General features: G+C 34.9%; 2 protein-coding genes across 3 annotated transcripts in view; one reads left to right on the forward strand and one right to left on the reverse strand.

Moving 5' to 3' along the window:
• The first annotated feature begins 41,482 nt into the window (after positions 1–41,482).
• Positions 41,483–119,831, forward strand: KCTD3 (potassium channel tetramerization domain containing 3). Of its 2 annotated transcripts, none has more exons than XM_044673213.1 (18): positions 41,483–41,565; positions 53,483–53,536; positions 58,438–58,483; positions 71,782–71,855; positions 73,473–73,531; positions 73,813–73,893; positions 74,536–74,679; positions 75,350–75,440; positions 79,965–80,155; positions 84,236–84,351; positions 87,293–87,380; positions 87,486–87,602; positions 89,235–89,405; positions 94,750–94,905; positions 104,734–104,830; positions 116,881–117,065; positions 117,344–117,482; positions 118,060–119,831. In XM_044673213.1, the coding sequence occupies exons 1-18, from the start codon at positions 41,483–41,485 to the stop codon at positions 118,619–118,621; spliced, it is 2,454 nt and encodes an 817-aa protein (XP_044529148.1). In that variant the 3' UTR covers positions 118,622–119,831. The 2 variants fall into 2 exon arrangements, with proteins under 2 accessions (XP_044529148.1, XP_044529150.1); XM_044673215.1 differs by having other exon boundaries at positions 117,350–117,482.
• A 17,116-nt stretch (positions 119,832–136,947) lies between these two features.
• Positions 136,948–144,179, reverse strand: part of USH2A (usherin) — a 1,059,501-nt gene continuing 1,052,269 nt past the window's right edge. The window contains exons 68-69 of the mRNA XM_044674959.1: positions 143,026–143,247; positions 136,948–137,037 (exon numbers count right to left, since the gene is read on the reverse strand). Coding sequence (XP_044530894.1) covers positions 136,948–137,037; positions 143,026–143,247 — 312 coding nt within the window. The remainder of the gene's footprint in view (positions 137,038–143,025; positions 143,248–144,179) is intronic.

The following is a 144,179-nucleotide window of genomic DNA, read 5'->3' on the forward strand; positions in this document are numbered from 1 at the left end:
GGTGATATGAGGGCTACCTTCAGGTGGTTAGGAGAATTAGGATTGGACCTTTCCACCAGGGCTTCAAGGAGCTCTTTCTCAAGTGAAATTTCTAATATACCCAATTACCACGGTGAACCTGAGGCTTTTTTGTCATGGGCAATCTGTGGAAAGAGACTCGGAAACAATTTTATTTAATTCAGATAGAGTTTGAGTCAGCCCTCTATAATAAGAGAGGGTAGTCTGAGCATTATATACAAATCCATAGAAATCATGGCATAAGCCTTTCTGTTGTTTTTTCACAAGGTGAAGGTTTATGGAATCCAAAAAATCTAGCTGTAAGGTTCATTAGAACAATGGGAATATACTTTAACCAAGGTAAAAAAAAAAGTGCTCAATAAGTTTTCCTAATTGGGTTTTAATTATCTTGTTGATTTGCCCTACCAAACCTGAGGACTTGGGTTGATAAATACAGTGGAGACACTATGATATTGGGGAAGAGGTGAGTTGGCCTGCAAATGGTTGACCAGTGAAATAAGTACCTCTATCACTCTGTATTTCTTTAAAAATTTTCCAACAAGGAATAACTTTCTATACTAAAAGGACTGCTCTTTATTTTCTCCTCAGAAAGAGAAATGCTGAACAATGAAAACTTATAAGTACACATTAATCAATATTTAAATTAGTGTTAGTAACTTATAAGCATGGTTTGTCTGGCTGAGGAGGGTGAAAAAAACAGGAAATATTTTGAGGGATTGAGGAATAAACTTTAATTTTTTTTTGCCTAAACTGACTTGCCTCCCTCAAAGTCTCTGCCTTCTGGCAAGTGAATTCAGAAGATGTATGCCTTTCATGACAGTCAACATCACTTCTAGGAAATAGTATAGTAGTGGCTGCCAGCTGAGAAAAACCAAAGCTCCCAACCTTCACAATTTACAAAATTACCTCCAACTATAGAAACATCTATTTTAGGATTGATGTCTACTCACCTATATTGAGGGAAAGAAACCAAACAGAAGAGACATTCGGAGACCCAGCATCAAGCTTGCCTAGCTAAGCCCAGGTTCTAGCTATCATTTCTTTGGGAAGAAGGGCTCTCAGGATAGGGGAAGATTCAGCAGGAGAGCATTACATACTACTTGTTCTAGCATGGAGAAGAAGTAAGAACCAGAAGGCAGAATGATTCTTACTAAAACCTACTGAAATGGAGGCTCTTCCTAGTTCAGGGAACAATCTGATATAGCTTCTTATTCCACCTCTATCTAAGGTTGAAAAGATCTTTCAGTGATTAATGTCTCATCCCCTAGAATCCACGTCTTCCTAAATCTGCTTGTATGAAGATAAAGTACTTTTCCAGAAAAGTTTCAGCCTAACTCTATAGGGACTGACACTTCTGAGACCAGATGTCTCCATTCTCTTGTAGGTCATGTTTAAGTGGTTGGTGGGTAGGGTCTGAGGAGGACAGAGCTACTTGGGTCTCCCTCTAGTGATCCACAGTCTGTTTGTGTTAATCCATTTTTCATCTGTCCATTTCAAACTCTATTTTAAAGTCCAAATCCAAATGTGATTAGTCCTGACTTAATCAATCATCTTCAAATGTGATGTTAATGGAGCTGAGACCTTCTATAGGGAGATACCTTCCAAGCCAAAATGACCTCATCCATTAACCTTGTTAATCTTGTTAACCTTGTTAACAAGCCATTAATCTCAGCAAGACTCCTCTTGGGTACACCTTCATGATCTCCATCTAGTTAAAAATTTGTAACCCTGGCAACTTGTCACTACGCTGCTTTCCGAACTACCTTTCATCTCCAGATCTGGATATCCATCAGGGGATAAGGTTTCACAGTTTCTGACAGCTCATCCAATGGAGTAGCAGCTTTGTCCTTTTCTCAGAAGATCTTCCCTAAATAACTTAGGTATATGCATAGATTTAGAGCTAGATGGCCATCTAATTCAACCTCCTTCATTTTTTAGATGAGAAAACTGAATCCCAGTGATGCCAAGTGACCTGCCCAAGATCATACAGGTAGAAAGAATCAGGAGTGGCATATGAACTCAAATCATCTTACTCCAGAGCCAAGCCACTGGAGCATATCCCCAAAGAGTCCAAATCATGACATTGTATTCATAGTACATTTAGGTTTGTTTTTTTATTTATTTATTGCATATTTGGATTCTTAGTCCTCTCCTTTATTTTCTAAAAGTGTTGAAATGTATAATTTTTCATTTAAGGATTGCTTTGGCTGTATTCCAGAAATTGTGATATTTTATCTCATGGTTATACTTTTCATTAACCTAGACATTAACAATTTAAGGGGAAAGTCTGGCCATTCTCAGAGCATGTTCAAGGGACTATTGTCATCTCATGGAGTGATCTGTTTCCAGAAATCTGTGAATGAAGAAAAATGGAAGCACTTGATTTCTACTTCAGATCTGCATAGTATAATCAGACTTCCGTTACAAATGTTTCTATGATTTTGTTTTTACACTCATTCACTTAAGTCTATCCTGCTCTGAATGCTCTCCAACTTATCAATGTTCTGCTTAAAAATGTGATGCCCAGAATTGAACACAATACTCCAAATTAAGTCTGATGAGGATATTATGAAGAGGGACTATAACCTTATTCCTAAAATCTCCACCTTTTTTTTTTAAACCTTACCTTCCATCTTAGAACCAATACTATGTATTTGTTCCAAGGAAGAAGAGCAGTAAAGGTTAAGTAATAAGGATTAAGTGACTTGTCCAGGATCATAAAGCCAGGAAATATCTGAGGCCAGATTTGAAACCAGGACCTCCCATCTCTAGGTCTAGCTCTCAATCCACTGAACCACCTCAATGCCCTGCTTTCTTAAAGCAACCAAAGACAAATTAGCTTTTTTTGGCTACCACGACGCTAGTATTTCATATTGAGCTTTTAGTAAATTAAATACCTTCTTCTTCTTCAGACAAATATTAGTCTAATCATGTCTCTTCCATCTTTCATTTGTAAAGTTGATTTATTTTTGTATATGATTGAATAAACTGAATAAGACTTTATGGAACTTTCAAGGGACAGAATTCTTATCTAGATCATGTTCAAGTTTAATTCTATGAAATGTTTAGTAATTGTTATACAAATTATTCTCAACACTTTACAATGTAAGCAATCACCAATATCTAAACTATTTATTGATAAAATAAAAGCATATATCAATAGTTAATACTGATGCAAAATTGGAGAGACATATCCAAGGACAGAGGAAATGGAATAAAATTGTTCCTGGCTGACTTGTGCCAAAAACAGAAAATGCAATATTAGAAAATTTCCTTCTATGCCTAGAATTATCATTATTTTATACTTTAGTTTAATGTTATGATTTTAAATGGTTCATATTTAATATGATTTTTAAGTGTATATCTAAAACCAAAAGCTAGTATTATTTGCTATAGAGAAATTCTAAGATTTTCCCAATAAATATCAGGATAAAATAAAGATATCTCCTCTCCCTACTATTATTTGATATAATTCTAAAAATATTAGTGTTGGTAATGACAAGTAAAACAAATTAAAGACACACTATCTTCATTATGAATTAACAAAGATGAGATAAAATTATCTCCTTTACTTGTAACAAAATGGATTATTCAGAAAATATCAGAGATTCCATAATAAAATGAATCTAAGTAATAACTTCAAAAAGGCAGCAAGATATGAAATAAATGTAAAAATCATCAGCATTTCTGTATAGCAAAAATCAGGAAGAAATTGTAAAAAAAGAAATCCTTTTAAAATTATGTTAAAATATACAAACTATATGGCAGTTAACCAACAATAAGCTAATAAATATTTAACAACCAGTTCTCAGAAAAAAAGCATACACAACACACTTTTGCGTTTATTCTGCATTATTAACATTTTCTCCATATCTTTCTTCAGTCTAGATAATCAACAAGATAATAAATTCTTAATTTGTAGTATTTGTCAATTCTAAGGTATAAACATTCACACTGAAAATTTAACAGTTGGCTATTCATAATCAAGTCCAGCTAGCTACAATATGCCTCTGTAGTCATTATATCAAGACAGACAAAAGTTTTACTTAAATACAATTACAAAATGCTCTTTATAAAAATAAAAAGTTAAATAATTAGAGAAATATTCATTGCCCCTGAATAAGCAAGGCCAAAATAATTAAAATGCTGATACTACTACCTAAATTTATATTTTAGTGCTATGTCATTCAAACTACCAATGGATTACATTTTAGAACCAGACGTGAAAATAATCAAATTCATCTAGAGGAACAAAAGATACCAATCTTAAAAAATAATATTAAAAACAATAGGAATGAAAGAGAAATAGAATTTATAGTTCTCAACTGTAATATAAAGCAGAAGTCAAGAAGATGATCTAGTACCAATTAAAAATAGAAAAACAGAACAGATTAAATAAGAATCAAAATTAATCAAGGAGCTCAATGTTTGACAACCACATAAACATGAACCCTATGGGAAAGGAATCTTTATTCAGCAAGAACTTTTATGAAAACTGAAAAGTAGTTGATAATAAAAAAAATTTTAGAGCAACGTCTTATGCCATATTCCACAATAACTTCCTTATTAATTTATTACCAGATACAAAAAAAATCACATTTTCTAATCAATCAGTCAATATTTATTGAGTTCCTACTATTAGTCAAACATTGTGCTATGCAGGATAAATGATATTAGAAAAAAAAAAGTAGATAATTAGAAAAGTTAGAAAAAAGTAAAAGATATTAGATAGAGGTACCTTTCACAACGTTGGCTAAGGAGAGAATTCATAACCAAATTAGAGATAGAGAAAGTGACAAAAAAAAATCTAAAATGCACAAAATTTAAAATATTTGTACAAATAAAATTTATGGAACCAGGAGAGAAAATAAAATTGTCAATTTGGAAAAAAATTAGATATCTCTTATGAGAGACTGGAATTATATATTTGTATGTATAGATAAAGATATGAAATTAAAACAAATAACATCATATGATCATATATTAGAACTCAAAAAGAACTCTCTATCTAACTCTATTTTACAAATGAGGAAATTGAGGCCCATAGATATTAAGTGACTTGCCCAGGATCACATAGGTAATAAGTAAGTAAATGAAGGAAGAGAAAGGAACAAGCATTTATTATTCACCGGCTCTGTACCAGGCACTGTACTAAATGATTTATAAATATTATCTCATTTTATCCTCACAACAAAAATGATCCCCATTTGACAGCTGGAAAACCAAAGCAGGCTGAGGTGAAATGACTTGCCCAGAGTCACACAGTGAATAAGTATCTGAAGATGGATTTGACATGAGGTCTATCTGACTTCTGTTCCAGTGCTTTTATGCACCAGCCTATTTAGCTGCAATGGTTAATCTAGGATTCAAAATCAAAGACCAAAAAAAAAATTAAAGAATGTAAGAAGAATTGTTGGAAATGATTAAGAGTGAAACAAAACCTAGAAAACAATATATCCAATAGCTACATTGTAATCAAAAGAAAATGGAATGAAACTGAATACTGAAAAAAAAAAAAAAAGAATAAAGCACTGCACACAATAGTGCATTTTCTAACCATTCGAATGGGGAGCTAATTTTTTTATGTCAAGTTCACATAACTGGGACTTAAAAAAATACTAAAAGACCAGAGAGTAATTAGGGATTTCAGAGTAAAAGAGGACTCAGAAATAACCTAACTGAAAAAAATCTACATTAACAATAGCTTCTAACCTGATAAGACGAACTGGCTACCTAGAAAAAAGTAGAATTTGGGGCAATAGTTCAAAAAATCATTGAGGATTTGTCATTTCCCTAGTATTTGTTTAGCTATATGGAGTATATAATCACCAAGTTAAGTCTAATACCTAGCTTCTAATCCCTTTTTGAATGGGATCAGACTTCTTGTTCAGTCATTTTAATCATGTCCAAATTTTCTTAATCCCATTTGGGGTTTTCTTGGCAAAAATACTGGAATGGTTTGCCATTTCCTTCTCCATTTCATTTTATAAATGAAGTAATTGAGATAAATAGGGGTAAGTGAATTGTCCAGGCTCACATAGCTAATAAATATCTGACACCAAATTTGAACACAGAATGATGAGTTTCCTAACTGTGCCCAATACTCTATCCACTGCATCACCTAGCTTCCCATGGGATAAGATTAGAAGCTAGCAAAGTCATCTGATAGTTAATCTTGGGAAAAGAAAAAAGAAGTCCATTGGCTCAGAGCCAGGGGATGGCACAAGAAGTCATTCTCTTGAAAGACACACCATGCAGAGCAGAAAAAAGGGCTGATGTTATCTTCTGGAACTTAAAGAGAACACATAAGGATCATGGCAGCCACTGAAGAGAGGCCATGAGAATGTCAGTGACAGATATGTAGTTGGAAGTGACATGCATCTAAATATATTTAGTGCTTAAATGACTGATTTCCGATTTCAGGTCACTTAGTAGTGTTACTTATTGTTTCTACGGACACTAACATGAGCTCTATTTGTTTTCATTGACCTATTTATATAAATCTCTCCATATTTGAGTTTGTGAACTATATACTCACCTAGAGAATTTGGTGACAACAGCCTTGGGGATGAAATATAACCAAGCTTTCCATGTTATCTGGATGTGGGCAATGAGCCAGAAAAGTAGAAAATCCCTCAAAATATATCTAGGTCTTTCATATCATGTGTTGTTTGTCTTTTGTGTTTGAAGAGTGACATCACAAATCAGATCTCAACTTGTAAATGAGTTGGACTTCATGAGGCAAAGTTGCACAAAGTGGTCCACCTTACTCTCTTCCAGTGCCATTAAAATCCAGTGGCAAGACAAAAGTCAGACTTGTAATGGTTCAGGATGCAGTGGATGACCTCGACATCTTTGACATCTGATCAAGCTTTAAGTGCTTCACAGTGCCTGTTTCCACCACTTTCATAGCTGTTGGAAAAAATTGTCCTTATCCTTCCTTTCTGCCAAGGGAAGTCTTCAAATGCCTGGGGTTACCCTCAACCTGGTTTACACTGTCTGCCAAGACAGTCTTATATGAATCTGTCCCACAAAGGTTATAGTAAGCTCCTCCAAGACAAGTATTCTATAAATGAGAAAAAGATGATTTCAATATCTCATTGGGCTCTTAACATACAGAATGTAATTCCAAAAATGGCACTGGAACCATCGGCACAGTTTCTAAAACCAATTGATTTTACATTAATGAATGATATGAATTTGTTTAAAATACAGTGTACATTTTTATCAATATGATGGAAGCCTTACAGTTGCCTGTTTACTGCAATTTCAGTATGCTGATTCAACGGGGTGATACATCAGTGCAAGTGCTTGAATTCACTGAAAATATAGTTCTTTTGGCTGAAGAAACCATGCAAAATCATTGTGAAATCAATTTAAGGAATAACTTCTGTACAGTGAGTATACATCAGTCCAAGAAAAGGGAAGATACATTGTTTGGGCTCCTTAATTGTGTTTGCACTGGGAAATCAATAAATGGTTTCCAGATTTATAATAAGTTGTGGTATGTGTGGGACTCATGTGTATTTCAAGGGAAATTTAATCCATATGTTTCTGATTCTCTTAAATTTAATTCATCGAAATGTTATTTCATAAAAGTTAGTTGATGTCCCCAAAGCCTAAAGAGTTATTTTAAGATTCTCCTTCAGGCTTTTCTTCTTTTGACTAAGAAATCTTGTTTTATCAAGAAGAAAGGGAATGAAATGAACCCCAGAAGGTTTCATTTGCAATGTGGTAGCTTTGGAATTCTCAAAGGTTCTAAATTTGGAAGTTTGGAACATCCTTCTCCACCCCCTTCCCTCACTTTTTCAAACATAACTATCTCTAAAACATTTAATTCAGCTTGGATAGAATTCTTTCAATCCAGAATAAAGGATCTCCATGTGTATACCAGCAGTTTTATGAAGTGTTTATGGGCTACTATAAAAATGCATGCAGGATTATTCTAAAAGGGAAAATTGTTATTGTTGAGCAGGTAAAAATCATTTGGTCTATTCCCCTTCCCTTTCACAGCCCCAATAAATAGCTTCAACCAACATCTTTAGGCAAGTAAGGCCTAAATGGTATTAAACATTTATAAGAGTCTCCATCAAAGAAGTTATAATCTGAAAACATGGAAATCCAAACTTATGAACATTCATAGTCAATGGAGCAGAAACTATAGTGAGTTCATATCAAAGTTCAAGGTGAAATGGATCCCAGAAATTTCTCTGAAACCTCTAAAAAAAGGAAAGGGTTTAAGTGATCAGAAGCTCTCTCTCTCTCTCTCTCTCTCTCTTCTCTCTCTCTCTCCCCCTCTTTCTCTCTCAGAATCATGGTCATCTAAGTATTGGGCCCTTGCCGCCCATTTTTTCTGTTTTTTCTTATTTCTTTGCTTTTGGTGAGAAGTGGTATGGTATAATGATTAGGAAGCTGGCTTTGGAGCCAACATATTCTGGGTTCAAGTTCTGTTTCTGACAGATTCTAGCCATATGATCCTTGAAAGTCTCTTCATCATTTAGTGCTCTAGGCATTTCTTTATTCCTTTTTTGAGCTCATTTCCTGAATTTCTAGATTTCTTTTATGAGTCATTGACCTAAGCCTTCTAAAGACCTATTTTGTAACTAATGCATGGCCAGATATTTGAAGATTCAAAAGATCAAGAGTGATTTCTTAGATTTTTAGATGAGCTACTATAGCAGGCTCAGCAGGTATTCATAAGGAGGGGAGAGGATGAAGCAAAAGAAAACTAAGATTATGCTTCAAGCCATGAGACAATCTCAAGAAAGAATAAGAAAATCATGCAGGATGAACATGCTAGGTTGAGACAGACCATGAGAGAAGAAATAAGGAAGGAAGAACAGGAGAGGAATGATTTTCAGGAAGAAAGGAAAAGGTGACCAAATCGAGAAGTTTCAGGAAGAAGTATGCATCTCCCTCACATGTTATGACTGTGGTGAGGTAGGACATCTGAAGAGGAATTGTCCAAGATGAGAGTAAAAACCAGAGAGGGTCCAGATGGGTTGAGGAGAGAGCTGCAACAAGAATTAATTACATAAGTTTCTTTGCCTACCTCCCAAACCTGGTGAGATTTTGAAAGGTTGAAACACCCTGGGTGGTCTGCAGGATGGCCTTTGCTGATGAGCCTGAGGTTTGGATGACCGGTATTCTACTTTGCAAGACATTTCAGATGAAATACAGTGAAAGACTTGTCGAATTTGAGAGTGAACAACCTATGGTCTAATTCACAAGATATCTCAGACAAGATCCAGTGAAAGATCTGGTGAGTCTGAGAGGGAGTGAATCAGGGAAGTTAACTTACATGCCTCAGAATTGACCAGTCTCATACCTGCTCGTGGGGGTTAACAGGGCTCTAAACACCTTGATTTTGATACAGGTGGTCATCAGAAATGGGCCAGGGAAAATGCAAAGAGTCTCAAAAAGAATAAAGCTCAGCCTGTCTCTCTCTCCTGTAGATCTGAGAGTAAGGACTGGAGCAGACTCAGAATGGTATGTAGGAGAAGGGATTCTGGGACTGGCCTGAAACCTGTTGTAAAGTTTCTTTGGCTCTTTCATGTCTGTTTTTGTAAGTCATCTATGTGATTGTATGTGTTTTAAGCTCATTTATCTCTTTCCTTGCATTCTTTAATGACAGGGGATGTTTTGGAGGACAAAAGAAGTCAGTAACTTCCCTATCCAAAATCCTGAATCCAGTGACTAGAAGGTGGCCCACATGCATCCAGGATGTGGTTGATACTGCAACCGTGGTGGAGGAGAGCAGAAAGTGGCCCTGGTGTTAGGAGGAGAAAGAAGGGGACTCTCTGGCTAGAGGACTATGTCCTGATCTGAGTCTGGAAAGATGATGGACTAACTCCAGTCTGAGAGAGGCCCCTTCCAGGTTCTCCTAGCAGCAGACACAGATGTGAGGATGGCTGAGAAAGGATGGAGTCCCTGCACCTGAAGGGACCAGCAGCTCCAATTGTTTCCTGAACAACTGAAACTTCAGAAGGACAACCCCTGAAGGTGACATTCAAAAGGCCCTGGTGACTGGTGATGAGATCAGACTGATCATATTTGGACTGGCAATTTGTGGCTTTTAGGCATTTTTAGTCTTGATTTATATTGTTTGTTATATATTGTACAACCATCCCAGTGGCAAGACCTAGAGGGGGAACTGAGGCAAGTGAGAATAACGCATCTCTGAAAATAAAAAGGGGACACTAAGTGAGATAGAATTGCATGTGCTATTCTCAGAATGAGTATTCAGTTTACATCCCTCCCCCCCCGCCTTATTCTCAAGGAAAAAATACCCAGTTGAGAAAGGGATGGAGACTAGTTTGTTACCTTTTGTTGACTGAAGATTCTGGAACAAGCTTGAGAAGGAGACTGATAAAAGACAGAAAGGGCAATAAAAAACTCAATTGCTCCCCTTACCTCACTTAAACCTGTTAGAAGCACACATATTCTGGACTGTGAGTCAGGCCCAGTGCAGGGGCCTGACAAGGGAAGTAGAAGGAGCCCTGCTTTGGGAACTTGTGTATACCTCCAGTTTGCTGCCTAGCACTTCTTAGCCCATCATTGAAGTTTCTCTTTTCATGAAAGAAACAAACAATTGATTTTTTTCAATCCTACCTTTTGACTCCAAATTTTTTTTTATTTAAGTGAGTGGGGTACTTCCACTCATTTTTATCTCGTGCAGAGGGAATAAATGAACATACCAGTAACAGTGACAGTATTGATTTCATTGTTATGTCATTATTGAAGAGTGATGGTGGCAGGGAGGAGAGTTTCAGGAAGGTTCGTAGTATCTGAACTTATTAATTCCCCCTAAATCTGAATTTTTTTTTCTGAACTTTACCATTTCTCAGTGCAGCGCCAACATTCTCCAATGTTCACCCTCTAGCTTAGCTTATTGATTTCCAAGTCCAATAATTCTATATCAATAACTCATATATCTGTCCCTTCTTTTTTATCCCCATACTATCAACCTAGTTCAGATCCTCATTCCTAGCAACCTTGACTAGTATAAAAATCTTCTTATAAATCTTCTCTCTTCTCCTCCCATCATTGTCAAACTAATCTTCCTCTTTTATTGATCTGTTCTTGTTACAGTCCTCTTCAAAACTTTTTAATAATTCCATTTTCTACTAAGTAAAGTTTAAATTTCATAACCTAGCAATCAGAACTCTCCACAATCCAGTTCTATACTACTTTTCTAGAATCATCTCATTCTACTCCCTTTCCCATACTTCTTGTTTTAGATAAAATGGGTGAATTGTTTTGCTCTGAATATTTCCTGTGTCTTTCCAATTTATAGCTATGTTCAAATTTTTCTCAATGCCTTGAACATCCTCTCTCTTAATTTCCTTTAAAGACCAATTAAAATACCATCCCTTTTCCCAATTCAATTTTCCTAATCTACGATGACCTTTCATCCCTTGATCTTAATAAGGCATTCTGTTTTTACCTCTCATATAATTAATATGTATTATACATTATTAGGTAGTATAGCTACAAAGGAATTTTCCTTTAAGGTATTATTTCTTATGGATCAATTTGTTGCCAAGTTAAATCTATCTTTTTTTAGAGTTCTAAGAGAAAGTTTCTTTGACTCAAAAGTTTTGAAACAACTCATTTCATTTTTGAATGTGAAAGCTATAGTATATTAGGGCAATTTGTATACTAGAATTGCTTGGTTGACATGGGACAAATATAATTTATCTGATTATGTACAGAAAATGAAAGTTTGATTACTAACTCTAAGCTATAATGGGCCACATATAGAGAAGACCTATTGTTTGAACTCAGAAAGATATGAGAGATTTCAACATAGATTTCAGCACATGAACAGCTAAGCTTGAAAGACAGAAGTGAGTGCTACTACCGTTGTTGAGAGATAAGTTTATCTGAGTAGAGGAACAGCTTAGAAGAAGAGAATCAAAGAAGTCACCCAGCAGATCAATTATCCTGGCTGAGACATTGCACCCAGTGACATCTGAATCAAACACAATGTTGATCAAATCAATTTAACCACAGAAGTATCTGTTGAACAAAGAAATTTTGTTCATCGAGGAAATTTTTCATGGACAGTTCTTGAAGCAGAAAGAATAAATTTGATAGTTCCAGAGTTCTGAGTTACCCTGGCCACATACATGTATTCTCTTCACTCATGTGTCTTATTGGCAGATACTGGGTGCATTGGTGGTAAAGTTTGGTGCAGGTTTATGTGCAGATTGTGATGCATTTATTATTCAAGTATTTTCTCTAATTTACAAGTACCTGGAATGTTAATATTTCTTTTGACTTTTTGTTAAGTAAATGGCTATGTATAAAGAAGAAAGGCATCATTATTGTGAAACCTTGGTTTTGTATAATTGGAAACATATTTGCAAGGGTTTAAAAGCTTAAATAGTAAGTAGAGTCCCCCCTAAGATGCCAAGAGAATCACATAGTAGTGCTTCTTCCCTGACAATCTAGACTTGGCAAAATAAAGGCAGGTTAGAGTGGCTGAGCCAGCCTAAAGGATAGATGTTCATATGCCCTATAAGAAGTGTATGAGGTTCTAGAGTTTGGATGCCTAACCCATGCAGCTATGATATAGTTATTTGTAGCTTGTCTTTTCTTCCAAAATGATATGAAAGACATTTAAGAAGCATAACTAAACTTTATACCTCTTCAGGATCCAACTGTACTCTAAACATAGTAGGTACTTCATAGAAATTTGTTGATTTTAAAAACTTTTCATGTAGTAGAAATTCTGTAAATAGAATTTGCTTTAATTTAATTTGAAACCAAATTTATTTCAGTTGCAATTATGAAGACATTAAGCACTAATGAAAACATATTTGGTTTTTTTTGTCAACTAAGACATTTTGTCTATCTACTAAATAATTAATTGTAGTGACATAGAAAGATATCTGCAGAGTTCTGGTAGCTCTCCTAACAATGGGGACGTGTAAAGCAAGAAAAAAGAAAAATCTACATCTTAAACTGGGAAATTGATTTAATTCTGGGGCAAAATATTCTTCTGGATAGGAGATAGAATGCTTATTGAGCTAAAATAGATTAAATAATAGTCAATAGTTAAATATTTATTTAGCACCTACTATGTGTTAGATATCACACTAAATGCTGAAAGGGAAGGGCACCAGGCAGTGGGAATACTGAAGAGACATGAGAATCAGAGTTGATTTCATCTTGCAAAATAATAAAGTATATACTAGAGACAATGATAAAGTCTAGGGGAGTTGCCAGATGGGAAAAGATGAGTTATAACTAAGGAAGAGTGATCAGAACTTATGATAGTAATAACATAGTTCTCCCCCAGTAGTCCAGAGCCATCTATCCTCCCTAGTCTGAACTGAATGGCACAATCTCACTTCCTCTGCCTTCCAAAGACTACTGCTCTAAGGGTGCTATCAACCTGATTCTCCTTTTCTCTGGGCCATGGTCCCCAATCCCCAATATCCCTTCAATAGTCAGTCACACCCTTTCCTAGTCCATCTATATCCACTATTAGTCTACTCTCTGCATTTCTTTCCACTTCCATCAGAATAGAAATCTGTGTCATACAATATTCTTCAACTCTTTGCTCAAGCTGAAAAAATTCCTAATTAAGGTTCTGTATTGAATTCAGTTGAAAACTAGAGGGGAAATAAAATGCTATTCCTGCTTTTTGTATGAGTATTGAATTTGACAAGTTATTCTTTCTGGTTTTCAAAGATGTTATCATTTGCAAAATAGAGTTAAAAAAAGACCTACCCATCTACTTCACCAGAAGTTCTTAGAATCTTAGAATGATACATACAGAGCACGAAGGGACCTTAGATATCATCCACTCCAAACTGTTATTTTATAGATGAAGCACCTGAGGTACAGAAAAGCTAAATGATTTGACCAAAGTCATTGTACTAGTAAGTAAGTCAGGTTTCAAAAAGAGGCTCTTTGCCTCCAAATTCAGTACTCTTTCAATGGCATAACAGATAAAGTAAAAAACATTCATTAAAGTTCTTTGGGAGGAAAAATGAATAGATACATGAATAATTGTTGATTGACCTTTTATTTAAAAAAAAGAAGTAGGAGTATAAAATGTGTTTTTTTTTTAATTGTTGAAATGTCAAACTGAAGGCACGCCAAGGAGATTATATTGCCCCAATACAAACCCAGATAAGATTTATGGTAATTTGTATTTTGTGCAAATTGTCATGCCATTTTATAATCATAATAAAACTTCTTAAGAATCATTTGGGAGGGGTTTTTGTTTTTTCTTTTTATTTCTGTTTTTACCACCAGGAACTATGGAAAATGCCCATTTAAAAGTCTAGGAACTTAAAAATGGCTTCTTAGTCTGACATCTAATATTGGATTTAAATGGTATTCAATTTACAGTCACTTAGAGAATCAATAAGGAAGGGATGACTAAAAGAAGGAAGTGATCATTTTTCCTCGTGTCTAATAGTTTTGTTTTTTTTATATAATGATTTTGAAAAGATAGTTTAGGAGTGCTACTTGATTCCATTTTTTATATTCTAGGAAGACTGGGTAATTAAAGGTACATAAACCTTAAATTTAAGGTTTAAGTTTTAAAGGCAACCTTAAAAACTGATCCACTTACTTTATTCATTCAATCAATGCTCCAAATCAGTTTTAAAAAGTCAATCAAGCATTATGTTGGATATATATTGAAGAGTGAAATTGAAACTCATTTATTTGACCCATTTATTAATTTTTTTTTCATGTTCTTATGGTTTTTCTGGTAATGAATAAATCCAAACTCTAAAACTGAGGAAACCATATCTTCCTGAAAATAGATGTAATGTTTCAAACCACAAGATGATTATTTCCTTTCCAAACCATATGGTTACTTACAGCTTCCTCAAATTTCTGTTGCACAATGTAAGTGTACAGAGTGCTTGGCCCATAGCTCTTTTGCAAAGTATTAAGCAGTGATATATCACATTTTCTTCTACAAACTATATTATTTTTCATAGAAAAAGAAAGTGGAGTTAATGACTTTATAGTTACTAGGGACCTTTTCCTAAGCCTGCCATTAATAGTTTCTTGTAAATGACAAGCACTTAATAAAAAGTTTATTCAATTGATTTTAACTATTCTGTTGATATCTTGATTCTTTGTACTTTCTAGAATTTTAAGAAATCAGAAGTGATATTTGGTAGTCTTAAAGTTGAAGTTTGGTTCTTTTTACAATGGAATTATATTTTTACAGTGGAAATAGGGGTGGCCATCTGTGATTTATTAATCTCTTTGTTTTAGATTATATTTTATATAACATAAACCTTCATACTATTTTTAATACATTTAGCATGTTCTGCTTGGAGCAGATCACACTGAAATACTATGTTCAGTAATGGATGCCGTGTTTTAAGATGGATATCCATAAACTCTGGGTGGGTCACCATTTGTAACTCTGGAGGGAATGCCCACATTATTAATGAAATCATGGATAACCCAGACTAGACTGACTCTTTTTTATTCCTCCTCTCCATCCTACATCATTCACCTCTGTCTCCATTCATTTCTTTGGTGAGGTATCAATACAGATATGGAGTTTAGGGATGATTTAAAATTTTTTGTGTGACTATGAAACTCTAAACACTCGATTCTAGAAGAACCACAAATCCCATCCAAATATTACTATGATAAAAGTCTTCTGCTTCATGTCCTTTCCCCTTTCATATTGATGTTTTTTTAAAAATAAGTGAGTTTTATGGATATAAAATATAAAATGTTTAAAGCATATTTTTAATTGTATTTATGTATTTAGAATATTTTTCCATGGTTACATGATTCATGATTTTTCCCTCCCCTTTTCCCTCCTCCCTTCCCAGAGCTGACAAACAATTCCACTGGCTTATACATGCATTATTGTTCAAAACCTATTTCCATAGTATTCATATTTGCAATAGAGTGATCTTTTAGTGTCTATATCCCCAATCATATCTCCATCAAACCATGCAATCAATCACATGTTTTTCTTCTATGCTTCTGCTCCCACAGTTCTTTCTCTGGATGTGTATAGTGTTCTTTCTCATAAATTCCATTGGATTGACCTGTATCATTGCATTGCAGCTAGTAGCAAAGTCTATTACATTGTATTGTTCCACAGTGTTTTACTTTCTGTGTACAATGTTCTCCTGGTTCTGCTCTTTTCACTCTGCATCAATTCCTGGAGGTCTTTCTAGTTCATATAGAAATCCTCCATTTCACATTCCTTTCACCATAATAGTATTTCATCACATCAGATGCCACAATTTGTTCAGCCATTCCCCAATCAAAGGATGCCCCCTCATTTTTCAATTTTTTGCCACCACAAAGAGATGGCTATGAATATTTTTGTACTTGTATTTTCCCCTATTATCTCTTTGGAGTATGAAACCAGCAATAGTATGGCTGGATCAAAGGGTGAGCATTTAAAGTGCATTTTTTAAAAGATCATTTTTAAAGCCAAACTTAGGACATCCTAAGAATTTATCTACAGGTTAGTATTCAGGATAGTAATCTCTAAAAACTACATCATAGAAGAAATGCTTGAAGGGACTAGGAATGTTTATTTAACAAACGAATGACTTTGGAGTTGGGGAGTGAGAAAATTCTTTTTGCTTTTTTCTCAAATATTTGCAGGTAAGGCTGTCATGTTAAAAATGAAGAAGGCATATTTTCTTTTGTCCTTCAACTTATAAGTTGATATAAACCAAAGAGAAGAAAAATTAGGCTTCCCAATATAAGCAATGATGTTCTTTCAATTTGGGCTATTCAACACTAGAACAAACTAGCTTGCAAAAAAGTCACTAAATGTTCACCAAGAGATGAGCAACCATCAGTTAAGGACTTGGTAGCAAGGATTCTTACATTGGGTATCAGGTTGAAGTCAGTTTATTCTGTGGAAAATTGTATGAAAAAAATTCTGCATAAGTCAGATAGAATATTGGAGAACATGATTCATAAAGGACCTACAATTTTCTCAGTATTGCTACTCCCTCCACTGGTACAGCTTACAAGCTCCCACCAACTTAGGATACCATTGAGAGTTACCATATTCTAAAAATTCATAATCTTTCAGACAACTTAGAGAGCTTAACCTGTAAAACAACACCCTGAATTTTTTATACATAGGCATATGAATCTAGAAAATGCTACAATTATGTGAATTTAGGCACTGGTTATTTAATCAGACCCAAAGAGGAATCCTAAACAGGTTGCTATCAACTTGGAAGAAGGGTAAGGGTAGAGTACCCCAGGGATTTTCCTTGTCACTTAGTATATGACAAATTGGATGGAGATATATAAGATGTGCTTATAAAAGTTGGCAAATGAAATGAAGTGGGAAAGACCAGCTAATGGGTTAGATGACAGGATGAAAAAAATGTTTGTGAGACTACTGTGATGGGTCAAAGTTATAAAGATGAAATTTAATACAAATAAATGTAATTTCCAATACTTGACCTCAAAAAACAAAGTTCATAATCAATTGCTGGGGTAAGAATAGCTAGATAAAGTTCTGATGTAGCAGAGAGGAATCTTAACAGCTAATTGAACCAGAAGCTAATATGAGTCAACAGTGTAATATGGCAGCCAAAACAAACAAACAAAACTAAATAATGCTGTCCTAGGATGCATTAAAAGACTTAGTGCCCAGAAAATTCTGTGATAGATTTTCTAGGCATCATATTTTAGGAATGACATTAATAAACTCGAGTGTAATGAGGATGATGAATAGAGTAGAATCCAAGACACATGAGGATTACCAGAAGAAATTAAGCATATTTTTCTAGGAAGAGGGAAAAATAATGAAAAGAGATAGGACAGCTTTTTCAAGTATTTAAATCACAGAACTGGGGTTCTTGACCTAGAATCCCTGAACTTTAAAAAATATGTATCTTAATGCTTATATTTCAATATAATTGACTTCTTTTCCTATGCACTTTATTCATTTAAAACATTATTCTTAGAAGGAGTCCATAGGCTTACCAGACTGCCCAAAAGGGTTGTGACATACATAAAAAGTGAAGAAATTATAACTTAAAGGGCTGTCATGTGAGAGATTAGACTTTTTCTGCCTTAAGAAAACAGAACAAGAATCAATGGGGAGAAGATGAAAAGACAGATTTTAATTTTATGAAAAGAAAACTATTCCATCCTTCCTGTTCTCTCTGAGCACTGTATTAGGCCCTTAGCCTACTTTTAGTCTTCAATTCAAGCCATTCAATGAAATTTAATCCAATAAATATTAAATAACTATTGAATGCAGAAAATGAAAAGTTTAAATTATGAACCCTTGTCCTTACATAGCATATAATATCTTTCTACATCTCTAATTTTAAAATATTTGAAACTTAGCTGGTAATATTCCAGAAAGAGAGACAGAGTCTTGACCTGTAATTTTATTGGTACAGGGCAGTGGTTTTCATAGCAAATAGTTGGGGTACTCTTTCAGACAGAGAGGTTGAAACTATGTACATAATATTGCTAGGATATTTTAATTATTAACATGGAAAATATTGACATATCTAACCCACATAGATATAAGCTTTTGTGGGTTCTTGATAATTTTAGAATAAAAGGGGTCCTGAGAGTAAAAAAATTTAGAACTTCTGATAAAGAGAACTCACAGTTGAAAAAATTTCTTCTACCAGTGCAGGCCAGAACTCTTTATAATTTAGAGTCTTAAAAAGCTTGGGGAGTCAGGAGAAAAGTTGGGTGACTTGGTAGATTGAGAGCCAGACCTAGAGATGGGAGGTCCTAGGTTCAAATCTGGCCTCAGACACTTCCTATCTGTGGGACCCTGGGCAAGTCACTTAACCCCCATTGCTTACCTATCCCTTACTGTTCTTCTGCCTTACAACCAATACATAGTATTGATTCTAAGATAGAAGGTAAGAGTTAAAAAAAAAAAAAAAAAAAAAAAAAAAAGCTTCCCAAGGCACTAAGAGATTAAGTAACTCCCCCTGATCCTTAATATTGATACTTCTGAAAGAATGGAACTAATTATTTCAGTATAGTTCAAATGCTCTCTTAAAATCATACACATTTTATAGTAATAAATAGCATAGTAAATAATGAGTTTTTACATTTGGTGCCTTTTTTGTAACCAAATATTAATTTTGCATTATTGGTTATTGCACTATAAATGGAGAATATTTTGATTGCTTTCCTCTCCCTCAGTCTGCTGATTATGGAGTTACTGGAAATTTCAGCTCAGATAAATACCTGTGGCTATAAGAAGTTCATCATGGAAACCAAACATATATTACTTAAGGAAGAAAGCCTAAGGAAGAAATTTAGCTTCATAAAGCTATAACTTTAAGGTGAAATAGTATTCAAGGGAATAGGTAATTCCAGAGAGATTATTTTATAAATGGGTGATCAGCTGAACAGTGTTATAGAAAGATCTTATGATATTTCATAATATTTTATAATGTATTTATAAGTAACATAATTTGGGGATATTCAGTGCTTTTTGTAGGCATCATTATGTGTTTGCCTTTTGTTGAAAAGTCAGTATATTTATTTGTATTGCTAATTTAATAGCATTTAACTAATAATGTCAATAATATATTAATATCTACTTAATGATATTAGTAGTTTATTAATAATGTCAATGCTTTATTAATGTTAATTAAAGCTATTCCTATTATTAATCTATGATTTACCTAGAATATTTCTATGAGCTTATTATTCAAATTAATGATGTAATTCTGAGAAATCTTTCTAAGATACAAGCATAGGTTTATCTTCAGTTAATTCTGTTTTTCTCTTTTATAATACAGTTGTACTTCTAGTATATTTCCCTTTATATCAAACTCCTTCGAAAATAAAAGTATTTAAGCAAAACCATCAAATTGACTAAAAATAATAATATATACAGCATGCCTTTCTTTCAGGCTCCACCTCTTTACCAAGAAGAAAATGGAAAAATGCTTCATCACCTCCAAGGTGAATGAGCTTCAATTTTTAACATATCATATAAGAACTGTGTTTGATATTCTACTACATTTAAATATAGTCTTTGGTACACAGTTTTATATTATATTGAAAGTAGTTAGAATTTTGGTAAGGCCAAAATAAATCTTTGACCTTGCTAAAGACAATTGAGCATAGTGAAGTCTTGTTCCACTATAGCTTTTTAAAATAACTGACCCATATTTCTCATTTTTATAAATAAGGATGTCCTACAAGTAAGAATGAACTGTGTCAAGTGTAAATGGGACAATAATTTGGTTCATTAACTCTTATTTTGGTTTCTGATATTGAAAGTAGACTCATCCTTGAATCCTAAAATCATTTATTAAGAACTCCAAAAAGATAGATACTTATATGTCTCATTTGTTGTTAAATAGCTATTAATACTGCAAAGATAGGGCATAGTAGGACACATTTACTGTTCATGTGGTGTTGAGAACATCATTCCTATATTAACAGTTCTACAAATCAGCTAGAACAAAATAATTCATAATAGTAATTAATGATGATAGCTGTGAGAAGAAATAAATAAGTTCTCAAATAATTTATTATATAGTATTTAATAATAAATAAAGTGAGAAAGGGAAAATCAAAGGTTCTTTTAGCCAAGTGAGCAGACACTGCAGCACTTTACCAAGAACACAAGCTCCTCAAAAAGAGCCCTGCAGTGTGGATCTCAGCCAAATTTATCTCCCAAGCCCCCATACGTAAATAAGCACGTAACTTAAAAGGATGCTGGGTGAATGTAGTTCAGGTGTTTTCTATTTTCACATAGCTAACATTTACATGGTGTTTAATATATGCTATTCACTATATTAAGCACTTTACAATTATTAATTCACTTGATCCTCATGACACTGCTGGGAGGTAGATGCTCTCTGGAAGTTTGATAAAGCCTATAGACCCCTTCTCAGAATGTCTTCGAGTACATAAAATAAAATACAGGATTATGAAGGAATAATAATAATAATAGCATTTATTTAATCCTCTAAAGTTTGCACAGTGCTTTACAAATTTTATCACATTTGATCCTGACAACAATCCCTAGAGGTGAGTGTTACTATTATCTCAGAGAGAGGTTAAGTTACTATGCCTCCTAATTGGCTATTCCAATTATATTGAAATATAGTTATCAGCATATATTCTTGAATAGAAGCTCATGAATCATAGGTTAAGAGACCTTAATCTAAAGCAACCAAAATTGCTAACCATTGGGAGCAACACAAGATATTCTGAAATGGATAAATAGTTCTCTAAATATTTATCCCTTAAATAGATAAAAATTAATACTATTTTAAAAATCACAAATGTGCTTATAGAACAGTGATGGTGAACCTTTTAAAGACTATGTGCCATGCCCCACCTCACCCCATCCCAGACCCCATGCCACATGGCCCATGCACTGCCCCCCTTATCCCAGACAGGGGAGGAAGTGCCCCCATAGGGTTTCTGAGCAGAGGGGTAGGTGAAGTGAAAAAATATACTCATGCCCAGTGGAGATGGAGAAGAGAGCATCTCCCCCGAGTCCCTTTGCCTTGCCAGTAATGAATTCTGGCAGGTGACAGCTCACATGCCCACAGAGAAGGACACATGTGCCATAGGTTTTCCACCATGGTTAAAGAAGGTGAAATTTCATAGTAGAAGCTGCAGCTAGAATTAAAAGATGCTTTTTAGAAAGATTGCCATGAAATAATCAAATTGTTAACATTTTATATTTAAAACTAATATAAAGAATGTAATACAAAATCTAGAAGAATCAGTAGTGTAAATGAATAATAGAATTCCTACAAAGGAAAAAATAATTTTATTTAACACAGATCAACTAGAAAAAGAGGTTTCCAAATCACTAAATTTTTAAAAGAACTGAAAAGGTCTTTTAATTCGAATCTCCGCATCTCTGGAGGACAGTTTAAGATACAGCAAATTTGAAATTACTTCATTCTCAGGGACAGCTCAGTGGACAGAGTGCCAGACCTGGAGACAGGATGTCTTTCATGGGTTTAAACCTGGCCTCAGACACTTCCTAGCTGTGTGTCCTTGAGCAAGTCACTGAACCCCAGTTGCCTAGTCTTTACCTTTCTTCTGCCTTGAAACCAACACTAAGCATTAATTCTAAGAAAGTAAGGTTTAAAAAAAAATTTCATTCTCAGAAAATTTGGAAAAACAAATGAACCTAAACAATACATTCTGGAAAGTTGTTGATGAAAACTTCTAAGAACTGATCAAAATAAACAAAAATATACACAGAAAGAAGTAAGAGAAGTCCAAAAAGGAAAAGTCAAGATTCAATCCTCTTAGATATATGATAATTAAATTCCAGTACAATTAATAAGGAAAAATACCCCAAAGCTACAAGAACCATTAAAGTAACTGTGACACTTTAATCAGAATCATGGAGAACTTCCTAAAGAAGACAAAGGATAATCAGAGACAATGGAATGTGACATTTATAAAGTAAAGAAATGTTGCCCATTAATCTAAAGTTGCCTACCCAGTAAAATTCAGTCTGATGTCTGAAAGGCAAGAGATAGATATCTGAGGAGCATTCCAATTTTGAAAAGTCACTTGAAAACATTTGTCTGGGAGAGGAATAAGGAGGAAAGGGAACCTTGCCTACAAGAAAGAACAGTTTTATAAAAGTTCTAGAAATTCTTTGAAGGGCAGCCAACCTCCAATTCAAATAGATAAGGGCTGTATTTAGAACAGTCCGTGCTTTTAAAATTAAGAAAAGCAGCTGTTCAAATGGGGAAATCTGCAGTATCCAACTGTACTAGTCAAAGCATTAAATGTTTCAGCAACATTAAGAGAAAGAAAAAGAGAGTGGTAGGCATCATCAGGGGAAGGAAATAGAAACGTGATTATTTTTAAGAGATTCTCTTGTCTTTGATAATGAGGATCAAATTAAAGAAATGTATATAGTTATTAATAGAAGATAATGTAATTAAGTGTGATTTTACTTAAGATTGGGTCAATCAAATAATTAGAATAATAAAGCATGTATTTACATCAAATAGAATAAACAAAAGGGAAATGATAAACCTAACAATTCTAAATGGAAAAAAACTAAACTCCCTTTAAAGGAAATTATAAAATCGACTAGGAGGTAGAATCAATGTGTCATCTACAAGTGAACTGTAATGATTTTGACGGCTTTTATAATCTGGTTATATCTCTAGATAGCTAATCTAAAACTATAGGGGTCTATTCTAATTCTCACTCACACTAAATAGTTGAGTGCCCAGAGAGTTGTCTAGCTACATCTTTTCCTCAGTATTCTAGAGGTAACCCTGAGGAGCAATGGGGTGATTTTTCTTCTAATGTAATCAGCTCAAGCCTCCACTCTGGTGTGTTCTCCCCACTATCAATTACATTTTAATATCTCCTCCATCTCATCAATACCATTGATTGGTGCTCTACTATCAATGTAACTAGTTTGCAAATTAGCTTTTACAAAGGGATATTTACTGAGAAGCAGAAAAAAAGTGGAAGTTATGAACCTATCTCCCCAAACAAGAATGCATTTCCCATCTCTCATCTCAGATCCTGAGGATCTAGATGTTAAAGTGGTTGCTAAAAAGCATTCACTCCACTAAATTCACTCCCACTTGAAGCACAACCACCAAATAAATGGCTCCCTTGTTGCAGAATGCTATAATGAATCAATCAAGTCATACTTCAGAGCTATGCTTTTGCCTTATTAGGTAAGTTGCCAGCAAAATTTGATATGCACTGAACTTTTACCTCTTGCAGCTTGCTCTTTAAGCTTATTATTATTATTATTATTATTATTATTATTATTATTATTATTATTATTATTATTATTATTATTATTATTATTATTATTATTATTATTATTATTCCTGTTGACTCCTTAGGAGCATAGGGCCGCAACCATCTCACGCCAGCGGACTCTGTTCTGGGCAACTTCCCCCAGCTGGGCCCATGTCATTCCGACTGTTTTTGTTTCATTTTCGGCAGATCTTCGCCAGGTCTGTTTTGGTCTTCCGACTTTCCTCCTCCCTGAAGGGTTCCAGCTCAATGCTTGTCTGGCTACGTTGTCTTCCGGTTTTCGTAGCGTATGTCCTATCCATCTCCACTTACGTTTCTTTATGTCCTGACTGATGGGATACTGGATTGTTCTTTCCCAGAGACTAGCATTGGAGATCTTTTCAGGCCATCTGGTGTTCAAGATGTAGCGTAGACATCTGTGAACAAAGACCTGGAGTTTGTTGGTGTTGGCGCTCGTCACTCTCCAGCTTTCTGATCCATATAGGAGGAAGGCCTTTACGTTGGTATTGAAGATTCAGAGCTTAGTGACGAGGGACAGTGCTTTGGAGATCCAGACAGACCGCAGGGTGTTAAATGCCTGTCTGGCTTTGTTGATTCGGTTTCTGATGTCCTCATCTGCCCCGCCGTCCTTACTGACTATGCTACCCAAATAGGTGAAGTGGTCCATCTCCTTGATGTTTTCTCTCTGTAGTTGGATTGGCAGGTCCTGTCTGCAGTTGACTGTGATCACCTGGTCTTCTTCTTGTTGATCTTCAGACCTGTCTTCTCCGCTTCTTCAGAGAGAACTTATAGATATTAAAATGTATAATTTAGTTACATGAAATTAAAAAGTCTTTTTTGGAAACAAAATCAATGTGGCTAAAATGAGATGAAAAGTAGAAAATTAAGAAATAACTTTTGTAACAAGTTATTCCAATAAAGGTCTCCTTTCTAAAATATGAAGAGAACTGAATTTACAAGGTTTATTCCCTAATTAGTAAATAATCAAAGGACAAGACTAGGCATTTTTTAGAGGAAGAAAAATCTAGGTTATTAATATATTGTTTCCCCTATAAGACACAAACTCTTCAAGGACAAAGATAGTTTCATTTTTGTCTTTATATTCCCAGCACCTCTCATGCTTCTTGATATAAATAGATACTTAAATATTCTTGAATATTTGTTTTAAAGAAGTGGCTCTGTAGTAAGCCAATAGCCATACTAGAAAAATGAGAGAGCTCATATGAAAAATTTACAAATCTAGGGTCAAATTTATTTAAGGATGGTGGCATTACAGATTGACTAGGCCTCAGGTAATAAATGAACTCTTCATTGGTTCTTTCACTGCTTTCCAGAATGAGAAGTACCTTATCTTGACTGTGGGAGTCTCAAAATATACACAAGCCATTTAGAAAGAGAGATGTTTATAAGTAGCTTGTGACTCCCCCATTATAAGGCCTGTTTGGCTGACTTCGACTTTGTTTGAAGGAGCTCATGCTGGGTTTCCTGGCATGGCTCATCTCCTGCCTCTCCCAGTATTTCTTGTGCAATTCTGGGCTTGAAGGCATAATTTGCTTTTGCTTTTTTTTTGTTTTTTTGTTTTTTTTTCAGCTTAAAAAAATTATTGCAGGGAGTGGGGAGAAAAGACCTTTTTTGGATATTTTCTTTATACACTGTCTCAAATCACCAAATTGCCTACCTGCTGTGCATCACACATGACATTTCATTTCTCATCATTGTGCCTCTGCAAAGGCTTTCCCTTTGACTTGGAACATACACTGTCTTTAATTGTCCTTCTTAGAACATGGGACTTCCTTGAAAGGTCATCTTATGCATCATCTCCTACATTAGGCCTTTCTCAATCCTCCCTGTTGGAAGTGGTCCATCCTTGAATTATGTTGACTTTGACTCTGTGTGTGTGTAGGCATGTATATGGATACATATACACACAAATAGACATACAGACATATATATATACACACATAGATCTGTGTATAAATGTATGTATGCATGAACATACATAAACCAATGTACCCATATTAACACATATATACATACCTATAGGTACACACCTATATATACATGCACACATAGAAGCACACACAAATATATGTGCATATATACACACATAAACACATATGAATATATAATGCACATATATATGTTTATATACTGTACCCCCCAGTAGTGAGAGTAGGCTCTAGTAAAATCACAGTCATAACTTAGATTCAGTCAAACACATAGTCCAGACATCACACAAGGCCCCCAAACCCCTTCTTTCCACCCCTCCCCACAGAAACCGAATGTTCTTCCAAGAAATTATTGATGCACGAATTCTATGAGAAGCTTGATCAGATGATTACACATTGACATACTGAATTATCACCTATAGAAAACTCTGTTTAGAGCCACTGAAGTCATCTAAATTCATTGTTTCCATCCTGTCAATCAATGACTTCCATTGTGAGTGATCTAATCCCTCTGCTTAAGTCAACCCTCTATAAATATCTCTCTAAAATCAGTGCTTTGTCATTGATCAGCAAGAGGCCTGTGAGTCTGTCTGCAAGTCTGTCTGTGACCCTCCTTATCCCAACCTCATTTCTCATCCCATTCCAATACCCACAAATAACTTGATGAGATGGTCTTATCAAATCAATACCAATGCATATAAGAACACATATATGCACACATATACATCCACACACATACATACACACAAATATATACATGTACATGTATATCTGGACACATATATACACATGTGTGCATGTATACACATATGTACACAAACGCACATATAAATATATACCTATATAATTTAATATACACCTCCATATGAGTACACACAAATACATATGCACACATATGTGCACACATACACATTCACAAATATGCACCTGTGCACATCTATACTCCTATAAACATATATACAGAGAGACACATATTTATACATGTATGCATGTATACAAACAGACACAGATAAACAAATGTACATGTGTACACCTATATGTACACATGTGCACATTTATACACAGAAATATGCACATAAACAGGTGAAAATATATACACACACATTTGTACACATCTATATGTGCACACACATATATGTCGGTATGTTTGTGTTTTTCCATTATATTGTTAATTATTTGAGAGCACAGTATTTTCTTTTTCTTTTTTTTTAATCCCCAAGCATGGTGCCTGGGATTTCAGAGTTTATTGAATACTTTTTATTGGATTTACTGATATTAACAAGAGAAAAAAATGAAGACTGCATTATTAATCATATCTTTAGAAAAAAAAGAAGGTCTTTCATAAAGTACACAAAGGTAGAGAGAAGGGAAGAACTAGCTGACAGCAGGTGTGTTAGAAGGCTGGGAGGTGGGGCAAGACAAATCCTGCCCTCACTGCTCCCAAAGCTCCACATGCCCAGGCTGCTGCTGCTGCCAGCCACTTCCCTGCCCTGTGCTGTAAATGAAGATAGAGACAATAAGGAAGTCCTGCACTAGACAAGAGTTAACACTGGGACTTCGACCACAGTTTTGAGACTAAAGGAGCAAGACTAGCAATAGTTGAGGGAAGCAGTTCCCATGGAATCTGGATCTGAGCTGCAGTGATGAGATCAGCAGTGAATGCTACAGCCAAGAGGAGTGACTGGGACACAATCTGGTTTTGCAGGTTCAGATCCAAGGCAGTGATTCCATTTCTTCTTTCCTCTTTCTCTCATCAAGAGAATTTGTATGTGAACCAAAATTTACTGCAGTTTCTTCAAAGTTTATTTTACATTTCTATTCAGTTAGAGAATAAAGGGAATAAAGAGAATAAACAATCATAGAGTGCCTACTTTGTGCTATAAATTGTGCTAACCACTTTTTGCAAATAGTGTTTCATTTGGTCCAATTTTTATAAGGTTAGTATTAAGGTAAAACTATGATTAAACATTATTTTGCTGATATGTATATATTAGATATACTTAAAGATAAAGATAAAAATATATTTAAAGATAAAGGGGATAATAGTGGGAGCACTATTCCTGTGAGGAACAGGAAGAAGAAGGGAGAAAGAGAGAGAGAAAGACAAAGACAAAGAGAGACAAAAGACAGAAAGAGAAACTGGTGGGATTTCCCAAGCTGGAATTTCAAGCTGAACAAGGAAATAAATTTTTTATAACTTTTCAAACACAGAAAACAAGTAATGAATCTGGACGTGCCTGGACCACAGAATGAACCCAGCTGATTGTTAGAAGCTTCCTTAAGTCTGAGGTGGATCCTCAATTTCCCTCCTTTCTCATTCTTCTAGGCAAAGATACTGGAGTGGTTTACCATTTTCTTCTTCAGATCATCTTATAGATGAGGAAACTAAGGGAAATAGGTTTAAGTGAATTGACCAAGATCACATAGCTAGGAATTGTCTGAGGACACATTTAAATTCAGGCAGGTCTTCCTAACTCCAAGCTTGACATTCTATTTACTGTCCCACCTAGCTGCCTCTGGGGAAAGTATATATATATATATATATACCAGACAAAACAGAGTGAAGAATCTCTCCCACTGTGAGTAAGGTAACTCAACTCAACACAAGAGAAATGCAAATCTCACACAAGGAGAAATTCTCCAAAGTCACTAGTGTAGCAAGATGAAGAATAATAACATGATTACATTTCTCACATTTACTTCTCAGAATCTTTTCTCTGCTTCCTTTTAGCAATCTAAGGTGGAGTTGGCATCACTCACATTTTTTCTTGAAGCTGGAAACCAGAAACATTCAGCGATTCAAAAGCCCAAGAAATGGAGATGCCTGAAGATGCTGGAGATCTCCCAAAGCACATAGAGACTGAATCTTTTCTCTCTTGTCCTCTTCAATATCTCCCCATCTTACAGAGGCTGGACATTGATCTCAACCAATGAGGAAAAAGCATCCTGCCAAAGGGTTTGGGAACATGAGTTACAAATGTAATAAATTATTTTTATGTTATAAAAAATGACAAATATTAATTCAGAGGAACTTGGGAAGATTTTAACACAAATGGTCTGTGAAAATCTCCAATTTGGTTTTTTCTGCCTCCTTTAGACATCTCAAACTGGGTGTCCACTAGAGAATTTAACTTCAACATATCCCAAACTGAACTTGTCTTATTCTCTAAATCCCTCATCTTTCAAATTATGGTCAAGACATTTTTACCAAAACAAAAAAGAAGAAGAAATTATTGATGACGGATGATAAAGTAAATAGAGTATTGGCTTTGGAGATAAGACACGACTTCAATTCCTACCTCAGACACTTGTGATAATACACTTGCTATGTGACCATAGGCTAGTCACTTAACCACCTAGTGTCTCAGTTTTCTCATCTATAAATTAATGGAATTGGAATAGGCCACTGAGATTCCTTCCAGTTCCAAATTTAAGGTCTGATGATACTATAAGTAATTCATATTAAAAGGAATATCCCTGAAATTAAAACAGAGAGATTAAAGAAAAAATTATTTTACATGTAAAAGAGCAATACTCAAGAAATATCAAGAACTAATATATAGCATATGCACCATATCCTCCCACGGAGAAAAAGATTGAATGGATGATCTTTGGAAACAAAGATTATTTTATTTTTATTTTATTTTTTATTTTATTTTATTTATTTATATAATAAAATATTATATCCATATAAAGAGATACCCAAGTTCCTTAATAATCATCAAAATAGTAATAAAGATAGTCTTAAAATTCAACCTTATATATACTACAATGACAAAAAAAATGGTAGAAGGAGGTAAATATTCAATATTGGGGGCATTTATGGGAAAATAGATATTCTAATTAAGGGTTGATAAGAAAAAGATGACAATTTTTTGGAAAATGATAACATGAAACAGTAAGTGCTATAATGCTAATCATTGCCTTTTATTCAGCAATTGCATTAACTAGGATTTTATTATAATAAAACTATTCTACGAAGTGAAAATGACCCATTTATGCAAAAATATTGACAATGTCTTTATTCATCTTGGCATGAATCTAGTACAAACCATATGTTTAATGATTAAAATATGGACAAATAAATTGTGGCATATTAGAACAATAAAATTGTGGAATCAAAAAATAATAAATATAAAGAATGAAAGAAAATATGAGAGTCCTTCTGGAAGCTCTCAAGTGCAAAATAGAAGTTTCTCAACATAGAGGCAATTTAGGGCTTGTCTAGTGCAACTGTATAGAAAGAGGACTGACTGCAAGACAATGAATTTGCCTTAAGGCAAATCTGAATTTCTACTTTATACCTAGCTATTCATCTACAGAAGATCTCTAAAAGAATATGGAAAGGAGGTCCTAGGTTCAAATCTAGCCTCAGACACTTCCCAGCTGTGTGACCCTGGGCAAGTCACTTGACCCCCATTGCCCACCCTTACCACTCTTCCACCTAGGAGCCAATACACAGAAATTAAAGGTTTAAAAAAAAAAAGAATATGGAAAGTGAAAGTGACTCAGTAGGGAAGGATTATACTAGGAAGATAGAGTGCTTAAGAAAGAGACATTTATGCTAGGAAGGAGTGTCAGAAGAGGAGAATTCTCCTAGAGAGATCCTTCCTGGAAATGATAAATTTCAGAGCTTGATTCTGAGGAAATCAAAGGGAAGGAAATTCTGCTAATGCTAAATTAAGAGTAGTTGTTATATTTAGAAGATTATTGTAACACTCCAAATGAAAAGAAAATGTAACACTTCAGCTGAAGAGAATGTAGTGTTACCTAGCTGAGCTACAAGATGAAAGTAGGGGGGAAATGCACTCTCATAGGAGAATTAGTTTATGGATTCCAGAAGATTGACCAGTCTAGGAGGGATGTCACAATCTGAGATCTCATGGCCAAGACATCTGTCTAGCCCAACTATGCATTTAGTCCAATAGCAGACCACTCTTCCCATCTCAGTCCACCAACAAATTGTGTCTGGTAAGGAGCAACAGATAATCAACCCAGCATTGAATCAAACTGTCCAGCTAAGATATTGTACCTTTCTTTGAGCCTGCACAGCTGAACTAAAGAGCAATATATCTATCATTTATGTCATGTCCTCCAGTAAACATCATGAGGACCCTGTGCAGAAATGAGGTTTTGAGTTCTGAGCTGTCTTGGTTTTATTTATATACATATACAAATATATGTAAGTATGTACATATGTATTATGCACACAAATACATATACATATATACATACAACATACAATATATTTTGTATATATTATATATAATATATTTCTGATATATATCCCTCATTGCCACTGAATTTTAAATTATACCTACTCTTCTCCACCTCTACCCCAGTTTTGTGTGTATTTGGGGAAGAGGGTTTACCTAGTGATGATAGAAATATTTGTAGCTACAATTTTTACTATGTCATTTATGTAAATATCTTTACTAAAGAACTTAGTCTACTGGCTGAATATTAAGGGGAAACAAACTGGTGAGAGCTCTTGAAACAATGGTAGAAAGATAGCCACACATAGGGTTATCTTTAGAACCCTGAAAGAAGTAGCAGTCAGAGATCCAGTCTGCCAGTGTCAGGGGCTAGGGTGGGCAAGTAAACCTGGAGAAGAAATTGTGATGGGAGAAATATTTTCTTTTTTGAATCCATGTGCTGGGTAATTAGTGTCAAAAATATATTTATCACAATGCAGGAATTATAGAGATAAAAGTCCAAGTTTTATTTATTATGCTAAATTACATGTTCAGGCCTCAGAGCAAAACTGAACAATAATAAAGATTCTGATGAGGTTTCTTGACAAAAATGATGTCAGAATAACATAACAGAGAAATAATTCATTTACATATTGCAATCCTGTATATTCTCCTGAAACCATAAAAGTCAAGGAGAAGATAGATTCTTTATCTCATACTTCCTTCAATGTCATGTAAGTAGAACAAACCTCCTTAAAGTCATCATCTCATGTGTCCCCATAGGAAACAAACCTCTCAAACTCTATAGTTAAACTAAGTAAGGTTACAGATTAAACCATATTTAAAGGATTCACAAACAGAATGAGGAGGAAGATTTCTATGTAGGCAGAAGTGAGGGACAATTGAGATTCTTCCTCTGGTTTCTTGTCTAAGGAATTATTTAAGGCTTTGAAGTAAATTTTTACATCTCCTGGGGCAGAATTTGGTCAGGAAAAGTAAATATTAGCCAAAAGATACAGGAAGAGTAAGAGGAAATGAAAGATTTCCATAATAGGGAGTTACAAAAAAAATTAACAATACTAGTCTTCAATTTATTTTTTGAGTATGGTAGACCAGATGGAGGGTAAATGATGGTTTGAACTTTGTACGCAGAACTCAGAAGGCTTGATCCTGGTAGCAGATGAGAGCACAGGAACCATTCTAATACTATTCTTTCCCCACATCAAATGTTTCCTCTGGTTAGTAACAACTTTGGGGAGAACAGAGAAAGGGAAGCAAGGGAAAGGGGTCAAATTTTCTCCTAATGTGAATGTTTCTTGTGTGTATATTCTTGTCCTTGACTAGTAACATTGTTTTGCAATGTTAAGTCAAGTATTGCAATACTGACCCAAATATTGCATTTAACTACATATAGTATCTTCCCTTTATATTTACCACCCATATTTACCATATGTACATTTACAATCTTTTTCACATGCTAGAATGTGAGCTCCTTTAGGGTTATGGCTATGTAAATAAAATTAACTCCCTTTGTTTATTTTAACTTAATCAATCAAGAACTTGAAGTGCCTCTCCTTTCACATTTAGTTAACCTTTTACTAGAAAAGGAAGTTCACACCCTCAAAGACGGGAAGTGGATCCCACAAGCACAGTCCACCCTGGGCAGTGCTGGGCAAATTAAGAAACTATGATTGTTTCCTGAGATATGATAGACCATCCCACAGTGGGAGGAAGTAGAAACCAAAGAGACAGGAAGTGGCATGGAAAAAGGGGCTATAAAAGGTGAGACCAAAGAGCTGAGCATTTATACTGCATTGTACTTGTGTGGTGGAGGACTTCTGAGATAGAGGGATTTTACTGCGTGGGTGGATTCAACATTGGATTTGTTTTCCTTTTGCATTGGATTTCTGTGTTGGAGGAATTTGGCTACAGTTGGGGATTCTGCATTGGTGACTAGGGCGAAGGGAGGAGGCTTCCATGTTGGTGATTCTGCATTGGTGGCTATTGCTGAAAGAGTTGACCCTGGTTGGAGCCACTGGCTTTTGGCTCTTCTATCTTTGGTGGGATGCTCTTGTCAGTGAGATTCTTTTCAGGGGGACACTCATGGGCTGGTGAAATTCACATTCGGATTCGTACTGGTGGTCTGGAGGCACTCAGATCCAGACTTAGGGTATTTAGCTAGGCAATATTTTCTATCTCCTTCCTACATTTCCCTCTTTATTATCTCTACCTTGCTGTAATAAAGCTACTAAAGTTACTAACAGCCTTTTGACTTAATATTTAATTATTATAAGCAGTGACCACATTTTTTTATAACTCTTAATTTGACCAAAACCCATTTTAATTCTTACATGGCTGTGCTTTTGCCTTTCTTTTTATTGCTTTGTATAATAACAGAATAAGTGCTTAATAAATATTTGTTGACTGACTTGCTGATACAGGTAAAAACCCAGATCCTAGAAGATTTTAAATGAAGGGATTTATTTTATCCTACCTATGTGGAATTAACTTACCATATCAATAGATATAAATGACAGTATACAGGGCAGCGCCAGGTCTGGATTCCAAAAGGCTCACCTGGTTGAGTTCAAATTTGGTCTCAAATTCTTACTAGCTGTGAGACTCTGGGCAAATCACTTAACCTGATTTGCCTTAGTTTCTTCATCTGAAAAATGATCTGGAGAAGGAAATGACAAACTACTCCAGTATTTTGGCAAGCAGCTCCAAATGGGGACATTAAGAGTCAGACATGATGACAACAAAGACATTTATTTAAGCAGCTATGTGGCTCAGTGGATAGAGTGCTGGGCCTAGAGTTAGGAAGATCTGAGTTCAAATCTGGGCTTAGACACTTAGCTGTGTGACCTTGGGCAAGTTACTTAACCCTGTTTGTCTCAGTTTCCTCATTTGGAAAATTAGTTGAAGAAGGAAATGTAAACCACTCTAGTACCTTTGCTGAAAAAACTCCCAGTGGGGTAACAAAGAGTAGAAGAAGATTGAAATGGATAAACTACATCAACAACAAATATAGGTTTATTTTGGAGATGCTGCTGGCTTGGTTCCACACCACAATGATAAAGAGAATATCACAATAATAAGGATGGTCACATGAATATTTTGATTTCTCAGTGCATATAAAAGTCATGCTTATAGTATAATGTAATATATTAAGAGGGCAATAGCATTATGTCTAAAATATGTACATAATTCAAAAATCATGTATCACCATTATGTAAGTCAGTGATTCCCAAAGTGGGTGCTACCACCCCCTGGTGGATGCTGCAGTGATCCAGGGGACAAGTGATGGCCACAGGTGCATTTATCTTTCCTATTAATTGCTATTAAAATTTAAAAAAAATAATTTCCAGGGGGCTAAGTAATATTTTTTCTGGAAAGGGGGTGGTAGGCCAAAAAAGTTTGGGAACCACTAATCTAAGCCTTCTGTGAATCATAACCTTTTTGTTGATAGAGGTCTTATATCAGTGCTGATGTGTACTGACTGATCAGGGTGGTAGTTGCTGAAGGTTGAGGCAGCTATAACAATTTCTTAAAATAAGAAGACAATGAAATTTGCCACATCAGTTGTGTCTACCTTTCACTTGAACATTTAGAGGCCATTGTAGGTTTTTTTTTTTTAATTTTAAACCCTTAACTTCTGTGTATTGATTTATAGGTGGAAGATTGGTAAGGGTAGGCAATGGGGGTCAAGTGACTTGCCCAGGGTCACACAGCTGGGAAGTGTCTGAGGCCGGATTTGAACCTAGGACCTCCTGTCTCTAGGCCTGGCTCTCAATCCACTGAGCTACCCAGCTGACCCTGTCCCATTGTAGGGTTTTTAATTGCCCTAATTTCAATATTGTTGTTGTTTACAAATATGTTGTTTCCCAGGGAATAGGGAGGCCAGAAGAAAAGAAGAGAGATGGGAAAACAATGTTATAAGTTAATACATATCCGAAATTCATCATATCTAAAACCGAACTCATTACTTTTCTCCTTGAACAAATTCCTCCTTCCTAATTTCTCTATTACTGTCACTCATGGTGTCATCCTCACTTTTCACCTCCTCTATCCAATCAGTTATCAATAACAATCAATTTTAGCTTTGTAAAGCCTCCCAAATTCATATTCTTCTCTCCTCTGATATTAACCATATCACTAGCCTGGTGCAGGTTCTCAAAACCTCATGCCTCAATTACTGAAATAGTTCTCTTGTTGATCTCCCAGTTTAAAACTCCTAATTTCAGTTCATTCTCCACTCAGTTGTCAGAAGTTAATTCATTAAAGTACAGGTATGAGTATGTCATTTCCTTAGGCCTATCACTACTCTAGTGGCTCACTATCATCTCCAGGATCAAATGCAAATACTCCTGTTTGTCACTCAAAGTTCTTTCTAATGAGTGCCCACCTGCCCCCCTTTTCTAATCTTCTTAATATCTTATTCCCCTCATTCCCCTCCATATACTTTATGATACACAAACCCTGCCTTTCTTGCTGTTCTTTGAACAAGTTACTCCACCTTCTAACCAGACCTTTTCACTGGCTTTTCCCCATGTCTAGAATGTTCTTTATCGCTGCCTTTTATTTTTCCTAACTTCACTTACATCCCAGATAAAATACCACCTTTCCAGCAAGGGACCCTCTCCTTTTTTTGTTTCATTAAAAAAAGTCATATCTGACTTTCTGTGACCCCATTTGGAATTTTCTTGATAAAGATACTGGAGTGGTTTGCCATTTTCCTTTTTCAGCTCATTTTCCAGATGCAGAAACAGTTAAGCAACTAGCCCAGAGCCTCAGGAAGATGAGTATTCAAGCTCCCAAGCCTAGCACTCAATCCATCGTGTCACCTAGCTACCCCTTAATTCAAGTGCCTTATTTCTGTTGATTGTATCAAATTTATTCTCCATATGCAGAGCATATTTTCATATACTTGTTTACATATTGACTTCTATTAGATTATGAGTTCCTTGAGAGCAGGAGGTGTGGATTGCCATTCTTTCTATCTCTAGCACTCAGCACAATCTCTGGCATATACTAGGGACTTAATAAATGTTTATTGATCAACTGACTTATCTATGTTTGTGTTACTGGATATATTTTCCTTTTAGATGATCAAAGCCAATGTGTATGCTTTTTTCCTGTTGCTATTTCAAAGGATCATAGATTTAGAGGTAAGGACTTTAGAGATCATTTTAATTTCATAAATGATGAAAGTGAGGCCTCTAGAGGTTAAATGACTTGTCTAAAATGATATAAATATTAAAAGACATCTGAGATTCAAACCCAAGCCTATTGACTAAATCCAGCAGCCTTCCAATCTACTTCATTATTTTATCATAGCCTAGAGAACCATTTTCCTAATTGTTAGGGACTTTGTTTCTAGTTTTCAAAATTATAAATAAATTCTCTATAAATATCTTTAAACTGATAAATATTTTTCTTCTTGATAAAATTCTTAGATAACATTTCCAATAATTAGATTATTAGGTAAAAAGATTGGCATAAGCACTTAAAAATTTTTTTTGCAGTATATTCATATATTATTCTGCAAAGACTCTGCCAATTAAAAAAAAAGTTACCTTTCATCTTAGAGTTGTCAATACCACGTATTAGTTCCAAGGTAGAACAGTGATTAGGGCATGGCAATAGGGATTTAAATGAATTGACCAGGGTCACACAGTTAGGAAGTGTCTGAGGTCACATTTGGATCCAGGACCTGCCATCTTTAGCCTTGCTTTCTATTTACTGAGATACCTACCAGCTCCCTCTGCTGCTTTTTATTTGACTTGCAGCTAAAAGTTTTCATATATGTTGCCTCTCCCATTATAATGTGAGGTTCTTGAAAGCAGGGACTTGACAGCAGGGTCTTACTTTTTTATTTCAAACAATGCTTTGTACATAGCACTGTGTGAAGTGGAAAGTGAGGGTCCTTGATAATTTCAAAGTATGCCCTCCTTAAACACTAGTAAAAATATGACCAGGGAAATGTAATGAGAGAGAGAGAGAGAGAGAGAGAGAGAGAGAGAGAGAGAGAGAGAGAGAGAGAGAGAGAAATTTGGGGGCACTACCTCAAGTCATTGACCCAAGGTGGATGCCCCCAAAGAGTTACCTCTAGAGAGAGAGAACTGGCTATGTCTGCCACTGAGGTATCAAGTTCAGACTGACTAGCAGCACTTGATACAATAATCTACCTGATACAAAAAATGTCAGAGACACTCCCAACTTATAGGAAAATACAATAGAATTGGCTTTTAAAGAGGATGGAGAAAGAATGTTGAATAACTTTACAATGGTTTTACAATGGACACATTCAAGCTAATTAACATCTTCAAGAAATTGGAGAAGAGCTTTAGAGTGCAGTCCATTCATACAAATTCATATTTTAAAGAAATGTTCAAGAGTGGAAACAAAGGTTTTGATCCAGAAATAAAGAATAGGAATATTATATAAAAAGAGAAGGAAGTCAGGACCGAATTATCTGGGAGGGGCTGATGTGAGTATCATTCCAGCCAGGGATCTGCAACCTTTTTGACCATGAGAGCCATAAACACCACATTTTTTAAAATGTAATTTCGTGAGAGCCGTACAGTGCTCATAGTGCACGCTCCTGTAACAGTGCCTGAAAAAAATTGACTTTATGGCTCCTGCAGAAAGAGCCATATCTGGCCCTCAAAAGAGCCATATATGGCTGGAGAGCTATACCTTGCTGATCCCTGATTCCAGCCATTGGATTTGACACAATGGATGCCTCCCTATATAATGGAAGAGATTTCTACAACAAAAGGGTACTCAAGATTCATACTTAAGATTTGATCATTTGGGTACTTTCTGGATCTAAGACCATCAGATGCCTGGGACTCCTGCCTAAGCCAAATTCCTAGACAAACTCACTTACAGCTGTAAAGTCTTTGTAAGGATGGGGGTGGGGGTCCACCTTTTACTAACTTTTTGGAGATATTAATAATTATTACTAACTTGAGAACAGCACACTAATTTCTTACCCCACACAGCATTTAATTTTCTTCCCATTCATTCAAATAGCTTACTTTTTGGGCCACAGTCTTCTGATTATTAAAAGAAAAGTGATGTACTAGATGATCTCTAAATTTCCATCTTTTTAAAAAACAAACTAGAAGCTGTTAGATGGAACTTAAATCTTTGATTAGATTGAAAGATTTTAGGAATAGGGACAGCATTTTTCTGATCTTCACTATGAAAGCCATGGATTACTACAGTACTTTTAAGTTCATTGCCAACCAGCAATATTTTTGAAGTTAAAACAAATCTTGAAAATTGTATCAGAGTTCAATAGTAAAATGAGGATAATACTTGGTAGTATCTACTTCATGGGGCTGTTTTAAAGTTCAATCACGATCGTATAAATAATACGTTTCACAAACTTAAAAGTACTATTATTATAGTCCTATGAATTATTGTCCCCCTGAGAACTAAAATTGAACAGTGCATTTCCTCAATTCCCATTTATTTATAGTAACTATTGTATAGCCTACATTATCAATTGGCATTTAAACTGGTTTTAAAGTTTGCAAGGCATTTTTGAAGCTCCAAAACAATGTTGAAGCAGGTATTGCAGATATTATGTTCATTTTATGTTCATTGAGAGAAATAATGCCCAAGGCTGTGTGTAGTCTTTGGACACCCAACTAGTTTGTGTGTTAGTGGTAGGCTTTGAACCTAGATTTTCCTGAATCCAAGTGTAGCATTCTTTGCACTTAGCAACACTGAGTCAATAGGCAGTTTTGGAAGGATCTCTATGTCCTTAAAAGTGTCTTTGGAATGACCTGGGAAGGCTTACCTGTTACAAACATATAAAAACTGAAAAAGGTAAAGTTGCTTGATCTAAGATATTCTAAAGATATTGAACTTCTGAATGTTGTACACAGTTGTCATGATATGTTTTTTTCTTTACAAGCAAGTGTTTAACTTTGTGTCCATCAACTTAAAACATTTTATGATAACTGTATTTCCCTAATTCGTTTGCAATCTTTTGTTTCTTAAGCATTTTTAAAACATTGTTCTGAGGGAGAGTCCATTGGTTTCACCATATGGCTGAAGAGTGAAACACTTGCTACTTGGAAGTCACCCAGCAAATATTACAGTATCCCACAAGCCTTCTTGCAGTTTTAAGCTACTAAAGGTTAGGGATCCATTAACTTAAAAAAATTAACTATTCCAATAATTGGTTCCCTTTGTGCTACTAAAGTGACCAAAGCTTAAAATTATACTAAGACTTTTGGGGGTGTTAACTTGAAATCTGGACACCCCAGTTTGCCCCTGCCTCTTGAGAACTCCAGTACCAGGCACACCTGTTTTGAACTGAACTATAGACTTTGAAGTGTTTCAGGATTCCAGTTTGGGAAGGAAATGGCTGCAAGTGTCAGTGCTGAGAGGTGTGTCTTAGGTTTGCCATAACTGCAATAGGAAAACCTACCTAGACAAAAAGGGTACTTAACTTCCGATTGGATCTGCTAGCTCCACCTAAAAGTACTTTAAGGTTTATTGTTAGTCTGAAACTCTGAGTCTGGGATTTCCCTGGGATAAATTTTCATGTGACAAGTTCAACTTGAGGTCTTGAGACCTCATGCTGCTGCAAAACTTGGGGTTCTCAATCAAGATTGGGGTTTCTAGATTCCAAGTTGACACTGTACCAATTTCTCCAGAGGTTATATAAGTTCCCCAGATTCTATTGTACTTTGTAGAATTCTCTCCCTCTGTGCATTCTCCCAGAGATAACTGTCCCCAGAGTCCCAGAGCCCTTGACTTTGTGCATTTTTTTAGGAGCTTGACTGTGTGGTGGCAGAAATATTGAACACTATCTCTTTTCTGATTAAAGACTTGGTAGTTCTGTGTTTTCCCCAGGTTAACAGAGGGCACCGGATATTAAATACCACTTGGGATTATTAGTCTAGGATTTCCATAGTAATGCTCAGAAAGATTCTGTCCCTAGTCCCCAGAATATTTCAATTGATGACCTAGTTTTATGGAACACTCAAATTTACCTTTGTTCCTTGGGAATTTGCCTTCAGGGAAGTCCCAGACTGACCCATTTTAGACTGAACAATAGATTTTAAGGTACCCAATGATTTCAGCTTAGATAGAATTTGTAGATATAATCAAATCTTTGGTCTTAGAAGTTTTTCCCATTGTATCTAGACCTCTCTCAGGTGATCCAGCCTCTGGCTGGAATCCTCCTTCCCTTGTCTCCATTGTAAACCAATCAATTGTCCTTCTTGTCCTTTATTCCCCAGTGTATCTAGGACCCCAAGCTTTTCAGTTTATTGGAAATTCTCTTTTTGAGGTGCCTTTTCTCTGATAAGGTGTTCCTAGAGTCCTAGAGCTTGTCTCTTTGTGGTATCTTGCACTTGACTTTGTGTGGTGGCCACTAGAGCATTATCTTTCTTGTCCAGAGATTAAAGACTTGTTCTAACTACTTTGGTGGTTCTGTGTTTTTCAAGGTTGACACAATTAAATAAAGTCTTTCAAGTAAATATTTGAACTACTGTTGTAGGATTTAAAACTCCAAATTTCTCGTACGAGTTAATGGACAAATTGGTCTTATTTTAGTCAAATTTTCATTATTTTTTTTTCCTTTGGCCACGCTTCTGAGCAGATGGTATTTATTAGTAAAAGTTGCCCGGAAATTGGGGTTAGAGGTAATGTGCTCCTAAATTGCTTTCAGTCTTTGGGAGATCTTGGTTCTGAGAATCAAAGAGTGATCTTCCTTCTGTGTGTTTTTGGGAGGTCTTGGTTATGAGAAACTGCTCGTGTGTGTGTGTGTGTGTGTGTGTGTGTGTGTGTGTGTGTGTGTGTGAGATTGACACAGAGACAGACAGTTCTTGGTTCTGCGAATCAAACAGTGGTCGTGTGTGTATGTGGGTGTGTCTATCCTCCCATTCCATATCAAAAACACGCGCGCACACCCACAGAGGGATGGCGATAGGAGGAAAGGAAGGAATCCTATCTGGATCCAGGCCTGTGGGGAGCACGTTCCCTCATCCTTCCTCCCAGTCCACTCCCTTAGCACAGCGCCATCCCTGTCAGCCCGGGAAACTCTGCTCGGGCGGATCCTCGCCGCTGCCCCCCCCCATCCCCTCCCACCCTCTCCGTCTCCGAGGCTGCAGCCAGCCTAGGAGCCGCGGCTGCGGTATTTTGTCCCGTGTGGTGACCCCTCCTCCCCGGCAGGCGGGCCGGCGGCGGCGGCGCTTCTGTGGGAGGTAGAGGCGCCGCGGCCTGGGCGTTGCGGGGTGGCTAGAAGGCAGCTGGAGGGGGCGGCCCAGGCCGCAGTGGCCTTGGAGTAGTAGGGGGACACTGGAATCCCGCGGCAGGGCCGGAGCCCCGCCGCCGCCCCCTCCTTGGGTGGCTGAGCAGGGGGGCAGGCTACCAGCCTCTCCCCTCCCCCGCCTTCCGGCCACCATCGGCTCCGCCGCCGCCCCGCTGGCCCTCCAGCCGGCTCCCGCTCCTGCTCCCGCCCCGGGCTCAGCGGCCCTGGCTGGAGGAGGAGTCGGAGGAGGTGGAGGAGGGGGAGGACAGCGCTCTCGGCCGGAGCCTCCGGAGATGGCCGGGGGAAACAGCGGTGGCTTAGCCTCGGCGGCGGCTGGCAGCGGCGAGATCATCCAGCTCAATGTTGGGGGAACCAGGTGAGCTGCAGGGGGCGGGAGTGGAGTAGATCGGGAATCCTTGCTCTACCACGGGGTTGTTCACAGGTGGGCGCTGGGAACGGTGGGGGAAGGCGGCAGCTGGGCCAGGTGGAAGACCATATGCAGTTGTACACCCCCAACTAAGGGGGCAACCACGGGGCTTTCCCTACCCCTTGGGGAAAAGAAGGGCGTTGTGAGTCCTCCCTGATCTGGAGCCAGATGTCGCTCCCCTGCTCAAACCTAGTGGGGAAACTGGGAGCATCAAATTAGAGGAGACTTGGGGGAAAATGAGGGAGCGAAATATTAGTTTAGTTGTGGGCATGACTGTTGCAACTGGAGGTCTAACAATCCCCCTGTTCCTTTTGACTGTCTTAAAACCAACTACCCTACTTTACTTCGAAAAGGGATACGGCTTTCTTGAAGGCTTCCATCTCGTAGTCTTCCATGCAGAGTACTATAATCGCGCATTGTGTTACTTAAACGTGTGTTTTAATTACAATCTTGCTATTTGTCAGTTTGAAGGAGTTATAGGAAGCTTTTAGAACAGTATGGCAAGATATAATGCATTGAGTGGTTTGGTCATAAGAATAATTTGGTTGATGTTCGAGTGGAGAAAGGATGATAGTTTCCCTACCCTCCTTCTAGTCCCTCCAGCACCTTAACTCCACAACCCACCTTTTTACTATGTCTTTTTCCTGACTTGTTGAAGGGGAATGAGGGAGATTTATGTGAAAAGGACTTTAATTTTTGTTCAATACTGTTTTATGTTTTATGAGTCACTTTTCTCAAAAAGAGTTTGCCAGGTCTGTGTGACAGAAGGGGATAATTAAGTTAATGAAGCGTGGTTGGAGCCAAATAGCAAAAGCTTCAAGGATAATAATAATGTGCTTTATATGCTCAATCCGAGATAAGTTTCAAAGCCTGAGAAATCTCTTTTAAATCATATTAGAACATACTTTGAAATACAATAAAATTTTGGCCAGGCTGATTAAGAAAAACACACTTATAGTTTTAATCTCCAAAATTTTCAGAGCTTCAAGTTAACAGGGCATGTTATGATGGATAGAACACTAGACTTTTAGTCAAAAACGGCTAGATTCAGATCCCTGTCTAAACACTGAACCTTTGTGGTTGCTCAAATGATAATTGACCTTGGCATTGTTAAAATATATTTTATTTAAGTGACAACTGTGCAGGCCTCAAAACTTGTAATTGTAAATAATAGGCAAAGAATAAATATTTCCTGTGTCACAGATCACTCTTATTAGATCCTGTGTGAGCTGCAAAGTTTACATTAGGAAAAAAGTTCTTACCTTCATGAATCTTATAGTCTACTAACAGGATATATTTATTAATGATATTGGTTAGTCACCAAATGATGAATTATTAGCATTATATTCTTGATATTGCTATCTTCAGAATATTTTAAACTGAGTTATGAATACTATATATTATTTCTTTTTCTTTTAATTTTTTAGAAAATAACATAGTTTTACACACATTTTAATCCTAGCTTTTTTAGTTTTTAGGCATTAGTGAATATAGAATTCTAATTAAATTATTAAGTAGTTTGTGAAGGCAGATTCTGTAGAAATTAAACTTTTTATTACTCTTTTGGGAATTTATCAGTGTTTTGTCTTATGGCTTTGCATGCATAATATAACAGAAACATAAGTTTTAGGATTACATATGTGAACAGCATATGAGAAAGGTGAAGTTTGTTAGTCTTGATGGAAAAATGAATAAAACTTCTGCCTTGTAATATTAAACTTATTTTAATTTACTTTGCATAGCAGTTAGGTTGAAATGTTTAATAAAATAAACAGTAATATCTACATAAATAAAGTATCCTATTGTAGAAATATAATTATGTATGCATAGAAATATATATGAAAATAATTATGTATACTTATATAATGTAGAAATATTTTAGAACTATTTAGGACATTTTTAAAAACACACATTTACATAGCTACAAAGATGGAACTGGATTAAAATCCTGCCTCTTACACTACCTCTGTGACTTTGGGCAAGTCTCACCTCCTTGGGCTTCAGTTTCCTCATCTATGATAAGACAAGGTTGGATTAAAAGATCTGGCTCCTTCCAGCTCTTGTTTTGTCTAGTATTAGCAGGAAATAGTGTAAGATGTATAAAACTGATCAAAATTGCACAATATTAGTGCTGTTCTAAGATTGAAAAACTATTACTTAAAACTCTGGGCTTTACTTGTATTCGTTTTTCTAAATATTAGGTCATATTTAGAAAATAAGAGTTATATAAAAAAGTACATGAACAAAGATGTGAGAAAAATTGAAATGATAGCTGAAGTAGGTAAAAGATTTAGGAAGAGACACCATACAAAAGAGACAGTCTTTCTTACACTGCTACTTAGCACACTGAATAGAACCCTGAATTTGTCTAAAGTCTTAAAGACTTGGGTTCAGATTTCATCTCTGACTAACTATAGTTGACTGGTATATCTGAGTAAATTTTTCTAACTTTTCAAAGCCTCAGTTTCCTTATTTGTTTCCCAGGTCTTCAAAGAAGCTTCACTTGAACCATCCATCTTTGCTAGTTATTGTCCTGCATCTTGCTTTTATCACTAAACTCCTTGAGAAAGCTCTCTATAATACATGTCTACACTTCCTCTCCTCTCACTTTCTTAACTCTGCAGCTTAGCTTCTGACCTCATCACTCAACTGAAACTACTCTCCAAAGATAACCATTGGTCTCTTAGCCATATCTAATGGTCTTTTTCTCTCCTCATTCTTCTTGATTTCTCTGTAGCCTTTAACACTATCAATTACCCTCTTCATGAAAATGTTCTCACTAGGATTCTGTGTCCTTATTCTAATCCTACCTATCCTATTTGATCTTTTTAGTCCTTTTTTTATGTCACACCATTTTTTAATATTTGTTTTCTGATATTTTGCAATACATGTTCCCTCTCCTTTCTCCCCCAAGAAGGCAGGTAATATAATCTAGATTGTACATAGACTATCCTAATGCATATTTCCATGTTCCTCATGTTAAAACAAGACAACTGCTTCCCCTAGAGAAAAATTCATGGAGGAAAAAAAGAATGAATGGTATGTTTCAATTTGCATTTGGATTCTGTTCTTTGATGTCTGTGGATATCATTTTGTTGTGATACTCTTGGAGTTGGGCTGAATCCTTGCCTTACTGATAATATATTTAATAACATACTTATTATTATTCACAGTTGATCATCATACATGATTGTTAATATTTTGCTGGATATTCAGTCTAGTTATGCCCTCTAATTGTAGGTATCCCCTAAGGTGCTATCTTGGGTTTTCTTTCATTCTCCCTCTACTATTTCACTTAGTGACCTCCAAAGCATCCCTGCATTCAATTATCTCCATGCTGCTGATTCTCAAATCTGCTTATCCAGACCTGACCTCTCATCTAAAATTTTTAATTGCTTGATGGACATCTGGAACTCTATGCCTATGTATGTCTTACTTAGCATATCCAAAAGAACTCCTTATCTTTCTCTTCATGCTTCTCCCACTTTCAAACTTTTCTATTAATGTCAAGATCCCTGTCATCCTCTCAGACACCCAGGGCATCATTCATACTTTCTTTCATTTCTCCAATCCAATCAGTTGCCAAAGCTTGCCATTTCTGTCTTTGTAACATCTGTCTCATACACCCTGTTCTCTCTTCCTAGTGCAAGTGCTCATCACCTCATGCCTCAATTACTCAAATAGCTTTCCTATTGGTCTCCCTCTTCTCTTCTCACTCTATTCCATCCTTCCATTTAGCTAAGTGTTCTTTCTTAAAGTGCAGGTCTGACCATGTCACCCCTCACCCCATTCTCTAAACTCCAGTGGCCCTCTTTCACGTACCTGATCAAATATAAAATTATCTTTTTCACATTCAATGCTTTTCATAATCTACTTCTCTCCTACTTTTCCAGTCTTTTTCTAAAATGGAACATTTTACATTTTTCCCATGACCCCTATACCTCACACACATACTTGATGAACCTCTAACAAGATAGTGTAACTCTGAACTCTAGGCATTTTCTTTATTTTTATTTAAAATATTTAGTTTTAATAATTTTCATTTTCCTATCTCCCCAATTGAGAACAAAATACCATGAAAACCATTACAAATATGTATAGTAAAATAAATTTCTCATTCTGTATTCTGAGTCCTTTATTAGGTGGGTGGATAGCATGCATAATCATTTTTTAAAGAATTGATTTTATTTTCAAATATTTTGTTTACTCTAGGCATTTTCATTAACTGTTCCCTATGTATGAAATAATTTGCCTTCTCATCTTGGTCTCCTGGTTTTCCTGTACCAGTTACAAATCTCACCTTCCACAAGAAGCCTTTTTCAGCCCCCCTTAATCCTAGTGTCTTCCCTCTAAAGATTCTGTTCAATTTATATTAGATATAGGTTACTGGTATGTAGTTGTTCACAAATTGTCTCCTCCATTAGACTGAATGCCTATTTCCCCAGTGCTTAGCATAGTGCCTGTTGCATAGTAGATACTCAATAAATGCTTTTTAATTAAGTAGATTATAACTAATATACCTACTATGCAGGGCTGTTGTGGGACTTATATGAGATAGTTTTTAATTATTAGAAATTAGGACATTTTTGTACAAATTTGTAGAAATTGAAAAAAATATGTATTACTGTAAAGTTTTCTCCAGTATTCTGCATTGGTTTGACTAAAAACTAAGAATTTTTTCCCCTTACTACCCTTCTCACTCCCCTGGGGATATTTTAAGTTTTTAATGATATATAAGGATTGGTATTCATGATTTCACTCTATTTGATACATCATTTGATCTTCATTTCAATAATATAATTTTAAACATCAGTAGTTTTGTGGAAAAGCAGCTAAAGTTTAGTAGTATGTCAAAGAGAACCAAGTCAGGTGGCAAAGTAGATAGAATCCTGGACTTGACATCAGGAAAACCTGACTACCTCAAACACCTACCAACTGTATGTAACCCTAAGAAAGTCTTAGTCTCTCTGCACCTCAGTAAAAAGTGGCTAATAATAACATTTTATCTCATAGGGTTGTTCTGAGAATCAAATAAGACAACATGTAGAGAGCTTTGTAAACGTTAAGAAGCAGCATAAATGCAAGTTACTATTACATCTTTTGTGTAATTCTTTAGACATTACAATTTAGAATTAGAATTTTAATTTCATCTGAAAATATTTCATGTAAAGATTTAATAAATATTTAATTAGTCTGGCTATCTGAATTATTCTTGTGCTTCATGTGCCAATTTATAAAATATCATGGAGAGAACATTGAATGACTGATTTTTATTTTCAGCACTTCAGTAGTCAGCTGACTGGCCCTGTCTTTAGGTCTCACTCTTTCTAAAATGAAAGGGGTTGTGGAAAAGGATTTTCAAGATCCCTTCTACTTCTTTGATTCTGTGTGTACTTTGGGGTGGGTTGTGAAGGTAGGAATGGTTACTATGACTCATTTATATTTTTGAGAAAACATTGTCTTAATTTCCTGAAACCATCCTCTTTATAAAATTTTACATTTAAAGGGCTTTCATAGTATTATCTCATTTGGTTCTTATGAAAAGCTCTATAATATAGGCAGGCCAGATATTTTAATTCCCATTTTATAGATAAGGAAATTGAGATTCAGTAATTGATTAAATTAAAGTCATTCAACAGACATTTATCATTTGCAAACTATGAGTTAGGTGATGATTTATAGAGAAAAATGAAGCACTCCTTGCCCTTAAATTGATTATATTCTGTTGGGTGGGTTGGAGGAACAACATACAAAATGCAAAGTCATTTTTGGAAGGAGGCACTAACATTTAGGGCTGGGGAGAATCAGGAAAAGCTTCACAAAGGTACGCCTTATTTGAGCTGAGTTTTGAAGGAAATTTGGGATTCTGAGAATGACACATGGATTTCAAGGATGAGGGGCGGCGTGCCTGTCCAAATGTACAGAGATGGAAACTGGCATGATATATGTTTGGTACAGTAAGAAAGACAGTTCATCTAAATTGCAGGAGTAAAGGGGAGTAATGTAAGCTTGCAAAGGTAGGTTCTAGCCAGGTTATAAAAGGCTTTAGGTACTAAATGGATAATGGATCCTAGATCTGTAAAATAAGAGTGGTAACACATCTATTTCACAGAGTTGTTGTGGGTTAAAGGCTTTGTAGACTTTAAAATGAGTTATTACTGTGACTTAAGTCAGAGAACCTAAATTAAAACTTTCATGTAGAAAATAGTTTCTACTGATTTTTGGCTTTAATTTAGAAATTTACTATTATAAAGAGATTAAAAACTCATTTAGTTTCAGATATTTATCAGTGTTAAGCTAAAAATATTAATTGTGCTAAACTAATAGATTGAGAGAAAATAAAACTTTAAATTTTTACATGGACAACTATGAATCATGATTTCTGTTTTTAAAAAGTTACAATAGCAACATTGATAGTTCAAACAAATATTTATTGAGTGTTTACCTTGTGCAAGAGGTCATCAGAGCCATAAAGAGGAATGTGGTGGAGGCTGTTTTCCCATAGAGCTTCTATTCTAGTAGAAAACACATAATTTCATTGCATGAAGCCTTTTCTGATTGTCCTCCTAGCCAGAAGATTAACTATCATAAGCAGATGTCAAATTACATTTATAGGGATAAAAAAAAATAGTAATTGACTGAAAAGAAAGATTCCTTTTGATATGGAAGCTTCTTATGTTATGTGGCTTATGGCCTGGGATTTCAAGGATGGATAGGAATTTGACTTGCAGAGATAAAAATAAGAATATTCCAGGCAGAGGGAATATCATGAGCAAAAAAAATTCTGAATTTTGCTCTCTCTAGTGAGAGTATTCCAGCCACTAGGTGAAATTGTAGTGACATCTTTACCACATGATTTCAAACTAACATAGTTTAACAAATATTCTATAGAGGATCTATCCAATGTATGGGGGATCCGCTTATATTTTAATGTTTTTCATTTTTCATAGCTTGGAAATTGAGCATTGGATATTGTGACCTATTAAAAATTACATTTTTTTTAAACCCTCACCTTCCATCTTGGAGTCAATACTGTGTATTGGCTCCAAGGCGGAAGAGTGGTAAGGGTAGGCAATGGGGGTCAAGTGACTTGCCCAGGGTCACACAGCAGGGAAGTGTCTGAGGTCAGACTTGAACCTAGGACCTCCTGGCTCTAGGCCTGGCTCTCAATCCACTGAGCTACCCAGCTGCCCCCCAAATTACATTTTTATGGATCTTTGTTATGTCCAAACAATGGCGGGTTACAGTTTTGTTTGTGGAAATGCTCCAATTTCAGTATATTTTTTGTTGAATTCTCAACACAAGAATATTTTGGGAAGGATTTGTATTTGTTATGAGGGGACTTCATGTTTCTTGGCAAGTTTCTGATCTATAATACCAAATTTACTAGGTGCTAAATTTCAAATCTACAAATGATATTTGGCATGGTTTCTACTATTTTGGGGAGAATAATCTTCAGTAACGTTTAAGTCAGAGCTTCTCTAATTTTTGGTGGGCAGAATATGGCAGGCCTTTATTCTCTTTCATCTTGAATATTATATATCTCAATGCAGTTTAGAAATTATTTAAAAATATTAATATTTTTGGCTATTTGGTCACATTCTTTTTTTTTTTTAAACCCTTACCTTTCATCTTGGAGTCAATACTGTGTATTGGCTCCAAGGCAGAAGAGTGATAAGGGCTAGGCAATGGGGGTCAAGTGACTTGTTCAGGGTCACACAGCTGGGAAGTGTCTGTGGCCAGATTTGAAACTAGGACATCCCGTCTCTAGGTCTCTCAATCCACTGAGCCACCCAGCTGCCCCCTCGGTCACATTCTTGACTCATTTTGAGCTTATAGTCTAATGCAACCCACCATATCTGCTGCATAAGAACTGTTGAGTAATAATGTCTTCTCCATCTAGTATTTATGAAGTAGATTTTTTGAAACAAAATTTTACCCTGTATATATCTCAAAATTTATATGCCATAGAGAGTGGTTTCAGAGAAAGAATAGCAACTACCACTCCTAAAAATTCATAGAAAATTAAAACTAGGAGAGGATCCAGAAGTAAAACCATGGTCTCATGTTTGTATTCACAAATGTCCAAAGTTTAACAGGCCACAAACAAGGTGAACTAGGGGTCCTAACAAAGGAGGAGACTTGATAGGATAAAATGCATGATTGGAACCTGGCTCTGGATGTGTATACTTTATTCAAAAGAAACAAGATGGGGGTTGGGATAGCTTTGTATATTAAGAAAAGATGGAAAGGAGGAGGGTGTAGAAGTGGTGCAAATATATAATCCTTGAAGAGATTTGAGATTTTCAGACATCTTGTCCTGGAGTACTGAACTGCTGTGGGGATTAGCAGACGATGTCCTTATTAAATACTGCACTAATGTAGTAAGCACTAGGAAATGATGGGTGTTGTCAGAAAATGGACAGATTCGATTAAGGAACTATGATTGGTTCCTGTGATGTGGGAGAGCTAGTGGGTGGAAGAAATTGCTTATTAAGGCAAGACCAAGGCACTGCTCAATCTAGTGCACGCTCTCTCTCTCTCTCTCTCTCTCTCTCTCTCTCTCTCTCTCTCTCTCTCTCTCTCTCTCTCTCCATCTCCTGGCTGAAGGGAGCTTGGAACTTAAAGGAACCCTATGTTGGTGGTGAGTTTCAATCCATCAAACAGCAAATAGGGTATTAAGCTAAGCAATTCTTTACCTCTTTCCTACATTTCCTTCTCTTTACTCTCATTTCTTTGTTATAATAAAGCTACTACAGCTACTAGTAGCCTCATAATTTAATTTTAACTATTAATGGCACAATAATATTCTGTTACATTCATATACCATAATTTGTTTAACCTTCCGCCTTAGAATCAATGCTGTCTATTGGTTCCAAGGCAGAGGAGAGGTAAGGGCTGGGCAATGGGGGTCAAGTGACTTGCCCAGGGTCACACAACTAGGAAGTGGCTGAGGTCAGATTTGAACCTAGGACCTTCCATCTCTAGGCCCGGCTCTCAGTCCATGGAAGCCACCTAGCTGCTGCCCAACTCCTGTAAAATTTTTTTGTACACACACGTCTTTTTTTCTTCAATCTTCTTTGGGGATGGGAATAGTGGTAGTATAGTGAGGTTAAAGGATGTGCTCAGCTTAATAACTTTTTGGACATAGTTAAAATTTGTTTTCTATAGTACCTGGATCAAATATTAATTATTTCTTTTGCCATATTTTCTAGCCCTATGAATATGAGTTGAAACCTCAAAGTTGATTTAATGTATATTTCTCTATTTGTGATTGAGACTATTTTCATATGTTTATTGATTGGATTCCTTCATATCCTTTGGCAATTTATTAGGGAATAGAGCCAGGAATTCTTAAATTAATTCTCCTGACTTGTTTTCCAGTTCAATTTTTTAAAATATCATATATATTTTCTTTTATTTTTAAAATCTTGATTTTATTTTAATATTAATGTCTGATGCATTCACTGAGTTCTGTTTGGTTCATTTTAATTTAATTACTTGGCTAAAGTTTGCCACTTTGTCTTCTAAGCTACTTACTCTCCTATTCTTCAGCAGGTTTTATTTCATTTTTCTTATATTGCTTTATTTTTAGGATCCCTTACAGAAAACCCATCCCTTTGAATCTCTGCCTGTAGTTATAGTTAGATTTGCATTAATTTTTGATACTTCTGATTTGGGACTGTGTGCCAAGTTACAATTCTACCCCCTGCTGGGCCTTTTGGTTGTGGTAATTGGCCTTCTTCCCTTAAGTTACCATTCTGACCTCCCCTTCTTGGGGTCTGGCTCCTTTGAAGTTGAGGAAATGATTCTTCAGCACCCTCTCTGACCTCTCAGAAACAGAATTCGAGACCCAAAGCCTGGATTTCCCTTGTCTGCTTAGTCACTTGGTGCTGAGATGATTGACATCACCCTGGCTCACTCTTTCAGCTTCTCAAAGCTTCTGAAGTCCCTGCCTTTGGGCTTTCTTCCAACTCTGGGGTTTTCTCAGAGGAGTTCTCTACTCTTGTAGCCTTCAGACCCAAGTTCTTGAGCACCTACCTTCTATTTTATTCTTTACTACATACCCCATACAAAAAAAATTACTGCTATAAACACTTTTGTACATATATAGAACTTTTCCCTTTGTTTTTGACCTGAGGGATATTGATGAAACTATATATTTAGAGCAGGTACCATTGAGTCATAGTGGTATCCACTAGGTCAAAGAGAATGTACATTTTCATGACTTATACTATCATTCCAAATTTTTTCCATTTTGCAGAAACGCATTACTATTTCTGGTTTCCTACAGTTTTACGAATACCTTTTTATATTTTTTTGTTGTTTGTCTCTTTTTTGTCTTTTGTCATCTTTTACAATCTGTTGGGTGTGTAGTGAACTATGAAAGCTGTTTCGATTTGTATTTCTCTTATTAGTGATCTTGAATTTTCTTCATATGATTGATAGCTTATAATTCAATTTTTTTAAATATGTTAAACCATTTATCACTGGGGAATGACTCTTGTTCTTTTTTATTAATTTTCTATAATTTGATTATTAGGCCTTTATCAGAAATAATGGCTATACTTTTTTTTATGAGTTAACGGATTCTCTTCTAATTTTAGGTTGCAATTGCTCATTTGAAACCATTTAAATTTTATGTAATCAGAATTGTCCATTTTATATTCTATGATCACTTCTCATTAGTTTAGCTAAGAATTTTTCCTTCATGGTTGTTCAAGGCTATTCTTTCAATTCTCCCCAACCATTTTTATGTTGTAAACTTTTTATATTTAGATGTAATATGTCTCTATTTGTAGTTACTGTATTGTGTGTGGCAAATGTGTTTGGAACATATATAATAAAATACAAAATGGGATCTCTCTCTATGCCTAATTTCTGCCAAATAACTTTCTAGTTTCTTCCCCCACTATTTGATGTCATTATTTCTTGATCATTAATTTAGTAGTTTGATTGCTTCTGAGGGAAGTGCCACTTTATGTATTAGGTAGGAATAATTAAAAAATTATTACACAGATTATACAGATTGAGTCTTTTGAAAAAAAAAAGATTAAAATAAATTGATTTTGGTTTAAAAACAGATCATTAAAGGAAAACTAGGGATGTTTGCTTTAGATTTCTTATCTTTTGCTACTATTATCAGAGGTGACTACTACTCTTTAACAAAATATCCGAGTAAATTTATACACAAAATAAAGAGCTAGATTATTAGAGTTGGTATAATAAAAGACATTCAATTGAATTTTGCCTCTGTGTGTGTGTGACCTTGGACAAGTCAAGCCTTTTGTATCTCAGATTTCCCTTCTTTAAAATAAAGATAAAATAAGGACCTCTAAGATCCCCTTTTAAACTATGATTGAATAACTCTAGGCTCAGCTATATTAGGTAGGGGCAGCTAGGTGGTAGAGTGGTTAGAGTACTAGGACTTGAAGACTCAAATTTGTGAGTTCACATCTGGCCTCAAACATTTACTAGTTATATGACCTTGGGCAAGTCACGCAACCCTATTTCCTCAGTTTCCTCATCTGTAAAATGAGCTGGAGAAGGAAATGGCAAACTGCTCCACTGCCTTTAACAAGAAAACCCCAAATGGATTCATGAAGAGTCAGACATGATTGGGCAAAAATGTGCTAGGCAATATGCCAGGTACTGGGGTTATAAAGACAAAGAATGAAGCAATATTTATCCTTCAGGAACATATGTTTCATGGATTAGAAATTACTTTTGTCTTGAATCCCTTATTTCCATGGTACAATTTAGTAAATACATATTTTAGAGAAATGTTATTTGCTATTCATGAATATAAGTGAAATTTCAAATCACCTTTTCTGGTTTCTAATTAAGATTTACTTTTCAATTACAGATTCAGTACCTCAAGACAAACACTTATGTGGATTCCAGATTCATTTTTTTCCAGGTATTTCACACTTATATGTTGAATATAATCATTTTTAGAATTTTAATTGTTTGCCAGAGTAATAAAAGAAAACTTTTCTTATTCAAGAAGAGTCTTTTATTTTTCTTAGATTTTCATAATGGAATGTTAAGTGCTTTGATCATAGACAATATATTCTGAGTACAGGCTGTAGCTCATCAGCGTTTGGTTTAGAGTCTCACTTGTAAGAAAGCGGGTCAATATTTTAATATATCACTAAACCCAAAAAATACAGTTAAAGCATTTGAGTTGGGAAAGACCTTATATGTTATTTAGATTAGCCTACTTATTTTATATAAATACGGAAAGTAAGACTCAGGGACTTGCAAGTGACTTGTCCAAAATCACATTTGTGTGTGAGATGATCATTTAACTTTTTTTCTTTTTAAACCCTTACCTTCTGTCTTGGAGTCAATACTGTGTATTGGCTCCAAAGCAGAAGAGTGGTAAGGGTAGGCAATGGGGGTCAAGTGACTTGCCCAGGGTCACACAGCTGGGAACTGTCTGAGGCCAGATTTGAACCTAGGACCTCCTGTCTCTAGGCCTGGCTCTCAATCCACTGAGCTACCCAGCTGCCCCTGATCATTTAACTTTTTGAAGGATTTTTATTTATAAGAAAAGACTTTTTGAAGGTGGCTATATATATATATTATATAATTGTCATAACAGGAAAAGACCTATTTAACACATTGTAGCTAGAATGAACTAATTTTCCAGGTACTTAAAATAAGTACTTAAAATAATTTACTGAACCCTGGGTTCTTACTCTGGACTTTATTCATAAAGCATTGCTTATAAAAACCGAACTTCATTTCAAGGTGGAAAGTCAAATAAATACCTTTATAATTAAAGGACAATTAGTTTCATTTAAGCAGTAAAATACACAACTGAAATGCTTTTGGAGACCTGAAATTAACCATGACTTTGAATTTTTTTTTAGGTTGATTTTATTCAGTTACTCCATAAGTATGTTACCTTTGTATAATAATGAAATAGTATATTCAGGATATTCCAGATGTCTTGGTGCATTTTTATGTTATTCAAACTTTAATAGCCTAAAACTACAATAGATAGGCAGAGATCCCCCCTGATAGCTACCAAATTGCCCACTTAAAAACTATGAGATAACACCTCAGAATGGATTTTGGAGCAATATAATCCACAAAAAGTTAGAGGTCAAAATAATTTTTCAGTCCAAAACAACTTAGAAAGCCAGCATGAAAGATCTACTTTACATAGGCAAGAGTGGAGTACAAAGCAGCATAACTAAGCAGGCTCCAAGGCAGCAGTAGAAAGACCATAGAGGTGTAACTGAATCAGTGGCAAAAGCTTTTAAAGCTCTCAGCCACAAATGGTAAGAGGGGTTGTACAAATACCCAGAACATTACAGGGGTCCCTTTGCTGACTCTGGGTGCAAGACTCTTGTTGCATTGCCCACACACAGATCCAGGTAGCAGTTCTGAGGTGAGGCTGCTGGTTAAGGGGGAGCACCAGCACATACCAGCACTTGTGGCCACAGCACAGCAGGGGGGAACATGGTCACAGTTCCAAGGGAGAAAAAGAGTACTTTTGGTTGTTCACAGACAAGGGCACAGACTGAGACAGTATTAAACACATCTCTTCTTATCATACCACCTTTGAAGAACTGAAAGCAGCTAGATCTCAAGGGTTAGCTCTGAAGGTAGCTACACAAAGAACCTGAAGCTTGGAACAGTGCTCCATTCACCACAGTTACAAAGCCCAAGTTTAACAGTTTTTTAAATTAAAAGAAAAAGGCTGGAAAATGATCAAACAACAAAGAAAGAAACGCAACACAGAAAGTTATTTTGGTGACCGGGAAGACCAAAACAAAAACTCAGAAGAAGACAACAAAGTCAATGCTGCTGTATCCAAAGACTCCAAGAAAAAATATGAGTTGCTCTCAAGCTCAAAAAAATTAATGCAGGAGCTCAAAAAGGATTTTTAAAAATCAGATAAAATAGGTAGAAGAAAAATTGGGAAAAGAAATGAGATCGAAATAGGAAAGTCATGAAATGAGAGTCAACAGCTTGATAAAAGAGGTACCAAAAATACTGCTTAAAATAAAAAGAAATTGCCTAAAAAAAACAGAATAGGCCAGTTGGTAAAAGAGGCACAAAAATCCAATGAAGAGAAGAAATGCTTCAAAAACAGAATTGGCCAAATGAAAAAGATATGCAAAAAAATGCTGAAGTCAAGAACTTTTTAAAAGGCAGAATTGACTATATAGAAAAAGAGGTACAAAAATTCACTGAAGAAAAGAACTTTAATAAGTATAATTGACCAAATGGAAAAGGACAAAACAAAAGCTCACTCAAGATATTCATGCCTTAAAAATTAGAATTAGAATTAGGCAAGTGGAAGCTAATGACTCCATGAGACATCAGGAAACAACCAAAGTCAAAAGAATGAAAAATTACAAGAAAATGTAAAATATCTTATTGAAAAAAACAACTGGAAACAAAAAGAAAAGAAAAATGACCTGGAAAATAAATTCAGGAAAGATAATCTAAGAATTATTGGACTACCTGAAAGCCATGAACAAAAAAAGAGCTTGCACAACGTCTTTCAAGACATTATTAAGGAAAACTGTTTTGATATTCTAGAACCAGAGGGTGAAATAGAAGTTGAAAGAATTTATCAATTATCCCCTAAAAGAGATCCCTGAAGGATCTCAGGAATATTATAACCAGATTCTAGAACTCCCAGGTTAAGGAGAAAATATTTCAGGCAGCCAAAAAAGAAACACTTTTAATATCATGGACCCACAGTCAGAATAATACAAGATTTAGAAGCTGCTACATTCAAGAATCAGAAGACTTGGAATGTGATATTCCAGAGGACAAAACTGAGCAAAATCCTGCAGAGGGAAAAAAATTGAATTGAATGAAATAGAGAACTTTCAAACATTACTAATGAAAAGATCAGAGCTGAATGGAAAATTTGACTCTCGAATATAACTTAAGAGAAGCATAAAAAGGTAAAGAGGAAAGAAATCAAAAGACAATAAGGTTAAAATGTTTACATCCCTATATAGGAAGATGATTCTCCTATGGGAAGATGATGAAACTCTTAAGAACTTTATCATTGTTAGAGCAGTTAGAAAGACTATGCATAGACAGAAGACAAGGGTGTGAGTTGGATATGATGGTGTGATATAAAAAACAAAATGAAATTAAGGTACAAGAAAGAGGAATGCATTGGAAGGAGGGGGAAGGGAAAAATAGAATGGAGTTAATTGTTGCACATGAAAGAGCTTTTACAGTGAAGGGGAAGATGGGAGTGGAGAGGAGCACGCCAACCTTACTCTCATTATAACTGACTCAATGAGAGGAGAACATACACAATCAGTTGGTCAATCTGTCTTACCCTACAGGAAAGTAGGAGGGGAAGAAGATAAGGGGAATGGGGCTGATAGAAAACAGGGCAAATTGGGAGAGGTGATGGTCAGAAACTAAATTGGGGGAAATAGGATGGAGAGTAATACACAGTTAATCATAGAGCTGTAAATTTTTTTTACAAATCTCTAATAAAGACCTTATTTCTTATATGCCTAGAGAAATGAATCAAATATATAAGAATACATCATTTTTCAAATGGATAAATGGTCAAAGGATATGAACAGACAGTTCTAAGACAAAGTAATTAAAGCTCTCTATAGTCATGCAAAAAATGCTCTAAATCACGATTAATTTGTGAAATGGAAATTAAAACAACTTAGGTACCACCCCATACCTGTCATATGTGCTATTATGACAGAAAAGGAAAATGACAAAACTTGGAAGGGATATGGGAAAATTGAGACACTAAGGAGGAAAAAGGCGTTTGGGCAGTCCCTTGTTCTTGATTTGTTACTTTTTGTCACGTGCGGGTAACTGATCTTCCCCTCCCCACTAAGTTTTGGGGGTCACATTATTTCTGATGGCTAGAGTCTGACAATGATTGAGGATGAGCTAATTCCATTCACACAATACTCTATTGGGGTATTTGTGAACTGATTCAGTTATACTGGAGAGCAATTTGGATCTATGCTTGCAGGGCTATAAAACAGTATATTTTGACCCAGCAATACTGTTACTAGGTTTGTACCTCAAAACTAAAAAAACAAAAAGGGGAAGGACCTAGTGTACAAAAACTAAAGCTGTTTTTTTTTTTTTTGTAGGGACAAAGAATTGGAATGTTAGGGGATGTTGATCAATTGGGGAATGACTGAATGTTATAGAATGAGTGTTATAAAATACTATTGTACTGTAAGAAATGAAGAGCAAAAGGAATTCAGAAAAACCTGGAAAGACAAAACTGAAACAAAGTGAAATACAGAACTAGAAAAACATTGTACACACTGACAGGAATATTGTATAGTAAACAACTCTGAATAATTCAGCAATTCTTAGCAATACAATGATCCAGAACAATCACAAAAGGCTCAAGATAAAAAAATATACCATCTGCTTCCAGAGAAAGAGCTAATGGGGTCTGAATCCAGAAAAAAACAACTTTTTTCAATTTAACGTTTTTTGATTCAAGTTTCCTTCCACAGGAAGATTAACATGGAAAAATATTTTATATGATTGCACATGTAAAATTTATATGAGATTGCTTACCATCTCAGTGAGAGTTGGGGGCTGGAAGGTGAGGAAGGAGAGAGAGAATTCGAGATTCATTCTTTGAAAAATGTTTTTACTTGTAATTAGGGAAAAATTAAATTGAAAAAATTACCCTAAGACTTTGGAATAATATGTATGCATGTGTGTGACATGTGTTTATATATTTACATATAAATACACATACATTTAAAATTAATGCATATACACAGAAATACATATGTGTATATGTAACTACAACCTAATGTTTATACTTTCTAGCCTGCTGAGTGGAAGAATTTCAACACTTCGAGATGAAACTGGTGCTGTGAGTATAATACTTTGATTAAGCATGTTTCTAAATTAAAATGTAATTTTATACCCACTATTTATAGGTTCATAAAATTTAAAAAAAAATTTTTATAAAAATATAATGTAGATATCTAATTTTTCTCCTAGATTTTGTTGTTTTCCAGTTATTAATAAACTTCAGCTTTTCACCCAGGAGAATGAAATTATAGTTGTCAGAAACTAATTTATAGTTGCAATTATATTACTTATTACATTGGTGTATAATAAAATTGATATGATTGTTCTATGCTTTATTCTGTTGCTTTACTTGGTATATGAGCTTAATCAATGCCATTTTTAGAGGAGTTAGCTTTTTAAAAGCATGTATCCCTAATACCAGTGAAATCATGGTCTAACTCATTATCGTAAGGATAACTTTACTCTGTGATTTTATTGATCTGATATGCAAATTCTTGATGCCTTTGTGACTTTAATTTATCCTCAGTAGATTCTCCATTGGGCTTACCCAGTGCTTTGGAGATTTTCTTCCAGTTATCTTTACATTGTGTAATTGGCAGGACAGCACTTAAGGTTATTTATCAATTATTCTTTGCTCCTTATGTATTACTGACTCACTTTTTTCCTGTCATACATTTCTTTGATGATATCTTTTACTTCACCATCTCCCCAATCCCTATAATGTAATTTCTAGTTGTAATATTCTACAGCCTCTCAGGATGTTGAGTTGAAATCTTCCCTTCTATGACTTTCCTCCATTATTCCTAGTTTTGCCCTCTGTAGCCAAGTAGAATAAGTTTTATTCTTTTTGAGTGTGATATACAGACCTTCAAATAAATTAAGACAATTTTGCTCTCTCCTCTAAACTATTTCACTTTGTTTTAGCCAATCTTAACATGTTATGATTGTGAGGTTGCTTACCCTCCATGGAACATTTTGTAACATAGCAATATCTAAAATGGGTTGCCCAGATCTGAATGCAGAATTTTAGATTTAGTCTGATCAGGAAAGAGTTCAGTAGGAGTAAAATTTTCTTCTGAAATTTTGGCTACTCTATTGTTGATTTTTTGAGCTTACAATTTACTAAAAGTTTTAAAAACTTTTTTAGACAAACTGCTCTATAACTACATCCTTGTATTTGTGAAGTTGACTTTCTGAATTGAAGTGTAAGACTTTGCATTTATCTTCATTTTATTAGATACGTACAGCCAATTGTTCTCCTACTTGCCTCTTCAAGCACAGATTCTTTTTTTAAAGTTTATTTATTTACTCATTCATTCGTTCGTTTGTTCGTTTATTTATTTGGGAATATTTTTCCATGGTTACATGATTCATGTTCCTTCTCTCCTGTCTAATAGCCAATGAGCAATTCCACTGGGTTTTTTACATGTGTCATTGATCAAGACCTATTTCCATATTATTAATTTTTTTTTTTTGCACCAGAGTCTACATCCCCAGTCATTTTCCCATCAAACCATGTGATTAAGTAAATGTTTTTCTTCTGTGTTTCTACTCCTACAGTTCTTTCTCTGGATGTGGGTAGAGTTCTTTTTCTACAGCTCTACTAGTAACCCAGTAAATTAGTCAAAAGGTGAAATTAGGTTAGTCTAGCATGAGCAGTTCTTTGTGATCACCATTTCTTTGTCTAAATGATAAAAAAAAATCAGTCCTTTTATAATATAGGACTTGCTTTGATTATGTGTGCTGAAATTAGAATAATTCAGAAATGATAAATTTGAAGAATTCAGAGAACAGCAAAGCTAGGAAAAATATATATGTAATGCATGAGTACAATATTATAAAAGCAGACAACATTAAAAGGAAACAACATTGAAAAATTCTAAAGACCACGCTTGGTCTGGGATAACAGTTAAGAAATTGTATTTGCTTTTCTTCATTGCACAAGGGAAGAGACTACATATGTATAATATCATGCATGTGCTGTCACACATGGCTCATGGATTGGTTATTTTGCTCAATTGTTTTCTTTCCTTTTCTGTTTTAATTTTTGTTATAAGGAAAAGGCTTGCTAGGTGGAGGGGAGAAATATATCTGGAAATAAATGTGATATTAAAAATGCATGTTTATCAAGCCTGCAGTTTGCAAAGTCCACTATTACTTTATTAGAATATCAAAGCTTTTGCCATTCTCCAGCCCCGTACCATCTTTTCTGATCTTTGTGATATTTTGCAATTCAAGAACAGTGGTTCAGTAATAACCAGGATGTCTGGCTTTAAATATGACTTGAATTTATCAAAGGCAACTAGGTTTCTGCTACTATCTCTTCTTAATTATATTAAGTTTCTACTCCTTGTTAGTGTTTTTTGTTTGTGTGTTTGTTTTTTAGTTCAAAGAGCAGAGAACATAAGCAAAAGAAGAATTAAATCTGTCTTCTTTCTGAAGTCTATTATCACATCACACAGTTATTGTGAGATTTACATAAGATGATGTCTATGAAGCACTTTTCTGATTTCAGAGTGCTGTGGCAGCAACAGCTATCATGATCCTCTACATCCAAAGTCTCGAAATCACAATCTTCTGTAGACTTTATCTTCTTAATCAAGTTTCCTTTCCAAGTGTTCCTTTCTCTTTTAAAGACCACGATTCATTAGCATCAGTGAAAAACACCATCTTCCTCTTTAAGATCTATACTTTCTTGCCCAAGATTTTTTAAAAACTCTTATATTTTTAGAATCAATACTGTTTATTCATTTGAAGGCAAAAGAGCAGTGATGGCTGGTCAAATAGGGTTAAGTGACTTGCCCAGGGTCACACAACTAGGAAGTATCTGAGGGTAGATTTGAACCTAGGACTTCCCATATTTAGACCTGGCTCTCCATCCACTGAGGCACTTAGCTGCCCACAGGACTTAATATTTTTGACAGTGATTTTTAGATTTCATCTGGCAATATCAGTTAACCCGAAATGAAAGTCATTTCCCATTCAGCTACTCTCCTACTTCATAATCTCTCATCACTGCAAGATGAAATTAACTCTGAATCTTTTTTTTTTTAACCCTTAAGTTCCATCTTAGAAGCAATACTGAATATTGGTTCTAAGGCAGAAGAGGGCTAGGCAGTGGGGGTTAATTGACTTGCCCAGGGTCACACAGCTAGGAAGTATCTGAGGCTAGATTTGAACCCAGAACCTCCCATCTCTGGGTCTGACTCTCAATCCACTCAGTTACCCAGCTGCCCCCATCTTAAGCCTCAGTACTCTCTTCCTATTGGGCCCCTGCTTCCTCTATTTGAAAAGGAGTGTGGACATTAGAGAATTCCTTCCAGATCTTCCACTGTTTAAAGAGGATGCCCAGGGTACTCGCCTTATAATTTTCTACCTAGCAGCTCTCTTGGAATTCAAGATCTCTAGAAACTCATCATCCTGTAATATGAAGCAATCTTATTTAAAAAAACCATATTCCTCTTAAGATGATTTCTCACCCTGGCTTCAGAACTCTACAGTGCTTCTGCACCTGACTCCTTTACTTTTCAGATTTTTTTTTTTTTATGTGTTCTTTCTCTACTAGATTGTGAACTCTTTGGGGGGCAGGGACTATGTTTTTCTTTGTGTCCCCAGCACTTAGCAACAGTTTTTATTGACTCTTACTCTGAATCATCTGAAGTAGGTAGTAATATGTAACTTTAACAGGTCTTTGGAGGTTCTCTTGACACCTTCTGGATGTCAGTTTTGGAAATAAAGCAGTTTTATTTGTTAGGTTAAAAAAAAAAAAAAAAAGATTCCCAATGGAAGTCACCTACTGAAGTTCATGTTTTCTCTAGACCTTATTTCTTTGTGGCAGGTTTTTTCCCAGGCCGAACTGTAGACTTTCTATACCATTTCCCCAGAAATCTCTTAATTCTGGAAACCCACTTCAGCTCTAGAATTCTATATGTTGAAAATACTATCCACCTCTTCAGTCTTTCATGTTTGAATTGTTTCTTAAAACCTTCATTTCTATAGGGTGCCTAGGTCAACCATGTTTTTATTCCTCTTTAAACTGCATTTAACTTTCTTTACTTCATTTTCCCCATTCATTTCAGCTTCTTTTTATGTGTTATCTTCCCTTCTTAGAATGTAAGCACTTCAAAGACAAGAACTGTATTTTCTTTTGCTTCTATTTGTGTTTCTAGGTTTAGTACAGTGCCAGATACATATAAACACATAATAAATGCTTGTTGACTCTACTAAGGACATCATCATCCTTCTAGTCACCTGGGTTTCACAGCTCTGCTGTTATCCTTGACTCCTCTTACCCCACTTAATTGCCAGATCTTGTCATTTCTAGCTCCATAACATATTTGCATCTGTCTTTTCTCTATCTGTACAACCTTCACCCTAAGTTCATGTCATCGTGATCTTTCACATTTTGTTCAGTCTCTGTAACTCTATTTGGGCTTTTTTTTTTTAACCTTAACCTTCCATCTTGGAATCAGTACTGTGTAGTGGTTCCAAGGAAGAAGAGTGGTAAGGGCAAGGAAATGGGGGTCAAGTGACTTGCCCAAGGTCACACAGCTGGGAAGTATCTATGGCCAGATTTGAACCTAGGACCTCCTGTCTTTAGGCTTAGTTCTCCATCTACTGAGCTACCCAGCTGCCCCCTATTTGGGATTTTCTTGAAAAAGATACTGAAGTGGTTTGTCTATTCCTTCTCCATCTCATTTTACAGACAAGGAAACTGAGGCAGAGTTCAGTGACTTGCCCAGGATAATGTAAGTGTCTGAGGCTAGTTCTGAACTCATGAAAATCCTTATTCCAAGTATAGTGCTCTGTCCATGGTGCTACTTAGCCACCCTGCCTTTCACATAGACTGTTACAAATAGTCTTCTCTTCTGTCTCCTGCAGTAAGTCTTTTCACCTGCCAAAGTGATTAACCCAATAAATTCCAATGGTTTCCTGTTACTATTAGGATCAAATATAAACTCTTCTGTTTGGAATTTAATTGTCCCCTGCTACTGTCTTTTCTCCTATCCACACATTCTGCTGAACAGAGATGAAGAAAATCAAACTGCTGACTAGGACCACTGCACGTTTGAAGTTATATGGCCTCAGTTGGATCCTCACTGCTGCCAGGCAAATGTTTTATTCTTCACTAATTAGCTCACTATCACATTCATCAAAGCAGCTCTTATAAACTTTTTTTTATCCCTTTTCAAACCTACCGAAGATCTTCCTTTCTGCCACCCTGTTAGCTGAGAACCTTGCCTCATAATTTACTGAAAAAAATTGTGTTGAGGTGGTCCTCCTTGTAAAGGCCAACCCCTATACATACACTAGTGATCCCATTCCATCCTATCTAACCTAGTAAATTATCCTTTCTATTCTTTCTCTTATTTATCTTTAATCTCTTCATGTCTAGTGGTATTTCCACCTTCAAAAAAACCCTCATTTTATTCATCCATCCTAACTATTGCCACATATGTCTCCAGCCTCTTATGGCTAAAATCCTAGAGGAGGATATCTATGTTATTGTGGTACCACTTTTTTTCATCACACAGTCTTCCAAACTTCACAATCAGGTTTTTGATCCCATCATTCAACCAAAATAGCTCTTTCTAAAATTACTAGTGGTCTCTAAATTGCTTCATTTTAAAATATTATTTTTTATTTATTTAAAACATTTTTTAACAACTGAATTCCAAATTCTCTAACTCCTTCCCCACTAAGAATGCAAGCAAAATTATATCAATTATATCTATAAAACCATGCAAAACATATTTCTATATTAGCCGTATTGCCAAAAAAAGGAGAGAAAGTTATACATCAGTTTGTATTCAAGACTCCATCAGTTCTTTCTCTAGAGGTGGACAATACTTTTTCATCATTAGTCCTTTGGCATTATCTTGGATTATCGTATTGAACTGAATAACCAAGTCTTTCACGGTTGATCGCCATTGTGGTATTGCTATTGCTGTGTACAATGACCTCTTGGTTCTTCTCACTTCTCTTTGCATCAGTTCTTCTAGATCTTCCCCCTTTTTTCTGAAACCACCCCCTTGTCATTTCTTATAATAGTACTCCATCAAAATCATATATTTTGGGGGCAGCTAGGTAGCTCAGTGGATTGAGATTCAGGCCTAGAGATTGGAGGTCCTAGGTTCAAATCCGGCCTCAGACACTTCCCAGCAGTGTGACCCTGGGCAAGTCACTTGACCCCCATTGCCCACCCTTACCACTCTTCCAATGAGCCAATACACAGAAGTTAAGGATTTAAAAAAAATCATATATTACTTGTTCAGTCATTCCCCAATCTTTTCAGTTTCAAATTCTTTACCACCACTAAAAGCTGTTATAAATATTTTTGTACATATGAGTTTTTTTCCTTTGATATCTTTGGAGTGTAGACTTAGTAGTGGTGCTGGGTCAAAGGGTATGCACAGTTTTATAGGCCTTTGGGCATAGTTCCAAGTTGTTCTCAAGAATAATTAGATTAGTTCCTAAGGTCCACCAAGAGTTTATTAATGTACCTATTTTCCTTCGACTCCTCCAGCATTTGTCATTTATGAAAGGTATAAGGTGGTACATTTGCATTTTCCTAATCAATAGTGCTTTATTTCATAACTATAAACTGGATTACTTCTAAAATCTGCCTATTCAAATTCTTTGCCTATTTATCAATTGGGGAATAGTTCTTATTTTTACAAATTTGACAGTGTCCTATATATTTGACAAATGAAGCCTTTATCAGAGAAACTTGCTATAAAATTTTTTACTATTCATTGTCTTTGGTATCTTTGACCAAAATGTATTTTACCTAATTATCTCTTTTCAGTTCAAAGTTTGACAGAGAGCAGAAGCAAAAGAAGAATTTGGATGTGTCTTCTTTCTGAAATCTATTATATATATGCATTTCTTTTTAGAGAACATATTGATGTGTTAGAAATCACTTATTTGGTATTCAGCAAATTCTGGTAGAATGTATTCATGGATTTTATATTATAGCATTTAGTCCTTTGGTTTTCTTAAATGAATTTCTGATTTATCAGTAACTAATCCCATTATTCTAAATGTGGGCTATATGTTTTGCTCCTCTTCTCCCCCTGCTTCCATGTCTTGCCTATCTAGTTTTTATAAAACTTGAACATCGCTTATAATTATAGTCTTCTTTCCCAAAGATTTAGGCTTTTTTCTTAAAAGTTAGAATTCAGTTTTCAATTTGTAGGTGATTTGAGTGTTGCTCCTATAAAGGCAACTCAATAGCTAGTGGAATCAAGAAAACCCAGTTTCAGATCTTACCTATAAAATTCACTATAACTGATCGTGGGCAACTTAATTAGCCTTTGAGCTTCAATTTCTTCTGTGAAATGAAGATAATTTTGTAGTGTAGGATTTAAATTAATGTGCAATACTTAAAGTATTATTTTTATAAAGTTTATTATCTGACAAAACAGAACCACTGACTTAAGGTTTTCTACCTGCTCAAAAATCCCCATTCTACCAAAACTGCAACAGGAAGGAAAGAGAGCGATCAGCAGGGCTACACCTAATTTATATCCTGTCTACATCAGCATGTAATGACAGGAAGTGAGTAGGATGCTGGGAATCATAGTTTTGATGGAGATCTTAGTTTTTAGGGTAACACATTCTAATTACAAAATCCCCCCCTGGAATCCTTTGGGAGACTAGTCTCCCCAGTGGATCATGTAAACATAACCTACTTATAAATTACAATAATTTGGGCATAAAAGGGAAAGAGAACAAAACCAATGATTGCTAGGCACATTGACAAAAAGCCAATGAGGGGGCACAGACCCCTTTGGCATAAGAGTATACATACAAAATAAATGTGTTCAGCCTCCCCATAGTTCAATTTCACCACATCCCAAAGTTCATTCTGGATCTTTTGGTGCAGTGTGAGGTTTGTACAGGCATCTCCATGGCACCTTCTCCAAGCAGTTCATTTTCTGGATTCTGGGAGCTAGTAAGTTTCTTAAGTTTTATAAAACTAGAATTTTATGACAATTATACAACCCCCCCAAGGAGGATGTTGACAAACACACAGATCAACTCAGGATACATTAATTTTCACCAAAAAAACCCACTTTATAAAAAACAGTAGTGTAGCAGCTAATTCAAGAAAACCTTTTGGGTCTAAAATGTTACCAAGAATCGATCATTTTGGTGGAGGTAGATTAAGCTGAAGAGTTAAACACCATCCAGAAGCTACTAGGCTTTATGGGAAATGCTCCTTCTTGGGAACCATCCAGGGGTACCACGTCCCCTAGGAAAACCTTCCTAGCTCCTCTTGTATGAGGCCTGTCTTTATATGTCTTATCCATTATATTTTTTTAAATGCAGAGGTGGAGAATAGTGCTTATAGCACTTTACTTTAGTTAGTAAATGGACCCTTACTTGTTATAAAAAACTCAAAGGTACTTTTAGAGTGGTATGTTCTCCAGTCTAGTCACGGGAGAAAAAAAGGTACAAATAAAGACAGTGCAACAGAATATATAGCTAATAGCTAAAACACAGTAGCTTAAAATGACATAATGTAACAGAACTTAACAAACAAAATAAAATCTTAAGCAAGAAATCAGCAAATACAATGTATGTGACAGGATACAGGTATTTCTTTTTTTTCAATTCTGATACAGAGATTTTTCGTAATCCAATGGAGTCTGAAAAAGCTTAAAATCCACCTCCAGAATCTTTAAGGTTCCTTCCCCTCCCCAGTATCATCATCTATCTAGGTTCCTTTTGGTCACAACTCTGGGATCTTCCATAGTGAGGGAGAATTCCGCACAGAACATTGTGTGGAGGAATCCCATATTGGATGTATTATAGAGAATGAGTAGGCCAGAATGGCAAGGGGGAAGATGAATTTCTCCCCTGAATCTCAGGATTACCCAAGCTAATTGCAAGGACCAGTGCACACACAGGAATGGTAGGAAGACAAGACATCCTAAAACTGGGGACTGTTTGAGATAGGTAATGTATGGCTCTTTCATAGAGTGGGCCATGCTTGCAATTCTACTTCCTGTTTGGAAGAGTAACCTTTCTTCCCCTTCCCCTTAGGGGTAAAAACAACAGGGAGCAGTTTGCTTTCCTTGCCACATGGATAGGGAGTTAAGAGGGTAGAAGCTCTCCTCAGGTAATAAACCCTTTAGGAGTCTATTTCCTAAGACAGCAATGGGCAAGCTACTACGCAGCTGCATCTGACCCACAGGCTGTAGCATTTCCTTAATCATTAGGGAATTGCTTAAGACAATTGCGGGAGGGGGCAGCGTAGTTTGCCCATCACTGTCCTAAGGGAAACACATCTGGGCTTCCAAGGCAAGCAGTGAGCACTCATTTGTTGGCAATATAAGGGAAAGATGGGTTAATACTTCCCCGGCTTGTTTGGAGAGTGTCTCCAAGGATTCAGCTTCTCAGCAGCAATCATCAGCAGTAACAAGCAGCCGGAGGAATAGGATTGTCAGCAGTAGGTGGTTCTGCAATGCTGGGAATACTCTGAAGAGAATTCCCTGGGCGGGGAGAGGGCAGGAGAAACGTAGTTTCTTTTCAAACTAATCTACTCAGAGAGAATTCAGGGTTCTGAACCCCACTTCTGGTTTCTGTAAATGTAGGATTTAAATTAATATGTAATACTTCAAGTATTATTTTATAAAGTTTATCATCTGACAAAACAGAACCATGTGACTAGGTTTTTCTACCTGCTCAAAAGCTTATTTTTTCCCACCCTAAAAATACATTACATTATTTTTTTCCCTTGATTGTTCTAAATGATATAAAAGCAATCTTCTCTTTGTCACATTTCTTGAAGGGTATTTATAAGGTAGATGGAACTCATTTAGAAGTGAGGGACTGAGATGGCGTATATACTGGTGATCTTACCATATAAGAATTGGGTAGAAGAATTAAGAATGTTTTAGTGTGTAGAAAAGATAATTGCCATCTTCAAATATTGAAGCACTGTCATGTATAAATTTTAGTGTGTTTGTGACCTACGAGGGTAGAATTAAGAGCAAGAGGAGGAAGTTGTGAAAAACAGATTTAGGCTTACTGTAAATGTAAGGATAGGGGTCCACTGATTAAGTAGATGATAACATGCTGTCCTTGGTACCTTAAGGAGGTGGAACCGAATCTGATTTGAAGAAATATCAAATACAAACCTTTCTACTAAATGGGAAAAGAACTTGTAAATTTAGATAACTCATAAGCCATTGAATGAATTGAAAGAGTGTATTGGCTAAAAAAACTTGGTCTTCCCCTATGGGTGATATATAATGCATCTACCTATTTTGTGTACATGAGAGACTTAGAGTAGAGCATGTATATGACAGTGGAGCAGAGAGATATCTTTGAGAAGGAGTCATGGGTAATAGGTGAACTCTGTATTTGATTGTGTCTGTCTGCTTCTTACATTTCTACAGAGTCCAGCAGAAAACTATACCATATTAAAAGCAAACATCTTGAGAATTCTAGCAAAAAGGAACTTTCAGGGAGTACTAAAGTTATCCCTTTGTCACATTTAATTTCTAAACTTGAGTTCCACTTTCATCTGGATACTTTATGTATTCATGGGAGAGTGTGTCACAGACTTTTGAAGAGATATTTTGTATTACTATTCTACTGAATAACCTCAGTAAAAACTTGTTTCTAAAACCTATTGAGTATATAGATCACTAAGTTCAAATCAACTTATAATCATGAAGTGAAACTCTTGAGCTATCTTAGCATATTTATTTATTTTTTAATTAAAAAAATTTTTAACCCAGATTTAAATACATACTAACACACAAAAGGGAGCATTTATTTCCATAAACGGAATACAGAGAAGATCCTTTTTGAAACCATGAATCTCTATTTCTTGCCACTTGGTTTTTTTTTTTTAAAGTGCATAATAAATTTTACATGTTACTGTCAGTACTGACGTTAGGCTTCCTTTTGAACTTCCTTCTTTTTTATTCTTTTAGTTTTAAAGGTTTTCCTTTTTTAGACATCATTATTTCCAATCTCTAGTCTTCCAACTCTTAATGAAAAACTGAGAAAACAAAAACCTTTTAACAAATAAGCATAGTCAATCAATATGAACGCACACAATGGCCATATCAAAACATGTATGTCTCTTTCTGAACCTATTATCTATTGCCTTTTTTTCAGAAGGTGGGTAATATGCTTTATCATAGATCATGTGGAAAGCATTGCTCAGACCTCTTAAGTCTTTCAAAGTTGTTTTTGTTTATATTTTTTATATCTTTGTGTAACTCGTCCTAGGTCTTCTCATTTTATTCTGTCAGTTTATATTATCCAAGATTATCTAAAATGATATCTTTACATCATTTCTTATAAAACAGTTTTGTTACATTCATATATCACAATTCATTCCTTTCCTAGTTGCCTAACAAGCAATCTAAGGCACCCCCATAGATTCTAGTTATTTTTTATTTTTATTTTTCATTTCAGGATTAGGAATTATGTTTTACTTAAGACTATTTCACAGTATGACTCCCTTTTAACCACCCAATCCACCTTTTTCCCCTATTGAGTTTGACATATTTCTACACTAAATTCTCTGGGTATTTTTCAATACTTCTTTATCCATGTCAGATGATAGTGAGCTTCACCTAATCCTCATTCTCCTCACCTCTTCCTCCATATTAATATTTTCTTTTCACAATATGAAAGTAGTAAGGGCCATCCCTTCTTCCTCTACACTAGTATATTCTTTCTTTTACTCTACCTTCCCTTTTCTTTTTTCATATTTCAAAACTGAATCAGTCCCCAGCCCTATGATTGTTTCCTCCCACTCTATTAGAATGTTAAGCATTTATCACCATAAAGCTCCTTCCAGTTGCTCAAATTTATCTTTTGAGAATCCCTGGACTCTTATATTATAAAAGTTCCCATTCAGCTCTGATCTTTCATTAGAGATAGTTGAGAACCCTTGGTTCCATTCATGTTTTTTTCCCACCTTGTGATTATACTCAAAGCAAAGTAACTTATCTTTGGGTGTAACACTACTTCTGTTTTTCAGAATATTGTGTTCCATGATCTCTTCTTGCTGATCAGAGAAACTGTCAGGGTTTGTGTGATCTGACTGAAGTTCCCTGTTGCTTGAACTGCTTCTTTTTAGGTCTTTGCAGGATTTTTGCTTTGATGTGGAAGCTATGGATTTTGGTCTTGACACTCTTGGGACTTTTCCTTGTAGGCTTTATTTATGAGATTATCAGTTAATTCTTTTCTATGTTTACTTTGTTTCTGTCTTCTAATAGAGATAGACTTTATTTGTAATATCTAAATATATAGTTTCCATACTTTTAAAAAAAACATTATTTTCAGAGAAGTATAGTGATTTATAAATTATATCTTTGACCCATTTTCTAAGTCATTTTTAAAAAAACAAATTTCTTACACTTTTTAATTCTTTCAAACTTTTTATTTTATTCTGATATTTCTTGTTATCTCATGTAACCATTGATTTCTTTTAGGTTTATTCAGATTTTCTTTGGATTAGAGAGCCTTGAAGTGTACACATGCCCCTTACCCTTTGTTGGTTGAGTTGGGAGAATAGTAGACATGTTATTCTATGCTGATATGTTGGCTTTGTGGCCTGAACCCTTTTATCTTCAGACAGCTGCTGGCCATTTTTTTTGTATAGTTCTGAGGTAGTAAAAGTTACTTTGGTCATTATTTGGTTATGCTTGAACTTTAGGATTTTGCCAGTGGTGTGGGAATTGGGTGGTTTATCGTCTATTTGAGCAGCCATTTTTGTTTGAAGGACAGTATAACATTAGAAATCATCTCTCCTCTCCTTTGACCTAATCTAAATCTCTATGGAAACATAGTAGAAAAGTAGAAGTGGGGTAGTCACCTCAGAAGATATGGATAAAAGGAAAAACTTTTTAACAATTAGATCTCCCCAAAGTGGAATAGTTACCTTGAGTGAGGAGTAGGTTCTTTAGTGAAGTTGGATGAACAACTTGTCAGATTTAGAATAAGTTTTGCTCAGATTGGACTAGATAACCAGTCAGAAGTATGAATATTTTATAGGAGTGATCCAAAAATAGTTTTGTAGTGTTATTAAGGAACAGTTTTGACTGAGAAAATACATGTACATAGTAATTTTATATCTGCTATATTCTTAATTTTTAAATGAATAAACTTTTCCCCCCAACATCAGTTTGTTAACTTTAGGATGTCCTTATATGGAAGGGTTTTTTATGTATTTGAGTAAGAATTTTCCTTCCCCAAATTGAATTGAAAACAATAGAATTAGAAGGCTAAGTGGTATTAATATTAAATAATGACATAATGACAAATATAGTAATAAAATAAGTAATAAATAAAAGAAAATAATAAAATAAAACTATTTTTCAGATATTTATTGATAGAGATCCAGCAGCATTTGCACCCATTTTAAACTTTCTTAGAACTAAAGAGCTTGATTTACGGTAAGAAACACATCTGTTTTTCATTAAATTTCATTGTCAAAAATTTTTTTAGCATATTTGAAAAAAATATTTTATTCATGGAGTCCTACTGAGTGTTAACTATTTTGACATAGTCTTTTTTCCTTCCATTTTTTCTATCTTAATTTTACCTCCCGAAGAATTATTTTGACTTCCTCTAATGCTTTTGGTGGCTGTCTGTCTGTCTGTCTGTCTGTCTCTCTCTGTTTCCCTCCCTTCCTTCATCTCTCCTTTAACCATTCTGTCTTAGAATCATTATTGGTTCCAAGGCAAAAGAGCAGTAAGGACTAGTCAAATAGGGTTTAGTGACTTCCCCAGGGTCACACACGTAGGAAGTGTCTAAAACCATATTTGAACCCAGGACCTCCTGTGTCTAGGCTTCGTTCTCTAGCCATTAAATCACCTAGCTGCCCCTGGTTTTTGCTTTTAATTCCTCAGATTAATGCTCAGTAAGGAATAGGGATCATTTAATCCTTTTTTGATATATAATTTTATATTACAAAACTAAGATGGAGCTAAAATTATATTTTCTCCAAAATAATTTAGGCCGTGTAGTAACTGTCTTGGTCATTCATTTGCATTTGTATTACTTCTTTATAGATTCTGACTTTTCTTATATATTTTCCATTTTATCAGGGCCAGGTAACACCGACTTTACTTTAACCCACTACAGTTTTAGCTATCCTGCAATTCACCAGTGAAAGACAGGACTAATCAATTTATCTGTGCCTGCTGCCTGGTTTAACACTTGCTGTCTTGGGGGCAGCTGGGTGGCTCAGTAGGTTGAGAACCAGGCCTAGAGACATGAGGTCCTAGGTTCAAATTTGGCCTCAGACACTTCCTAGCTGTGTGACCCAGGGCAAGTCACTTGACCCCCATTGCCCGGCCCTTACCATTCTTCTGCCTTAGAACCAACTCAGTGTTGATTCTAAGACAGAAGGTAAGGATTTTAAAAAAAAAAAAAAAAAAGAAGTTGCCATCCTATTTCATCCAGCCCTGGTCATGAGCTTATGTAGATTTTCAGAATTCCTGGTTTTGGGTGAGATTATAGTATATTGCACCTGATAAGCACATAAATATTTGCTTAATTCTGTAATATTATAGACACATGAATACAATTACTTGATAATTCATCTTTCATTTTATAAATTGCCTTGTCATGCTTTAGATAGATATTGTATATCCAAAAATCTTGACTTTTTATCTCAATTAAAAACTTAGCATGTTTCTTTTATTACTGGTTTCTGAGAGTTCTAAGCCCATTACAAAAAACCAACTTCTGCCCAACTAATACTTTATACACTCTGAAACTAATAGGCTCTATAGTTTTTTTACCTTGGTTCCATGGAGGCACTTGTATTTTGATTTAATCAGTTCAACTTACATGGTGAGATTATTTAAGTGAATCTTTTGAAACAGAGTCTTTGCATATAAGGTTTTCCAAATTACAAAGGATAAAGATAAATTTGAGAAATTCTAACTTTCCTGATATCTTTTGAATAAGGAACTCTTATTATAAAATCATTTTTATTTTTCCTCTAAAGTGGAAAGCCAAGTATTGATAGTAAAGGGACTTTTATTTTTATTATTTCTTTGTAGGGGAGTGAGTATTAATGTTCTCAGACATGAAGCTGAATTTTATGGAATTACTCCATTAGGTATGTTCCTTCATTAAATAAACTATGCAGTTATAATTTGGTCCATGGTTTTGTATCTTCTATTTCATGTTTGTATTAAACTTAACTTTAACTGGAAAAATACCTGCTTATTTTTGAAATTTTCCCCAAAAGTAAAGAAAATTTTGGCACAGCTATATTCATTGCATCCAGATTTCTTCTCCGTTTTCTTCTCCTTTTGTTGATGAGAAAATAAAAATGAAGTACTATTTTTCTTTTTTGGCTTTTACTTACTCTTAATAGTTTGCTTATAATACTTATAGTTAGAAGACTTCTTTTATGTGAAGAACTGGAGCGTTCATCATGTGGCAGTGTCCTTTTCCATGGCTACTTGCCTCCACCAGGTAACCTTTCAATTTGACTATCTATACTTTTGTCAGTAAATGTATAGAAACATAAAGTAATCAGCTATCACCTATTTTTTTTTCAGAGAAAATGGATTCAGAAGTTAAATGATTTGCTCAGGGTTATCTACATTGTGGCAGAGCCAGGGCTGGATCTAAACCTGAGACTCCTGGGCTTCTTAGGAACTCTGCCTCCCACTTTTGGCTCTTAGAATAGAGAATGATTTATTTTACAGTAGAGCTAGCTTTGAACTTCTGTTAATAGTCCTCAAGTTGATCATTTTAGCTAACATCATCTGTAACAATTTGAACAGTGTTTAGTGGATTCCCTGGGATTTGAATTAATTTTTAAAAATCTATGTTTCTATTTACTGTATTTTGATCACCAGCTGGTTTAATCATTTAGTTCCTACATTTTCCTGTCCTTTGAGTTTGACAGTATTTTATCTTTAATTCTTTTTGATAGTAATGAAATTATTTGTGACTATCAAAGTAGATATTAAGATTTATGTTTCCTTGAGCATAATGTATATTTTACTTAAAAATCCCCCCCATTAGAAATCTTATTCTGAATGAGTAAGAAATCTTACTCATTGAATAAAATTCATGCCTACCCTTTTCTTTCTTTCTTTTTTTTAATAGGTATTCCTAGTCGCAAAATAAACAATACCTCTGGACCCTCTGCTGATTCCCGAATAGGACAGAATTCTTCAGAAGGTCAGTCAGCCCGAGGAAATGGTACACAGCCCATTCTCTCTAGAACTGGAGAAGAAGCAGTTAGACTGGGTGAGCAACAATTACTAACAGTCTGGAGATAGGTTGGGGATGTGCTTTCTGGACCATAGCTACTGTTGCAGACGGTTTTGGAAATATTGGAATAGGTTTAAGACAAGGCATCTCTTTTTATTGACTGAGAAACACTTCATTTTTGTGTTTACATTTTGCCTATATTTTATAGTACTTTAAAAATTAGCTCTTTTTTCTCTACACTAGAACTTGGATAAAGAATGTCATTTAACTCTGAACCTCTTTTGTGTTCTATAGTTTTAAGAATATAAAATATATTTTGAGATGGTTTTCAAGAAAAATTGTTACTATTAGGTAATGGCAGTCAAATGACTTGCCCAGGGTCACACAGCTGGGAAGTGTCTGAGGCCAGATTTGAACCCAGGACATTGTATCTCTAGGCCTGGCTCTCAATAAACTAAGCCACCCAGCTGCCCCTTATTTGGATTTTTAAAGCAATCATGTTTCAGAAATTGTTTTCTTGAAGTGCAACATATAATTCTTTTATTCTCATCCTGTCTTTGCCAAATTGTCAAAACAGAATTGAATTCTGTTGGTCTTTTTCTGGTTTATATCTCCACATTTTTACTTCTTGTTTTCTCATAGACTCTCACTCCTCTTATTTCTTGTTATATAATGCACACTAATTTTCTTTTACTATGATTAACAGGATTTCCCGTGGATCCACGAAAGGTGCTGATAGTAGCTGGCCATCACAACTGGATTGTAGCTGCATATGCTCATTTTGCTGTTTGTTATAGGTATGGCATAAATTATATTGACATGTGCTTCTTAAAATAAAACTACTTCCATATACATTTCCTTAGCCTGTAGCCATGTTTTCCATGTTTATTTTTGTGTTTTCTGATTGGTGAAGTACAAATTTTATTTCTCTTTGCTGATTTGATTTAATTATTCTTTTCTTAGTACTTCAGTATTATGGTGGATACAGATGACAATCCATTTATGCCTTCCCATCCTATGTAACTATTGTACATTTCCTTCATAAATTAATTATAGAGTCCATTAAACATGCTGACATTAATCCATTAATTCTTTTGACATCATGAGGATATGAATGGGAAAGGAGAGTATGGTTCTCCCTTATTCTTGCTATGTAATCAACTGTCTATTTTTTAATCATGTGTTTTTTCATAACTTCTATGAAAATCTTTGTAATCTTTTATACTTTACGTTTCTGTCATATACCATTCTCATTTGGGTAATCCTCAACTTTAGTACTTCAGAGTGTGTAGTGTTCCATAATTCCATCATGTCATTTTACCAAAAAAATAGTGGTATTTTAAAATGACTTTCATATTAGCAAGATTGGGTTATGGAAAGAAATGTAGTTTCCTAATATGATAGTGTCCTTTTAGTAGTCAGTTTTGGGACCTTAATTGTGGAAGGTTTTATAAGTTACGCATCTAGCTATATATCATAGTCTGGTCAATAGGTATTCATCATCTAGTTAGATTTTTCTGTGAAGGTGTTACGGCCAACTTCTTTTGAAAAATGTAACACTAGTTATGTGCCAGGCATTGTAGTAGGTGTATGTGGCTATGAACTTATTCTGAAATTCTACTGCCCTTAGGAGTTTCCATTCTATGTAGGGAAATAATGTTGAACAAACATAAGTGTATGAAAATAGATACAAAATAGAGGTAAGGTGATTTTTGGAGGTTAAACAGCAATAGTTGAAGAGATCAGGAAAAGCCTCATGCAGAGATTTTTTAACTTGGCTTTGAAGGAAGTGAGGAATTCTGAGAAACAGGTGTGAGGAAGGAATTCATTCTAAGAATAGGGGCCAGCTTATTCAAAAGCATGGAGGCTAGAGATAGAATGTTTTTTAAGAGAGACAGAAAGACTGGTTTGAAATTAAAAGATATGGAATGACTAGAAATGTATAGTAATGGTGGAAAAATTAATTGAGGGAACCATGTCGTAAAGAGTTCTAAATGCTAAATAGAGAAATTTGTAAAATATCTAGAAACAGTAGGAAATCACTGGAGTTTATTGAGTGGTAGAATGACATGGTTAGGAGTTTTAGGGAAATCACTTTGGAAATTTATAGGATCATAAATTTAAAGCAGGAAGTGCTTTTTCTAAAGCACTGTTCTGTCATTCTCTTGTCCAGTTGACTCCAAGAGGTGGGGAGAGGCAGAACTAGGATACTGCTTATGCAAGTAGAGAGGTTTTATTTTATTTTATTGTTCAGAGTGTTTTTGAACAATCTTATATATACTGTTATAGCTTTGAAGGAATTTGAGTATATTTCTGATACCTGCATGGGAAATATTATGTGGGAGGAGAGCTTTTAAGGAAATATTTTACTCTTCTTGGATTTTTCCTTTTAATTATAGAAAAAAAATTAAGACAAGCTTATTGGAATCTTGTAGTTTTCAAAAACTTTTTAGCCAGTTAAAGTAAAGATGTGGCCTGTTATGCAATGTCACTTGTTAAGGCCTAAGTTTTCCTTTTCTGGTATTCTAATTAAGTGTAGATTATTCTCTTAATAAAATTAAATTTTTTGTAGATGGGATAGTAGATATATAGGGTAGGAGTTTTTGATGTTCTATTTTGATATTATTTTGATGTTCCCTTTTATAGAGGGAAGTAATAATATTTGAGTTTTTTTCTATATGCTTGATAACATTTGATATTTCAGATACATTTCAAAAACTGATCACTCAAACCTCTCATAATTGTGCTCCTTCCAGCTTATAACTTACTTTGCTTTGTATATACGTGGCTTAGTCCAAATCTTAATTTTTGCTTTTTTTTTTTAATTTAATTTCTACTTCCTCTGTAAGTTCTGTTTTTTGGGCATTAGGATCAAAATTGGTAGCTCCCTTGTCTGAATCATTAAAAGAGTCTATTTTAAAAACATTTGTAAATTTTTTATTGATTTATAATCTTACATGTTTCATCTTTAAATGCCCATAGGATGATTTTATGTAGTTGAAATTATCACCAGGTTTTCATGAAACTTGTTTTTCTTTTTATGTTCTTCGCTATTTTAAGGCAATGTTCTTAATAGTTTTCCACCATTTTTTTTCTTGAAATTTTAATAAATTTATATCTTACCATGGGATTTCCCTAGGTTCCTATCTTTGATTGACAAAAACATCCAGCTATTTTCTGTTAGAAGTGGTGTTTAGTGTTTTTTTTTTTGTGACAATATTTAAGCTTCTTTATTACATTATTATTGATGTCTTGCTTCCATTTTTTAAATTGTTAATAATTGTTTAAATAAGTCGTACTAGAGCTGTTTTATTTTGCACATTCTATATTCTTATTTTTGTTCAAGTTTTGTATTAACTGTAATGTTTACTCTGACAAAGTGCTATAAAGACCCCTATGTCATTAATGAGTAATTCCTTGTTTCTTATAATAACATCAATTACATGTCCAGCATCTTCTCATTCTTTTCTAAAAGAAAGTGGATATGTTTATAGTACATAGTTGATTCAGGATTGATTTTTTTTTCACATCAGTAATAAGTTATCTTCTTGTTAGTCTAGAATAATTTTATTATAAATTTTTTGATGTGTATAATGTTTAGCTTCTTTTTCATTTCTTGAAGAAAGTATTCATAATGTATAGAAAAGTAAGGCATCTGGTTAATGTACAAATCTTTGACCTTTCTGATTTCTCACCTCTGGACCGTATTTTCCAGTAATCATGTTCTCATTGTCTATCATGTACTTTGTCATTTTACACATAAACACTTGTTTGCATTTTCTTGCTTGTGTTTAAATCCATTTCTCTGTCAATTTATAGAAAAATTGATTTTAGAAAATCTACTTTGTGTATATACTTCAAAACATAAATATTATATCTCCAAAATCATGGCAGGTGATAATATTTACTCAGTTATACTTTTAAAAAACTTCATTTTGTCTAGCTTCATCAATGCATTCTTTATTTCTGTCCCTAGTACAGTAGAAAGATACCTTCCAGCTCCACTTCTAATTCTTCGTATATTTGGGTAAATCATTTGATTCCTTTGGACTTAATTTTTCCCTTTAAGTTCTGAATTTGGATTAGGTGTCTAATTAGGTGTCTAAGATCTTTTTCCAGTTGGAAACATCTATCTCTATGGATCATTCAGCTTCTCCTGGTTTCCAAATGGAATTTTACTTAATGAATACAGGAGAACCATCTAGTGGAATAAATTGGAAACTGTAGGTCATGCAGTACAAAGTTATGTTTTCTAGGTTTTTAATACTGGCCATTGGAAAAAGTAAGGATTCTGGTAAAATTAAACTTCATTAATTTTTGGAAAGCTAATTTTAAATGGCAGTTTTATTATTTTATGTTTACATATATCTTGAACAAGGCTAATAGTGTTATATTGATTATAATAGGTTGACTATATCTAGTAGATAATTAGCATGTTGTATATATATTTATGGAACTCCTTAAAATGTATAATATTTCTTTGTTATTTTGTTTTTATCATTTGCTTTAGCAACCCCTTTTCTTCCAGATATTTCAAGGATTAAGTTAAACTTAACCCCCTTCCCAGTTACAAATTAGTAGGTACCAAATAAATATGATTTTATTAAAAAATTAAACAGGATTCTTATTGTTTGATATTTTATAAACTAAAACACTAAAGAAAAAGCATTATAAAGAGATTATGCTTAATGTATTTTATTTGAAGTAAATGTAGATATTTACATCTTTAAGTATGAATTAGTGTTATGTATAGATAATTTACATCTTTAAGTATGAATTAGTGTTAAGTGTTTTTGTTAAGTAAACTTCATAAGGGTTTGGCTTAAATATTCAGAAAGCAAGATTTTAAAGCTGAAATACCATTCTTTATTTCCTTTATTGTGCTAGATATTGTAACTTATATGAGACACCAGATTAGTAGAGGATCATAATATCTATAATACGAGGACACAATAGAGTGAGTTGTTGTGATATTCAGTTCTAATTTCCCAAATTGTATTTTTTGTAGGTTTATGTCTAACAACAGCCTGTATTATATTTTAGTCTGGAGAGGCAAATAGGATTTTTGTTTTATTTTGCATTTAACATTTCAGATAATGTGATTGTGTCCAAGAAATCAAGAGTTATATCTTTTTAAAATTTCAAAGCATTTTGGAATATAGGTCATAGATAATCTTAAGTTTGGTTTTACTTTTTAATAGTATTAGTCTAGTAAGTTCTAATTGGAAAGATAATGGAATGTGATTATAAATTGATAAAAGTACAAGTCTTGTTTATAAAGTTTAACCTAAGTCCAGTTTGTTTGGGTTCTTTTTCCATAGAATCAAAGAGTCTTCCGGATGGCAACAGGTGTTTACAAGTCCCTATCTGGACTGGACAATTGAACGAGTTGCTTTGAATGCAAAAGTGGTTGGAGGACCACATGGAGACAAAGATAAGATGGTGGCTGTTGCCTCAGACAGTAGTATTATTCTATGGAGCATTCAAGATGGAGGCAGTGGTAGTGAAATAGGTAGGGGAAAATGTTGGTATTTTTTTCCTCTTTTAAAACATTTTTTATTTATATATATATATATATATATATTTTTTTTTTTTCAGATAAAATGTTGATGCAATTTTTTAGTGATCTGACACGGCGATTTTTCTGTCCTCCCTACCTTTACTCCCCCTCCCTAAGGTGGCAGGCAATATGATATAGGTTATACATGTGCTATCATGCAGTGCATATTTCCATGCTCATGTTTTAAAAGAAGACACATATAAGAGAAAATGCTATGCTTCAATCAGCATTGAGACTCCTATCAATGTCTCCTGTGGCAATGAATACCTTCTTTTATCAAGAATGTTTGCATTTTTTCCTATTCTGTAGAGTTTCAAGTAGGGGTTTCTCAATTTATTACTTACTGCTTTGGTTAACTTCCGGCAAAGATGGATAAGAAAAGAGCGCCTGGACCCAATTAGTCACTTCTTAGCTTTGTAACTCTAATTTTGTTTTAGTATTTTTCCATGATTCCATGATTCATGATCCCCACTCTTCCTTTACCCTCTCCCTTCCCAGAACTGACAGCTGGATTATACATCTATCATTATTCAAAACCTCTTTCCTTGTTATTCATATTTGCAGTAGAGCGGCCTTTTAACGTAAAAAACCTAATCTTATTCCCATCTGACCATGTGATCAATCATGTGTTTTTCTTCTGTGTTTCTGTTCCCACAATTCTTTCTTTGGCTGTGGATAGTGTTCTTTCTCACAAGTCCCTCAGAATTGTCCTGGGTCATTGCATTGGTGTCCCCGTGGGCCAGATCCAGACTGTAGTTTGCCCATCACTGCCTTAAGTAATTGGGCAATTCCTCAGGGAATAGTTTGCCCATCACTGTTCTAGATGAACTTTATTATAATTTTTTCTAATTCTATAAAGTTTTTTGGTAGTTTGATAGGTATGGCAATGAATAAGTAAATTAATTTGGGTAGCATTGTCATTTTTATGATGTTAGCTTGTCCTACTCATGAGCAATTAATGTTTTTCCAGTTATTTTCCAGCCTTTTAGTTGATTTTATAGGATTCTTTAAGCATACCATTATATCATCTGCAAAGAGTTTAGTTTCCTCATTGCCTACTTTAATCCCTTCAATTTCTTTTTCTTTTATTGCTATCACTAGCATTTCTAGAACAATATTATATAGTAGAGGGCATAATGGGCATCCTTCCTTCACTCCTGATCTTACTGGGAAGGCTTCTAACTTGTCCCCATTGTAAATGATACTTGCTGATAGTGTTAAATATATACTGTTTATTATTTTGAGGAATGGCCCTTCTATTCCTATGCTTTCTAGTGTTTTACGTAGAATGGGTGTTGTATTTTGTCAGAGGCTTTTTCTTTCTTTTTTTTTTTTTTAATTTTATTTTTTAGAAAAAATTTTTTCCATGGTTACATGATTCATGTTCTTACTCTCTCCCCCGCAACATCCCCTCCCCAAAGGCTTTTTCTGCATCTATTAAGATAATCATGTGAACTCTGTTGGTTTGAGTATTAATGTGGTCAATAATGTGGATGGTATTCCTGGTATAAATCCCACCTGCTCATAGTGGATAATCTTTATGATAACTTGCTGTAGTCTTTTTGCTAGCTTTGTGACTCTAGGCAAGTCCCTTAACCCCAGTTGCCTAGTGCTTACTAATCTTCTGCCTTGGAATCAATGCATTAATTCCAAGGGGGAAGGTAAGAGTTAAAAAAAAAGAAAAGAAGAATTGGTGAAATGCTAAAGCCCAGAATAAGTTGAGGTTTTCAATGAGTGGCCAAAAAAAAAATGTGATGGGTTTTGTTTTGTTTTTAAACTATGTTGAGGGCAAGAGCAGGATCATCCAAAGGATAGGTCAGTGATAATGGACTTGAAAGAGAATGTATTCCTTCTTAAGTTTTTTGTTCTGAAAATGATGATCTTCAGGTTGGGAACTGTTGAATAAAAAATAGATAATAAAAGCAATAAAAAACCATAATGTGGTGCTAGGAAATAAAAGACATGTATTCACCTTCTATATTTGCTCCTTCAGAGTCACTCTTTTAACTATAAGTGAAACTGAACTTGATAAATTCTAAATACACAGAAAAAGATTTTTAAGCATCTATAGATTTTCTTTAGAAGAGGTCTTTTTAGTAAAGTAGATTGTCTGAGAACATCATGATATTGACTTATCTCATTTTTCATAAAGCCATGCAGAGGAATTAATAATTAAATTTTATAATGACTTCTTACTTTAAACAAAATTGTTAAACCACTATCTCTTCTAGATACTAATGAGACAACCCATTCATGATCTAGAAAATTTTTGTTATGATTATACTATAGATATTAATTTTTAGAGGAACTCTAACTTTAATAGTTTAACATTTTTTATACATTGAAAATGAAAGCAAAAGGAAGCAAGTCTTTTTTGGATAAATGTAAATATGCACACATTCACACTCAACAGTCATGTTATAAATGCATTTGCAAAGTATGATCATTTACCAAAATAAAAGTGCTTCTGATCATAATTCATGAAGGAGGCTTTATGACTTGCTTTGTTTGCAAAGACTGACATGGTAGTTCTGCCATGGGATAGTCCAGTAGTAATTTGTTCTTGCTCTGTAAAAGAAACCATTTGTTGTTACAAACACTCTTCAGAACCTGACAACACCATCTAGAGAAAATTGCAAGGGTTGGCATATCCATGATAGAGCTATCCCAGAGGCTGAACTCCCTTCAATATTACTTATATAAGACACTGCTGTTGGATTGCTGCTATAAGCAGTATTTTACTGAGAGGGCCCCTTAAGACAGGAAGCTGTCATTACTTATACCGTTGTCTTCCCTGTGGATGGCCATCAAGATCGTTGAGCCTAAGAAGGAGTGACACTTTAAATTCCTTGAGACCGTTCAGACTGTCTTCCTTGATTTCCCAGAACCTCATCCTTCTCTGGAGTAATCAATTCTAGTTGTTTCTTGGTTTTTATTATTGCCTCCTTTCATATGACCCATGTTGCTGAATATAGTCAACTTCTCATGCCCTGAAAAATTACTTGGCATCAAAATTAAAGAATTAGTTTTTAAAAACAAAAAACTAAGTAACTGATTACAAGTTTAGAATAGTATCTCTTGGCTTTAATACAGAAAATTTAGTTAATTGGTATTAGGTTATCTGATTTCACAAGAAACATTGCTGTTTTTGTTGTTTTTATGTTTCCTTGTGTTCAGTACAAATTGTTAACCTACTAAAATGGCACTTTTTACTAATAATAAGAATTTTCAGGGCATACATATTTAGGGACAACTAAATGGCCCAAGTGGATATAGTACCAAGCCTAGAGTCAGGAAGACTTTGAGTTCAAATTTAGCATCAGATACTTCCTGGGCAAGATACCCAACTTCTGTTTGCCTCAGTTTTTTCATCTATAAAATGGAGAGAATAATAGCACATACTCTACCCTCAGAGTTATGAAGATCAATTAAATAATAGTTGTGAAGCATTTAACAAAGCATCTGGCACATAGTAAGTGCTATATAAATGTTAGCTGTTATTAATATCTTTTACTTATATAAATCTACTTACAAAAAGGTACATAACAGTAACATAAAAAATGTTCTGTATATTCATAATCATTTTTTTTAAGTTCATTGTGTACTCACATGTAAGAATTAAAAAAAAAAGAGGGCATGTTTTTTTTTAAATTTATTTTAAACTAGTCTAGGACATGATATGTTTGAAGAGATGGCCCACAATTCAGATATCTAACACTGATACTTTTAAAGACCTAAACTTAGAATTACAGAATTTTAGATGATGAAGCCTAGTTGTTCCCACATTTTGTAAATGAGGAAACTTGAATCTCAGAGAGATAAAAGACTTTGTTATGGTCACATATTTAGTTAGTGACAGAGCCAAGAATAGAACTTAGAAGTAGTGATATATGGATTTCATTTCCCTGTGTTGAGCTCAAACTTTGCATACATTAAAAAAAGACATTTTTATTGATTTAAAAAATAAAGGCAGAATAGCTTTGAGTTTGAGATACTCATTATTTTCATGAGATTTTTCTTTTGCTTTTTTAGGAGTATTCAGCCTTGGTGTTCCTGTAGATGCTCTCTTCTTCATCGGTAACCAGTTGGTAGCCACAAGTCATACAGGGAAAGTAGGTGTGTGGAATGCTGTAACTCAGCACTGGCAGGTTAGTTAAAATTAATATGAAGTATGCTACGAAGGTGAAAGAGGGCCTACGAATATGACAAGGACTTACAGACAATTCCTATACCTTAGAGTAATGATTCCCAAAGTGGGCGCTACCGCCCCCCTGGTGGGGGCTGCAGTGATCCAGGGGAGTGGTAATGGCCCCAGGAGCATTTAGCTTTCCTATTAATTGCTATTAAAATTAAAAAAAAAATTAATTTCCAGGGGGCTAAGTAATATTTTTTCTGGAAAGTGGGCGGTAGGCCAAAACGTGTGGGAACCACTGCCTTAGAGCAACACTTTTAAATATGATTTAAAAAGAAAAAGAAGTACTGGATTGTGAGGCAGAGAACCCAGGTTCAAATCCTGATTCCACTGTTTACTGCTTATGTGACCTTGAACAAGTTGTTAATCTCTCTGAGGGAATTGGTCTATATGGCTTCTAAGAACCCTTCCAGCTCTAAATCTATGACTTAGATTTCTGATGCATTTTATCCTTGTAGTCAGATCTGATTAGTGTTATATATTAGGGCAAATGAGTAGTTGATATTTTGATGCAACTAGAAACATCCCAGATCTATTTAAACATGAAAAAATTGTTCAGGCAAGTTAAAAGACAGCAGAAGAAAAGTGGATTCTAAAAAAAATTTTTTAAACAGTATCTTATTTACTAGCACTTTTAAAATTGAAACATTTTCCTATCATCTCAGATTCTGAAAACCCCACACCAGTGTCCCAAGAAGGAATGATTATTATACTCTGGCAATTCACTCATGTGTAAACTGAGTTTTTTTGTTTGCTTTGTTTTTTGTTTTAGTAATACATGACTTGGAAAACATATCTGACAAGAATAGATCTGTTCTTATATTTCAGACAAGATCTTGGGAAGAGTTGGGCATTCATGCAGGAAACAATCTTGTAACCTAGCCAGATTAATGTCTTTGTGGCACAATACCTAGATAGTGTGTAATGGAAATTTAAGAGTCTGCTTTGCAAATCTCAAGAGGCAGAGCTGACCTAAGGCTTACTCTTCTGACTGTCACAACACTGGTTGAATAGGTTCTGATTTGGCCTTCAGCAATAGTCCTATTCATGAATAACTTGGAGATAGTAGAAAAAGATAGGCATTGTAATTCTATCCTTTAGATGAGTATAATAGAGATTGATCTATTTGCTTTAAATAAAACACTTAGCAAAGAAATACTTTGGGCATGATTTCTCATACCAAAAGCAAAGTTTTTTGTTAAGTTTTGTTTGATAAAGTAATAGCTACAAAACTTAAAATGTTGATTCAAGATTTGTAATCTTTTGAGTAACCTTTTGGGGAAAAAATTGCTTTCTTCCTTCCTTATTTCCCCAAATTTTTTTCACATGTTACCAAGGTAGGTCTCACAAAAGCAGATGAAAATAGAATTATTCAGTGTTGCCATCTGAGTTATCCTTATTAAATTGCTGAAATATATGAGCTACTCACTAAACCTTATGGCTAACTAACACATTTTATAAAAATTCTGTCATAACACTTAATATATTTCTTGATTGATTTAAGCCATAAGTTTGACATTGGGTTGATAATATATACGATATGTAGTTTATACTTAGATTGAAATAGAAACTTAATTTCATAGGGTAAATCCTGGTAGCTTAATAGATACAATTTAAAAAAATTTTCTGAACAGGTCATCTTATTTATCATAAAGTATTTTTTAAAATATTACTAGAATAGTGCAGTTTAGAGTAATAAGTTTAGAGTTTAAGTTCAGTAATAATATCTGATAATTAATAGTAACTTGAGGTTTGCAAAGTGCTTCATATTCTTTATTTTACATGAGTTTAATCTTAAAACATTTGAATTATTGTATTACTCCTATTTTATAGATGATATATTGTAATTTTCAGATGAGATTTACGGTGTCTGTCAGATTCCCAATTTAGTGCTTAAAACTATTACGCATAAAAAATATTTTAAAATACCATTCCAGGCACAAATCATTGGAGTAAACCTAAATAGCTTATTTTTAGTTAGTTAATGTAAGATAGGCTAACACAGGCAGTGCTGTCACCATATGGGGTAACTAGAACTTTTATTGTTCACAGTTGAATTGGTTGACTGTAGATTTTATCTTTAGAAATAAAACAAATTCAACTACAAATCTTCAAGCAAGTAACAAATCCATATTATCACGATCCACTTTGAAAGAGACTTTATAAAATATATAATTAATATTAAGCATATATCTGGTGAGCAGCTAAACAGTAACCTAGAGAAAAAAAAAACCAAAATCTTTCCTACAAATATAAATTGGGTTTAAAAATAGTTTCAGACATATATGATAAGTGATAGGAATTTTTTTTAAAAAAAGCTTCATTTTTTAAAAATTCATTCTTGAAAAACTAAATGTGGTTTTAAAATTAGTGAAATAATTAAGAACTTTTTCAAGTAATAGTTGATAATTTTCTCTTTGCTAGCACAATAAATTAATATTGAATCTACATTTTTCCTCTAATACAAGTTAAGAGTTTGAAGCTTTAGAAATTCTTGGAAAATATTAGGCAAGTCAGTAAAGTCAGATTTTAAATGAACTAATATGTGCTTCCATAACAAAAATACTTGTTTTAAGTTTGACAATTTTGTATAGAAGATTTCATACTCTTCTTTATTAGTCTGATATGGCATGTAAAAAAGTCTTTCCAGAGTGTATTTTGAGGCTTATTTTCTTTACCTGAGAATTGCCTTTTTATCAAGAGCATAGCTTCTTACATGACTTCTTTTCAACTTATAGGTTTACTATCATGATGACTATTTAAGGAAATCATTTTCTTAATTAATTGGGATATTATTGAATGAGCATTGTCATAGATCTTAGTTTTAAGAAATTCAAAAGTAGGAAAGGTAAATTGTAATTGTGTCCTACAACTCTTAATAATCTCTTTTATATTAGGTTCAAGATGTTGTTCCTATTACTAGCTATGATACTGCTGGATCATTCCTTCTCTTGGGTTGTAACAATGGATCCATCTATTACATAGGTAAGTGTTTTATCATACCTAAAAGAATATAGTTCTTGATAACTTGTTGCATGAAAAGATGATTTTTGTCCTTGTACCTAATTTAAAATTTTTTTTCTTTTGTAGATATGCAGAAATTTCCTTTGAGAATGAAAGACAATGACCTTCTTGTTACTGAACTTTATCATGATCCTTCAAATGATGCAATTACTGCTCTGAGTGTCTACCTCACACCTAAAACAAGTTAGTGCATGGTAGAATATTTGTAATTTCCTAAAGTTTATATTTGATGCTTAAAAGAGTGCATTTTATTCAGTAGTATTGATATACTAGTAGGCAAGATTAAGTTTGCTGTTTTGTTGAGAACCACAGTTAAGAAAATATATCAGGTATCACCAATTTAAATTATATTGATTTTTGTACAAAAATCAAGCATAACTAGTCCACAAATGTTTTGGAAAATAAGAACCATTGATGAATATAGATTCATCTTCAAAAATTACATTGGAAGTAAGTGAAAGTATTAACCTTAGCATTGTTAAATCGAAGTTATGGAAAGGGACAGATTATTTGGAAATTCATATTCTATAATATTTATTAGCTTTTTTTATTGAGACTGAATTTTTTCTCAATTAAGGACTCAAGTGAAGAGGGATCATTTAAAGCATTTGATGTTTATTTGTAATCAAATAAATATTAATAAACATGTTAATGTGCCCCCCAGATCTTATTAGTAGATTTAAATCTATTATATATTATATATTAAATATATAATAAATAATAATCATTATTATTAATAAAATATTATTTTAATAAATTCATTAATATAAAAAGAGTAAATATCCCAAAGTGTTTGCTCACAAAATGTAGATAGGCAAAAATTAGATTAAGATTTAAATTGGTTATTGACCTAGAATGAGAGTTACTACCACAAGTATTATTTTTTATATATAGCTACAGTCTAATAAGTAGTTTAGGTAAGGTAAGTAAAGGAAAGAATTAAAAGATGTAAAAAACAAAATGTTAATTTTTTGCCTTTTGGGGATGAGCAAGAGAAGTTACATACAGGAAGACAGAATGAAAGCCATCTTTTAAAAAGGGTCGTAAAAACTGAGAAATCTTAGATGTCAGCTAGTTCTACCCCTTCATTTTATAAATATGGAAACTGTGTCCAAAAAAGAGTAAATTGTTACTTTGCACTGGGAAGATCAGATATAAAGGTGATTTGAGAAAAGAAGGGATAAAGAAGTTCTAATATTGAAGAGTTCAGAAATTATACCATATGTTACAGTTCCTAAGTTACACTATCTTGAAAATGAAATCTACATAACAAAGTATGTTTTTAAATTAAATTTTTTTTCAAAGAGCAAAAATCAAATTTCTCTCCTTTTGTAAGACTTAAATCAATGTCCAGTACTCCAAAGTATTATATTTTATAAGGTTTATTAATAATCACTTGAAGTAAAGGAATACAAAAAAGTAATTATCTAACAAAATATAAGGCTATGTGAATAGATTCTCCTGCCATTCACCTCATACCACCTTCACCAAAGGGGATCACAGGAAGAGAGAGTGAGAGGTAAGGCTACAACAAATTTATATCCTCCCTATGTCAGCACGTAATGCGAGAAGAAGAGTGGAGTGCTGGGAATTCTAGTTCTGGGGTTCAGATTCCAATTACACACTTTCAGTGACATTATTGCTGTAGGGTTTTAGTCATTTGCCCTGTGTTCATTTCTCTTGCTTGACTCCAGAGTTTAAAATTGGTCTTAAGGCAGTATCTTTAAAGTAGTAATTAATTAGTTTCTTCTCTTATTGTAGTAGTGGTAGACTTTAACACAATCTTTATTGATATGATTCAATTGACTTCTTTAGGTGTCAGTGGTAATTGGATTGAAATTGCCTATGGTACAAGTTCTGGAGCTGTAAGAGTAATTGTACAACACCCAGAAACAGTTGGCTCAGGTCCTCAGCTTTTCCAGACATTTACAGTTCACCGAAGTCCTGTTACAAAAATCATGCTCTCAGAGAAACATCTTGTATCAGGTATAGTGACATTTTTTAGTACTTGAAGTGTTTCTCTACTTTGTTTAAAGACTCAGTCTATATGTGACTTTCATATTTTGAGAGACCTTCTATATATATAAAAATCAAGAGTTTTTGTAATATATAAGGAAAGTATGCTAAAAGAAACAGTAGTAGCAGGTTCATTATTCATTTCTAAATTCTTTGGAAATTTGGTCTGTCTCGGAAAATCTAGTACATCTAAATTTAACATCTATATTATCTTTTAATTGTCTCTTATCTGTTTTGCTTTTGGTTCCTTTGTCATATTTAATTTCTAAACATAAGTTTTATAGGAAAAGAACTTTACACTTGATGATTTTCTTGAAATGTGATTTAAGTATAAATGGGGAATCTTTTATTTCAAATTTGTATTTCTTAGGTTTTTGGAACCCACTGGCGATATGCAAGAATAAATGTTTCTTATCTATTGTTCCTCTTTCCAAAAATAGAAATTTAAATCCTGGGAAATATAGAATGAAACTATTTGAATAAAGGAGAAATATTTTTTCTATGTTTGTTATAATTTAGAATTTTGTAAAAAGATTTAAGATTCAGTTAAATCTGAGATGCATATGCATCATTTTTCAAATTAATACCTGACTTAATGATTATTCAGCAGACCAGAGTTAGGAAGACCTATGTTCAAATCCTACCTCTGACACATAATGGTTGCAATACCCTAGTCAAGCCACTTAAGCTTCTTGTGTTCCAAGCAACTTTTAAGATTATATGTTTAGGATAGTTAGGATCTGCTTTGTTAGAGAGTTTCCTAACTGGGAGGTTCAGGTTCTTTCCTTCCCCACAAAAACAAAAATCTTAACCAAGTATTTTTCAGCAAGCTAGTAAAAGGTTTTTTGTGACAATTGAATTTCTTTTATTAGAAAAGTTTACTTAAATTGCATCAAGAGAATTTATTTTAAAATGATCGTGTTTTTAGAAGTCTTATAAAATAAATAATCACTATGATAATTTTGGCAGCATGTATACCAAATGAAATACCATAGCCTAATTTTTTTATATTTTAACACTTGATATTATTTAAACGAACTACTATATTTTAAAATATTTCTAGTTTTAAAAGTAGCCCTGATGATAATAGTTTAGAACACAAAGTTTTCTCTTTACCAACAAAAACTGTGGTATCTTTAAAGATTATATTTATAGTAGGTTTTATGGTTGAATCAAAATATATACAAAAAGGAAGAAATTACATATCCAATCGTTACTTATTGGTTGGCAAAATTCTTTCAGAATTTATGTTTATAAAATTCATATAAGTAGTATTATAAAAAATGACCATGCTTTTTACCCGAGTACTATATAATTTTCGAGTATTTAAAACTCATTGCTATTATATAATTGTTTTTACTATCCAAATCTCTCAGATCTTAAGCCAGTGATAAATGTCTTTTTCCCCCCTTTACTTAAGAATGCAAAAAATGCATGACATTTCTTGAATCAGTTGCATCTTTTGAGTGAATATGACCAGGTTTAAGCAAAAATGACAGTTTTTAGATGAATGAATAGATAAATATCCATGACTTGGTGCTTCAGTAGTCTATGGATCCTACGTGAACACATTTTGCTTTGTTCCTCTCTTTCAGCACATCCTTGCCTATGAGACAGACCTCCTGCTCTCTAGAGATCCCAGAGGCAAAAAGCCTTTTAAAGGCTAAAGCCAAAAGCCCTCTCAGTAAGCTTAGGCCCACCTTTATATATCAGCAACTAAATGCCAATGACCAACTTATACCTAGCAGCCACCTTCCCTGCAACTACCAGCCCTAACTATCAGCAACTCCCTCTCCTAACTCTTAGCAACTGACAGCTTGCAACTGATGCTCGCTCAGCAAGGGGTTCCCTGGTTCCTACTTCCTGTCACTGTGGGCTGGTTAATCCCTACACATCTCTATGGTAAGAGGTCCTCTGGGTCCCTGTTAAATTAAAGAAATTATTCCTTTTTACATCTCTTAAAGATTAGCAATAATCTTTTAGTTACTAAGTTCAATAGCTTTTTCTTTAAAAAAAATTTTTTTTTTATTTAAACCCTTACCTTCCATCTTGGAGTCAATACTGTGTACTGGCTCCAAGGCAGAAGAGTGGTAAGGGTGGGCAATGGGGGTCAAGTGACTTGCCCAGGGTCACAAAGCTGGGAAGTGTTTGAGGCTAGATTTGAACCTAGGACCTCCCATCTCTAGGCCTGGCTCTCAAATCAGCTGAGCTACCCAGCTGCCCCCTCAATAGCTTTTTCTTACTCCTTATCTGTATTTGAATTCCATGAAACTTGTGGTGTTCTCCAGCAACCCAGTCCTCCGGGATATTTTTTTGTTCTCTTGACTTCGACAGTGCTCTTTTCTGGTTTATTAACCACATTTTTGGTTTATGATTCTTTGATTCTTGATGGATCAGTGTCTTTTGCTCTTAAGCATCTCTAAAAGCTCTGTCTTCTTTCACTATACTTTTTTTCATTTGGGAATATCTTTAGTTCAAATAATCACAGAAAGTGTTTTCATTGTCTTCATAGGTGATTTTCAAATCTATATTCACTCCTGAGGTCTAGTCTTGCTTCTCCAGGTCTGAGGTGGAATGTCAGAGTTGTTTTAATTTATATTTCTTATTCTTAATCACTTGTGTTTTACTTAAATTAATTTATTTACATATTTACAAATTACAAATTAAGTAAAACACAAATAATTATATGGAACCTATTTGTATCTAGTTCTATACAGTTTACAATTCTTCTTTTGAAAGGTATTTGTTTATATCCTTTGACCCACTAATCTTTTGGGTAATATCTTGGCCTTACATGTCATTTCCCTGTCTTTCTTGACTATAATACTTTTGCCATTGATACAAATAATTTCCTCATGTTATCAATTTTGCTTTTGTTTAACTTTCCTTTTTGTCAAAAAATTTTGTGTATAGGTTTTTTTTTGGGTTTTTTTTTTGGTCTTTTGTTATATTTTGTCCTTTTTTTAATTTTTGTTTTTTGTCACTTTTTTTTTTAAATTTTAAACCCTTAACTTCTGTTTATTGATTTATAGGTGGAAGATTGGTAAGGGTAGGCAATGGGGGTCAAGTGACTTGCCCAGGGTCACACAGCTGGGAAGTGTCTGAGGCCGGATTTGAACCTAGGACCTCCTGTCTCTAGGCCTGGCTCTCAATCCACTGAGCAACCCAGCTGTCCCCTTCTTTTTTTTTTTTTTTTTAATTTTAAACCCTTAACTTCTGTGTATTGACTTATAGGTGGAAGAGTGGTAAGGGTAGGCAATGGGGATCAAGTGACTTGCCCAGGGTCACACAGCTGGGAAGTGTCTGAGGCTGGATTTGAACCTAGGACCTCCCGTCTCTAGGCCTGGCTCTCAATCCACTGAGCTACCCAGCTGCCCCCTATTGTCACTTCTATCCATTATTTGGTTGAGAATTTTCCTCCAATATTGTCAGACTTGGTTGATGTGTTATTTAGGTTTTTCCCCCACTTTTTCCTATTTTTTTATTCATTTGAAGTTTATGTGAATGATATGAGGAAAAGCAAAATGTGTCAATAAAAATATTAAAATAAATTTTCTTTTGCCACGGTTGTAGAATGTGCTTCTATTTTTCTCCAGTATTTTATTTTTTCCTTTTTTTAAGTTTAGAATATTTTTCCATGGTTACATGATTCATGATCCTGCTCCCCCCCACTCTTTACTTCCCCCTTCCGAATCCGACAAGCAGTTCCATGGGGTTATATATGTATCATTGTTCAAAACCTATTTCCATGTTATTCATATCTGTAGTAGAGTGATCTTTTAACATCAAAACTCCAGTCATATCCCTAGCGCATTACATTATCAATCATATATTTTTCTAATGCATTTCTGTTACCACAGTTCTTTCTCTGGATGTGGATCGCATTCTTTCTCATAAGGTCCTCTGGATTGTCCTGGGTCATTGCATTGCTGCTAGTAGAGAAATCTGTTACATTCGATTGTGCCATAATGTATCAGTCTGTGTACAATATTCTTCTGGTTCTGCTCCTTTCACTCTGCATCAATTCCTGGAGGTCTTTTCAGTTCACATGAAATTCCTCCAGTTCTTTATTCTTTTCAGCACAATAATATTCCATCACCAACATATACCACAATTTGTTTAGCCATTCCTCAATTAATGGACACCCTGTCATTTTCCAATTTTTGGCCACTACAAAGCTATAAATATATATTTTTGTGCAAGTGTTTTTCCTTATCTCTTTGGGGGTACAAACTCAGCAGTGCTATGACTGGATCAAAGGGCAGGCAGTCTTTTAAAGCCCTTTGTTCATAATTCCAAATTGCCCTCCAGAATGGTTGGATAAATTCACAGCTCCACCAACAATGCATAAGTGTCCCAAGGGAATGAAAAAGTGTTTTAAATCTCCAGTATTTTATAATGGAATGTTTTATAATCAGGTCATATATCCATTAGTAGTTTATTCTAGAAGTTTATAGGTTGGTGTACACCTAGTTTTTGCCAAATTGCTTTCCACTTTTTCTAGCAGTTATTGTTAAATAGGGAGTTTTTTATCTAGTAAATTATATTATTGGATTTATCAAATACTGGGCTAAGACTTTAATTGCTTCTCTTTCTTCCTTATCTAATCTATTTCATCAAACTGTTTTTCTATTTTTTAACCACTATGAAAAAGTTTTATCTTTTTAATGTAGTTTGAAATCTAGTAATGCTATACCACCTTTATTACTTTTTTTCCCATTGTTTTTCCCTTGAGGTGCTAGAGGTTTTGGTCACCTAAGTAATTTTATGTTTTGTTTTTTGCTAACTCTATAATGTAATATCTTGATAATTTGATTGGGGATGGCATTGAGACTGTAAATTTGTCATGTAGTTTTTATTATGTTGGCATGACTGGACTATGGACAATCTATAATCTCTCCAATTATTTCTTGTTATTTTGTAAAGAATATGTATAACATTAACTCTTAACATATTTTATGCATTTTATATTTATTGTGAGTTGAATTTATTATTCATCCCACTCCCATTTTTTATATTAATTCAGGATAGAAATATTGATGACTTTTATGAGTTTACTAAAGCTATAAATCATCTCAATCAGTTTCTTTGCTGATACTCTAGGGTTTTCTCAGTATGCTAGCACAATTTATTGTCTCTTTATTGATGTATGTATCTTTTGATATTTTTTTCATCTTTAGTAATACCTATGTCTTGTCTTAGTGCTCCATCCATTTATAGAAACATGCCAATAATCATGAATTTTCCTTTAATTTTGGATTATTGATGGAATTATATTTTATGTTTAATATATATTTTTATCTTTCTCTAATAGTCTGTGCTGATAATAATCATGTTCGGACATGGACAGTAACACGATTCAGAGGAATGATTTCCACACAACCAGGTTCTACTCCTTTAGCATCATTCAAGATATTGTCTTTAGAAGAGACAGAAAGTCATGGTAGTTACTCTTCAGGAAATGATATAGGTAAGTTAAGCAGTTTTAAAGTTTGTGTTAAGCAGATGGGGAAAAAAATATACTATAGATGGTGTTGATTTCAGAAAAAATGGCATAACATCAACAAATCTCAAGAGTTGGAAGAGACTTCAAAAGCTATTTAAGTGAAAAGCAATCATCTTTACAGTATCCCAATCATTCTTCCCTTGAAGACCTCTAATGAGGAGAAAACCATTACTTTCTGAAGTAGTCCATTTTACTTTTACTTCTACTTACTCTAAATATTATAAAGCAATTCCTTAAATCTAGCCACATTCCTTTTCTTGCAACTTTCAAATGGCTCCCTGGCATTCAGTCCCAGAAGACTGGCCTCTGACCCATTCTGAGGTCAAGTCCAACAAGTCAGAGAGACCTGGAAAAGTGACCTTACAGAAGATAAAGTTTTCAGGTCTGGGAAAGGAAGGGTCTCTTTTACACTAGAATCATGGTGAGACAAGGCAGCTAGGAAAGCACCAGCTGGTGAGAGCTGACTAGGGGAACCTCACTGAGCCTACGATCTGGTTGAGATGCTGGCACATCTGACAGGTAGTGGAGAGGGGAGCTGGCCACATATGGCTGGTAACTTTTCTTTTTCTGACCCGCTTCTTGTTATTTAATAAATAATGATGAATTACGATATATACTACAGAGAATTTTTATCTTAACTTTGTAGGGCTTAAAATTAAGATTGGACTAAATATAAGAGAATGTGGTCACCAAAATTAATATATCTCAAGTCAGAATGATTTTTTATCAGTTTTATTTACAAAATAGAGTGAAAGAGTAAAAGAAATGTGAGAGGGCAGAGTGAGAAGTCTGGTTTATCACCCTAAATATTTGCTCTGGCCCCTTGCTTTACTCTGACAGGACTCCAGAAGCCCCAGCTGGAAGGCCCAAAGGTAAATTAAACAAGGATTTCACCCATGCGGCCTCATCTGAGAGGGAGGCCTCTCTGGTGTTAATCTCTCCAGAAATCAGGAAAGGAAGGTCAGCTTTTTTCCACTCCCCAATCCAAAGTCCAAGGGGAGAAGATCTCAGAGCAGTCTTACCAAATGTTAGAGTCCCAAGGTCCATGCTGAAGAAGACAATCCTTCAAGGTCCACAGCCTCGAAAGAGCTCAAAGACTGATCACAGGAAGTTGCAACCACTTGTCACTTCCTTTGCCTTCCTCTACTTTACAGGGAACTTTGCTTAGGACTGCCCAAAGGGCAGTCAGTCTTTTCTGAGTTGTCACCTACTTTAGCAGACCTCCCCAACTTAGGTGTTAAGTGTCTTGCTTTTGGAGGTGTAAATTCCTGTAGTAAGTAGTTTGTTGACTTCCCTTACTTTAGGGTTAAGTATGGGTGTATTTGCTTTTGTTGATTAATTCAAAAGTAGACAAAAGGAAAGTCAATCCTATCTTCACAATATGAAATTTATTTTTCTGATAAAAAAATTAAGCAGTTTAGGTCCTTGGCTTATGGTAGATTTTCTAGATATTTACTAAATATCTTTTTAATATGTATTTCTTTTTTAATAATAAAAATATATATATATATATATTTAAATAGAATCAGTCCTCTTGCTTTGCCCATGCTAGAAATGCAAGGGCTATTCACAGGCCCCATCCCATTACCGATTACAATGGGAACTTTGCCTTAGTCCTATTCTGCCCTAGGCCATTTTGTCTCACAGGCAACCTAGTGGCCCTCCAGTCTTGGAGACTTACCATATTATTTTTTATTTGGACTTTTTATTTTGATAAATTTCTACATAAGTTTTCCGAAGTTAAATGATCCATTGTTTCCCTCCCTTCTTCCCTCTCCCCTCCTGGAGCTGACAAGCAATTCCATCTGGGTTATCATGCAAAACATTTTCCTACTATTCATTTTTGTAAGTGAATAATCTTAAAAAACCAAAACCCCAAAACATATTCTCAAATAAACAAATAAGTTGAAAAAAGAAACATACCACCCAAAGGAGCTGTATTGATTGGGAAGGACCTAGATGGATTAGTGATGAAAAAATTCACCTAGGGACCTTCCCAGGACCAGTGACGCACAAACTCCTTGGGACTATAGGAAATCAAGTTTATTTTACTTATTGAGGTTAGGGAAATGGTAGGTAAGGCCCTAACCCTACAGGCTCTATCTCTTCCCACTTTCTATGCTCCTTTCATGAGAGAGCTCTTTGGATATTCTTTAAACCCTTCTTAGCCACTTCCTGCTCTTTCTAACCCCCCAAAATCAACTTACTACCTTGTTAAACTAAACATCCCAGATTGAATCTAAAAAGCTGAGGAGACTGGATTCACAGGTATACTGAGTCCTTCCTCAAACCTTAGGCTTCTTAGGTAAAACCCAAAGTCCCAGATATAAAACCCTTTGGTTTACCTTAGCCAAATTGTCCACAGCCAGATTGTTCACCGCACTTCAGGGAAAATTCAGATCTCCTCCTAGGTATCTCCCAAACCCAAGAACCTCCTAGTTTTTTCACAAAACTAGTTAGTTCCGAGGAGTTGATGGAGTCGCTGTTCTCCCTTCCAGCTCAGAGAAAGGACAGTTAAGGAGTGACAGTTTTTTTTCTCAGTTAACTCCCCAAACCCTCCTCTGCAGAGCTTCCTCTTCTAGAATCTTTTCCAGGGTTTATGGCTAAATTCTCCTCTCTCCCTTTTAGAAACAACCTTTGCATTTTTCCCTATCCCTTATTCCTCTATCCTTACAAAATCATATATTGTATTCCTACTCCAGCATTGCTTTCTCTGAAGGTGGATAGCATTCTTTGTCATAAGTCCTTCAGAATTGTCCCAGACCATTGTATTGCTGAGAGTAGCAAAATCCATCATGTTTTATAATTTCCCAATATTGCAATTACTGTGTACAGTGTTCTCCTGGTTCTTCTTATTTCACTCTGTAACAGTTCCTGAAGGTCTTTCTGAAATCATTCTGTTCATCATTCCTTATAGTACAATAGTATTCCATCTTCATCAGATTTTACAATATGTTCAGCCATTCCTCAACTTAGAGACACATCCCTTTATTTTCTAGTTTTTGCCATCACAAAAAGAGCAGCTACAAATATTTGTGTACAATTTTTTTTCTGATTTTTTTTCTCTTGATGATACAGAACTAGTAGTGTTATTACTGTAGCAAAAGGTATGCATTCTTTTATAGCCCTTTGGGCATAATTCCAAATTGCCCTCCAAAATGGTCGGATTTGTTCACAACTCCACCAGCAATGCATTAGTGTCCCAGTTTTACCACATCCCCTCCAACATTTATCATTTTCCTTTACTATCATATTAGCCAATCTGATAGGTGTGAGGTGGTACCTCAGAGTTATTTTAATTTGCGTTTCTCTAATCAAGAGGGATTTAGAACATTTTTTCGTATTATTGATAATTTTGCTTTCTTTTTTCATCTGAAAATTGCCTATTCGTATCTTTTAATCATTTATCAATTGGGGAATGACTTGAATTCTTGTAAACTTGACTTAGTTCTTTGTATATTTATATCTTTATCAGAGATAAATCTTCTAATCTTGGTTGCATTGGTTTTGTTTGTACAGACTTTTTTTTTTTTTTTTACATCTTGTAAATTCTTCCATTCTCCATAGATCTGACAGTTAAACTATTCTATGTTGCCCTAATTTATTGATAATATCACTCCATATTATGTAGTATGTTAATCTGCATTTTGACCTTCTTTTGGTATAGGGTGTAAGATAGTGATCTAAACCTATTTTTTGCCATACTGTTTTGCAGTTTTTGTCAAATAGTGAGTTCTTTTCCTAAAAATGGTATGAAGACACTAGATTACTGAGGTCAGTTTATCTCTAGTCTATTCCACTGATCCATCCTTCTATTTCTTAGCCAGTATCAGATTCTTTTGAGGATCTCAGCTTTATACTGCAGTTTAAGATATGGTACTGCTAGGGCATCATCCTTCACATTTTCTTTCGTTTGTTCTTTTGATATTCTTGACCTTTTGTTCTTCCAGATGAATTTGGTTATTATTTTTTTTAATTGTATAAAATGGTTTATTGGTGGTTTTGAATGGTATGTGTAAAGGTTAAATTTAGTGGTTGGTCTTAAATTATATGAAATAATGTGGTCGCCGAAGTTATTATATCTCAAGTCAGAAGTTTATTTACCAAATTAGAGGGGAAACAATAAAGTAGAGAAATGTAAAAGAGGTTAGAGAAAATACCTATACTAGTCCTCGGCCAGGAGGTACTGTAGTGGGTAACTACAAGGCCTCCTCCAAGATGGAAGCTAGTCTCTTAGGAAACTAGGAAAGAAAGGAGTCAGCCCTTTTCATTCACCCAACAAAGTAGTCTAGGAGTCAGAATCTAAGTTGAAGCCACGATTCATGCCATAGTCTCCAGTGAAGTTCCTTTGAAGACTATCTCTAGGAGACACTCTCCACACAACTTGGGATTTTAATTTCTTCCAATTTTTTCTCTAATTCATTAAAACTAGCATTTCTAGTACAATATTAAATAATAGTAGTGATAATGGGCATCCTTCCTTCATTCTTATTCTTATTGAGAAGGCTTCTGACTTATCCCTATTGCAGATTATACTTGCTGATTTAAATAAATACATAAATACTATTTATTATTTTAAGGCAAGGCCCTTTGATTCCTGTGCTTTCTAGTGTTTTCAACAGAAATGGGTATTGTATTTTCAGTCTAACCATGTTATTGCCTGATTTAGGTCAAATAACCAATCTACTAGAAGTGGCTCGCCAATCATATAGGCCACTTCTTTCAGTACCATTGACCTGTTGATTTGAATTCATCAAAAGTAACTAGAGATTTTTTTATCATCTCTTTACTTATCTTAATCATTAGCTCCTTCTTAGCCATTTTTGTTGTATCTTTTCCAGTCTAAAGATCATTCTTATCAAAGAAAACAAAAAAGGAGTTGAATAATTAGTAGTACATTATTATTATTTTTTTTAATCCCTTACCTTCCATCTTGGAGTCAATAGTGTGTATTGGCTCCAAAGCAGAAAAGTGGTAAGGGCTAGACAACAGGGGTCAAGTGACTTGCCCAGAGCCACATAGCTGGGAAGTGTCTGAGGCCATATTTGAACCTAGGACCTCCCATCTGTAGACTTGACTCTCAATCCACTGAGCTATTCAGCTGCCCCCAGTAGTACATTCTTTATTTTTCCACTGTCATCATTTTATTCATTTCAAGCAGAAGTCTTATCCAATATACTTTTTTTGATTCTCTTCTTTGACTTAGGATTGCATAAAAGAAACAAAACATCATGTGCTCTTAATATTCCTAACAACATTATTGACTAGACTATATAATTTTTATATTTATCCTCTGTTACTTGGCTTTGCTTCCATCTTTTGTACGTCTTTTAACCATCTCTTTTGTTTGATGATTTTACAGTAGGTCTACATCTGTCTCCACAACTTTCCTTTTCTATCTTCATTAGAATTTTCTTTTTGTGCTTTCTTCCTCTCTTCCCTCTCCACCTCTCAGAGATGGTAAGCAATTTGATTTGGGTTATATATGTATTATACATGCAAATCATTTCCATATTCACCATTGTTATTTGACTTACATAAAGACTTATATAAAGCCCAAACCCCAAAATCAAAATGGAATTTAATTCTTGGAGCCTTTCTATCCTGCCTTAATTAACTTTCCCTCTAAAGTTTTCACTTTGAGATCCTATCCATCCTAAAACAAACAAGATAAAAAACTTTAGGTTTGTATTGAACTATACTTGGCTTTCCTCTTCTTAATCACAAATTCCAAGATAGACTATTCATTTTTCTCCAGGGATTCTGTCCTTTCTATCCAAATAATCATTTTCTTTCTATTGGTAAGAATAAAATAAATAATAAAAGTTCCTTTTGTAGGTTCCCCAACTTTTCAAGGATCAAAACTTTGAACTGTTTTGCATCAGCAGAACTGAAAGTACCATATATATATATGCTATATTGTACATCAGTGTTTATTATTTATTTTCTAACAATACGTACTATTCTAATCCCTTGCCTTTTTCTGTTCTAGTAATCTATAGTGTACTCAAATGGCATTATTAGTTCTCTTTTTGCATCTACTCCTTAATAGCTACCCAGATCAAATACAAAATTCTGTGATGTTCAAAGTCCTTCATAAGCTAGCACCCTCCTACCTTTCCAGTCTTCTTATATCTTACCCTTCAAAATATACTCTTTGATCCAGTGGCATTAAACTCCTTATAGTCCATGAAGAAGACACTCCATCTCTCATTGGGCATTTTCTTGGACTTACCCATGCCTGGATTTTTCTCCCTTTTGGTTTCCACCTATTGGTTTTTCTGGTTTTCTTTAAGCCCCAATTAAATCCCATTTTCCCATAATCCCAATTAAAATCCCATTTTCCAACTCCTCTTAATGATTTCCTATCATTCTTGTATATATACTTGTTCATAAATATTTGTTTGCTTGTCTCCCCCATTATTACTGTGACTGTGAGCTCCTTGTGGGCAGCAATTTTTTTTGTCTCTTTTTTGTATTTCCAAAGTATCCCTGGTTCTTAGTGTCTAACATAGATATGAAACTTTTAATAAATGTTTAACTAATTGACTCTAGAAGGGCCATAGCTACAGAATGCTAGAGTTCCATATTACCCACCCAATAACCAGAATCTCCATTCTTCTCCCTTTTTTGGACTTCTTTTTGGATTTGCTCTTTTCTTTTTGGACTTCAAAATAATGCCTCTCTTGCTGTCTCATGCATGAACTACCCTTAGCAACTAGGGCTTCTCTCTCTAAAATATACTACTGCTCAGTCCTTAGAATATCCTTCTGTAAGATCCAATTTCATTCTCCCCTTGGAAAGCTCCTTCGGAATCCTCCATTTCGTGTAGGGGCTAAGGTTGACTTGCTTTCAGTCCCTTAAAATCATGTCCCAGAACCAGGTAATTTCTTCCCCCACCCCATTTTTCAGCTCCCTTTGAGTTATTGTCTTCCTCCATCATAATATAAGTTTCTTAAGAACAGAGATAATCTTTTTGCTTGTTTTTGGGTGTTGCTAGTACATAAGTACAGTGCCTGGCTCATAGTAAGAGGTTAATAAATGTCAATCAGTAAACATTAATTAAATGCCTTCTATGTACTAGGGATATAAAAAACTAAAAACAAAATTCTTCTCTAAACTTTTCTCTCCTTTATACTTCCCTCCCTTGCTCTTCCTCACTCTTTCTCCCTTACTTTCTCTGGTCCTTCTTCCTCACCTGCTGCCTTCTTTCCCTCCCTTCTTTCCCCATTCCATCCTCCTTTCCCCTGTTATAAAATAGCAAATTTTAGGAGACAAATTTTAAATTAATAATGTAGTCTTAGATGGTGACCTTTGTTTCAGACACCGAAGCTATGAACAAGTGAGGCATTTTAAAATTTGGCACAAATGCTTTTCTATCACTAATTTAATTAATCTAGTTAAAAAGAAATGTAAGTTACAAGGCAAGCTCCTCTGTTTTTATGTACTGAAATTCTTTATGAAGGCCTTGGTAGTATAAGCCATTTGAAGATAGTGTAGCGTGTCTCTGTTGTGACTCTGATATCTGATTTTAGCAGGAGGTATATAAAGTTACTGTGATTTGTCTCTCTATACTCACACATTTCACAGTAACAGTTACGTTGTTTTCCCTTAGGACCCATTTATGAGAATCTGCTCTGTATATGCAGTCGTGCCTCACCATACTTATAAGAGTTCTGTAGGACCTATTGGCTAACTAATGTACCTTTGTGATCGTTTTTTATACATGCAGAAATTACAGCAATGATAGAAGATAAGAAAGACTATATTAGGATTGATTTGCATGAGATTTTTGGATTTATATCTTTCAAAATATACTTTTGAGGTTAAGGTTTCAAAATGATTATCTTTTAAAATGTTAAACTTACAATTATTTTAAATAATTCATTCTAATTAAAAAAGATTTATTAATTATCTACTATGTGTAAGGCACTACATGAAATAATTCTGAAAATTATAATTATGGGTTTTCTCACCTGGGAAAAATACTTAAAAAAATAAACATACCCAATAGTAACAGTTACTCTTGAATTCCCCCCTTTAAACTGACTTCAAAGTTCTTGCTAACTGAATGCTTAGAAATAACCATTTGACTGTTTTAGATGTCATAAGGTCTTAAATTAGAATAAAGGGCTTCTTCCCTGAAAGCTTATATTGTTTAGACCTGTCCGCGATTAAAATTACCTGAGGAGAATGGATTTTGGGGAAGATATGAATACAGTATGTGAAAAATAAATTTTCACATACCACACGACTATTAACTTGAAATTTTCTTGATTTGAAGAATGAAAAGGAGGTGAAAGTAAAGGATGTGTATACATATATTATTCCTCACTATAATCTTGAAGCATTTCATAAATAATTTAAGATAAAAATGTCATTTTTATCTGAAAATTATAATCCAGTCTTTATTATTATTGAATTAGATGTGATTCTTAATTTAAAGCCTTAGATTATTTGTTACCATGTTGTCATTTTTTTTAAGTGTGAAATTTATTGGAACATATCTCGATGTTCCATGCATAATTCTAGCTATCAAATAATAGAAGATGATTTAGTTAAGTAACAGAATTCTAGGGAAATGGTGTGGTTTTATTGATAAGATTTCCTTATTAGTTCAGGTTTAACCTTAAAATTCTTTGTTTCACCTCATTTTAGAAAATTTAAATCTTCCCTATCCTTTAACAAATTTTGGCATATCAAATAGGATTGAATTTTTTATTACTGAGAGTATATTCTATAGTCCCCCAAATTGAATTAATACTTTACAACAATGCTTAATATACAATATTATAGTTATAGAAGGCCCAGGAGATGATTAGCTGTCAGGACTACCTTTAAAAAATATAATCTCAGGACTTTCCACAAAAAATTTGTTTAATTTACCAAGTTGTCGATTTGAGCTTGTTTTTCTTAAAATTTAGATCTTTCTTCAGAAATTAGAATGTGATAGGAAAAAATCTGGTTTTAGGATAGGTTCAGGTTAGTTGTGGTTATGTTATAGCTTTATAATCACTTGAAAAAAAAGTTGTCCTGGTTCTCGAGGAGTGTTTTCAAATATTATTTGTTGTGGAAAAAAAAAAGAGAAAAGAGATATTGGTAAAAAGGAAAGAATCTTCTACTGAGAACTTTTTTGTTAAGTCATAGACTTGGCCTACTTACTTACTATCCAGGGATTTTTCCTTTGTCTGTGATGGCTACATTACCAAAAATGGTTCTTCATATTTATGGAAATTGATTGTTTCTAACATAATTATATATGGTGCTGGGAAAACTATTGTATATAAACTTTGAAAGTCTTAGATTCTCTACTGGGGAAGAGAAAAGGGAGAAAATATTACTTGAAAGGTAATATACTTTTCTGTTATAAGTATCAGTAATGGAATAATATAAGAAGTAAGTAGAGAAGCAGCTTGGAAACTGGGTTTCATATCCTACATTTTACCCATACTTAGCTTATGTGAACCTCAGCAGTTCATGACAGAGAAGGGGCCATCGGGAATTGGCAGTTTTTTCAGAGATTTCCTAATACCAATAAAAAACTCCATAAGAACCATGTCAACTTTTAAAAATGAAATTGTTAAAAAACTGTAGTACAACCATGATTAAATAGAACCCATTCAATAAAATCACAAGTACCGTCCTAATATATTTGAAATGTTTTAATGCATGGATTTTGAGATTTATATGGGAAAATACTTTTTTTCCAATGCTAATGATTATGGCAAAATAAGAAAATTTCAATTTTCTCTGACTTATTGCTTTGGGCATCTTTCCATTTCCTTTTTATAGGACCTTTTGGAGAGAGAGATGATCAACAAGTGTTTATCCAAAAAGTTGTTCCTATCACAAACAAGCTCTTTGTAAGACTGTCATCTACTGGAAAAAGGTAACTTTCAGAAGTAACAGGGCAAATATTCAGGAAGTTTTTATCCTGTGAGATATGGAGTACAATTAAAAAAATATATTAATATTTTTTTTTACTGTAGCCTTCATTTCTCAGTATCTCTTCTCCCCTCCAACCTTGAGAGTCCTTATAAAAAGGAGGGATTGTAGAAAAGAATAGGAAATAAAGTCAGTTTAACAAAATTAACCAATATATCAGGCAAATGTGATAGCATACATAATATCCCACATAGTTTTCTAACTCTGCAAAGAAAAAAAAGAAAGTATATTCTCATCTCTCTTTCTTGTGGTAAGCATCGTCATTTTAATTTTTTGTTTTCTCCTTTTACATTGTTATAATCACTGTATATGTTGTTTTACTAATTTTATTTATTTCACTTTTCATCATTTTATGTGTTTTGCCATATAGTCATTATAGTCATTGTTTCTTATGGGACAGTAATGACTCCTTATTTTCAGGTATCCCAGTGTGCTTAGCCATTCTGTAGTAGTTAGATATCCATTTTGTTTCCATTTCTTTGTTACTACAAAAAGGGTTGTTTTGCATATATTATTGTGCCTGCACCTCTTCTAGCTATTTCTTACCTTGAGTTTATATGCCTGTCAGAGGGATATATTTGTATCAAAGAGTGATAATATATTACTTTTTTCATATAAATTTGAGTTGTTTGCTGCATGTTTAGAGCAATTTATAGTGCCAAAGAGAATGTATTTGTGTTCTTCTCTCTTTACAGTTGTTCTAGGATTTACTATTCCCATTTTTTGTTGTCTTTGTTAGTGTGCTGGCTGTGAGGAAAAATATCAGCTGTTTTAGTTTGCATTTCTTTATCATTAGTGCTATGAAACAATCTTTTCATATGGTTAGTAATAGCTTTAAACTTTTCTTTTTGAGAATTCTTTGTTAATTTTCTTTGGTGCCATTGCCATTAAGTTAGTTATATATATTTGGGCTGATTATTTTATATCTCGAATATCTGAAAGTTAACAAAGATATATGATGACAGAAGTGGACAAATGGCAATGATGCCAAAGTAGAAGAGCAGTGAGGGCTAGGCAATTGGGATTAAGTGACTAGCCTGGGATCAAATAGCTAGGAAGTATCTGATTTGAACCCAGGACCTTCTGTTTCCAGCCTTGGCTCTCTATCCACTGAGCCACCTGACCTCAATACTTCTTAAATTATTCATCTAATATTATTATCAAATTATCAATCTTGTAGGAGAAACAAGTCAGTTTTTCCATGAAAATATTTTACATTTTCTTCAATTTTTTTCTTATTTTTTGATGTCTTTTGGAGCTTCCAGTTGCCTGTGCTTACATTTTAAGAAATTATTTTCTTTATTAAACTTTTGTTACCTCTTTTTCCATTTGTCCACTTCTGTTATTTTTTTTTTAGGTATTATTTTCATTTCTTTTGTGCCTCCTTTACTAAGGTGTTAATTCTCTTCATAATTTTCTAGCATCACTTTCATTTCTTTTTCAAATTTTTTTTCTATTTTTACCATTTTTTTTAACCTTTCTTGGAATCAAGGCAGAAGAGTGTCACTTTTATCTCTTAAAAATTCTGTGAATTCTTATTGGGCTTGGGTCCAATTAGCATTTTTCTTTGAGGCTTTACTTGTAGTTGTTTTCACATTGTTTTCTTCTTCTAAGTTTATGTCTTGGTTTCCCCCACTACTATAGTAGCATTTTATGGCCAAATTCTTTGTTGTTGTTTGTTTCTTTTTCTTTACTTCAGACTTCAAGATATAGTTTGCCTCTGCAACAGGAAACACTATGTTTTCAGAGCTAGTTTTAAACATCTGTACATTTTTGGTTCTTGCAAGTTGATGTGATCTGGGGAGAAGTGTGGCTACTTAACTTTTGTTCTGCACTCTAGTCTTTTCCCAAGAAAGGGACCTGGTTCCAGGAAGCTGCAAGTACTTGACTCTGGAACTCTTAACTAGCAGGTCTCTTGTTCCCCTGTTTCTGCAAGCATTAGCACTCCTTTAAGCCCCCAAACTGTGACCAGGACCCCATTTCCTTTTTGAAAGCTCACAAGCACTCCTCTCTACTTTAGGATTGTTGCCCGGTACTGCTTGTAGGCAATACAGTTGGACTCTATGCCAACAAATGTTTGATTGTGATCTCTTTCTGACCAATTGTCCAACCCCCTTACCATCTTTAGGATGTGAGCTCCCAAAGCTGCTACTGCTATTGTGGCCACTTTCAAAGACTACTATTGGTAGTATTCCTCTTAGCACCCTTTGGCCCTAATCTCACCCTGGTGTTACAGACCTTTCCTAAAGACTTCTCTGTTGATTTAGGTAGGAATCAATGTCTCCCTCCTTTTGTTGATTTTCGCCCTCCAAAATTTGATTTGAAACTTTATTTTAAAGTTACTTGGAGTGGAATGTTGGGAGAGTTCAGCTGGGGCCCAGCTGGAACTCCGTCATCTTGGGCACCATCCTCTCTCCTCTTTTACATTATGCTTTATCTTCAGATTATCTATGCTTAAACTTCTTTGTTGCTACCCTAAGTCTCTTTCCTTATTTTAATTTTCTAGCTTTCCTAACATCTTTGATTTTATTTATCAATTTATGTACTAAATCAGACAGTTATCAATTGTATTTATATAAATGATATATGCAATAATTGTATATAATTAAGCTAAAATAGATTAATAATTATTATAATTAATATATTAATATATATTGTAAACATTTTATTACCTTTTTCTATTTTTTTCTCTTCAGTTATGGAGTTAAAGTCTTCCATAGGTTTATTAGAGTAATTTGTGCTTGAAAAGACCCTCTGTAGAGTGATCAAAAATTAATTACAATTAATTGTGATGGAATGCAGTTTTAATTCATTCCAGAATCCCCAAATCAGTACCCATTTAACTCAGTATCAATACTCAATTTAATTGAACCTTTAATATAAGTAAATAAATAAAAACCTAGTGATGAAGACAAAAGAAATGAATGAAAATGCTGATGATTTCACTTCTATTGAATGAGTTGTTATGTATAAAGTTGAGATGGAGATAAGGGAGACTGAGAGGAGAATCATTTTAACGTTACATTGTAGGGAGGCATTCATGCACAAGATAATCAGTAAACCACCACTTTTTTTGTCATTTCAATAATTTATTTTCCCATTTACACAAAGAAATAATTTTTACCATTTGTTTAATTAAAATTAATTTCTTTATTCATTACCTGTCTTTCTATCTAAACCCTTACCTTCCGTTTTGGAGTCAATACTGTGTATTAGCTCCAAGGCAGAAGAGTGGTAAGGGCTAGGCAATGGGGGTTTAGTGACTTGCCCAGGATCACACAGTTGGGAAGTGTCTGAGGCCAGATTTGAACTTAGGACCTCCCATCTCTAGACCTGGTTCTCAATCCACTGAGCCACTTAGCTGTCCCCTTTTTAAACATTCATTAAAAAAAAAAAAGTTCTAAATTTTTTCCTCCCTCCCTGAGATATAGTAAGCAATTTGATGTAAGTAAAATCCTACAAAACATTTCCATATTAGTCTTGTGGAAGAAAATGCATATCTTAAAAAAAAAACCCATGAAGAAAATAAAATAAAAAATAATGTTCTTTGGTCTGCATCAGTTCTTTCTCTGGATATAGATATCATTTTTCATTATGAGTCCTTGGGAATTGTCTTGGATCATTTTATTGCTGATAAAGCTGAGTCACTCACAGTTGATCATAGTACAATATTGCTATTATTGTGTATACCCTTCTCTTGGTTTTGGTTCTGTCACTTTATATCAACTAATGTCAAACCACTAATGTTTTAAGAGAACATAATATATTGTAGATTAGCCATTCAACTGGGAAGATGATTGTAGAGTGGCACATTTTTCAGTGATATGTGCAAAATGCAAATAAAATATAATTCTAAGAATATCTCATGAAGTTGGATAGTTATGAAACTTTGAATTCTAGTAATCAGAATAACTTCTATGATTATTTTTAGCATTTCATCCCTCCCTCAGCTCTGCTACTTTTATTAATTTTCTTTTTTTTTTTTTAAACCCTTAACTTAAATGTATTGTCTCATAGGTGGAAGAGTGGCAAGGGTGGGCAATGGGGGTCAAGTGACTTGCCCAGGGTCACACAGCTGGGAAGTGTCTGAGGCCGGATTTCAAACTAGGACCTCCCGTCTCTAGGCCTGACTCTCAATCCTCTGAGCTACCCAGCTGCCCCCCCTCTCAATCCTTTTTTAACTGCTGATTTTTTTATTTTTCTCGTCTGTGAGCTTTTTCTTTTTTCATTAATTCTTGCTTTCCCTTTTGGGATTAATGCTTTTGCCTGATTTCAATACTACTGTCTTTGTAGCTTTTGCTTTGTCCTTTTTCTATTGCATTTCCATTTTAGAAGCAACAGTTTATGAGGATAGTAGTATCAGACAATAGTAGCCTTATATGGTAGAAGTTTGTCCCAAATTGAAAAAGCTGTCATCTTCTTCCCATTGTATTGCCTTCTACTTGCTATCATTCTCTCTTCCTTTCCACCATCCATTCTGGGTGCCTGCTTCCTCCAGGAATTCATGCAAAAATAATTTGAGATTCTGAAATAACTGGTTTTATTTTTATGAAACTGAAAGAATAATTTGATGATTCCCTATTATTATTAACATTTAAAATGGGAAAGAAAACAGATTACCTTTTTCTTCAGGGAGCAGTTAATTTGATGTGATTATACTCCAAATAAGAGCTAGAGGATAATATAAGATCTATTCTAATAATTAGAATTTTTCTGTCAATATTTTAGTAATGTGCAACAGATTTATATAAATATGAAAATCTTCTGGTACTCTAAAATTTCTTCTCTCAACCCATCTAATTCTTTTAGATTTTAAATAAGGAACTACAAATAAGACTATTAAGTCTTTACAAAAATAATATTTTTGATATTGAAACCATTATCTCTTACTCTAGTTTTTAATAGAAGTTCACTGATTTACTCATCTTTAACATATAATCTAGTTAATTAATATTGTAATGAATAAGTCTCTGTTAGATAATCCATCTATCTTATATCAATGGTTCATAATATGCAATCATAAGCATCTGTTAAAGGAATTAATCAAGAGTATAGTTTCTAAGAATACAAGTTCACTGTTTTACAGCTTATTTGTTTTAACAAAATAGCATTAGGAGCTTATAATGTAGTTGGAGGCCAACTTATTATCCCAATAAATATTATGTCATTGTGATTTAATATTTTTTGCCTCAATGAAGCTGCCAAATGTTCATTAAAATTGGTTTCATATTAGAACAAATTGTTACAAAGCAATAATTCACATCCCTATTTAATTCTAATCTGTTTCTTCTCCCTATTCCATTCCTGTAAATACAAATGACAGTAGTATGTTATAATCAATCAGGCCTTCTGTATGGTAACATAGGTAAATTATAAAATTTATATTTGTATTACTTCGGGAATATCTGTGTTCATGAAATTAACAAGCCAGTGAAAGGAGTATGTAAGCCTTTGGAGAAATTAGTGCAGAGACAATGAGCTATCATGAAACAAATTTGATATTTTATCAGAATAATTAACAATTTGTAAGAGCAGCTGGATGGCTAAATGGATTGAAAGCCAGACCTAGAGATCAGAGATCTTGTGTTCAAATTTAGCCTCAGACACTTCTTTATTTTTTTTAACAACCTTATCTTTCATCTTAAAATCACTACTGTGTATTGATTTCCAGGCAGAAGAGTGGTAATGGTAAAGGCTAGGCATTGGGGGTTAGATGACTTGTCCAGGATCAGCCAGCTAGGAAGTGTCTGAGGTCAAATTTGAACCCAGGACCTCCCATCTCTAGGCCTGGCTCTCAGTCCTGTTGTGAGGAAGATTAGTTAGTTAATCAAGTATTAAGGATGTACCTAGCAAGAAGGAGCTGGAGCTGGTGCATTCTATGATGGAATGAAGGAAGAGGAAGGAGTGCCTTGTGCCCTGAGAGAGAGAGACTCCATTAGTGGTGGGCAGCATCTCAAGTTCACTCACTCTTCTTGTTATCTTGGACCACCTAGGATTTTGGCATCCTGTGAACCTCTTTGGAAAACTGTGAGAACCCTCAAAGCCACCCCTCTGATCCATAGCTGTGCTGTTCAAGGCTGGCTGGTTCCAGGCCTGAATCAGCTTCCCAGAGACTGCACTGCTCCTTGGGCCCTGCCTGCTGGATCACTTAGATTAGAGTAGAATAAGTCCTCCCCTTGCCCTGTGGTTTTGCCCTTTAGATTTTAAGTATAGAAATCCCTTTCCCACCTTTTAGTTAAACATAATTAAAGCTGTTTAAACCATTACCTAGTCTGTTGGTTTCCAAAGGCTCTGGCCTAGTAGTGAGCTGCTGACAGTTGGCCAGCAGCCATTTTTGTCAGATAGGAGCAGCTTAGCTGTGACCCCTGGTCTATCCTGGTCTGTCTCTCCTACAACCCAGTGTGTGTACCCACAACTATTTAGATTATATTTTAACATCCCTGGTGCCCTCCATTATCTATATTTCCCATAGTTGGCACTACCAGATGGTTGGGTAGAGAGACAGACAGCAAGTATACTCTTGGGCTATTAGAATCATACAGGAAGCTCAGGGAATCTGGACATTCTGAGCGGGAGCTCAGCCATTGCGTGAGAGCTGAAAGTTCTCAACCAGTGGTGAGCTGCTCAGAGCTTCTCAGCCCCCACCCCTGGTCATAAAATCTCTGGGTAGGAAAAATACTATTGAGCTTGGAGTAGCCCCAGAGAAAGGGATTTTCTTCATTTTTTTTGTTTTGTTCTCTGTTGTTATGTTTAATTGTACTTGTATTTAATTGTGTTCTTAATTGTTATTAGTCAGGAACTGTGGCTAATAATACAATTGATTTTGTGTATGGCTGGTCAGTTTGGGTGGTGATGGGAACGATGCTGGTTGAAGACTGGATCGATAATGTTTTTTTGGTTCTATGGAAAGGTGTCTGGGCTCTTCCTTACCTGTGGCTTAAAATTATACCCAGGTATTTTAGAGGAATGATGGACATTGAGGTTGCACAATCGATTTTAACTATTAACATACTAGATTTATATTTCATGCCAGTTCTGATCTTTACTGGTTATTTTGTATATAAGTTAAGGTGGATGTTATTTCATATTTTGTATTGTGTTAAGATAATTGTGACTTGGTGTTTGAGGGATTCTAAAACCAAGAAGATGTTAAAGTTGTTGCAGATAAAGTTAGATAACTTGGAATTACATATCCAAAATGGTACTCTTTCTGGTCAACCCCTTGGTACTCCCCATACTGGCAACATGGCTGAATTTGCAAACATGGGTATTTCTGACAAAAGTATAACATCAAAGGCTGAGTTGGAACAGCAGGCTCACAGTAAGGGTGAAAATCCCATTAATCTTTTTCCCCTTCGCGATCTTCCAATCATACACGATGATGGTACATTCCATGTAAAACAACACAAAAGATTTAGGTCTGAGGATGTGGAAAATTTGAAACGAAAGATCCCAAATTTGTATGATTATTCTGGGAAATTTGTGAAGATCTTTAAGGCATTTGTGAAACAACATGACCCAGACTTTGAGGATTGTTGGTATGTGTTAGGGGAGATCTTGTCACACCACGATAGGGCCAAATTTGTAGAGGAGACCAGGAACACAGAGGGAATGACACCATGGCCTGTAGCCTGGGAGGAACTGGACCTTAATTCAGTTCCCATATACCGTATGTTAAAGCAAGCACAAAAGTCCCTTATCACAATTATGGAAAAACATGCAAAGCGTCCAAATTCATGCTCTAAATTCATGGTCTAAAGGCAGATAGCATTAGAGACCCCAGCTACATTTCTGGACAGGATTATTGAGGCAGCTGAAATGTATTTACCTATGAGCATACTGGAAGATACTACCATGGACCATGTGAAAAGGATTTTTGTTAGGAATTCTGTTCCCCAGGTAAAGAAATTCTTCATGGATAATTACCCCAATTGGGAACTGTTGAGCCTAGATGAGATAAAGCAAAAAGCCACATACGTGTTTGCACAGAAGGACAGGGGAAGTGATGACAAGGATATCATCATTGAAAGCCTTAGAAAGCAGTTAAGGGAGGCAAATTCTCGAGCTAATGAAAAGGAAATAAATGAAATTAAGACAGTGGCAGCATTAAGGGCAGCAGAAAAGAGGAATAATAACAATAATAATAAGACCAGTGGTAATGCAAACATGAGAAATCAGAGGCAACAATCTTGCTATGTCTGTGGACGTATTGGACACTTTGGGAGGAACTGTAGGTACAGAAAGAGATCATATGGGCAGAGATACAACAATAATAACAATGGATTTAATCGGTATAATAATAATTATGAATACAGGGGAAATAACTGGAATAATGGTTTTAATCATGGAAATGGCCAGCAAAATGTGTTCCAATGCCAGAATGCATGCTGTCAAAGTGCACAAGCTCCTAATTTGGCAACGATGCATGATTATCTTCGTGTAGGAGCCAGACCCAAGTTTGGTCATGTTGTACAGGGAAATGTTAATAATGGTAACATGAATTGAGGGACAGCTGCATTATGAAGGTGTGCCCAAAGTTCAGAAGTGATTGATCAAGGTAATGGGACTAAAGTGAATGTTGATGACATTGTATGTGTTAAAAATAATGATGATGTAATTGTGAATAATGGAAATGGTGCACTTGGTGTTAATATTATTTTGATTGGTGATAATAAGAATTTAATTAATAATGGTAATGAGTTGATCAGTGTTAATTTAAATGGAATCAATGATAGTCTAATCAATGTGAACCACCCATTTGCTCCCTCAGATACTTCTTAGCTATGTGGCTCTGGACAAATCACTTAAACCCCATCTCCTAGCCCTTACCACCCTTCTGTGTTGGAACTGATACACAGTATTGATTCCAAGATGGAAAGTAAGGTTGTTTTTTTTTTTTTTTAAAGTTTACATGGGCTTAATATTTATAGGTTTACTTTTTGAAAAAAAAAATTAGAGCTCTTTAAAATGTAATTCTACATGTAGTTTAAAATAACATAAAATAGTTTTAGTGCAGTAGAATAAACCTGGTTCACAGAATTATAAATAGTCAGAAGGTAGCATTTCTTGCTTATACTAGATTTTCCATATTTTATAGCTTTTTAAAAAGCAAGTAATATGATCTATTAGAATGTAAACTCCTTGAATAAAGGTAGACTTTTTTGTTTAAAAAAAACTTTTATGTCCTCATCTTATATGACTAATAGAATAATATACTTGAAAGAAACCCGAAAATCTATAAAATTCAACTTGTACCTAAACAAGGAACCTTTCAGTAATATTTGACCCTTTTTTATTATAGATTATAGAAGCTTTATTTTTATTATGGAAGCTTTATGCAATTATTTCCTCCCTTTTAATTGGTTATTTTCCTTCTAAATTTAATTGTATTGTTTTTTAATAAAAGTTGGCCGTTTTAACTTCTATGACCCTCTCTACTCTTTGACAGGATATATATGAACTCTTCTTTAACCCGTAAGTTTGAGAAGTATTTTTTTTTCATCTCTCTACTTATTTGTTTATGATGTGATATCTAGGTCATGTATTCATTTGGATCTTATTGTAGTATATAATGTGAGATCTCAGTAACTCCAATACTACCATAATACCTTCTAGTTTTCCCAGAAATTTTTGGAGAATAGTGTGAATTGTATTAGAGTGTTTTTTTGTTGATTGGGCAGTATGTTACTGCATTCATTTGTTGCTGCGAACCCTTTTCCTAATCTATTCTACTGATTGCCATTTTTTAAACTAGTTTTGATGCTTCATTTAAAGATTTGTTTATTCTTATTTTTATGATTAGATGCTGTTTCTTAAATATAGGAATCACATGTTATGTTACTTTTGTATTCTCTAGTCACAAGCAACATACTAGGTATGTGAAAGGTACATTATAAACATTTGATGTTTGGTTGGTTGAATGCATACTTATTCGTGTTCCATCACTTTTGTGAAGTTTTTGTTATTTGGAAGGAGTTTGATAACACAGAATGGCTAATTAATGTGATATTCTTCAGTTAGGAATACTCGTGAAACAAATTATGTAATAGAAGTATTTGTAATAAGGTGTCTAGAGATAATTGCAAATCACAAGTATGGCACTAATTCACTGTGTGAATTTAGGCAAGTAATTATGATCTTTATTTCACAGTTAGGATTATATTTACAATATTAGAAATTAATAGGGATACATATAAAATCTTCTACTTTGGTATAGAAAGTCAACTATGGCCCAAAATGATGGAGCTGTTTCCAGATAAATCTACCTGGAAAAAAAAAAAGCATCTGGGAGTATCAGTGGGGAAAGAAAGGAAACAAGCATTTTCATTGTTCAAGAGTTTCTTATATTCTCTCAAGTTTCTAACCTGAAGGATCTTGCATTGTAATGAGAGATTACACACAAAAAAGAACTGCAAAGCAGATGATAGATGGTTTTAAAGTCTAGATGTCAGAAACAAGTTGGGGAGGGAACAGTGCCAAATGCTTTAAAAATTATTGTTATTAATCAGTCATTAAATTATGAATTAATGATCAGACTCTGTCCTGAAAAAGCTTACATTCTTAGGTATGTACATATACTGGTTTTGCAAAACAGACAAATCAGATTATCTCAAAAAGGGAGGCTGTAGCAACCAAGTGGGTGGCTAGGGACATGTTAATGCCTTATTCAGAAAGTGGCACTTGAGTTGAATTTCAAAGGAAACCAAGGATTTTAAGTGCATAATGTTTATAATATAAAGAGTCAAAAGTGAACCATCAGAGTATGCTGAATTAGTGTCAGATTAGTATCAAAATCATTTTGGTAGCTCTGTGAAGGGTGGATTGGTTTGGGGAGAGGCTTGAGTCACAGAGACTAATTAAGAGGATATAGTAGTCTAAAAAAGAAGTGATAAATGCTTCAACTAGGGTACTGGCTTTGTGAGCGGAGAAAAGGGAAGATTTGGCAACTGATATGGTCCTACCTTGTCTTGCTGCTACTGAATAAAATCTAGTTGCCTCCACAATCAATAGAAAATCTTATGGTGTTCAGAGCCCTTCCTAACCTATGACCCACACCTTTCTCAGATTCTCATTCCTTACTCCCCACTCCATACTCTTTGGTCCAATGATACTTGCTTTTTTTGCTTTCCCATTAAAAAAGACACCCCATGTCTTGGCTCTAGGGATTTATTCTGCTTGTCTTTTTTTCCCGGAATGCTCTCCCACTTCATCTTTGCCTACTGATTTTGGTTAAGTCCCAACTGAAATCCCACCCTCTACAGGAATTCTCCTCAGCCTCTTTTTAATTTTTAGCAACTTCCATCTCTTAACTATTTCCTGTCTTTTCCATATATAACTCATTTGCATATAGTTTGCTTATTCTCTCCCTCATTAGATTGTGAGCTCCTTGTGGGCAGAGACTGTGCTTGGTGCTTAATAAATGTTTACTGGTAAAAATCAACAGTTGAGCATGACATGAATTTTGTAAATGTTGGGTGATTTGAAGGTTGTTTTTTGAGGTGGTGTCTTCAAAATGTGATGATTTTAAGTGTTCATTTAGAAGGAAAGAGAATGAGTTATGTTTTAAGCAGAGTCTGAGACAGACAGATAAATAGAATGAGAAACAAGAAAGTGAGATTATTGTAGAATTTAGAAGAGAGGAGAGAAATAGACAGCATTATTTTGTTTTGAGAAAGAAAGGAAAGATTATCTCTAACATCTACCAAACATATAGTAAGCCTCTTTGACTAAACTTAGAAAATTTTCTTTTCTTCCCCATTTTATATCAATTTACCTGACCTAAATGATTTCTCAAGGTCCCTTTCACCTGACTATGCTTTGTTTTCTTTTTAAGTTGATTATAAGTTCTTGTACTCCCTTCAAATTATTATTTTTATTTTATGAGTATCAATTGCAGTGCTGTTTGAAATGAGAATTTTTTCATCAGTGTTTTAGACTAAATAACTTTCTATATGTGACACTGTCTAAATTACAATTATGTAATTGTTTTTTCAGAATATGTGAGATCCAAGCTGTTGATTGTACCACAATTTCATCATTTACTGTGAGGGAATGTGAAGGATCCAGTAGGATGGGCTCAAGGCCACGACGTTATTTATTCACTGGACATGCAAATGGCAGCATTCAAATGTGGGATTTAACCACTGCTATGGACATAGTTAATAAAAGTGAAGATAAAGGTAGGTTGCCATATGGAGACTGTTCATTCATATGAGGTACTAATAAAAGGATTATGGGGGCAGCTAGGTGATTCAGTGGATTAAGAGCCAGGCCTAGAAATGGGAGGCCCTGGTTCAAATGTGGACTCAGACACATCTTAGCTGTGTGTCCCAAGTCATTTAATCAGCATTGCCTATCCTCTTCTTCCTTGGAACCAATACACAGTATCGATTTTAAGGCAGAAGATAAGGGTTTAAAAAGAGGAGGTAGAATAATAATGAATGTTTGTATTCCTAAGATGTAGGGGGTCCAACTGAAGAGGAACTTCTTAAGTTATTGGATCAGTGTGACCTGAGCACGTCTCGATGTGCTACTCCTAATATCAGCCCAGCAACTTCTGTAGTTCAGCATAGCCGCCTGCGTGAATCAAATTCTAGGTAGGTCCTATTATGAAACGTGCTTAAATGCTTTTTAGAAAAAGGGATTTGTTTGAATGTTGATTTTTTTTCATACCTTTTTAAGAAAATAGTATAAATGCATCTTAAAGAGATTTATTATGGTCCCAGTAGCCATACGAACATGAATGACTTGGAATCTTAATTTGGTCTGTGTGTTTTGGAGACAACTAGATTTTTCCCATTTGGCTTCTCTTGCAAATTGTTGCCCAGGTATATATCATATTTTTATCTTCTTAATTGTTCCAGTGAAACATTTATTAATGGAAGATAAAATTTAGGTTGCATTGTCTCCTATAGTTGCTATATTTATAATTTATAAAGTGATACAGTCTCCAATAATTTTTTTTTAATTCTCACCCTTAATTACCTTACCTTCTAATAATAACTTCATTTTATGATGAGTTCAAAGAATTTTCTTCCCAAAGGTTTCACATCTTTGAAATAGATTGGCTTGCTTATGAATGACATTACACATTTAATTGGTGATAAATATATGTACCCAAAGTCACAGAATTAAACTTGAATAAAGCAATTTTTTCTTTTAAATCTATTTCAGCCTTCAGCTTCAACACCATGAAACCATCCATGAAGCAGCTACTTATGGCTCAGTAAGGCCTTATAGAGAAAGTCCTTTGTTAGCAAGGGCAAGGAGAACTGAGAGCTTTCACAGTTATAAAGACTTCCAGACTTTTAATTTGAACAGAAATTCGTTGGAAAAATCTGTGCCTGAAAATAATAGTCTGTGCCCATTACAGGGAGAAATGAGGTGGGCAATGGGAGAGTGCAATATCTCTGAAAAAAAGTCTCCTGGAACAGAAGCAAAAATTTCAAGAGAAGGAGATGGAATTGAAGCTCAGAAAATAGGTGAAGGTTGGTTAGAAGCGAAGAAAAGAGGCTCAGACGATGAAATCGAAAGCAAAGTAGAGATGAAGAAGAAAGGTGGATTTGAAGGGGGAGGGTTCCTTGGAAGAAAGAAAGTTCCTCACCTGGCATCTTCACCAAGTACTTCAGATGGAGGGACTGATTCACCTGGTACAGCGTCACCTTCACCTACAAAGACTACCCCATCTCCTCGGCATAAGAAAAGTGATTCTTCTGGTCAGGATTATAGTTTATGAAAACACTAGCCAATATGGACAATTATGTCATTGAATAGTGATGAAAGTTAATTTAACTGGATTTCAATGCTGTTAATTCTTACACAAAAACCTTACAATTTAAAATGGGTTTCATTTCAGTATCTTTTTAAGAGAAGGGCAAGATGGTTGTTAACTATGTTTTTCATATTGCTTTGGATTTAATAGCACAATTAACAGTGACATTTTAAAAGCTAGAGTCCAGTTTTGTTTGTGTGTCATTATGTGGAAACAGAGCTCAATACTTCAGAGAACAGTGGCATGCTAAGATAGCATGAATGTTTCCATAAAGAGTGGAAGTTGACAGGCTTTGATCCTCTAGTCATTTTAACACTAACTTGTATTGAGATTTTGGGCATGTCACAGTTTTTTGGTGACCCTTGTTTCCTAATTCATACAATGTTTAAAAAGTGTTTTGATCCTTACTTGAAAGGTGCTATGTATGTGAAAAATATTACAGTAATATTCTAATTATTAAACACTTGTAATGTCAAATAATACAGCCCAGCATGTCGAACATCTTTTAAAGGGATTTTTCTGTCTTGGTGACAGAAGTCATTTTTTAATTCTTCTTTTTGGACCTTAAGTTTTGGACCTTTATTTGTACTACAAATAATGAAAACCTATAGCCCCACCTAAAGGATCTTTAGAACTATGTTTATGATTTACAGTGAATTAGAGTTACCTTTGGTCATCGTTTCTCTAAAAGTTTGATGAAACATGATAGTAACTCAAAAGAAAGATTTTTGTACCTCTGTGGGAAACCGACTTAATTTTTCTGTCTTGTTTATTAATTTACCATGGCTAATTTTTTCTCCAGATCTAATAAAACTAAGAAATTTTTGGCTTAGTCATTTTATTAGTTCATGACATTGTGATTCTGAACATTAAGTTAATGCTTTTGGTTGCTGAAAGATGTTGTTTTGCATATATTTGTCTTCATATTAAAAAGTCAAAGAAAAGGTAATTATTTATTCTGATTTCTTCATTTTTTCCTTAAAATGATTTCAGGTATTTACAAATATGGTAACTAAATTTAAAAGGTATTAAGCATTAGTTTTGGGATGCTGTGCTTATTAAAATTACAGTATAATTGTGTGAAGTAAAATAAATTTTTTGAAGGTTGCCATGTTGTGAATGTTTTCCCAGGGGTTTGAATATCAAGTTAAATAAAAGTGATCATTACAACCAACTCTTAGTTATTTGAGAGGTGATTTTTCTGTTGTCTGTACTACTTTTCTTCTTCTTAGCTTGGACTTTTTCTTAGCACCTAGGCTGTACACAAGGGAAAGAAATAAAGTAAGCATTATTTTCATACTACAAATTTAATCATGATGGTAAATTATTAATGGATTTAAGCATTATTCTAAGTGCCTGAATTACAAAGGCAGAAACAGTTACCTGCCCTGAGGACTTCTAAGTTCATTGGGAACAACAGTCTGTGGGTGCTGAAGTAAGATCACTTTGGCCTTGTGAGAAGTCTGATTTCCACACCTGTTTTAGGAACAGTGTTACAAGTGCTTTGAGGATGATTCTTGAACTAGGGGGTATGGTCGTAGATAACTGAGTGATTGAGGCTTTCCTGAAAGAAATTCAATTATCCATCAATCCTTGATCTTTATTGTCACAGTTAAAAGAAAGTGAGCATAGGCATCCAGTAATAATAAAGAAGAAAAAGACTATCCAAGCTATGTCTGGGGCGGGGTAAGGGGACATCATCATCAGAAAGCTCCAAGATGAATTGGATTACATTACTTGTGTATCTCTGACGTAGTGATTTATATTTTATATTTCATTATAACCTATCAGGCCAATATTATGCTAGTTTTAGCATTATGATGTGGTTCTATTGTCTTGTTAAACTGCCTGTGGAGAATATGTGTCACTTGAACAAAAAGAAGGGAGAACTAGACATTTTGACTAATTCTCATAACCTTTGCAAATTCAAAATCTGTATCAGATATAAAGCCACTTGTCTCCCTGGTTTAGGACACCAAGTACTCAAAATAAGTAAAGGTACTTAGCATCCCCTCCATATACACACTCCAGACAGCAAGGCTGCATAGGCAAACTTGATGCACTGGTTTGCAACAGAATGAAATATCCTTGACCCTACCTTTCCCAGTACTACAGAGATCCAAAAACTGCAGACATCTGGTGAGGCTGCAAGATCCAGTGCCACAGCAGTGTTCTGTGCCCTGCTCCACCAGGCTTGGGGAAGGAGACCAGCATCCAACTGGAGCCAGTTGTGTCCTACCAGAGATCATGTGCAGCAGAGAATTAAGAGAGTGAATTATAGGGAAGAGGCAAAGATAACAGCCCCTAGGGAAATCACCGCCAGAGGGGAAGGAGTCAGAAAGTGAGCAGCAAAGGGTTGGTGGGGGAAAGAAAAAAATTTATTAAAGATCTCAGAAGGAAGAACATTCAGAGCATAAGCAGATAAACTAGCAAAGACATTAACTGAAGGACTTATCTCCTGATTTGGTAAACAAATATGAATAAATAGCAACAAAATATCTGTAGGGATTTGGTACTTTAGAGACTATTGATCCTCAGGAGAAAGGGAAACAGCTCTTGAGGGGCAACTGACTACCAGGAGAAGGGAGAGCATTAATCCAAGGAAGAGATTTTTGAGGTAAATGCAAGAAAAATGGGCAAAGAGAGGACAAAAGTCAGGGGCATAGGAAGAATTATATCATGGTACAATATCCTCTGTCTTATCTACAGGAATTGGTATTTTTCTAACAAAATATTTTTGGAAAAGGAGGGACCAGGGGGCAAGCTCTACAAGGAAGTAACAAATTATTTAGGAGAACCCAAAATAGGTACCTCAAAATTGTAATTACATAATGAATGCAGAGAATATACAGTTACCTCTAAGGGCCATGCATCAAACAATAAGTCTAAAATTAACAGAAAGGGAAACTAAATGATTAAAGTGAGGGAAAGAAAACAATTCTAGGAAAAAGGTGCAGCAAGGGGATTTGTCCTTGGCTGCTAATATAAACTGCAATCAGTGACTGGTGTTCAGGGAAACTGAGAAAGTCCAAACCATGGGAATGGATTTGGACTAAGGCCTGGAGACAGGAGGCTCTGGGTTCAAATCAAGCCACAGACACTTCCTAGCTGTGTGACCCTGAGGAAGTCACTTAACTCATTGCCTAGCCCTTACTGTGCTCTTCTGCCTTGGATCAATACACAATATTCTATAATAAGTCCAAATTCTCCAGCTGTCAAAAGTTAGCAATGTCTTCTTTTGGTCACAGGGATGAGGGGAAAGACCAAGGGCAAGGAAGGCTCTTCTCTCCACTAAAATGATTTCTTCTCAAGGGGTTTGGTTGAACAACTAAACTAACTGATGCTCAATTACTTCATTCCAATGTAACTTCTTTAAGACCATGTCCAATCGCTGAATCTGAATATGCTTCCTGTGCCACATCACTCCTTGTCATCCAATTGAGCAAGTACTAAAGCCTCTGACTGCTTGATTCAAGAGGTGGTCTCACCTGGTTAAGATAATTGGGTGGGGAAATTGATTGATTCACACACATATATGTGTGTATATATATATGTATATACATATATACATATATATATGAGTTATTATTAGGAGAAGGAACAACCTCAGTTAATGACGATTTTCACAAACTTGGATTTCATGCTGGGAATCCTCCCTTATCCCTTGAATTCTTTATCATTGTTTTCTTCCTTTCAGGCTCACCTAAAGTGCCACCTCCTGATAGAAGATGGTTTTTTCTCCTGATCCTTTCCTAGTTGACAGTGTTTTCTAAATTATCACATGTAATTTCATAATCATATTATCACATATTAAATATTGTATTCCTCCTCCAAACCTTTTAGAGTAGAATCCTTGAGGAGAGACTACTCTCGTCTTTGTGTCATCAGCACCTATCAAGCCTAGTATTTTTAATGCATTAGGTACTTAATAAATGCTTACCTAACTATCAAAAAAGGTGCAAAAGATGGAATTTTAAAATAACTAATAAATATAAAGAACTGAAGAGAAGAGGAAGCCATTATGCTTTGCAACCAGTACCTAGTATTGATTCTAAGGTGGAAGACAAGGGTTTTTTTTTTTTTTAATTTTAAAACTGTTTCAACATTATTCATCTTTTTTTTTTTTTTAACCCTTACTATACTAACCAATACTATGTATTTGTGTTCTAAGCCAAAAGACTGGTAAGGACTATACAATGGGACTCAAGTGACTTGTCAAGGGTCACACAGCTAGGAAGTGTCTGAGGCCAGATTTGAACCTAGGACCTCCTGTCTCTAAATCCACTGAGCCATCTAGCTGCCCCCAATATTATTCATCTTAATGCAGGGTATTTAGTCGATATTTGGTGTCAGTGATATTAGTTCTGACCATTGCTGGCAATGAACTTTCATTCATCCAATTTTCTTGGCCCCTAAAAATTAATTATTTTCAGAACATTTTAAGCTCCCAAAACTTTCAAAAAGTACTGCATGCACCATTTTCTAATCAATCTTTAAATCAGAATTTATATCATTAATTTACATCAGCAGGTATTAAAATAAAGTCATTTTAACTTGTATTTGTCCAAATAAAAAAAGAGCTACCAATTAACATAATAATTTACAAACACATTTTATATTACCTTATAATCTGAAACATGTCATTTGTGCAAGTTTGCAATAGAAAACTGAAACTTCACAGAATTTAATAAAATGTTTTAAGTTTTAAAAACTAGTTCTGTATATTAGTTCCAGCTACTTCTATTTTTATAACCTCATAAGGCTTATGTTATAGTTCAGCACCAATGTGACTAACAGAGGGAAATGGGAAAGAATAAGATATAAGCAAGCAAGAAAAAAGGAAGTAATAAAAACTCCAAAAGGAAAGGACTGATAAACAGAAGAGGAGATCTAGAGCAAAGGAGAGCTAATAGGAAAAGAGACACCTTAAAATAAAATAACTGAAGAGATAATAATAAACATTTTCAGCTGCCAACTAGGGGCCAGGCATAATTCAAAGCAGAGACAACATGCATACAAATATGTAACAAACAAGCTACATGCAGAATAAAGAAGAAATAATTAAGGTGTTACAATTAAGAAGGGTCAAAAAGGATTTCAATAAAAGATTGGATTTTAGTTGGGACTGGAAGGAAGTCAAGGAAGTTTCTAGACAGAGCACAAGGGACGACTGGAAACAGAGAAAATGCCTGAAGCTCAAAGATGAGTCAAAGATGTCTTGTTTATGGAACCATAAGGAGTCCAGTGTTTTTGGATCATAGAGTATGTGGTATGTATTAAGGTGTAAAAAAAGATTGGAGAGGTAAGAGTAGGTTAAATTATAAAAGAGCTTTGAATGCCAAACAGTGTTTTGTTCTTGATTCTAGAGATCACTAGGGAGCCACTGGAGATTGAATGTGAGGGGTTTGTGTGTGACAAAACTCAACCTGTGCTTTAGGAAAATTACTTTGGTAGCTGGATGGATGATGGATTGGATTGGGGAGAAATCTGAGGCAGACAGAACAACCAGCAGGTTATTGCGATAGTCCAGACATGAGTTTATGATGGCCTTTACAAGAATGGGGGCTTTGTCAAAGAAGAGAAAGTGAGCATATTTGAGAAATGTCACAGGTGAAATTAATAGGACTTGGCAAGAGACTAGATATGGGAGTGAGAGACTGATGAGGCAAGAATGCCTCTTAGGTTTTGAGCCTTAGGGGCTGGTGCAGTGGGGAATTTAGGGGGGAAGATATTGAGTTTTATTTTGGACATGTTTAGTTTAAGATGTCTACTGCACTTCCAGTTCACATTATCAGAATGATAGTTGGAGTGGTAAGATTCAAGATCACAGAGGCTGAGGAAAGATAGGTAGATATGAGAATTCACTGCAAATAGATAGTAATTACATCCATGGGAGCTGATGAGATTGCCAAATGAAATACTGAATAGAAAAAGAAATGAAAAGAGTCCAGGACAGAAGGAACCCTGTGGGACACCTATGGTTAAAAGGAGTCAACCTTGGTAAGAGAGAAACATTTCATCATGTGAGACAAGTGAAGGAAGAGATAGTGGAAGAAAGTATTTGTATACCTTTATACAAATATATGTTTATAGAGTAAGAGAAAAAAATCTAAATTAAAAAAACTATTTGGGAAAAATGAAAGAATATATTCTTAACTCAGAATTTAAAAAATATAAATCAATAAAATCAATAAAATAAAAAGTGACTGATTTGTAAGAAAACAACTCTACATTAAAAAGCATTTAAAATACATATGCAGGATAAAAATAAGGGCTAGAAAATTTTACTGTGCATCAACTGGATTCAGAAAAGCAGGATTCAAAATTATACTATCAAAGCAAAATTTTTTTTAAATTTAAAAGTGATAAATAAGAATACTATGCTAAGAACACACAACTAAAATAATAATCAGTATTAGGCTTAAATGCTCAATTGCCTTAACATCCAATTCATAAAGAAAATATCTTTGTAACACAAGAATACTTTGTAACACAATAGTGGCAGAAGATTTCCTCTCAGTTTTGGATGAAGTCTAATAATTAAGCAAAAGGGGAAAATATAGAACTGAATAGATTTATTAGAGAAACTATAAAAGACTTTCTTTGGCTGTTCTCTAAATGGGACTGTATAAGAATATATGTATTTTTCAATGCCACATAGAACTTTTACAAAAATTAGACCTTGTATTAGGGTACAGAAGTAAGTAAATAAATAAATAAATTAACAAACAAACAAACAAATATATATATATATATATATATACACACACACACATATATATATATCCTTATCTTCCATCTTAGAATAAATACTGTGCATTGGTTCAAGGCAGAAAAGTGGTTAAGGGCGAGGTAATGGAAGTTAAGTGATTTGCCCAGAGTCACACATCAAGAAAGTGTCTGAGGCCAGATTTGCAAGTAGGATCCTCTGAGCCACCTAGCTACCCCTCAGGGTATAGAAATATTGCAAACGAAGGTAAAAAGGTAAAAATAGTAAATGCATCCTTTACAGACTATAATACAATAAAAATAGTAAGAATAGTATTTAGTTCAAGGACCAGAAACAGACATATCACAGGGATGATATTATATGAAAAAATGATAATGATAAAATAAAATAACACATTTCTGAGATGTAGCAAATTTGTTCCTCTAGTGAANATATATATATACACACACACATATATATATATCCTTATCTTCCATCTTAGAATAAATACTGTGCATTGGTTCAAGGCAGAAAAGTGGTTAAGGGCGAGGTAATGGAAGTTAAGTGATTTGCCCAGAGTCACACATCAAGAAAGTGTCTGAGGCCAGATTTGCAAGTAGGATCCTCTGAGCCACCTAGCTACCCCTCAGGGTATAGAAATATTGCAAACGAAGGTAAAAAGGTAAAAATAGTAAATGCATCCTTTACAGACTATAATACAATAAAAATAGTAAGAATAGTATTTAGTTCAAGGACCAGAAACAGACATATCACAGGGATGATATTATATGAAAAAATGATAATGATAAAATAAAATAACACATTTCTGAGATGTAGCAAATTTGTTCCTCTAGTGAAAAATCATATTCCTATGAGCATACCTTAATGAAATAGAAAAAGAAGATCAATGAACAGAATAATCTTTAAAAAATTTAAGCCAATAAATGAAACTAAAAATCAGCCAAAAAGATGTTATTAAAAATTAAAGAAATGGATAAAGTGGAAACAAAAAAGTAAATGACAGATCAAACTAAAAATTGGTTCTTTGGAAAAACTAATAAAGTTAACAGACGATTAGCTAATCTAATTAAAAAGACAGAAAGCCAAATCAATAAAATAGCAAGTGAGGAGGGTGAAATCTCTCTCTCTCTCTCTCTCTCTCTCTCTCTCTCTCTCTCTCTCTCTCACACACACACACACACACACACACACACACACACACACACAGAAAAAAGAAAACTCAGAACCTGTTATGTACCGATAATAAATCTGAGAACATAAAAGAAACAGAGGAATACCTTAAGAATGCAAATACCCAAACTGTCAGAAGAAAAGAGCTTAAATAACCTAGTCTCAGAAAAGGAAATGGAAGGTATCTATAATGAAACTTCAGAAGTCAAGAGGGAGGGAATTCTCCTGGTCCTAATGGGTTCATATGAGAGCTCTATTTAACTTTAAAAAACAATGCCCAATACTGCCCAAATTCTCAATAATTAAGAAAGCATTCTACCTCAGTCTTTTTATGAAACAAATGTAATCACAATATATAAACCCAGAGAGGATAAAAAAGAAGAAAATGGACATGTTAATATTTGTTCAAAAATTTTAAACAAAATCCTGTCAGAAAATAGCATTTCATCTAAGAAATCATTAATTATAAACAAGTTTGATTTATACAAGAAATGCAATAATAGTTCAACATTAGGAAAATAATCAACCTAATTAATTATATAGAAATCAAAACATCCAAAACCATATGATTATCCTAATAGATACATGAAACAAGCCTTTTACAAAATAATATACACATTTATGCTAAAACCTTTACAAAATGTGGGTACAGAGGGATCCCATCTTTGATATCACTAAAGCATTTTTCTAAAACCAAGGTATTTATGGGAGACTGGTGCCTCTGGTGTGAGGGCTTGCTAAGTCCTTTTCAGGGTTGTGTTCCTCTTTTAGTGTCTAAGTGCCACTTAACTCTTACTTATAGCTTCAAGAATCTGTAGTATGCCCAGCAGCCACGTCCCAGTAAAGTGCCACAGCAGCCAGACTGAGTTGTAATCCAGCTCCAAGTTGAGAGTAATCCAAAGCCCTCAAGCACAATGGTGTCTACCCCAGGCACATGAAGACTGCTCCTTCAGTCCTTTAAACAAGACAAAGACTTGTCCTTCAGAAGGGACAGATGAGGAAAATTTGTTCCAATAGCAATGAAGGTGGTAGAAGTAGGTGATACGGAGCACTTAGAACTTGATTAGATGTTGAAGAAGCCAAGGCTATCCACTCCTGAGCCATCTTGACTTTTGTCTTGCCACTGGACTTCATTGACTAGAAGAGAAGGTAAGGCTGACAGCATTGTGCAGCTCTATCATTTCTACTATGCTCAAGGCAAAAGATATCACCAATGACCCTATTTTGGTCCTCTTTGAATATGAAGGACAACAACCAACTACCAATTATTTAGAAACCAAAGTAAGCATTATATGTAATGGGGATATACTAGAAGCTTTCCCAGTGAATACAGGTATAAAACAAGGATGCCTAATTGTCATACTATTATCTGATATAATTTTAGACATTCTAACATCAGCAATAAGATGACAGAGAAGTTAAAAGCATAAAGAGAGGTAAAGAGAAGATAAAATTATTTTTATTTGTTGATGATACTATGGTAGACTTGGAAAATCCTAGAAAATAAGTCAAGATAAAGAAAGATTGAGACAATAGCTTCAGCAACACAGCAATCTGCAAAGTGAACCCTCAAAAATCAACTGCATTTCTTGACAACAATAATAACAAATTTAAAGAAGCAATTTTAGAAAGGGAAAATCAATTTCAAATAACTACAAAATGCATATGGCAAATGTACATCAATTTATCAAAGCACATAAAAAATTTATACAGATTGAATTACAAAATTATCCTAAATGAGTTAAAGAATAACTCAAAGAGTTGGAAGAATATTTACTGCTTATGACTAATTCATGTCAATATAATAAAAATGATATTACTAAATTTTATTGTACTTTTAATATTATCCCATTCAAGTTATCAAGGGGACATTTTATAGAACCTGATGAAATAATAAAATTCATTTGGAAAAATGAAATATCTAGAATACCAAGAGAAATACTGAAAATAATGATGACATGAGAATAGTACTTCTCAAATATAAAGCAGCAAGAACCACAGCAATCATATAAGTTAAAAATATCAAGCTCAATCAGTGGAACCCACTAGATGAAGGAGAATCAGAAACAATGGAATTCAATAACTAGTGTTCAATGAAGCAAAAAAAAAATCAACTAATTAGGCAAGATTTTTTTTTAAATTTAAAAAAAAAAAACTCCTGAGAAACCTGGAAAGCAGTTTGGCAGAAATTAGGCTTAGATTGGCACTTCATAATATAATCCATAATACATTCATGGATACTTGACTTTAATATTAAAGACCTTACTTAAAATTTTTAGAAGAGAAACATCATAAAATTCTCAAAGCAATGGATAGGCGATATTAACCAAATAGGGAAATCGACCTAGTTACAAAAGATGATATAGCTTTAATTAAATTAAAGTGAAAAAGATTTTGCTCAGACAACTAGCATAGTAAGAGTCAAATAGGAGAAAAAATTTTCATATCAGTTTTCTCTGATAAAGATTTAGTATATTGGTATCCAACATATTTCAACAATTAGCAAGTATAGATAAGACTAACAACCATTCTCAAAAAGATAAATGGACAAATGCTATGAACAAGGAGTTCTCTGAAGAATTACCAAATTTTCACAATTGTATGAAAATGCTCCACTTATAAGAAAATGCAAATCAAAGCAAAACTGATGTTTCATTGAAAACTCTGAAAAATTACAAAAATAATAAATATGTCTATAGTAAATTTTGGAAGGATTGTTTGGATATGATAAGCATACTGACACACAATTGGTGGGGCTTTAAAATGATGCAGCCATTTTGGAAAGTAATTTGGAATTATACAAGTAAAGTGACTAAAATGTCCATACTATTTGATCTTGAGATGCCATTAGTTGGTTTATATCCCAAGAAAGCTATTGATACGAAGAAAGTCCCCATGTTCAACAAAATATTCATAGCGGCACATTTGTAATAGCAAAGAATTGCAAGCAAAATAGATGTCTATTGATCGGGGAATGGCTAAATGAATTGTGATACATAAATGCAGTGGAATTTTTACTCTACTGAAAAAATGATAAATGTGATGAGTACTGAGAAGCATGGAAAGATCTTCATGATTTATGCAGAGTAAAGCCAGTAGAGCTAAAAGTACAATATATACAAGGACTATGAAAATGTAAATGAAAGAATCACTAAAAATAAAAAGTAATATTGCAAAACTATAAAGATCCAAGTATGATTATAAAGATGAGATATGAGAAGACACTTTCAACCCACTGCTTCTTGGAGGTGGGATTTCCACAAGTTTTGCACATTGCATATGCTTTCAGACTTTTTCAACATGTTGATCAGTGATTGTTCTCTTTCTTTTTTTGTCTTTATAAAAATATTATTTTAAGGAACTCTAGGAGGACATGGAAACAGATCCTGGGAAAAATCAATAATGTAGAAAAGAAGACATCAATTAAAACTCATTTTTAAAAATATAAAGTGGTCAGAAATAAAAGGAGAGAAGTTTGGAGGAGCAGCATGGCAGAGGGCATTGAATATTGTACTCAAAGTCCATAAAGCCTATAGTTATAGCCTGTTTTTGACACAAGTCATGTCACATTGGGCAAGTTGCTTAACCTCTTGGAGCTAGCTGCAGTTACTTCTATAAAATGAGTGTCGGACTAAGATGGCTTCTAAGATTGCTTCCAAATCTAAATCTGTGATGAGAATATAAACATATTGCTAGTATATAGTGAGAAGAAGAACAGAGCTATATTTCTCATGGTCTGCCCTTTTCATCACATATTTTTATTTCAAAGTTTGTATGAAAGGACAAAAATCACAAACTTTAAACCTTGAATATCACATAATGTCTAGTCAAAATTGTGTAACTGATTGCATTTTCTTTGCAATACCTATTATTTTTTTTTTAACCCTTGTACTTCGGTGTATTGTCTCATAGGTGGAAGATTGGTAAGGGTGGGCAATGGGGGTCAAGTGACTTGCCCAGGGTCACACAGCTGGGAAGTGGCTGAGGCCGGGTTTGAACCTAGGACCTCCCGTCTCTAGGCCTGACTCTCACTCCACTGAGCTACCCAGCTGCCCCCTGATTGCATTTTCAATAGATCAAGAGGATGGTGTTTTACTTTGAACAAATAGGAGCTAATTAGATGGTATAAAGGAAAGAACTCACATCAGTTAAAAATAATTTCATCAGTAGTCTAGAGAAGTGTATCTGAGCTCTATCCTCTTTCTGTTAGGCTAACTTTTATTTTGAAGAGAAGTAATAATTTTTTTCTGAATTCAAAGATAATGGGGTTAGGATTCAAAATTGAGCAAAAAGTTTAAAGGGTTAGCAAATAACATCCTTCTTTTCTTTGTCTCTGCATAGTGTTAATTCATTACTATTTAAAAAAACAAAATGAACTGATCTCCTTAGTTATTATGCCATTCTATACATAAACTGTCACCAGGATAACCTTCTTTTTGTACAGTTGGTACATAGCATCCTTTGTCATTCCATACTGCATTGTGACATGTTTTTAATGTGCTCCTCTACGTAGTTTTTAAAAATCATTTGCAACTTCAGTTAATGAAGCTAATTAATTCCATATTTTTTGTTAGCAGAATCACACAATTCAACATTAAATATTAGTCAAAGTACTATTAGAATATTTTGATTTACATGATGGCTCTTCGCACTGAAAATAAATGTTTAGCCAAGAATGATTGTATATACTTGTGGTCCCTAAGAAGAGGAATGTTGAAGCTGGTGGTTGCTTGAATTTGGGAATTCTGAGTTGCAGTGGAACTGAAGATGACTGGTGTCCTTGGTAAGTCCAGCACCCGATATAATGAGCCCCCAGTAATGGAGACTTTCCAGAGTGCCTAAGGAGGATCAAACCAGAGTAGGTAGGAAATAGAGCAGAGGCCAGGTCTGTGGCTCCAAACTAGATGAGATAAGGGAAAAGAAAAGATACTTAATAATTCCTCGGCTATATGAGAAACAATGTCACCTTTTATATTAATGGAAACGATATATTTACAATGAAGCTAAATTCAAAGAAGTTAAAATTGTCCATTAACGCTGATTGTTGATGACTGTGACTATCGGTCCAATTATTCAATAAATCAAATTTTATGAAAAAATACGTTATTTCATCATACATCCTAAAACTGTAGAACTCAGTATTTTTACAGTACTCTGAGTTTAGAAGGGGAGAAGGGAACAAGCTTTTAATATGTGCCAACTAGGTAGTAGGCACTATGCTAATATCTCATTTGATCCTCACAACAAACCTGGGAAGTACTCTTTTCCCTATTTTACAGTTGAGGAAACTGAGGTAGATAAGTTAAATAACTTACCTAGAATCACACTCGTGTCTGAGGATAAATGTGTACTCATGTCTTCCCTACCCCAAGTCTAGCAGTCTAACCCCACCTGGCTGCATAGAAAGTAAAATCGTACTTTGTTGTTCAGACCAACAACCTTGGTGTCATCCTTGGCTCCATACTCTTGCCCTATGTAGCCAAAATGGTGCCAAATCTTCTCATTTCTACCTTCATAAAATTTCTCATATAGTCTCTGCTCCACTTTCCACTCTCCACTCACACAACTGTCATGCTAGTTCAGGCTGTTATTATTTCCTAACTAGACTATTTCTATTGACCTCAGTTCTCTTCCCTACTCCAGTTCATCCTCCATATAGCTGAAAAAGTGATTTTCCTAAAACATAGGCCTGATTGGGTCAATACCATCTCCTTCCTATCTTCTTTCTGACAAACTTTAGTGACTCTCTAGTTTACATCTAGAATTAAATGTAAAGTCCTTGGTTTGTTCTCCATCACCTGGCCCCTTCCTCACTTTCTACTCTTTTTATACTTCATATAATCTATGACCCAACTTATTTGAATCTCACATAGAAAATACTCCCTCGTCTCTCTATGTTTCTGCACTTGCTGCCCCCCATACTTAGAATGCTTTCCTTCTGTCCTTCTGCCTCTTAGACTCTGTGGCTTCCTTTAAGGTCCAGCTCAAACACTATTTTCCATCAGTAGCTCTACTTGGCTTCAACTCTAAGGAAGACCATACACCCCCTCAGGATAAGCCGATCCCCTGAAATCTCACCTCCATGCAGCCTGACTCATGTTTTTTGATAACCTCTCAACTCATCTTCAGTTGCTTCTCCCTTCTGTTTGGAAAACTGGAGGGTGGAGCATTATATTCTTCCCAAAGTCTTCCTTTGTCAAGAGCTCATTCCCTTTTAGACAACTCCATTTTCCATCATCAGCTCTGCTTGCCTTTGATTCCATGGGACACCATGCTCCCACAGTCAAATGCTCCCTGGTAGTCTCCTTCTACTCCTTTTTTGGATCCTCACTTGTCCTATTAGATGGTAAAATCCTCAAGGTCAAGGACTGTTTCCTTTTTAATTTATATCCAGCTGCTTAGCACAGTGTAGGGCACACAGTAGGATTTAATAAGTATTTATTAAATATAACTGGATTCTTTTGTAATTTTATTCAATTCTATGTATTAAAATATTTAGAGAAAAACTTCATAGTCTCCACCAGATTGCCAAAGGATCACTGACAGTAAAAAGTTAAGAATTTCTGTTTTAAAGCCTTCCCCTGTAAGCAGGATTGTGTTGGTAAATGCTTAACAGCTAGATTTCCAAAAGACACAACATTTTTTTCATCACTTTCTTATAACTAAACAATCAACAAAATAAAAAATCAAAATTTGGTTTGTGCACTTCTAAGGTGTAAATATTCACACTGAAGATTTAACAATGCTTATTACTGACTCTAAGGTTACCTTTTTTTCTATTTTAAGTGTATTTTGTATGTACCCATTATGAATTGTCTTTCAGATTAGAAGTTGAGTTTCTGATGGTGTTTTTACCTTTCTTTACAAACCCAATGCTTAGCACCATGCCTCACACATAAGTGCTTAATAAATGTTTAATGATTGACTGGAATATTAATATGTAAGAATCTGAAATTTCTGACCTACAAGCATATGAGCTCTCTTGGGGTCAGAGAAGTAGTCATCTCCATGTGCTACCTAATGATGACCATCATCATCTATCCAGCCTCTGCCCCAATGGAGCAGTGCAGTGAAGTTGCTTGTTCCTGAGTTGCCTTATACGTCTACAATGGGAGCAGAGCCGCCATATTGGAGGATGCTCTATGTAAGTTTATAAAGGCTTTGGTCAGTAGTCACACAGATCAATTTTAAGACAGTGATCTATTTTTTGAGCCAAACAAAAGTCTGTTTTGAAAGGTTCATTGGGAAGCAAAATCTTTTCTTTATCCTTAGCTAAGTGAATGCATTCTCCCCAGTTTGAGAGAGAATTGAGTGAAATTTAGGTGTCATTATCACAGTAAGGGCAATTATATTTGTTGTTCCCATTTTGAATTATTTCTAATCAAGTAACAGGCAGGAAAATAACCCAGGTCTTTCTGGCTATGAGGTTAGCTCTCTCACCATTATTATTGGACTTACATCATGGGCTTTAAAAGGAACTAGACTTTATAAGGAACCAGGCCTGATGCACATAAGTAGTAGATTTAGGCTGTGCTTTGTCATGTCTCTAGCTGAGAGAGCTTATTGCCTGTCAGGGTTGAGAAGTCAATCAGTATGTGGGAGTTCCATCCAAAAGAACATGAGTAAAATAATCTCAGAGCAGGCGTTTATGTACTTTGAAACTACCTGTACTTTTTTGGGGGAGGGTGAGAGGTAAGAAGTGGCCACCAGAATTGTGAATTGATCCAACCACTCTGGATGGCAATTTGGAACTATGCCCAAAGGGCTTTAAAAGACTGCCTGCCCTTTGATCCAGCCATACCACTGATGGGCTCGTATCCCAAAGAGATAATAAGGTAAAAAACTTGTACGACAATTTTTATAGCCATGCTCTTTGTGGTGGCAAAAAATTGGAAAATGAGAGAATGTCCTTTGACTGGGGAATGGCTGAATAAATTGTGGTATCTGATGGTGATGGAATACTATTGTGCTCAAAGGAATAATGAACTGGAGGAATTCCATGTGAACTGGAACAACCTCCAAGAATTGATGCAGAGTGAAAGGAGCAGAGTCAGAAGAACATTGTACACAGAGACTGATATACCGTGGAACAATAGAATGTAATGTACTTCTCTACTAGCAGCAATGCAATGATCCAGGACAATTCTGAGGGATTTGTGAGAAAGAAAACTAGCCACATTCAGAGAAATAATTGTGGGAGGAGAAACACAGAAGAAAAACAACTGTTTGATCACGTGGGTTGATGGGGATATGATTGGGGATGTAGGTTCTAAGCAATCACCCTAGTGCAAATATTAATAATATGGAAATAGGTCTTGATCAATGACACATGTAAAATCTAGTGGAATTGCTCATTGGCTATGGGAGTGGGATGGGAGGAGGGGAGGGAAACAACAGGAATCATGTAACCATGTAAAATATTCTAAATTAATTAAATAAAAATTTTCAAATTAAAAAAAGAAAATATTCCAAATAATTAAATTAATTAATTAAAATGCTATTCATAGGAATTTAAGAAAAAACAGAATTAAAAAAAAGAAGTGGCCACCAAGAACTTTGAAACCCTGCATTCCTTGTTCAGTGGCCTAGAATTGTGGCTCTTTTCCTGTCTCCCTTCATGGAAAATACCCAACTCTGAATATATATTCATTGGGTCCTGTGATAGAACTATGAGAGTTATGCTGCTGGGTAGAAAACACTTTCCAGGAGACACTGACTGTTAAGATTTAGACAGGTTTTCTTTTCTTTCTCCCACCCACCCTGGCCACAACAATTTAAAACAAAAGTACTTACATCTCTTCAAGTCCTAAAACAGAAACTAGTTATCCTCTTTTTCTCGAACATCCAAGGACCTTGTCACCAACATAAAAAGTAGGTGAAAGAAACCTTTAAGGAGCTGTGGAAAATGGTAACAGTCTATTTTGCATGTCATTTGCAATTTAAGATAAAGGGTAAGACTTCCTCTCTGAAAGGGGGGAAAGGGTAGATTGCAATGGTTTTCTAAGTGTTACTCATTGAAGCATATGGGTGATCTTGGAGTTTTACGTACATACTATAATTTAAGCAATTATATTCATTTCAAAGCAAGAAGAGGGCTTGCACATATTTTCCTTCTATTTAATTCTGTCGACAATGATCAAGCTGATGAAATATTACAAACAGATCTGCAGTTGCCATTTGAAATCTGCTAAATTGTAGATGTTAGTGTACTCCAACACTCAGTACGTTGTCAGATTTTTATGATAACTTCCCTAATTGCAGTCTCAACATTGTATGTTGATATACTATGAAATAGAAACATTGGTTACAGTTCAAGTGGAGGTGGTTCTGTTGAAACACTTCATTTTCTATTTGAAGTACATAAATTGGCTATTTAGTTTTCAGATTTTAAAAGGATTCTTAAAAGCTGAGATAGAGGCAGTTGTATCAGAAATTATATGCTACCCTGTCAAAAAGCTCTGTGAACCAAGGCTTTCCAAAAGGAGGTTTTGCCCGAAACAGTGGGACCCATACTTAGCTTGAGAGAAGCATGACTCCAATTTATGTGAGATCTTTCTCATATTGAATGGTGTGTTCATATGTGAAATTGGTAGATTTGAATAATCTTAGCTGACTTTTGGGGGTTCCAATTGCCTTCATTTATCCATCAGAAGTAAGAGGAGTGAAGGACATCTGAGAGAAGCAATAACAGCATATTTCTTTTGAGGAAAATCATGGGCCTTTCACTTACCTTGGGGAACTTTGGGTCATGTTGCTCGGCTTCAACTTTATTGGGAATGTCTTCATACTCCTCTTTTTTTTTTTTAAACCCTTATCTTTTTTAAACTCTTTCAAACTAAGTATTGGTTCCAAGGCAGAAGAGCAGTAAGGGCTAGGCAATTGGGGTTAAGTGACTTGCCAAGAGGCACACAGCTGTAAAGTGTCTGAGGTCACATCTGAACCCAGGACTTTGGGTCTCCCCAAGCCTGGATCCCAATCCACTGAACCCCACACTACCTTTTGACATAAATTCCCACTAAGCCACAGAAATAAATTAGTTTTCTATTGCAGTGCCTCTATTCTTCTAATGGAAATCTAGACCCATAAAAATATACATTACTCTGTCATTGACAAAACACACAGACCTGAAATGGATATGCATAGAAAAGACTGGCCTTCATTTCACCAACACAAGAGAAGGATTTATTTCTAGGCTGAGCCTAGCCAGAATACCATCAACCAAACAATCCTTATCTCTTCCCCAAATACAAAAAAACCCCAAATTATGTTCATGGAAATAAACGACACACAGGAGTAACTCTTCAGGTTAAACAACTAGTGAGTCATTACTGAGCAATCTAGGATGTGGCACTACAGTTCAGTTCCATATCTTGAAAGGTTTTTCCATCTGTTACAAATGAGTGTCTGTAAATGTGGTGTGTTCTTTAGTCACAGAACTGAAACCCTTGATGGCATTCATCAGATCTTCATCATCCACGTACTGAAAAACAAACAAACAAACAAACAAGCAACAGCAATTATGGCATAGTATATTCTTTACTTTATCAAATTCATTAAAATCAATTAAGATTTTTTTTTTTGCAGTTAGTAAGGGCAGGAGTGGATCAGAAAAAAGGAGTGTCATAGAGGGTTTAAGATTTGGCTACCACTTGAAAAATGAGAAAGGTGTGAATAGGTAGAGGTGAAGATACTTCAGGACTGAGTAATTGTCTAGAGCAGTGATGGGCAAATTTTTAAAGAGGGGACCAAAGGAAAGGAAATGCTCATCTGTCAGTCTATTTCTAAGGCAACTCTTTCAAAGTTTCACTGTATTGTATCCTACTCATTGTATTTGTCAGATTAGGAATAATGTCACACAGCAGGATAGAACATTTCAGGGGGCTGCATCTGGCTGGCGGGCTGTAGTTTGCCCATCACTGGTCTAGAGTAATGCTTAAAAGTAATAAAGGACCCACCAAAGTGTTTTGGGATAAAAATAATGGGAAATTGCTTCTACATTTTCAGTAAAATATTTATAGATATTCTCTAACATTCAGCCAACCCAAAAAACTAAAAAGATTTTAGGCCATATAAGCAAAAACCTAGAGACTGAATATAATAGTCATATATGTAATCCAAGCTACTGGGAAAGCTAAGACTGGCAAATCTCTTGGACTTGGGAATTCTGCACTGCATTGCACTATGCCAGTTGGGTGTCTCTGCTAAGTTCAGCATCTGTAAGGTAAGCCCCCAGGAACAGAGGGCTAGAATGTTGCCTAAGGCAGGATAGAACTTGCTCAGCTCAGACACAGTGCTTTCAAACTCTGGTGCCAAACTGCAGTAGAATCAGACCCATGAGTAGAATCCATACTTTCCAGCCTGGGCAAGGTGAGAAGGCTCAGTCTTTAAAAAAAGAAAATGAAAGGCATAGAGTTCAGGTTAAGAGTGGTGATCACCCTTCTGTATTTTGCCTTAGTCAGACCACTTCTGAAGAATTATGTGCCTATCTGAATATCACATTGTAGGAAAGATATTAATAAGCTTTTAAAGGGATAAGTCCATAGTGTATGGCTTGCCTAAAGGAGAGTTATTTAGATGATGAAGGGGCCATGCCATATGAAACTCATTTGAAAAAATGGAGATATTTACACTGGGGGCAAGACTTGTGAGTGGAGTCATTGTCTGCAAGTAGATGATGGTCTGCTATATGGAAGGGGGGGCAATCAGTTCATCAATAAACATTAATTAAGCACCAACTATATGCCAGGTGCTGTTTTAAACAGGAAGGTTTAATTTTTTTTTGAATAGTAAATTTTATTGAATGATGAAAAACAGAAGTGATGAGCACAGAAAGCAAGCATTAATCATTCACTAAATTTTTCTGGAATTCTGTTTTTCTGCTTTTCACTTTAAACCAAAAGAAAGATACACCTCACATTTTGCTAATTTGGAGGAGGGCAAGGATATCACCTGATTACCCCAATAGTCTTGAGAGGAGGTCTCATAAACAGCTATAAACAAAGAAAAGTTCTACCAAAGTAATTCTGAGCAACAGCATTGAAAAATATGATTGACATTTCTCCATCTTATGCTTACCAATTCACCAACTATTTAAACATATGGAATAACAAGGTATTCAAAATACCTTTTCTATTATTTAGTACATTCCCAGTTGTCTTTTTCCTCTTCCCTTCTGAGTAAATTGAAAGGCAAAACTGCCTCAAAATAAAAATTGATTTGTTATTCCAACTTGTTTTTAATCAACATTGATATTGCCTTAAGGTTGTTGAAATAGATAAATGCTATACCCTATATATGTATGTGTTTTACTATATGGATGATTTTAGTTAGGAAAACATTTGAATTAGAATAAGAAAACTATATGCTCATATGTATGTGCAGTTTCTGTTTAGAATGCTCCAATGGTCCTTCTTAATCTTGCATTCCTTAAACTATGGAAACAGGAAACATCTTGTTCAAAAAAGTTGTGAGCTCCGAAATAGATTGATCATCCTTGAGAATCCTCCCTAAAATTGTCTCCCAAGGTCTTTGAAAAGAAAGAATTATTTAAAGTTACATTTAAGCTTAGCCTCTGACCTCCCTGATCCCTTCCTGATATCGAGTGAGAGGTAGAGAATGCTCTTAAGAACTCTATGGGAAACTAGACTTCTCTTTTATACAAGGAAACATCAAAAACCTTCATCCATGGCTTACTATTTTCTTTATAGACTTGTATTCCAGCTATTGGCATTTATGCCACTGAAACAAACCCCAAACTGTAGACCAGAGAGCTCATGAATCTGGAAGGACACATTCCAAGTGGAAGTGCTTGGGTCCCCTTCATAGTCCTAATGTTGCCTTGAGATCAAGTCAGCTGACTGCAAAATTCTAAGTTTAGCTTCAGGTATGTAAGTTTTGTGCCTGGTCTTCTTTTTGGTGGACCTATTAGATTGCTACTAAGCCATAGTTAGAGAGCATTTTCTTCTGAATGGTGGGGAGACCAAGAAGCCCATCTAAATCTTTCCACTTCAAGAGATGTTGCTTTCCCGTCCCCTTTCAAATATAAGCTGGATGACCAATTGTGGGGGGAAGATGGAGATGGCCTTTATGATCCAGGACAGGTTGGACTAGGCAGCTAGCACTACAGTTCTCTTGGCGCTAGGAAGATTCAAGTTCAATTCCTGCCTGTGTACTTTGTCACTTAACCTTTTCTAGACCCAGTTTCTTCATATGTAAAATAGGAATATTAATAATACCTACTCACAGGATTATTGTGAGGATCAAATGAGATACTACATAAAATATTTTGTAAGCTTTTATTCATCATATATTATGTTATTAAATTACTTCTCAAGTCCCCAGATTCTGTGATTCTTAGTGTTCTTAAATGACACAAAAGCTGCTGATTTATAGGAGCATAAATTTAGAACTAAAAAGAGATCTTTGCAGTAATTGATTCTAATGTTCCCCTCATTTTATGGGTGAGGAAAGTGAGACTCAGAGAGGTTAAGTGATTTGTCCAGGGTCTCACAGATAGCCCATTTTTGAGATAGGAGTTGAACCCAAGTCTTCCTGACTGAGGCCAAGGCAGTATACCAAGCTGCCTTTCAATAAAACAAAATGAAGGAGAAAAAATACCATTACTATGTCAAATGGTTTAATCATAATATAATATCACAAATAAATATGATATAATATCATGAAAAGTTTTTATTAAATACCTTAATACATCTATTTCTATGTTGGACAATGTAGAAAGCCACAGAAAAAAATATTTGTCCATTATTATTTTATACTCTATGACCAACATTGGTGATAAGAGGTGGCTTGGAATAGAGACTAGAATGCTGTTTGTGCAAATAAAAGCTGTCTTTGAATTATGCCTCTAGGAAGTAATAGCTATATGTTCATGGTTATATCCCTTAACATCTCTGAGACTCCATTTCCTCATCTGTAAAATGGAGATAATAATAGCTGTAGCATCTGCTTCAAAAATATTGCATCAAATGAGGTAATATGCATCTCAAAGGTTTTAGTGGAATTTGTACTATTAAAGATGAATAGTTTTATCTTTTTAAGGCCTTAATGACTCAGAACTCTACTAAGACTTTTGGGACACTGCCTACGAAAAGTATCGACAAACTGTAAAGTGCTTTATGTATGCTATTGTATAGGAGTGTGGTGACAGAGGGCTTCTACCAGGCCAAGGTATCACTTGGGAAGATAATATGACAGCAGGGGGCATGGATTGAATCAGACCTAAAGAAGGAAGGTCTTGGGTTCAAATATGACCCCAGACACTTTGTAGCTGTATGACCATGGGCAAATTCCCATTGCTTAGCCCTTACTACTCCTCTCTCTTGGAACCGATACTTAACGTTGATTCAAAAATGGAAATTAAGGGTTAAAAGAAAATAATCTGACAGCAGCCAAAGGCATAATCTGAGTTAGCACAATAAAGGTTTTGGGAGAAATAAGAAGTTTTTGATAAAGAAAGTAGGATTTAAGTACATCTGTTCCCATTGGCTAAGGAGCCATGACGGTAACTTCTGGGTATATCACTGATTTACTGGTATTTTTAGGTGGATAGAATTTTTTAAAAAAGAAAAATCTCCAGTAATCATATTATTTCCTACACTTAGCAGCAAATGCCTCTCTAAGAGAGTGATTCTGTGGTTAATCAGCATCTGCATTAGGAAAAGAAAAAAGAGACCTCATACTCCATACTTATATATGCAAAGGATATTATTGATTGATATTCTTGACAGCAGATTGAAGCATTGCTTGGCTGTAGATGGAAGATCTGGAAATCTTCCATCTATGCCATACGCACTCACAGGAAGGAGACAGTGCCAGAGATAGCTTTCCAATTTTATCTTTTTATATAAAAAAGGTCTTCTCTCTGATGTGTGTCAGCAAAGATTTCCCCAGTTTTCATCATTTGCCGATGGCTCTCTAGTAGTGATTGGTGGGGAAGCAAAGCATTAGATGTTAATTCCATTTCCAGATCTATGCTGTGGGATCATTAAGCAATGTAATTGGTTGGCGAAGGATGGGAGGTTGACTTATTAGGTCTGTTCTCATAAAGATTGGGCTGCTCTCCTGGCCTTGGCTAGACTGTGAGAAATATTTCCAGAATTCAGGGGCCTTCTCCTTTGCACTGGTGGTCATTAGCTCATAAAGGAATTCTTGGCAAAAATATAAAGATTAAAACAAATTTAAGTGTTATTAAGTTTGCTTCTAACCTGAATTTCTCACTTGTTTTAGCTGCCCCGAATCACTCTCCATTCAAAATGGGCAAATTATCTAGTTCTTCATATATTGGGGTATATTACGTGCATGTATATGTGAATTTTCTAGTAAATAATATCATTTTATATTTAAAAGGAATGATAGAACTTTTATAAAACCTATAAAATTAAACACATGTACATATATAATAGAGGCTCAAGGTTGTAAAGCACATTACAGATATTTCATTTTATTTTCAACAAACCTAGGAACTTGGTACTATTATTATTCCCATTTTACAGTTGAGGAAACTGAGATAGATAGCAATTAAGTGATTTGCCCATGATCACACAGCTGTGAAATATCCCAGGCTGGGTTTGAACTCAAGTCTGAGTGTAGTTAGATGACCCTGTAGATAGGATGCTGGTCCTGGAGTCAGACAGTTGAGTTCAAATCTAAATCCTTATGGGCTGTGTGACCCTGGGCAAATCACTTAATCTCTTCATCCTGTAAAATGAGTTGGAGAAGGAAATGGAAAACTACTCTAGTATACTTTTGTCAAGAAAACCCCAAATGGGTTGACAAAGAGTCAGACACAACTGAAAGAACTAAATCACTTTTTTTTTTTTTAAATTTTAGGTCCAATGTCTTCTATGCTGAACTGCCTTCCTGCCTCTGCCTTATCTAAGAAGCAGACATTTTGCAATGAATTTTGGCAGTCCCTTAGCTGGACTTATGATGAACACTTGACATTGGTCAGTTCACATGAGCCCATCATGATAATGACATCTACTGGATGTACCCATTGAAATAATTTAAACATGGTCCATGGGGGCAATAACACTTATCTGTTGTGACTTTCCAAAGATCTCCTGGAGTAACACCTTTTGAACCCTTTAAGAGTTTTGACCAAGAAAGATATTTCCTTTCCCTATAATGAACAGTACTGAAGCCCATTAGTAAGCAAAGGCAAATGGTCCACCTGTACTTAATTGGGAAAGCAGACCAATACTACATAGTTTGTGATAAAGGAAGCTTTTAGATGATATACAGGCATTTTTTAGATGAAATGAAATGAAATGTTAATGCGTGCTTGGTCTATGCTGCACAAAATTATATCAAACATTTGTGTAAAGAGATTTACTAAGTGAAATGAAGGAATGTGAATGAATGATGGAATAAATGTGAATTATGTTTTTTTAACAATCACTTTCCTGGGCTGCTTGGTGACCTGGCTCAGTCGTAAAGATCAACTTACCAGTCCACTATCATGGCCCATGATGGTCTCCCACAGTGAGTCATCAGTTAAAACCTTCTTGTCCTGGATGTCCATGAGTTGACTGACACTGCGATGCAGAGACGGCTGGGAGTAGGTTCGACTAATCTGGCTTTGGCTTGGGATGCGGAGTACAGACATGCTTCTGTTGCTCCGAATACTCACGGGAGTCCCTGTCCGGGGGATTTTTGTATCAGCCAGCCCCTGAGAAGAAAGTTTATGTGAGTGACACCCTTAAAACGAAAGCAGCCTCCAAGTATGCCAAGGATCATTTGTTGTTCCTTCTTGGAACCTACTGCCTCAATCCCTCCTAAAAAGCTTAAAAGCTGTCGGTAATTCTACTTGCTGTCACTTTGCTTCCTACAGAGGTTAGATAACAAGCTAATGGTCACATTAGAAGCCTGATAAAAGTGTCATTAAGACCCCAGAACACTCATTAAGGAAAGCTCCAGCTATTGTTACCCACGGAGACAAAGGCTTGCTGCATTGCAGGTTTAACAAGGTGATCTCTTCATGCATGTCACCATCTCCGGTTCCCTCTCCACTTAGAACACCCTTCTCCTTGGGCTACTAACATCCTCGGTGTTGCCAAGGTTAACGGTGTTCTCCCACGTCTGGCTGCTGAGGGAGTCCAGCCCTTCCTTCAACTGGTGTGAGAGGGAAAAAAATTGTCACTCAGGTTCTAGGACCTTTGTGTAAAAGTGGGTTCCTTTCCCATCTCCCTCTATTCTTATGAAATCCTGTAATAAAGTCAGATCAGGCTTTCGCTCTAAAGAGGCGATGTCTCTCTAGGATGAGGACCCAGAGTGTTTCTTGGAAATCCAACTACAGTATTTTTATAAGGCAAAACTCTTGCTTTGGATCCCTCCACAGCTGGACACTTCTACTCTACCTTTCCCGTCTTCTTTCGTATTATGCTGTCAATGACTTTGATCTTCTACCAGCCTAGCTTCCTCATTGTCTTCATTCTTGCCTTAGCTCCTTACACAAGCATATGCCCACTACCTTCGAAACCTTGTCTCTTTGTTTATCTCAAAGTCTTTAGGCAGGAAGGATTGAGTTCAAATCCAGCCTCAGATACCTACTGTTTGTATGAATCTGGGCAAGTCATTCAACCTCAACCTCAGCTTCCTCAC

Source organism: Gracilinanus agilis, chromosome 4, assembly GCF_016433145.1.
Source record: "Gracilinanus agilis isolate LMUSP501 chromosome 4, AgileGrace, whole genome shotgun sequence".
NCBI lineage: Eukaryota > Metazoa > Chordata > Mammalia > Didelphimorphia > Didelphidae > Gracilinanus > Gracilinanus agilis.

What these genes read in the sequence shown, in the direction of transcription:
- KCTD3 (XM_044673213.1), top strand. Translation starts at nt 41,483, where the DNA reads ATGGCCGGGGGAAACAGCGGTGGCTTAGCCTCGGCGGCGGCTGGCAGC. An exon ending in CTCAATGTTGGGGGAACCAG is followed by an intron (nt 41,566 to 53,482) that starts GTGAGCTGCAGG and finishes TTTCAATTACAG; the next exon opens with ATTCAGTACCTCAAGACAAA. An exon ending in CATTTTGCTGTTTGTTATAG is followed by an intron (nt 75,441 to 79,964) that starts GTATGGCATAAA and finishes CTTTTTCCATAG; the next exon opens with AATCAAAGAGTCTTCCGGAT.